General features: G+C 34.2%; 5 protein-coding genes and 5 pseudogenes across 7 annotated transcripts; 2 read left to right on the forward strand and 8 right to left on the reverse strand.

The window, feature by feature from the left end:
• Nucleotides 1-13554: 13554 nt before the first annotated feature.
• Nucleotides 13555-14938, reverse strand: LOC120153677 (36.4 kDa proline-rich protein-like). The gene has a single exon (XM_039165588.1). It carries the CDS (start codon nucleotides 14904-14906, stop codon nucleotides 13755-13757), a length of 1152 nt encoding a protein of 383 aa, XP_039021519.1. The 5' UTR covers nucleotides 14907-14938; the 3' UTR covers nucleotides 13555-13754.
• Nucleotides 14939-16492: 1554 nt separating this feature from the next.
• Nucleotides 16493-17636, reverse strand: LOC120153804 (probable glucan endo-1,3-beta-glucosidase A6). Its single transcript, XM_039165678.1, has 3 exons — nucleotides 17519-17636; nucleotides 16704-17423; nucleotides 16493-16617 (listed from the first exon to the last, which is right to left on the reverse strand). The coding sequence occupies exons 1-3, from the start codon at nucleotides 17601-17603 to the stop codon at nucleotides 16586-16588; spliced, it is 837 nt and encodes a 278-aa protein (XP_039021609.1). The 5' UTR covers nucleotides 17604-17636; the 3' UTR covers nucleotides 16493-16585.
• A 691-nt stretch (nucleotides 17637-18327) lies between these two features.
• Nucleotides 18328-19997, reverse strand: LOC120153858 (60S ribosomal protein L13-1-like). Its single transcript, XM_039165727.1, has 5 exons — nucleotides 19944-19997; nucleotides 19729-19844; nucleotides 19487-19620; nucleotides 18759-18917; nucleotides 18328-18659 (listed from the first exon to the last, which is right to left on the reverse strand). Exons 2-5 carry the CDS (start codon nucleotides 19835-19837, stop codon nucleotides 18438-18440), a joined length of 624 nt encoding a protein of 207 aa, XP_039021658.1. The 5' UTR covers nucleotides 19838-19844; nucleotides 19944-19997; the 3' UTR covers nucleotides 18328-18437.
• A 2029-nt stretch (nucleotides 19998-22026) lies between these two features.
• LOC120154069 lies at nucleotides 22027-23858 on the forward strand (annotated as a pseudogene).
• A 1530-nt stretch (nucleotides 23859-25388) lies between these two features.
• On the reverse strand, nucleotides 25389-26094 carry LOC120153839 (VQ motif-containing protein 22-like). Its single transcript, XM_039165710.1, has one exon. The coding sequence runs from the start codon at nucleotides 26076-26078 to the stop codon at nucleotides 25446-25448; it is 633 nt and encodes a 210-aa protein (XP_039021641.1). The 5' UTR covers nucleotides 26079-26094; the 3' UTR covers nucleotides 25389-25445.
• Nucleotides 26095-32424: 6330 nt separating this feature from the next.
• LOC120153658 (probable protein S-acyltransferase 19) lies at nucleotides 32425-39406 on the forward strand. 3 transcript variants are annotated; one of them, XM_039165567.1, is made up of 9 exons: nucleotides 32426-32868; nucleotides 34484-34597; nucleotides 34782-35177; nucleotides 36579-36647; nucleotides 36780-36851; nucleotides 36932-37060; nucleotides 37151-37231; nucleotides 37454-37654; nucleotides 38020-39402. In XM_039165567.1, the coding sequence occupies exons 1-9, from the start codon at nucleotides 32824-32826 to the stop codon at nucleotides 39112-39114; spliced, it is 2202 nt and encodes a 733-aa protein (XP_039021498.1). In that variant the 5' UTR covers nucleotides 32426-32823; the 3' UTR covers nucleotides 39115-39402. The 3 variants fall into 3 exon arrangements, with proteins under 3 accessions (XP_039021500.1, XP_039021498.1, XP_039021499.1); XM_039165568.1 differs by having other exon boundaries at nucleotides 38029-39402; XM_039165569.1 differs by lacking the exon at nucleotides 36780-36851 and having other exon boundaries at nucleotides 32425-32868; nucleotides 38020-39406.
• A 12642-nt stretch (nucleotides 39407-52048) lies between these two features.
• On the reverse strand, nucleotides 52049-58414 carry LOC120154070 (annotated as a pseudogene).
• Nucleotides 58415-60164: 1750 nt separating this feature from the next.
• Nucleotides 60165-62958, reverse strand: LOC120154071 (annotated as a pseudogene).
• Nucleotides 62959-64463: 1505 nt separating this feature from the next.
• Nucleotides 64464-66046, reverse strand: LOC120154073 (annotated as a pseudogene).
• A 13810-nt stretch (nucleotides 66047-79856) lies between these two features.
• Nucleotides 79857-81817, reverse strand: LOC120153700 (annotated as a pseudogene).
• Between the last annotated feature and the right edge of the window lie 62362 nt (nucleotides 81818-144179).

The raw sequence follows: 144179 nt of genomic DNA on the forward strand, positions 1-144179 counted from the left end.
TCTCGGTGGAGTTGTTCGATGGATCCAGTCATTTTGGCATGTGGCAAGGCGAGGTGTTAGACGCTTTATTCCAACAAGGTATAGACATCGCCATTGAGGAAGAAAAGCCCGAATATATGGAGGAGAAAGAATGGGGAACAATTAATCGTTTGGCGTGCAGCACGATTCGATCTTGTCTTTCCAGGGAGCAGAAGTATGGCTACAAGAACGAGATTTCTGCAAGTAAGATGTGGAAAGCTTTGGAGGAAAAATTCCTGAAGAAAAGCTCTCAGAATCGTCTCCACATGAAGAAAAGATTGTTCAGATTTGATTATCAACCAGGCATCAGTATGAATGAACACATCACTGTGTTCAATGAGCTAGTGGAAGACTTGTTGGGCATGGATGAAACCTTCAAAGATGAAGATTTGGCTTTGATGTTGTTGTCATCTCTTCCAGATGAATTTGAGCACCTTGAGACAACGTTACTTCATGGTAAGGATAATGTTACCCTTAAAGATGTAACTGCTGCTTTGTATAGTTATGAACCCAGGAAGAAAACCAAGAAGGAGAGCAAGTACGAAGCAGCAGAGGCCATGGTGGCAAGAGGTCGCTCGAAAAGTCAAAAGCCAAAGCGGAGAGGGAGATCAAAGTCGAAGTCCAGACTGGGAAAATATGAATGTGCTTTTTGTCATGAGAAAGGCCATTGGAAGAAAGATTGTCCGAAGCTTAAGAAGAAAGGAAAAGCTGCTCCATATGCATGTGTTGCAGAGCATGATGCACATGACTCTGACATATCATTGGTTGCTTCATCAATAACATTCCATTCCGATGAGTGGATATTAGATTCGGGTTGCACCTATCATATGTCCCCTAATCGGGAGTGGTTCTCCGATTTAGTGGAACTAATGCAGGAGTTGTTTATATGGGCAATGACAATGCCTGTAAAACTGTTGTGATAGGTTCAATTCGATTGAATAATCAAGATGGATCAACTAGAGTTCTGACGGATGTCCGATACGTGCCCAGTTTGAAGAAAAATCTCATCTCGTTGGGAGCCTTAGAATCCAAAGGCTCAGTAGTCACTATGAGAGATGGAGTTTTAAAAGTCACATATGGCGCACTTGTGATGATGAAGGGCATTAGGAAAAATAATTTGTATTACTACCAAGGTAGTACAATTATTGGAGCAGTTGCAGCAGCTTTCGGAGGTGATGATTTAGACGCAACCCAGTTGTGGCATATGCGGTTCGGACATGCTGGAGAGAAATCCTTGCAAATTCTGGCAAAGAAAGGATTGTTGAAAGGTGCAAAGGCTTTCCAATTGAACTTTTGCGAGCATTGTGTTCTGGGAAAGCAGAAGAGAGTGAAGTTTGGCACCACTATACATAATACAAAAAGTATTGTAGATTATATTCACTCAGATGTATGGGGTCCTTCAAAGACATCGTCTTTGGGAGGAAACCATTATTTTGTAACTTTTGTAGATGACTTTTCCAGAAGAGTTTGGGTGTATCCGATGAAGTCTAAAGATGAAGTGCTTCAAATTTTCCTGAAATGGAAAAATATGATCGAGAACCAGACTGGTAGAAAGATCAAACGTCTTAGGATGGACAATGGAGGGGAATATAAAATTGACCCATTCTTTGACGTTTGCCATGAGTATGATATTGTTCGACACTTCACTGTTAGACATACACCACAACAGAATGGGGTGGCAGAGCGTATGAATCGAACACTATTGGAGAAAGTTCGATGTATGTTGTCTAATGCTGGGTTAGGCAAGGCATTTTGGGATGAGGCTGTGACATATGCTGGCCATCTCATTAATCGTCTGCCGTCATCAGCGATAGGAGGAAAAACACCATTGGAGGTATGGTCTGGAAAACCTGTTACTGATTATGATTTCTTACATGTATTTGGATCCACTGCTTATTATCATGTGAAGGAATCCAAGCTTGATCCGAGAGCAAATAAGGCTCTCTTTATGGGAATCACCCATGGAGTGAAGGGATTCCGCCTTTGGTGTTTAGACACCAAGAAGGTAATTTTTAGCAGAGATGTTGCCTTTGATGAATCTGCCCTAGTAAAGAAGGTAATAAGTGAAGCTGTCCAGACAAGTAGTACTCCGCAGCAGGTGGAGCATACTCCAAAACATGTGGAGTTTCAGCAGACGATGATCCCAGAAGTTGATGCGACTGATTCTTCAACTCCAATAGAAGAATCAGAAGATAAAGAGGTTCAAACCCAAGAACCATTGGAGACACCAGAAACACTTGCAGTTACAAGGCCAATGAGAGAAATTCGTAGACCTGCTCGATTTATTGATATGGTGGCCTATGCTCTTCCAGTTGTTGATGATGATATCCCTATCACTTACCAAGAAGCAATACAAAGCTTGGAAAGTGATAAGTGCAAAAGTGCCATGGATAAAGAAATGCAATCTCTCCAAAAGAACAACACTTGGAAACTGGCACAATTACCGAAAGGTAAAAGAGCCATTGGATGCAAGTGGGTATTTGTAAAGAAAGATGGATCTCATAACAAGAAATATGTTCGCTACAAGGCACGGTTGGTAGCTAAAGGCTACGCTCAAAAGGAGGGAATCGACTACAATAAAGTATTTTCCTCTGTTGTGAAGCATTCATCCATTAGAATATTGTTGGCCTTGGTAGCACAGTTGAATTTGGAGCTAGCTCAACTTGATGTAAAGACGACTTTCTTGCTCGGTGATTTAGAAGAGGAGATCTATATGACACAGCCAGAATGATACAAAGATGGTGGTCGTGAGAAATGCGTTTGTAAGCTGAAAAAATCGCTATATGGATTGAAGCAATCTTCGAGGCAGTGGTACAAGCGATTTGATAGCTTTATGAGGAGGCAAAAGTATACTAGAAGCAAATATGATCATTGTGTGTATTTGCAAAAGCTCAAAGATGGATCTTTCATTTATCTTCTCTTGTACGTTGACGATATGTTGATCGCTTCGAAGAGTCAAAAGGAGATAGACAAATTAAAGGCTCAGTTGAATCAAGAGTTTGAGATGAAAGATCTAGGTGAGGCCAAGAAGATTCTTGGTATGGAGATAAGCAGGAATAGACAGAGAGGGAAGCTTTGTTTAACACATAAGCAGTATCTGAGAAAGGTATTACAATGTTTTGGCATGAATGAAAATACCAAACATGTAAGTATCCCATTGGCTTCTCATTTGAAACTTAGTTCTCAATTATCTCCTAAAACTAACGAAGAACGAGTGTATATGGCAAAAGTTCCATATGCTAATGCAGTTGGGAGCTTGATGTATGCAATGGTGTGTACGCGTCCTGACATTTCACAAGCAGTTGGAGTTGTGAGCAGGTACATGCATTATCCTGGAGAAGGACATTGGCAAGATGTGAAATGGATTCTACGGTATCTCCAACAAGCCGTGGATATTGGTTTAGTTTTTGAACAGGGTGAAACACTTGGTCAGTGTATGGTTGGATATGCTGATTCCGATTATGCTGGTGATTTGGATAAGCGTCGATCAACTACTGGGTATTTGTTTACTCTTGCTAAAGCCCCAGTAAGTTGGAAGTCTACATTGCAATCTACGGTGGCCTTGTCTACTACAGAGGCATAATACATGGCAGTTTCAGAGGCTGTAACGGAAGCAATTTGGCTTAACGGGTTGGGAGTTGTTCAAAGTCACATTAGTCTCTATTGTGACAGTCAGAGTGCTATTCACTTAGCGAAAAATCAAGTCTACCATTCAAGGACTAAGCATATCGACGTGAGGTATCACTTTGTGCGGGAGATCTTTGAAGAAGGAAAGATTCTACTTCAGAAAATTGCGACATCAGAAAATCCTGCAGATATGATGACCAAGGTGGTAACAGTAATCAAGTTCAATCATTGTTTGAACTTGATTAACATCCTGAAAGTATGAACACCTTCGGGTGTGTGGCGCTTGTGAGCGCAATTAGAGGCACTACAAATTTGGGGAGTTGAAGAAGTTGAGTAGGCTTGGTAATTTCAAGCGAAGGTGGAGATTTGTTAGATCTGTCTAGAAATTAAGTTGGCAAGTTGGAAATTTCATCTTGGTTGGTGGCCAACTTATTAGAAATTTCATCTTGGTTGGTGGCCAAACTTTGAACATGTGAATTTCATATTTGGTGGCTAACTTGTACACATTGGAAAATTCTTTGGTAGGTGGCCAAACTTTGAACATATTGTTCTTGAAACTCAACTATAAATAGGCCTAAGTATTTCCATTAGAAATCATCCCAAAAACAAGTTATCTCTTCCTCTTGTATTCTTCATTCTCCCACTTTGGGAATTCCAAAGAATTCCATTTGTTGTAATATTGGCGATATAGTGAAGTTATCATCCGGTGTGGTGCCCGAGGAGTAGACGATATTCTCGTCGAACCTCATAAATTTGGTGTGTTCTCTCATTTATTGTTTTTTATTCGGTTATTTTCCATTGTGTTTCGATATTCAATAGTTTGACAGGTTTATCCGCTGTGCAACCTTTGGTGGTTTTAATCTTGACATTTTAGGTTAATTTTAAAACTACGTTCGTGTGGGAAATAACCCGTTTTCCCCAACAATATCATCATTTTGATTGGTCAATATTAGATCAACAACATAATTGGTTGTCGAAATCCCAAGTTAACAAATGTATCGATTTGAGAATTCTTTACAAATGTAGGTGTCGATTTGATAAAAAGAAATGTCCAAATTGGAAACTTGTCAAGTTCATGTACCAATTTATTTAATAAACCTTTATTGTTTAAAATGGTTAATATAGTAAACTAAGGTTTATTGCCACGTTGAAGTACTAAAGTGGTATTAAAAAAAGGTATGGGCACCACTTTGAGAACAATTTTTAAGTTTAGGTACAAAGTGATCTAAGGATCTGTTTATTTGGTCGAAAACAATTTACAAAAATTATTTTCCCCGTTTTCCCGTGTTTAGTTTAAAGAAAAGTAGTTGATGAAAGTAAAATGTTTTACGGTCAAAAGAAAACAATCCCTTTTTCCCGTAAAACAACTTAACGATCTTGAGAATGGTAAGTCGTTTTCCAATTTGACCTTCAAAGATCTTATCCAAAATCATTAGATCAAATATCATCGCCGACTTCTCACCGGCGACATTTTTGTGGCCAACATTCATCTTCTCAGGTAACAAAATCCCCTTTTTATAATTTCAGATTTATGCCTCCATGTTTTTATCTCAAATCGATTCTTCCGTCCAACGTCTCACCTCTCTCGTTTCACAGCCTATTAACTCTATCTTCACCTGATCAATCTCATAATACCCTATTCGTCGATGTTTTTAGTCCCTTCTCCATCGGGTTAGCCAAAAAGCTTTCACGATTGAGTCATATGTTATATTTTCCCTTCTTTCTGAGTGGTTGTGAACCAAAATACAAGATTGAGTTCTATTTGAAGACTCTCTCTATCATCCCGTAAGTAGCAGTCGAATTTAAATACTTATTGTTCTTTAATCCTAGGTTTGATCCTATTACACTTTGCATTCTGTCTTAGTTACTGATTTTTTGACAAATCTATCTCATGAAGAGTTGTTTTAAACATGAAAAAGGAATTTAATTTGGATCTCGTCCTTTTAAAACCTTAGTACATGATGAATTTGTATAATGAATTTCTATGATAGTGTCTTTTATGAAGTTTTGAAGCATCTGAATGGTCATTTAGGCTTTATGTTGATTAATCAACCTAAAAGCATTCAGTAATAGACGAAAAACACGATATTTAAAAAATGTAGAATAACAATACCTGATTTTTTTTTCACCACCAAAGATTTCACTCAACGAGTAAAATTTATAAATAGTGAAAATATTTTACTGTATACCTTAGTGTGTGAGCAGGAATTCAAATAAACTAGCATACTTTTATCTAACAAAACACTTCAGCATAATGATTTATTTTATACGTTTGAATGCTTGAAAAAAATTTATATAGAAACTGAAGTGGTTGTGCTTAAACCATGAGAGGATTGAAACTTGATACTGTTTCTATGAAAGATGTTTATAATGGTATAAAAACAATGAAAATCTTGTGGTGTCTTGACCTTGTCATAGTTGGGCACATAGAGTTAGAAGGTTGGTTTTCTTTACAGTGTGAATTGTAAAACCATCAATTTCCAACTAAATCTGTCAATTTTAATGATTCAATATTACAGTGCCTGCCAATTTTAATGATTCAATATTACAGTGCCTGAAACATTTTGTAGGATGATGATCAGGAATCGAAGAATTCGAGTTGATGATTTTTTTGCCTAAGATTGAGAAAATGAAGACAGTAAAATCAATAACACTAGTAGCATGATAGTAAAATTCGAGGGTTAAACTAAAGACTCCTCATGAACTGCTGGAAGTACTAAAAGATTGATGCTTTATCAGAGTGAGCATTTGGTTCCAACACACATTGTTTGTTTGATGTTCCCTATATTGAGTTGATGATGTTGTCATTGAACATTAATGCAAAGAAAAGGAATGCTTTGTTCTTCCTTGGAATAAATGTACAACATAACTCGTATCTTCTTCTGGTGTTTATATTGTGAGCTCTGTTTTTGTGCAACAAAAAGGTTGATGGTCTTATTTATGAATTTTACTATCAAAAGCAATTGTGGCAACTTCATATGGAATATGATAAGGTAGTTTTTTTTATTGAATTTAAGGTGCTCATATTTACATTAGACTCGTATTTTTTTACTAGGGTGTGAGTTCTTTCTGTAATGTATCCTTTAGCGATGTGGAATATCATTATTTTCTAAAATGAATTGCACAAAATATGACAAACATGCTCAATCAGCAGAACTTGTTATGGATACTCAACCAGTCAACCTGCCATGTACGTTTTTTATGATTTTGGAATTGTTGCAGGTGGTTCAAGAATTTTTCTTAGGTGTATATTGTCACGCCCCCAGAACTTCGACGCCTCAAACCGTCGGAATATCAGAGTCAAGGTCTGACGGGTCGTGCGGCCTTAGACGCTCCTTGGTCTTCTCGGCGACTAAGTAAGCCTTACCCAAGCCTAGTGAGTGTGCAAACTCACAAAGGTTGGAACCAAGCCCTCAAGGCTTCGGATTGCGGAAGCTTTAAAATACCAAGGTGGCTACTTGGAGCCACAAGGTCGGACTATCGTGTGGAAGTGCTAACACGAAGGTGGCTACTCCTGGCCACCAAGAACAAAGAACTAAGAACTCAGAAAGAATAGAGCAAATGCCTCAGAGCTTTATTACTCTCTCACAAAGAGAAGAATAGAATTGGGTGCTTACAAATGAGGAGGAGAGCTTTTTATTTATAGGGGAGCTCCCTCTCAATCGATGGCTAAGATCGTTTTACATGAAGGGCTAGGATTGATTCCCACCTAACCCAATCCCTTAAATCAAGGAAATCCCACCTAACATTATCCTTCTAGAATCCTCCAAGGAACGGGTCAGATCTGATGGTTCTGGGCAAGTCCAATAGTCTGTATAATTCTCTTACAGATATCTGCTCACATGTCTCGGTTCGAATCCACGAGCCTTGACAACACTGCCCCCATCGCCATCGTCGCTCCTCTTGGACGCCTCAGAATAGATCCTTCACGGACTTGTTAAGCATTCTCCAAGAATTGGCTAAGTCTGGTGGTCACGGTAAGCCCGATTCTCAGTATTGAACCTCTTGGTGGACGCTTACACCAATGTCTCGGACCCAAGTTTCTAGCCCGTGACATTCTCCCCCACCGAACCTAGCGACGCCCTCGTCGCTGCACTTGACGATCCTGGGCAACACCATCTTGGAAACTCTTCAGTGCCTTGGTTTGTCGCGGTTCTCCCATACGAACTGCTTGCCTTGGCTTTTTCCTCGTGTAACTTCGCGATCTTTTGCGCCATACTTCACATCAACTTGGTTGCCTTTCGACGCCTCTGCTTGCTCACGTCACCCCATAAGGACTCGGCCTCCCATAATGGTTGTGCTTGCTTCGGATCTTGCCGCCAAATGATAAAATGGGCTAACACGCCCACAAGTGCATCTCTTCCGTAGGAACTCCTTCCTACAAGTCTTGATTTGCCTCGACTTGGACCTCCTTGTCCCTTGTGGCAAAGTCTTGGATCCCATCCAAACTTTGTTCCATCCGCGTTAAGAGTTAGGTCTTGGCCGACCTACACTCACTTAAAGTTGCAAATCAAGCTCACAAGAACACAAGAATAGTGTTGAGATGTACCTTCCCCTCTGATTAGTTGCCATTTACTCAAAATTTTTGCGTCAGCCCTTCTTGCTCCATGAAGTCTGACACTCCCCGCATTGAACCATTGTCATTGAGTTCTTTGCGTCATCATGCATCAACACTTTCTCACGGCAAAGTCCGATGCCCTTCCTCGCATCCTCCCTTCTAACACGAAGGTTGGAGCTCGCTTCCCACCTTTGAAATGGGTGGTGTCTCCACGGTTGCCTTGTCCCTCAACATCTTGGCCTTCTTCGACTCTTGTCTACGAGTCTTTGAAGGATTGTTCCTCTCTTGAACATCCTCGGTAAGCCCTTGTCTCGACTCCTTGGACATGGTCAACTCGGTCTGTCCTTGGCCTCTACTTGCTTTGGCAGAAATGAACCGTATTGAGCCAAGTCGCAACGCCCCTTCGATCCTTGGTTCGTCCTCTTCTTTAGACAACACGATCCTGGGCTCATCCGTTACCTTGGATGACTCGACTCCCCTCGGGTAATCTTGCAACACTGTTGGCACCTCAAGTTTGCGCCCCTTCGCTTGCTCGACTCTTACCCTCGGCTTAGTGTCTGTGTCACTTAAACTGGTGCAGACATCTTCCCTAGATCCACCATCTGGTTCATCATTGAGTGGACTTGCTCTGCCACTCGAGGAACACCTTTCCTCATCATCCGACATACCTTCATCTCGAAATCTCTTGCCGCTACCCTCGGCTTTGGGTTTTGCTTTGGAAGTCTTGTTCTTCTTGACTCCAAACTCTTTGATGGACTCCGCAGTTATCAAGGCTTCAGACAGCTCATTGACTTCCCTTCGCTCCAATGCCCTCTTTGCCCATGACTTTAATCCGAACATGAAGGTGAATAATCCCTCTTCTTCAGTCAAACTTGGGACTTTGAGCATGAGTCTTCTGAATCGGTTCACATACTCCTTCAATGTCCCCTTATGCCTGAGGCGCCTCAACTTGGACCACGCATCCATCTTGGCATACTGTGAGCGAACCTGCTCACTTTGCACCCTCGGCTTGACAGCTTTATCATTTGCTATCGCACCGGGTCCTTTCCTGTGCTCGACTGCTTTGACACTCGCAATCTCGGCACATCTCGATCCTGGGCGAACTACTTGACAGCTTGTAGTCGCTCCACGCTTGCCCCTTGACTCGGCTACTTTGGAACATGTAGCCTCATCAAGTCTTGCTCCTGACTTGATTGCTTGAATACCCGTAATCGCATCGAGCTTTACTCTGGGTTCGGCCACCTCATCATCGACAGCCTTACCTCGTTGTGTTCATTGCTTGGCCACATTGATCCCATCAATCGGACCAAGTCTTTCCCTTGACTTGGCAGCTTTACTCGTGCCTCCGCCAACTCTCGCTACTTCTCCTTCTCCCATCATCCTCATGATGGTTGTAAGGCGATGCTTCTTGGGACATCCTCTTATCAAGTGAGGACCATCACAGAAGTAGCATTTCAGCTTTTCCTTGCTCGCCTTCTTCTTTTCCCCGGACTTGGCCTTACCATTCTTTCCCGATGGATTTCCTTGGCCGCGAACAGTCGTTGGCTCAACTTGGCCACTCGAAGAGCTTTCTATACCATCTCCCCGCTGCCCCATTTCCCGGTCTTCCCCATTGTTGCCACTATCCTTGGGCATGGGCCTGGACGACACATTGCTACTTGGCTTGACATCAGCAAGCTCAGTTAGCGTTCCGGCTACAGCTATGGCTCCCGAAAGTCTCTGGGCATCACTTTGCTCTTCCCCGAGCATTACCCCTGGTCTAAGTCCTTCCAAGAAGGTCTTGAGAACTCCCCATTCACTCATTGCTCCCTTGTATATGAGTAGCTCCCTCTTGAGCTCATCCACCTTGCTTCTCAAAGCCGCTACCTCGGCTTCTTGGGCATTCCTCCCTCGAACCATCTCCAACTCATCTAGAACTCGTTGCATCTCGACCTTGAATTTGCCCTCCATGGACTCTAATCGATCAAGGCGGGACTCCACAACACATTGGGTCTACTTGGCCTCATCCTCGGCTTGTTCAAGTCTACCGACCATTTGTTCCCACGAAGTTGAGATATGCTCTAGATTAATGAGCCTCTCTGTGTGGTCAGCAATATATTCCATCCAGTAGGCCCATTTCTCGTACAACGAGAGTTCTTCTTGTTCCTCATGAAGACTCTCCTCGTCTTCATGAGAGAACGTGTCTCGCTCGGACATGCCTTCGGCGTCACCCTTGAGCCTCTCTACCTCGAGAACCGGCTCCCTTTGGTGTACTATAGTTGCCTCGAGCATTCCTTGCGAACTCGTCACGACATCCTCATGCTTGGACACCGATGATGCTCTTGAGCCCCTCGGACTCTCGTCTTGTTTCCCACCATGGCACTCATTGCCTTTGCGTGTGGAAACTCCTCTTTTCTTGTGCCCCATTCAATTATCAAAGTAAATTGATTGAAAGTAAGTAAAATAAACTTACCCGATTCGCACCTTCCACCAAAACACGGTTGAAACGATCGTTGCTTGCCCACAACGACTCGCTCTGATACCACTTGTCATGCCCCCAGAACTTCGACGCCTCAAACCGTAGGAATATCAGAGTCAAAGTCTGACGGGTCGTGCGGCCTTAGACGCTTTAGACGCTCCTTGGTCTTCTCAGTGACTAAGTAAGCCTTACCCAAGCCTAGTGAGTGTGCAAACTCACAAAGGTTGGAACCAAGCCCTCAAGGCTTCGGATTGCGGAAGCTTTAAAACACCAACGTGGCTACTTGGAGCCACAAGGTCGGACTATCGTGTGGAAGTGCTAACACGAAGGTGGCTACTCCTGGCCACCAAGAACTAAGAACTCAGAAAGAATAGAGCAAATGCCTCAGAGCTTTATTACTCTCTCACAAAGAGAAGAATGGAATTGGGTGCTTACAAATGAGGAGGAGAACTCTCTATTTATAGGGGAGCTCCCTCTCAATCGATGGCTAAGATCGTTTTACATGAAGGGCTAGGATTGATTCCCACCTAACCCAATCCCTTAAATCAAGGAAATCTCATCTAACATTATCCTTCTAGAATCCTCCAAGGAACGGGCCAGATCTGATGGTTCTGGGCAAGCCCAATAGTTTGTATAATTCTCTTACAGATATCTGCTCACATGTCTCGGTTCGAATCCACGAGCCTTGACAACACTGCCCCCATCGCCCTCGTCGCTCCTCTCGGACGCCTCGGAATAGATCCTTCACGGACTTGTTAAGCATTCTCCAAGAATTGGCTAAGTCTGGTGGTCATGGTAAGCCCGATTCTCAGTATTGAACCTCTTGGTCGGACGCTTACACCAATATCTCGGACCCAAGTTTCTAGCCCGTGACAATATGATGAAGAGGTAATTGATGTTATCAATGTATTTTTAATAAGAATTGCCCATCCAGCTCAGTTGGTAGAGCGCAAGGCTCTTAACTGGTGGTCGTGGGATCGAGTCCCATTGTAGGCAATTCATAATTGCCGGAAGTCTTCCACGGAAGTTGCTCTCAATCTAGCGTTGGGGGCAGCCTACTACACTACCTCCTCTTATCCCATTACATATGAGAATAGGGTCAGTTAATGTATTTTTAATAAATTATCAATATTAAACAATCAGAGTCTAAGAAAATAAACTATGTTAATCACGGGTACGACTTTGACAACGATTGTCAAATCAATATACTAAAACAATAAAATAAGTTTAAATACTACTTTTAGAATAGTAGCCAAGTTTAGGGGCCATTTATTATATTTAACTAAATATTTAAAGATGCCATGCCCGTAGACAGTATGTGGCGTGCACCGACAGGCCAGTCTTACTAAAGAGACAGCCTATACTTTTATGCCTCGAATTATGATTCAAATTAAAATTAATTTGTATTTAAAAAATTCTATTAATAAAATTCAATTATTTGAATTTACTTAAAATATCAATAATTTGAATTTAATTTATTTTTTTATTAATATAAAGAGATTGTAAGTGATTTAAAAATTCTTAGTTATTTGATATGAATGTTCAAATATTCTATAATTATTGATGCTCAAATATAAAATATTTAGAGATAATAATTATATTTTTAGTTATTGAAGTAGTTCGATTAATTAAAATATTTTTTAAATTTTAATTGATGATTTAGATTATTTTGATCAACTGATGGATCCAGACGCTAATAAGTGGTAATTTAATTTAGAAAATTCGTTAATAATCAAATCATTAAATATATATATATATCTCAAAGTTACTAGAATATGTTCGTTTGAATTCTTTAAATACGATTTATTTATTAATTTTTCATTTCTTAAACATAAATAATTTAAGCAGGATAAATTATTCCAAATGTCACTAAATTTTAGGATTTGTATTAATTTTATCATTAAACGGTAAAACATGTTAGTTTTAACATTAAATTTTGGTTTGGCTTAGGTGTAAGCATCGGATTCTTAAATCATTAACGACGTGATGAAGTGGTCACTCTTTTCTATGAACTTTTTGGGTTGTGTATTGATTCTATCACTAAAATTTAAAACATTTTATTTTAGACATCAAATCTTAGCTTATATACCATTTTGGTCCATATAAATAACCGTAAACTCATTTGGTTGTCATTTTTTTATAATTAACCATTCACGCCAACATTGGTACCAAAATGTTCACATTTCATTCTTCTTTCTTCTTGTCATATTTGTTTTCCATGGAATGCACTAAGAAACGATGAAAAATCATCTAAAGTTTCGATGTTCTAGTACTCTGATCTCATTCAATGATTATTTGATGAGTCTAGTTATGATGTATGTTGTTCATCTTCTTGAAAGAATACTTCTCACAATTTAGATTAAAATGCACACACTCTCTAAACCCCAAAAATTTGAAAAATCTTTCAAATCCCCACAAAATTGTGAATTTGTGTTTAATTTCGCGAATTTTAAAGAGGTTTTTGAAGAAGAGGAATAATCTAAACTAACAAAGTGGTAAAGGATGATAAGATGAGTTCATTGATGTATAAAGTGCCCGTAAAAGATATTAGAATGACAATTTATGATTACAACTAAAAATGGATTAAAAAATCTTAATTGTCATGAAGAAAATGATGTGAAATAAAATGTTAATGAGCTAACGATCCATTACAACGTTCCTATATTAATGTTACATTCCAGTAGTATTTTTTCTAAAAATAATCTCATATTCATGAACCAAACGTATAGTAAATGAATATAATTGATTATGATTTATGCATGCATGCATGTGATTCTTTCACTTCTTCCTTTTTTGGATTTTCAAAACAAGTAAAAAACTTCAATATTTTCATCTGAGAAAACTGGAATCAGGCAAATTAAGTTGAATCCAACACAAGCTTACCTTTGAAATAGAAAATAGAATGAAACAACATCATACTACATTCAACATCTATGAAAAGAACTAACATCTAAAACCTCAACATGTCTCTACGATGAGAATCAAATCACTTATGCATCAACCGGCAAAACACCAGGGATTATTAAAAACATATAACATGACGTAAGACATTTGTTATACTTGTTCTGTGGGAAGAACATGTTTCAGTTTTCATCATTGTGCCGGACACTGGAATCCCGAAGGTGGAGTCTTGCCGCAATCGATGAGGAGCTGAAGAGCGATGGGTAATATAATATTGATGTTCAAAAGCTTGAGCCTGATCGTGGTGCAGAGACATATGGCGGCGTCCAAGTCCAACAGCCCTTGAAGCACGGGGCAGCACGTGGACTTCGCGTTGCTGCCTATGCCGATGTGCACCAGACCACCTAACACGTCCACGCATGCGCCTAGCTTAAGCGTGTCGATGGGGCATGTTTGTTGCGCCGGCGGGGACGGATATGGCACGGGCGGCGGCGGGGGAGGACATGGTGTCTCCACCGGAGGCGGCTTCACCACAGGAGGTGATGGAGGAGGCAGAGTTGGTGGCGTTGGCGGCTTCACGATAGGAGGTGATGGAGGAGGCAGAGTTGGTGGCGTTGGTGTTGGTGGCTTCACGATAGGAGGTGATGGAGGTGGCAGAATCGGCGGTGTTGGTGGATTCACTATCGGGGGCCTGGGGTAGACCGGAGGCTTTGGAGGCACAAATGGTGGTGATATGACCGGCGGTATTGGATAATAAGGTGTTGGGGGTTTAACCACAGGAGGTTTGGGTACGTAAGGTGGAGGCTTTACAACAGGTGGTTTGGGTACGTAAGGTGGAGGCTTTACAACAGGTGGTTTGGGTACGTAAGGTGGAGGCTTTACAACAGGTGGTTTGGGTACATAGGGAGGTTTTATGATCGGAGGCTTAGGAGGATGGGGTGGATGCTTAGGCGGTTTAGGATGATAGGGAGGGTTAACAACCGGAGGCTTCGGCGTTTTGGGAGGATGGGGTGGATGCTTAGGCGGTTTAGGATGGTAGGGCGGGTTAACAACGGGAGGCTTCGGCGTTTTGGGAGGAAGCGGTGGATGCTTAGGTGGTTTAGGATGATATGGAGGGTTAACCACCGGAGGCTTCGGTGGTTTGGGAGGATGCGGTGGATGTTTTGGTGGTTTAGGGTGAAACGGAGGTTTCACAATGGGAGGATGTTTGGGAGGACATTTGGGCGGCGGAGTTGGGTGGTAAGGACATTCAGGGCAGGCAAGAGAAGGAAGCAAACTTGCCAAGTTCAAAAGCAACACAATGAAATTGGCTAAGCTAAGCCTCCCCGTCATCTCTCTCTGCATAGGGAGTGGGTTTTCATTACACTTCCGATGAAACCATGCACATCTTATAACATAAGATGATGCAAATGACGGACAAAAGGGGAGGCAGTGAAATCAATTAGCAAATGTCGTTTTCCTGTTAATTTATTAAAGCATTTGGCATCATTCTTTGACCTTTTCTTTCTTTCCATGTGCATAGTTTGAGTGTCAAGTAGGGATAATAAGCCTGAAATGCAAGTTATTGAGATATGTATTATTTTTTTCCCGAAGTTCGAAGGGGCAGAGTGCATGATTGATGACAATTTTAACTTGTAGTGCTCTGTTTAACCCGTGAGTGGATACTTGGCTTAAAGGGGATGCTCTCCTTGCATGTGAATATTCAACTTTTGCAACATGACCCCACATTTTCATTCTTTTCTTGATTTGACGTTATCTTTTATCCCTGTAAACGGATCGTACTTGCGAGTAATTTGGCTTCGGCTGAAACTATTAATTCTTTTTGAAAGTTACGGTTCAAGTTTTAGCCTGAGTTAGAACTAGATTATTGAGAGTTTTTTTAATGTAAATGAAACTTAATTTTGGTGGTTTTACTCGTGTTTCAAATCAAACTTCAAATCTAAAAGTGATATATGTTACTGAATAAGATATGAAGTGATGGTTTAGAATGTGAAAAATTGGAGAGGCTAATAAATAATGAGCCATCTATTTTCTTTTATATAGACGAAGGTTAAAATTTATTTGAGAGCGTCTTTCTTTAGTCGGAGTGAAGGAGTGAGTTGGAAAGGAGAAAGAGGAGTGTCCCTTTTATCCTATGAGAGCTATGTTATATATTTCATATCCACTTAACTATGTATCTGAGGAGGAGTTGTGCTTAATGTGTTGAGTATGAATCATTGTAAGGTTAGCTTGATCATCCGTTGAGTCCTAAAAAATATTCTTAAATTATACTCCTGTTTAGATTCTAAATTGATCTTCAATCAACCGTATAAAAATATTAATATGAAATAATATAAAATGTCATAAAAATATAAAAATTGAGTTGGGGGACCGCCTTCTATACTAATCTAAAGTCGAAAATGATAGCGAAAGCCAAATCCTGAATAAGATCAATGAGTCATGTGGGTACATACGTACAAATTACACACATCACACAATATTACCATCGCTGTGCCTTAAGTTTCGTACGTATATATAGTGATGATTTCAAACGGAACATGGGTCTAAACAATGCATGGATTGCCCATATCATGATCTCAAGCATCGGCTGAGTCTTATTATTTGCCCTAAAATTTCCCACAATGGAATACCCCACCATGTTGAAAATAAGTGGAGCAGGTTCAATTAATCTGTCAAAACATGGATGGTGATATTTTCTGGTACAATGGAATCAAGGATACAGTCGGTAATCCCACCATATCCCTACGTCAAACCACCTGACTCAATGTAAATTCCGAAGCTGTGTCTTTAATAAGTTGAAGATCTAAGTAAAAGTTGTGTTGTTTCAAAATGTAATTTATCCAATTAAATCCCTAAACTTGTCATCATTTTAATTGAGTATTGAATACAGATATAATTTTCTGTCATCAGAATATAATATCACATAAAACATAAATTATATAGTATAATACATCCTATACTGTAAACTCTTTCAGGCTCATAGAACCACATCTATCAAAAGTGTTGGCTCAGACCCCCTTGGATCACTTGTAGCTGAACTGGCATTTATCGAAACCTGTCAAATTTGCATTACAAAAGTGGTTAAACACCAACATTTTTGTTTGCTTGTTGGAAAAAACATTAAAAAAAAAGGGAACTTACTAGGATCGACGGTAACAAGCATGGCAGTGCCTCCGAAGTCGCAAGTGCCACCATGCCCCTTTGTGTTCTGCCAGTAGCTGTTGAAAGCATACGAAGCATGGGAAATCAATGTGTTGGGTTGGAAACAAGGCTGGTTGGGTTGAATCGATTTGCAATCCGCACCGGACCCGCATGCATAATCCATGGCCGCTTGGATTATTGAATCGGGCACTGCCGGCTTAGCCACACACCAAACACCGCCACCGCTGGACCGTGATCCTTTAGGAGGGGGAGCAAAAGCGGAAGGTGGGTTCAGCATCGGGGGTGCGTAAATGGGTTGGTCCGGTGCAGTCTTAGGAGGGTTTGGATCATGTTTTGGTGGGCTAGGTTGGTGTTGAGGCGGGCTTGGGAACATACTAGGTGGACTGGTTCCGTGTTTAGGAGGAATTGCCGATGAGTTATAACTGTAACTAGGCGGCGGCGGCGGCGGCATCCCATAGCTCATCGGATACGGCGGAGGGTTGGAGGTTAATGGTGGGGTAAGGGGAGTAGAGCGGCCAGGCTGAGGAAGTGGTGAGAGTGAGTCAAAAGGAGGGAGATAGAAGGGTGAGTTGGGGGTATAGGGATCAGCATTGGAAACGACATTGTTGGTTAATTTCAGCTTGTTAATGAACTCGGCAATGGGACTTTGATGGAGATTTAAGCCCTTCTGCTTCCATATATTAATCATAAATCTGGCATCTAATAACATAAACAAAGACAAGAACCTGATTTTTCAAAAAACGAAGCACCTAGAAGAACATATGTACACATATAATCACAAGGAATTTACGTACCACAAGGAGTGAAGAGAATGGAGGCTAAAATGGAAATGAAGAGGACTAAATTGAGCAATTTAAAACAGTGCTGTATTGACTCCATGACTGTTAACTAAAGCTTGGTATAGCACTAACAGAGATGAGCTACTCACTGGGCCTGGTGTATAAATATGGGGAGAATAGAAAGGCAATGGTTGATGTACTAAATGGAGAGAATTTCTTTTTAAGTGGTAAGAACATATGCTTGCTTGGGAATGGAGGAAAATAGGGGAACAATATTATTAGAGGTTTTGTACTTTTTGTTTTGCTTGATTTCTACTCAAAGTGAAAGTGCATTTGTTTGATCCAAGATACCATAAATCATGAAAATATTTCAATGTTTTTGAACAATCACTGCCATTGATACCCTTCTTAATTCTTCAGAATTATACAAAGCTTTTGGGAAGAAATTGATGTTATGGTGATTTAGCATCCAGGAGAATATCAAACACTGCTATTGGCTGATTGTTTAAGGCGCCAGTTTGTAATTGCAGCCACAACTACACTAAAGCCCTTTGGGACTAGAATTTAGGATTGGCTGAATTCAACATTGATTGTGTTTAGGCCGGAGATGAAAATTGCCACACACAAAAAACACCAACACATAAATTTATCAACCTATCAGGATGAAGCATCTCCATCCAAATTCCATTTAGCACTAAAACAACAAAGTAATTGACCATCACCAACATATAAGCAAATTAAACAACTTAACAACACTTTCATAATAACAATGCCACAGGAGTAGTTGCAATAAACTTCTCAATATAACAAAAATACTCAGTACTGTCGTAATACCAAAGTTTGCTAAGACTTGCTACAATTGACAATACGAGAAACAAAAACTAAAGTCTTTTAAAAAGCCAAAAAGCAAGACACAGCACTCGAAAGAGCAATCTCACTTCTTATCTTCTTTCTCAGCCTCAGCAGCCTTCTTCAACCTAGCACCAATATGACGCTCATTCATACGTTCAACACGGAGCTTGTTATATGCCTTGAATGACTTCATTTCCTCAGTGACCTTCACGAGCTCAACAGAAGGCTTCTCAAGTGAAATAGGCATGTATGGTACTTGGACTTGGGTTGCCGTTGCAAGCTCCTCAGCAGTAGAATCACCAGCCTATCGGAATGCGAAACAAAAAAAAATATATTAAAAAAGCAAAAACTAGAATGCAGATTAAATGTTTTAATCTCCGCAAGCAAGGCCGAATAAAATTACCTTAAACTTGCGAGCACGTCTCGGGAAGACGACAAGCTTGGCCTTGTAGGTCTTAAGCCTCTGTACATTGGCCTGAAGACCTTCAAGTGATCTATTCTTACGGCGATAGTCAACAGCAATACCAATGGTTGGCGCAAGTTTCTTTGAAATACCAGCAGCCTGGTCAGAGAATTACGCAAGTTCTCAATATGCGCACATGCAAACTAAATCAAGGTGGGATTTCAACAAGGGATTTAAATAGTAGTTTGCTATCAGAATAGCAGTCATTCTATAACAGTAATGGTATCGTCCAAAGCAGTTATTGCATTATCGCAATACCCGCAATGACCACAATAGCGTCCGTTATGTCCGCAATCACAATAAATGCAACACAACCGAAAACATGGGCCCAATCACAATTTAAATCAATGAATTCAAAATTATACAACACATCTTCTATTTAAAACTATCTATATACTTAACAAAGCACCAATTCAATTCATCATTCCCTCTTTCACCTAATCCTAAACTTGATTGTCACAAGGGAATAAGTCATATATAAACTTGTTCAATTAATCACAAACGGAGCAATAAGATACTAAATCGCTTGAAATAAATCTTAGCAGATAAAATGAAATTTATAAGAAATATAATTCACAAATAAAGAAACACTAAAGTTAAAAGATCGAATCCGTTTTAAGCATAAACCTAAGATCGTACGAAGAAATAGATAAACTAGAACCTCATACCTTGAGCTCTTCAAGGGTGAAACCCTTGCCAGCTCTCAACTTCATGTTGTACTTCAAAGTCTGGCCATGGACAATGGGGCGAAGTGGTCCAGCCGTTGGCCTTGGAAAGATCCTCACCGCCTTCTTTTGTCTCGCTACAAAATCCCAAACCACAATCATTAAACATCAATTGCACTCAAATAAACATCCATCAATCTTTTAACAGAAAAGCAAAAATATGATTAAGAACAAAAAAAAATCACCAATTCTTCTCCTATTCTTTCGTGCTGGTTGATTGAACCAAGTTTTGACATAGTTCTGCCATTGCTTCTTAAAGTGCCCATTTGGCACGACATTGTTATGCTTCACCATGACTTACCTGTTCAACAAAATTGAAAACAGAATAAAAAAAGATTGTAAAAATCTGAAATGGAAAATGGAACAGAATCTATGAGATGAAAGGAGGAGAGCAACTCACCTTCGGCTGGGCGAGATGAAAGTCGCAAAGAAAATAGATGAATCCCTAGGCCCTTTTCTAGGGTTTCCCTTGGCTCATTTATTTATATTCATTAGACGGCCTTCTCAATTCACATCATCGGACGGTTGTGAAAGGACTGGGCTCAAAATGTTTGAGATTTGAGAAAATAAAATTGGATATCAAAACTTAAATGGCCCAATATATTTGGTCTTAAAACTAGTCGAGCCGCTTTCGAATAAAAATAAAAATTAATTAAGTCATTCAAAAAGAAAAATAAGAACTAATTAGTATTAATAAAAATTATAAAAATAATAAAATATTTACAATTTTCAAATATTTATTATATCCTTGTATTTGCAATATAAATTTTAAAAGCACAAAAGTTGATATTTTTCAATGGACAATGTTGGAACAGCCCAAATATATTTGCTTCAAGGGGCCTTGAGTTGAAGATCAAAGAAGAACGGACAGATGGCACGCCAAGGCTGATTTGGAGCGCAAAACATAATATATGGACCGTTAAGATACTTTCAAATACCATAATATAAAGGTTAAAATGTCATTCTCCTATCATGGGCGGATGATCAAGAGAAGCCTTGGTTTTTGTCGACTACTCTTTTAGGTATTAATTAATATTGTAAAAAATATTTTTTTGAAAAATAAAATTAAATTTATCAAGTCTACTTTAATTAAAAAATTATATTTTTTAGGAAATAAAAATATTTTAACCTCCAATATAATAAAATGTTTGTTAGTCTGAGATGATTAAAATATAGTATATGTTCATTATATAAGAGAAAGATAATATATGTGAAGTGTTATCAAACGTTTAATTCGATCATTAATTGAATTGGATTAGTCAAAATTGACTAACTGAAATTTTTTCTTTTAATTGTTAACCGAATTGAATAAAGTTTGATTAATTCGATCGTGCTTGAATTAAGCTAAAAAAATTTATTTAGATTAGTTTGAATTTAATATAGATGTTTTTTTTTCATTTGAGTTAAAATTTGAGTATCTTCAAAGGTTTTATATATATATATATATGGGTGAATACAAGATAATATCTATTTAAAAACTTTCAACCCTTTGACAATAAAGGTTCTTACTTATACATACATGATGCTTGAACCCGATATCTCAAATGACAACAACGAGTCCCTTAAAAGCTAAGGTCACTTGAAAGTTTAATTGGTTTAATATATATGCATGTATAATAAAATTAATATTGTATAAGTTAATTATTAACCAATTTTGAACTGAATTAATCGATAATCGAGCTTTAAAAAAATTTAACAGTTTTATTGATGTAAAATTAAATTAATCAACTAATTAACTAAATTAAGTTTTGATTCGACCGTAAAACCAATCAATTAATACCCCTAATATATTTTTATAACACTCCTTAATTATTGAAAATACATACACCAGTTAAACATCACTACTCAAATCTAAATTCTCTAAATAGAATAATATTTTACTGCTTAAATTACTCAATTTATTTTAGAAAAGAATTCTTCTTTCCTATGATAGAGGGGCTGAAATAAAAGATATACTTGTTGAGATACTTTTCAACCTTGTATTAATCAACGAAATGAAAGCATAAAAAAGTTGCCTTTCCTTTTCTTACATTTGTTCACTCGTTTAAGTCTGTCAATGTAATCTACTAATATCTATTACGGCTTCATTCATGCTTCGGGAATAATAGCTAAGAAAATGGCATTTACATTTGTTGTGTAGAAGTAACAAGGAGTTGAATTAATGATAAACGAAAATTTTAATTTCAACATATAACAATGATGATTCTACAAGATAAATATGTGAACTATGGTGGACCCTAACCGAAGAAGAATGATAAAGTGAAGTCTAAACCTTTCCCTCTATTTTAGTGGCCATCGGCAATCCCTTCATGTTTGGTAGGTAAGAAAATCTTTCAAGAAATTTTACCAAAGGACAGGGTGGTTTGCAAGGCATGTCATCGGTGTCCCTTAAACTTCAAGTGCATGCATGTTTATGGCATATCATCCACTTATATACACCTCACAAACACCCCATTTATCCCATAACACATACTAAAAACACAATGAATCCCAAAAGCCTTTGCTTCACTGTTCTTGTTGCCATTTTTGGTGTTTTTGCATCCAGGGTTGTCATCAATCCAAGCACTCAAGCCCTCAAATATATTGTCGATTTCAGTTTATCCATCTCTTCATCGTCGTCCATCGTTGCAAAGTTCATCCCGTTCAACTTCGATAGCCTTCGTCAGCCTTCGTCGACATCGGAAGCACCCTGATAAGGACAAACCGGTATCCATCTGCAACGACTTCCCTCCCAACTTCCCACCTCAGGAAACCAACACGACACTAACGCTTTGTGTTGATCGAAACGGATGTTGTAATTTCACAACGGTACAAGCTGCCATTGATGCAGCCCCAAACCTTAGCATCAAAGGAACTGTAATATGGATCAATTCGGGCATTTACTAGTGAGCATCTATCCTTATAAATTATATGTGATTTTACTAATGTTATTTTGCGATACATTTGAAAAATATTGATACAATTTGTTTTTTTTTTTCAAGTGAGAAAGTCATTATTCCAAAAACCAAACCAAATATTACATTTCAAGGACAAGGCTATACATCAACCGCAATGGCTTGGAATGACACTGCACTTTCTGCAAATGGAACCTTTTACAGTGGTTCGGTCCAAGTTTTCTCCACCAACTTTATTGCGAAGAACATAAGCTTCATGGTGAGAAATAAATATATAATCAAACACCATATATTAAGATTTTAAAAACATACTGCTTCCTCTGATGTATTCCAGTTTTTTTTTTTAATCTTAGAATGTTAGCTCCTATACCTCGTCGTCCAGGTGTTGTTGGGGCACAAGCAGTGGCCATTAGAATTGCCGGAGACCAAGCGGCCTTCTGGGGTTGCGGTTTCTTCGGAGCTCAAGACACCCTTCACGACGACCGTGGCCGCCATTACTTCAAGGATTGCTATATACAAGGCTCCATCGACTTCATTTTCGGGAACGGAAAGTCCCTTTACGAGGTGATGACGTTTTTACTAAGCAAACAATTTAGAACATCATCGATATGCCGCTGACTGATTATAAGAATCAATCTTCAACAGGATTGCCAGATGTTATCCATGGCTCACCCTGTGGCACCGGGATCGAAATCCATAAGTGGAGCAGTGACGGTACATGGACAAGCATCGGCGGATGAAAACTCGGGGTTTGCATTCGTCAACTGCAGTGTGGGTGGCACCGGCAGAATATGGCTCGGCCGTGCATGGAGGCCATTTTCTCGTGTGGTTTTCGCTTTCACGTATCTCACGGATATCATTGCACCAGAGGGATGGAATGAATTTAACGATCCTACCGGGGTTTCAAAAAACGTTCCGAAAACGCGATTTCGTCTGTGATATAGTAGTTTTAACGCCGTTCGAGTTATCCGTTATACCCGCAATCACGCCCGCGAAGGCCGTAATCGCGGTAAACTTGAAATGACCGAAAACACAACCGCGATCAAAATTTGAAACCCTGGATCCTACTCCAGACCAATACATATGAAAATTGATTAATTAATAATGAAGTGTGTCAACACTATTTATTTCAGGGTTAAGTATGCATTTGGTACCTAAAGGTTTTAAAATTTCTCATTTTAGTAATTTATTTTTTTATTAATTTGTCCCTGAAATTGTAAAAAATTAATTAATGATATAGGAGCATATTCTACGGAGAATACAATTGTACGGGTGCAGGACCAAATATGAGTGGAAGGGCACCGCATGTTCAAAGGCTGAATGATAAGCAGGCTTCCCTTTTTCTCACTGCGTCATTTATCGATGGGGAGCAATGGCTGCTATCTTACAATACTTTATTAGAACATCTGTCAATATTATAATCTCCCAAACTTGTTATTAATTGATGTCATCAAATAATGGACTCCACTTATATTTCTTTTTATCATTTTTATTATGAATAAAGTACATAAATGATTTCACAGATTCAAAAATTAAAAAATGGGGATACAAGAATTTAATATTATTTTCTTAAAAATAAAGGGTATGTAATTTTTTTCATTTTTCCTTAATATATTAAATAAAGGGTATGTAATTTTTTTTTCATTTTTCCTTAATATATTAAATTAAATTTCACATTTTTTGCTAAATAATGGGATACACTTGGCCCAAGGGAATTAGTGCACCCGTCTCTGGTGAGTCTATCGACTATTAAAAATTAAAAAATGGTCACTTAACTATTCATTATGTTTCAAACTCATCTTTTTCCGTTGATTATAGAGTGTTCTTTGATTTTTTTTTATTTTGACCCTTAAATTTGAATTTTTTATTGTTTTAATGATTTGACATTATAAGATTATACAATGTAATCACCTAAAATTTTAAAAATGATTTTTTTGGGATTATGATCTAATATAGTCTCGTAATACTATCTCATCAAAAGGATAAAAAAAATCAAGTTCAAGGATCAAGTTGAGAAAGTTATCCAATTTTAAGATTAATATAGAATATAGACCTAAAAGAATTACAGACCAAATTGGGATAAGAAACCAAGTTCATGTGACAAAATGTGATTTATCCCTTGCAATTATTATAAATTCTTTGTGGAAGTTTAGTTCGTAGTTTAAAGAATCATTAAAGGATATAGCATATTAGTTTTTTCCACGATTTAAGCCTAAAGTCTCCTTTAATTATAACTAACATATTAACATTCCTCCAACGTATTAAAATTATTGGGTTTGCTTTTGGAGTCATGGCATGGTTGAGCTTTTTGTTTTTTAAATTTTTGTATTGTTTTATGCAGAAATAGATTGAAAAGACAGATGGGAAAGACCATTGTTTTATGAAAATTTTAAATTAATATATATTTTAGATTTTTTATATTTTTATTGATAATTTATTTTTGTATTTCTAAAATTTTAAAAATTCATCCCTAACTAAAAATATGTGTGCGTCTATGATTTACAGCATGAGGATAGAACGATATTAATGTTATAATTAAAAAAATTAAAAATTCAATACTATAATTTAAGGAATTAAAATAAATGTTTAAAGTCAATGGGTATTGGTACAAGTGATTGAGATTCAAGAATTTGAGTATTTAAGGTTAAATTTGAATCCTACAACCGTCACTCTTAGTGGTCAATATATAAACTGGAGGAATCACTTCTGACCTAAACTTTTATATAAAAAATAATAAAATATTTTAAAAACAAATATTTAAAATTTAAATATATTAGATATCGACATTCATTTAATTAATTACTATAAAAAGTTTAAAATAAAAGTAAACCCCAAATCGAAACGTGGGAGGCTACCTAATAATAAACAACAGCATATAAAAGGAAGGAAAAAGAAAAAGAAAATATTTACATTGGTCAATGTTTGTCGCTAATACATGCCAGCGCCTAACATTTTCCTTTACGTCTCCTCTTTCAAAGTCCCAAAACATGTCTGACCGAAAATAAGTATCAAAAACTGAATGAAGTGTGAGTCATGTTCTCATTGGAGGAACTGGTTCTAGAAGGAGGAACCTGCGACGAAACACCCGCTGCAACAAACCCTTCCGACCCAGCTTCCATGTTCCGTTCAGGATGTCTCTGAAGCATATGGTCCCCTGCCCGGAGATTATTATCGTTGTTGTTCAATGAAAACATGAATACCTGGTTTTGATGTTGTTGCTGTTGTTGTTGATATGGCAATTGAAATCCTACAGGAGGAGCGGTGAGGGAACCGGGGTTAAGATGGGATTGACGTCCTCCTAAACTGAACCCGAAAGCCGGCCCACCAGGGCGAGCCGAGCCTTGTGCAAAACTAGGACTGCCGGTGAATTGTTGAACCATGGCTCGGAAGTTTGCGGTGTCGGTGTTGAACATAGTGGTAGGGGTTCGCCTCGAAGCCCTTGACCGTTTTCGAGCTGGCTTCCCAACGCGGCCTTCTGGACTCAAATGGCCGCCTCCGGTTGAATTACCCGGGACCGAGACTACTGCACTTGATGTGACCGTACTGGTGGCAACGGTGGTACCGTAGGGTAAGCCGAACACTGGCACCTGATCGGAAAGATTTTGCCGGTAAAAGTGAGACCAGTCAGTGGGACTAGACATGGGAAAGAAGAGCAGTTATAGTAGCTAAAAATAGTGGAGAAATGTTTTTTTTTAGAGAAAGAAGATAGCGTAAGATGATGGTATATATGGTGGCGGTCAAAGGGAGAATAATGGGAAAACCGCTGCCATTAATTTTGGTTTGAGTTAGATACCTGAAAGCAACTCCAAGTGGGGCATGGCGGAAAAGTAAGAAAAAGTATTCAGCAGAATTACGCTGGCTTGCAATTTAATTTGTTGGATATCAAAGCACCAAATATAAAACAAACACAGTTATATTTAATAAATACAAAATAATGTAAATGGTTTACATGTAATAATACGATAAGCATGCTTAGGACTTCCTTTGGGGTTGGTGGATGTCGACGACTTCACGGACGTTCAAAGATGTAAGCCTTCTAGTATATTATATACAGGGTAAACTACAGAGTTAGTCACTTTTGTTTTAGCATTCTAAACATATGGTCACTCAATTCAAAAAATATAATATATGATCACTTTCATTTCGTTTTAATTAAGATGTGATCGCTTAAACCTTAGATGCCGTGAGTTGGATGATGTGAAACGTTAGTAAAAAAGTTTAATTTTTATTTGAACCCTTAAACTTTAGATAAATTATTAATTATAGGTCTTTTTATAAACTCAAAATAGTTGAGGGATAAAATATCAATTTACTCATTTTTTTTTGGTATGTTTTCTTCCTCAAACTTATTTCTCGACTGCTTCCCCTACTTCATCTATAAACCATAGCTTCATCTCTGTACTTCGGTGACATTTAACCCTCCGACCACCATTAAACATTCCTTTTACTCCATGAATCTTCCTTCTCTTGAATATATTTTATCAGAGCCTGCAAATGTCTCATAATAAACAACGTACCACTTTTAGATGTCGAAAACATAACAAAAAAATATGTTCTTTTCTTCATACTTGTTGAAGTATGCACGAAGAGCTCTATATTTCTGCACTTGCTTGCAAAATTCAATAGATTGCAAGGTCCCATTGCATTTACTTGAAGAGCAACATCATATCTGCAGAATCATTTTACTTTGTTATAAGCATCGTATATTCCATGTTCGGTTTACGATCTAACGTTTGATCTAATCCTGTGTCAGCTGCGATGTTGATAATAATTTGGACATGTTTGGCAATTTCAATAGCTAAATATTGTTGTATCCCAAGAGTGGGATGGCACATATCTCCAGCCACGGGAACCAATTTACTCCACATGAATGCTTCGTAGTTTTTCCCATGTTTTTGCTTTACAAACTTTAAAAGCTCTATATCCACAATCTAATTGGAAAAAATGAATGATTCTCAAACAGGAAAAACTCTATAAAGCTATTGTTGAATAGAGAACATGCTTCCTTCTTCAATCCTTTTTCGTGCATCTTCCATATATTTTCCTCTGATGATGAGATAAATCTTACTCACATTCGACATCAATCTCTGAATTTTCTCAACAAGAACTGCATTTCAAATACTTCAACTGTTAAAACTCAAACAAATCTTTTAGATTATATTAAAGAAAGAAAGAAAATTACGTGCCTTTACCTAGGAATCCAGTTGCACCAGTGATAAGAATAACCCTTCCTTCAAGAAAATTTTCAATTTGGATTCCGTCCTTCTTTGGCTTAAATAAAGATGATTAATGGTGGTCTGAGAGTTAAAGGTCGCCGACATACGGAGATGAAGCAGGGGAAGCGACAGAGAAGATCGGTTTGAGGAAGAAAACATATGGAAAAAAAAGTGTAAATTGATATTTTATCCCTGAACTATATTAGTTTATAAAAATATCTATAATAAGTAATTTATCTAAAGTTTAGGGGTTCAAATAAAAAGTAATTAAATATTTTTACTAATGTATCACGTCATCCAACTCATGGTAGTTAATGTCTAAGTGATCACATCTTAATTAAAACGAAGCGAAAGTGACTATGTATTATATTTTTTGAATCGAGTGACCATATGTTTATTAAATTGAAACAAAGGTGACAAATTTAGCCTTATATATATGTGTGTGTGAAAATTCCCATATTTTCATTTTTCTAATAAATATCAACTGAAAATAAAATAAAATATACATTGATTCGTAATTTGAGTACGTTTTTAAGCAATGAAATTAGGTAAATGCGTTAATTGCATTTTAAGATTTTAATAGTTAATATTAAATTGCACGAACCAATTTATCTCAGTAGTTAAATGAATAGTTATTGTTATTAGAGGTCATAGGTTTGAGCATTAACGGTTGCAGCAGGGTAATTGATTATTCATTGTCAAATGCTTGAAAGTATTTAGAACAAATATTATTTTGTAATCATCTTAGCTTGATTAAAAAATATTTAATATTAAATTTGATCTAATATATAGTGTTGGTTTTCTTCCAAACTATATTATACTAAGATATTAAATATTCAATAGAAGTTAGTTTAGTGAAGAATATATTTTTATCTAACTTAGGGATGAACAAAATTTTACTCGACTCAAAAAATTGATTTCTCGACTTGAATAATTCAAATTTTATAATAATTAGTGGATTGATTTTTAAGTTTGAGTTGAGTCATTTGACTTTGTATGATATATGTATATCACATGTGAAAAAAATGAGGAAATATATTTGTTTTGTATATGGTATAGAAAGTTATTTAAATTGGAATCAAATAATATCATAATATTATAAATATTTACAATTAAATATAAAGATAAACTCGAGAAATCGACTCGACTCGACTCGGCTCAAATCAACTCAAAAGAATTGAAGTCAACTTCGAGTTATCGTCAACTCGAATAATTCAAAAAAAAATTGTTTGACTAGATCGAACGCTAACCCTTCAACAGTTCATATATAAATGAACTTACGTTATTAAACTCAGCAATATACATTAATAAAATTTAATAAAAGAACTTAATATTATCAGTCAAAAACTAGAAACGTTAACATTTTAATATATACTTAAAATATTAATTAGTATTGGATGTGTAGTATGATATATTATATTTTCAAAGGAAAATGTATGCTTGATTATTAAAAATTATATCATTAACATAAATCATAAAATAGATACGATTAATAAAAATTTTATGTTTCGACAGATCTAATTATTGTATTATAAATTTTGATTATATTATATATTATCTTTTATTCACTTAAGATTTATTAAAAATATTTTTATTAAATCTGAGATAATTAATTAATTCTTACAGACACACAAACAGAACAATCTCAGTGAGAAATGAATTATTGTTATTTCTTGAGATATCAGATTCGAGCACTAAAAATGTAAGAGATATGAACATTCAATGTTAAATTATTAAAAATTATTTTTAAATAGATATTATCTCGTAATTACTACATATTAATAAAAAATTTATTTCACGACATGTGGTATTTAATTGTTAACTTGGGTGGCGTGAATTGTGAAATGCTATTAAAAATCCACACCGTTAATTTAACTATCAAGGTTAAATTGTTTAGCATCTTATCGTGAAAAGAAATGATCTATTTTGTGATTGTTTACCAGTACCACGTTTCCATTTTCCCCCTCTCCCACTTGAGATGTTGCGATGATTGTGGGCATTAGTTTTACTTTTCAATTTTATAAGCTTGTTAGGTATAATAGTTTTATAATCTATTAATTTTTACTTTATTAATTATCTCCATTCAAATAGGTAGAGTTCAATGAAATTATAATTATAAATATTTTAATTAATTTTATTAATAAATTACTGAAATAAAAGTTTTTTATTAATCTAAAATAATTTTTTAATAAAGTTACAATAATTTTGTATTATAAATATTATCCTCAAGATCACCCTCGAGTCAATCACAAGGCCAGCAGAGACAACTTCTCTCAGTTTAAGCAGCCTTCTCCAAACATAACTACAAGAGGAACCTGCCTGCACCTAACAAAAGGTCTCTCTCCGCAGGACATACTCATGAACCTAGGACACCCAAATAAACCCTTCCCCCTACAAGATAGCCTTGATTAGAATAGGGGTGTAAACGAGTCGAGTCGAGTTCGAGTATTGCTAAGCTCGACTCGACTCGAAAACTCGCGAGTTTAAAATTTTCAAACTCGACTCTAACTCGAAATCTGAACTGAAACTCGTGAGCATCTTGAAAAGGCTCGAAATGAAAAAAATTCTTAAACTTAACTCGATTGAAGCCTCAAACTCTAACATGAACCTTAAATACATGAAATCTTACTGTATTTAAAAAAAATCAATACATAAATATTAATATCATTATTAATTTATTTTTTTAAATAAAATCTTAATATATTATATTTTCGAGCTGCTCACGAGTTTTTCGAGTCGAATATCGAGTAGCTCGTTTCAGCTCGTTAAGAACTCGGGTCGAGTCATTTGATCCGAGTATTTATCGACTTTGATCGAGTCGATCTTGAATAACTCACGATATGTCTAGAAGCACCAAATACGCATTATTCTAGGTTTTAAAATACTTAAAGCCCCAACCTCCTTATCTTGAGACTGCAGATTATCTTCCACCCAATCCTAGCCCCTCTAACCTCAATGTCACCCTTACTCCAAAAAAAATTCTTTATCAATGGTTTGATTGTTTTTTCTTCTTCTTATAATTAGATTGATATTGTTTCGACTAATTAAAATGACATTTATTTGTTATAATATTGATCTTTACTGGTTTTGATTATTGATTAAATTTTGATACATGATTTGTGTCCGTTAATAGTTTTATTACATCGATCGTCTCTTATTTGTGATTTGTCAGTAATTTTTAAGTAGTTTGATATATTTTTTTAGGTTCATTTATCAATACAATCAAATCTGTTCGTATCTATATTTTACTGTTTTTTTGGTTAGATCTTTAACATTTTCCTTGTATGGTTCTAATATAATCTCAAGTGACTATTTTATTGTGTACGGTGATTATTAAAATATCTTATTTTTTTTACCATTAAAATAGTAAACTTTTATTATCATTTTAGATATCTCACTTGTTTAATAAAATCAGTTACTTTTATAAAAAAATTATAATAACATTTTAAATAATAAATAATTATAGTTTAGATTTACCATTCAAAAACCGAGTTCATAATCGAAAATTCAATAAATTTATAATAAAGAATACACTAAATTGATCCAGGTTTTTAGGTCATCTCATACGAAATTTGACCTTATTTTTTTAAAATTAGTCCCGATTATTATATGTTATCGGTATTTGTTGAGGTTGTGCAATCAAATAATTTAGATTTAGCTGCTCGTGTCACCTTTTAGGGATTTTTTAATTGAAAGATGAAATTAAATTAGCTGATCCTATTCTCATGTGTAATGGGTAAGGAGAAGGTAGGATAGTAGGCTGCCTCCAATGTCAGGTTGAGAGCAGCTTCGTGGGAGACCTCCGACAGTCATAATTATAAATTGCTCACCGTGTGACTCGATCCCACGACCACAAGATTAAGAGCCTTACGCTTTACCAACTGAGCTGGACGAATAATTTAATATTATATACTTTATTATATTAATTCAAATTTATATTGATTTATTTTGTTGATTGTTAGTCACCAATGTTAGTCCAAATATTTATTTTTTATTTTTATTCCAAACAGAGGAGCATATCAAGCTAATAGAAGAACAAAGGGAAATATTAGTTGAAGGGACAGTTTTGTCTACATGCGATATTTATCCTTCTTATGAATGAAAAGGAATTTGGATGCGAGCAGGAGTTGGCTGTCATCTCATGGCCCAGGTTGTCACTTATATTTTATTCTGTCTTTTACTTAATATTTGTACTTAACTGAGACTAATATTTTTGTTCAATTTAGATAAATCTACATATATGATATATCTATAGATTAAGTTAATCAAATTAAATTATCTAAAAGCAACATATCACTCAGAATATTTTTATTGAAATTTTCATGTGATTTTTCTGTTCAATTTTTGCAAATGCCTAATTAATAAATACAAGTAATTATTATATATTAATTAAAAATACTAACTCAAATCTTTAAATACCTAAAAATATAAGTACTAAATTATGAACACTGTTATCTTTGACTCCTCTGTAATTCCACCTTTCCTTTTCTCGATTGTTTTAATATACAGATTAAACAAAAAGGAAAACAAAAACAAACGAATTAATGATTTAAAATAAAACAAACAAGAAATTACTAAGTCAAAGCAAATTCTTGATTTATCATTGGTGGGTGAGTCTCATCGAATTACGTATAACTCTTATTTTTTTAAATATTTGTTTCTATTTGAAAAATATTTATTTTTTTGAAATGAAGAAAAAAAAAGATTTTCAGTTGATTTCCGGGGAGGGTGTAATTTACTCTTTTCTAAATTTCTTTGTGTGTCAACGATTTTCTCTTTTGTCAATTTGCTTATTTTTTTCAACAGTTTCTCACATTCTCTACTTTCCATAACTCATCTTCTATCTTTCACCCTTTCCCTTAAATGCTGCCCCCTTCTGTCTTGCTTTATTTATTGCTTTCATTTGTTTTTCATAGACTAACTCTTCACTTCATACTGTGAGCCCATTGCTAACATTCTATCTTTTTTCTGATTTTTTTTCCCGTGGGTTCTTAATTTGGTCTTTGGTTACTAAGAGGGAAACCCATTTTTCTTTCTCCTTCTGTCTCTCCCAAAAGTATTTAGTTCGTGTGTTTGTCATGGGAATCTGTCCTTAGGGTCTTTCTTTTTTGTAGGTAGGGTTTTGGGTTTTCTGGGTAGGTGTTAGGGGTGTGGATTTTGCAGGGCAGTTATGGTGAGGAAGCATGGGTGGCAACTACCTGCTCACACCTTTCAGGTAATGTCCCTTTGTTTTTGTTTTCATTCATGTTTCGACAAGAAAATGCTCTAAATTTCTGTTGGATCCATCTTCCATGTTTTCTCTGTGGGGGTTAGCTGTTTGCTGCTTAATTTTGTGTGAATAGCATTGACTCTCTTCGATTTGATGGATTAGCGTGGCTCATTGTACGTTTTCTGCTGTGTTTGTTTCTTAGCTCTGTGCAGTACCATAGTTTTGAACTAGTACATTGATGTTGTGAGGGTTCCTTTTTTTTATGAATTAATTCTAGGTTCTTTTAATTCGGTAGGGTTGCGTTGGATTTTGGTAATCTTCCAGTTATTAACTGTCTGGATGAGGAAAGATTCTGGATTCCACAGTTCCGGTTTGTTCTCTAGAATTGCTTATGGTCTTCAGTTAGAGAATGGTGCTTAAGGAGAAGAGGAATGAATCTTATTTCCTTTCTTCATACCAGAGAAGCCATCTGCATCATTGAGTGTTGGTGCTAGCTAGAGTTGATTGTCAAAGTATATATGCATGAATAGTTTATTTGTCTGAGGGTGTTCGAAATTTCTGTGTTTTATCAGGGTAGTTTATTAAGAACACTATCTTTAAGTGGGTTGTGGAAGGACTCAAATGTGGTTCGACTCCCAAATGGTTCCCGACTTTGTCTCGCTTCTTGAAGCTCCGTTAAATCTGTCTCCATACATTAACTGGATGCAAGCAGCCGTCTTTATATTAGGCATACTTCATTCCATGGGTTAGGAAACCATAGGAAAGGAAGCTATGTACGGAACCTGGAGCCTGAATGTGATTTATTCTGAACATTATCTCTCAGCCTAATCTTAAGGATGAGAATGAGGTTCAATCCATGTGTGATTCTCAAACTGGTCCCACTTTCTGCCAGTAACTTTCCTACTTGCACCGCTTGTTTCCTAAACAAATCTCTGATTTGGGTGCACTTAAATAGTTTTATCCAACTATCTTGATCAGTGTCAGAAGAAGACAAGCTATGGCACATGTTTGGTAAAACAAGTGGCGGTGTCCTAGAGGTTCAGAGATACTCATGTTTCTAAGATAGGTAATATTCGGGGGAGGATTCATTGGTGTAAAACATCCTTTTTGGGGCAGTGAAGCGTTTGTTTGATCCTAATCTATGGATCTGACTAGTATGGTACCTGATTATTAACATGTTTCTGGGTTGTGTTCATTCATTGGGTTTTGAACTATGCATTTAATTTACACTTTATCTGAAGGTCAAGCCTAAATTTCAGAGATAGGTCAATCTCCTCTTTAGAGGAACCTCAACTAAGGAAAATGTGATAGACTAAATTTCAGAGATATGTTCTGCTTTATTATGACGTCTATTTTCAAATATCATACAAACTATAACTTAGGCTAGAGATCTCCTCCTTCTAACCTCTCTTCCCCTTTATTTTTCTCTTTAAGGATTTCCGCCTATAGAAACTGGAAAGAGTAAAAGACATTTGAAAGTTGTTTTACAGCATTGTCATTGCCTTTTTTGTGTTGCACTCACATGCAAATGGCACCTATTGATAACTCTTCGGATTACTTACATATGATTATATTTCCTTGATATTGATTTAACTCTTTATTTTAATTTTATTTTTAATAGGTTGTTGCAATTACTGTGTTCTGCTTGTTAGTGGTTGCATTTTATGCTTTCTTCGCTCCTTTCCTTTGGGGGCGCATCTGGGAATATGCTCTGGTTGCAGCTTACTCACTCGTGGTACGTTAATTCATTTTTTTTTATATATCAGGGCTTCAAAGTTCCTTTATTGTACTTTTTTGTATGAAAGATCTATTAGATTACAAATTTAGGACATTTTTAATTACTGCTACAGATTTAGAGCAAATAATTTTTGGTGAAAAAGGAATTTTCCTTTTTTAATCTGCATTTGATTGCTATGCAGGCACTCCTTGTTTTTATACTTTATGTTCGGTGCACTGCAATTAACCCAGCTGATCCTGGCATCATGTCAAAATTTAACGGTGGATCAAACAAATTTGAAAACCAAGGTTTGCCAGCGAAGGATTTACCCAGAAAGTATGATGAGTTTGGCAGTGGGCTGCATTCATCACCATCAACTGTTTCCAGAAGTTCCAGGGCAGCACCGAACTCAAGTATGAAAGGTTCAGTGGGAGATCCTGGAAATATAGATGCTTCAACACAGTATGCAAGCAGGAAATCTTGTTGCATTGGAGGAATCTTTTGTGCTTTATTTGTTCATGAAGATTGTGGCAAGCAGGAACCACCTGCTAAGCAAGGCAATGAAGATGCTTTGTTCTGCACATTGTGCAATGCCGAGGTATTTTGGAACCTATTTGGCTACCCCCTTTACCATATTAAATTAGCTTTAAGATTCATCATTCTTTTAGTAATTTTATGTCCATGGTGTGCTTAACATTCTCCACAGTAAATTTGAAAACTTGCTTTTATTTTGTTCTTCATGCAATTTGGGTTGGGGGTAGGGTAAACTTCTTGAGTCAATTAATGTTGCCAGAGGTCAAATAAGGGAAATATACACTACATTTTCATTAGCGTGTTCATGGTGTCTCAGTACCTCTAGTCTATTTTCTACTACATTTTCTTCACTACTACTGGATTTTCACATGATATGCGTAGCACCAATCTTATTATCCACTACAAGTCTACGTGACTGCAGGCTTTTATTTATGTCTGCTTCTGTCAATGCTACTGCCAGATGCATTATTGTAAGGCAACAGTGAAAATAGAGCTGATTGCAGAAAATTGAACATCTTAGACCAAATTTTTGGATTCCAACAATCAAAACAAATTAAACATATAGGAAGGTATTGGTCCTTTAGATTCATTGATTTAATCATTTCTTTTTAACTAATAAAGCCTTGATAGAGTTTTTATGGGGGTGGGGTGGGGGTAGGGATGGGCATGGGATCCGATTCCGACGGGTTCTGACCTAACCCGATCAGTTGAATTTTTTACAAAAAAATTGAGTTCGGGCTGGGTTCAGATTTAGGGTGAAAAATACCCGACCCGAACCGGAAAAAAATTGTAATTTTACCTTATATATTTAAGGATATTGCAATAATACCCCCCATATATTATTTTTAATTAAATATATTTTTATTGAATAAGTAATATTTTTTAATAAATATATTATTTCGGGTCGGTCGGGTGGAGGATGTATAATTTTTGGGTCGGGTCAGGTGGACCGACAATCCGATGCGACCCATGTCCATCCCTAGGTGGGGGTGTTGATCAATGAAACTTGATTGTTATATTCAAACATTTTGGTGATCAGGATTTGAAGGGTTTAGGGTGATCAATGAAAATTGAGTTCGGGCTGGGTTCAGATTTAGGGTGAAAAATACCCGTCCCGAACCGGAAAAAAATTGTAATTTTACCTTATATATTTAAGGATAATTGCAATAATACCCCTCCATATATTATTATTTTTAATTAAATATATATTTTTATTGAATAAAGTAATATTTTTTAATAAATATATTATTTCGGGTCGGTCGGGTGGAGGATGTATAATTTTTGGGTCGGGTCAGGTGGACCGACAATCCGATGCGACCCATGTCCATCCCTAGGTGGGGGTGTTGATCAATGAAACTTGATTGTTATATTCAAACATTTTGGTGATCAGGATTTGAAAGGTTGGCAATATCTTAAAATGGTGCATGGCTTTCTTTCTAACTCATGAATGATTTCAATGGTGCAGGTGCGCAAGTTTAGTAAACATTGTAGAAGTTGTGATAAATGTGTAGATGGTTTTGATCATCACTGCCGGGTAAGTATTTTCGTGTTACTTCAACTGTTCTTTATGGTCATAATTGTAATAGAATATCTTTCAACTTGTATAGTATTGGCTAATCTGGTTATTTTTGTGTGGAAATAATCTCCATCTCAAATGTGGCTGCAGTGGCTAAACAATTGTGTAGGACAAAAAAATTATTTCACATTCATCTCTCTCATGGCCATCAGTATTGTTTGGGTATGCTTTTTGGTTAATTGCTTTTTATATAAAAATCAAATTTCCCAGGTTTTGATGATGCCTCTCTCTTCGTGGTTCAGCTAGTTATGGAAGCTGGCGTCGGTATTGCTGTCTTAGTTCGTTGCTTCGTTAACGAGAAGGGAATGGAGACAGAGATTATTCATAGGCTTGGAAATGGTTTTTCTCGTGCTCCATTTGCAACAGTTGTGGTACATCCCTTAACAAATGCTTTGAAGTTAACATGTAACTTGTGATTTTGTATTCTTGCAAGTATTTAAGTTTGATCCAAAATTGTGTAGGCGGTATGTACTGCAGTTTCTGTCCTGGCTTGTGTACCACTGGGTGAACTTTTCTTCTTTCACATTATACTAATCAGAAAGGTAAGTTTCCTAGATATGAACCATTACTGTTATTTTTGCAGTGCACTAGTTTCTGGTTATAACTTATAAGGTGACAGATTTTGAAGATATTCATATTTGTAGCTAGAGTCGGTGGAGTTTTTGAATTTTGTACATTTTAGTATCTGGATATAATGGATAAGGTAAAAAGAGTTGTCTTATAGGGAAGACAGTATGGCAATTTTGACTCTTGCATGGAATCAGGGTATCACAACCTACGAATATGTTGTGGCAATGAGAGCAATGAGTGAAGCGCCTGCTGGAGCATCTGTGGATGAGGAAATGCCGAATCTGATGTATTCTCCATCTGGATCAGCTACAACCGGCATGAGCGGTGGAAGTTCCCTTGGCCTGCAGTACAAGGGGGCATGGTGTACCCCTCCTAGAGTTTTTGTGGATTATCAGGTACTTTCATTTAAATGTTTGCTTTATTTGTTTTGTTTGTATGAAACCCATAAAGCAATGCAATCTAACAGTACATTACATTTAAGTTATGCTTAAGGTTCCTGCACATTTAAATGTTTGCTTTATATGTTTTTTTTGGTGCTGCTGAGTATATATGAATACAACACGGAAGTTTCTATGGTGCTGTAGTTGTAAATATTTGCGTAAATTTGTTCATGTGATAAATTCGTTGATGCCTTTTTAATTTGAGCCTACCTTCAAGGAAGTAGATTCATCATAAGTCTCTGGTTTGACTTCTGGAGTTTTCGCCTTGATGTGTATTTTTTAGTATAATACTGATTATTTAAAACCTCTGTTGGACATGGCTACATCAGGATGAGGTAGTGCCCCATTTGGAGCCTGGAATGCTCCCATCCACTGTTGACCCTGATGCAGCTGGTTTTGCAGAAAGAGGGAACAAGGGACCCAAAAGGCCTGTTCGTATTAGTGCGTGGAAGCTGGCCAAGTTAGATTCTGCTGACGCCATGAGGGCAGCAGCCAGAGCAAGAGCATCTTCTTCTGTTCTACGGTCTGTTGATAACCGTCGAATGGGAGATCCTGACCTTAGTTCCAGCGGAAACATGAGCATCAGAAGTAGTATTAGCACAGATACAGGTGCAAATAAAGAGATAAAGAATGATCAGCGATTATCGCCACTAGGAAACTCTTTTGCTCTGAGTCAAGGTAGCCGTGATGGGTATGAAACAGGAACTCAGAGTGTCAGTAGCTTCAGCAGTCCAAGCCACATTCATGAGACAGTCACGCTTAGCCCGCTACCTCAACCTCAAGGTGGTCGTTTCAATATAGCTACCTCCGCTCTCGACATGCCAGATCGTACCTTTATGTCTAATGCTCGATTACCTGATACCAACAATCCCGTCAGGCCTGGCCCATCTGCTTCTGATGAAAGGGTAATGCATAAGGGTGGGACTGTTGATCCATTGTTGCTTTCTGCTCCTGCCACTTCCCTTCTTAGAGATGTCAAAAGGACTTCAGTTGTATGGGATCAAGAAGCTGGTAGGTATGTATCTGTCCCTGTCACTGCCACTGATGCTCGGAATAGGTTATCCATGCAAATGGGTTTGCCAAATTCTAGTGGAGAAACTAGCACGCAGACTAGAAGGGCAGTTTTTTCAACGCATGAGTCATCTTTGGCAGCAAGGGGTCCGGCACTACAGGCAGAGAAGCTATTGTATACAGGAGACTCGATTTTCTTTGGTGGCCCACTTTTGAGTGTCCCGGTTAGAGATAATTTGAGAAGTGATAAGGGTTTGTGTTCAAGGGAAGCTCAAGAAAATGTAGGTCTGAACTTGCCTCGAGAGTCTAGATTCAAAAGGGACTCGATCTCGAACCAACTTCCTGTGTTTGTCCCAGGAGGCTTTGAAAACAACCCCGCCGCATCTGGTTCTGTCTTCAAGTAGACTTAAACTCCTAACAAAGTCATCAAGATTAGCGTGAAAGGACAACAGAGATCAAAGAAACCTCCTGGACGAGATGCTTGTGCGCAGGAACCTTGCAGTTTTGAGATTTTGCAAACTAGATTATTGCATGGTTTAAGCGGTCTCTTCTCAAATGATTTAAACGATTCACCACTGAAAAAGCTCGAAAACTTAAAATTTCCACAAGAAAATGTAAATTCTGTTGGATATTGTACTGCTGCTTGTAAGATGATTTTTAAGATTTATAGTTGATGGTTAGAAACATTTGTTAACATTACTGCTCTTTATGATTATGCTTCAATCTCATAACATTTTCAATGGAGGCACTCAAACTAGAGATACAGGAAAGGAAAGCATATTGTTCAAGGTAAACACATTGGGATTAACAATGCAGAATCTTTTAAAATCAATGGGGAAAATAATCCTTTCTGCAAAAACAAAAAATAAAGCTGATCTATTTTCTTCCAAAATTTTGCGAGAGAACAATTGTGGTTGAACCTATCTTTACGTATGAACCAAAGTTAGTGATCAAAATTGTATGACAATGATAGAAACCTGCTAAAATGAAAGGAGGGAGAATCTCAACCACTGCCTGATTAATCTGTCAAAAGTTCATCACAGACGAGCAGAGGTTGAGCAAAGGCTCCAATGCACTAGGAGAAAACTTTCGTGCGAAGAGATAACACAGATGTTTGCTCGTCGTTATACGTACAAAGTGTCCCGTTGTTCCTTATGGCTTGTATAAAACTCTCTGTGACATTAACTCCCTCGTGCATTGCTGGATGAGGGCCCCCCATTGACCAGTCGACCCAATTCACAGTCCGATTTGCATTCATTGATCCATGGAACATATTCAAGAAAGTTGGAATGTAATGCTCATCTGGATAGCAAGCAGGCTTACAATACTTCTTGAGAAGGTTGTAGTACTTGGTGTCTGAGACAATGTTCGTGGCAACTGAACGTTGCATCTCAAACCATTGTGATCCTTAGCAGAATTTCCCACTTCTCTCTCTCTCTCTCTCTTACTATTACTACTACTATTACTAGAGGAAACAAAAAAGTGACTTGATAGCAAGAATATGGCAAAAACAGTAGTTCCAAAATAAATAATAATAATAATAATAATAATAATAATGAAGATGGAGGAAAAAACAGAGGCAAGTAGGCAACCGAACAGAAGAAAATGTACCAAAGAAGAGAAAAACACAGGTTGACAGGCAATCATATCATATGTCATTTGTCAGTGCAGGTAATGCTCCAGAGCAAAGCTACTTATACCTTCCTTGATGACCTTCAGTGAGCAGTAAAATTATAACCAGTGTTGATATCACATGCTTAACCTGAGGAATAAGAACTAAGTCATTCTACATTTATTTTCACTATTTTCTTATGCATCACCATGGCTAGCGAAATTAAGAAAGATGAGCTTCTGCAATGAAAAGATGGAATAGGATTGAGTTGAGAAGATGGATATAAGATTAAAAAAAAGGGGGAATGAAAAGTGGAAAAAAGGAGAGTGAAGTTTGAAAAAAGAAAAAAAGAAATGCCATGAGCAACAAGAATAAGAAGGATTTTTATTGGTTCATGACAAAGGTTTAAAGAATTTGATAGACTTTATGCTAGAAGGTTTGAACTTGGAAGTCCTGAGATCTAAAAACTCTTTATAGATAGTGGTGGAAGGGAGACAAAACTCATTATTTATACAGATTCTACAGCAGATCTAAAAACGAGACTACAAGTGGAGTAATTTAGAAGAAATATTAATGTTTGGGAGTTCAAATGGAGAAGAAGATTTGGATATAGAAGATAGGATGAAGATTTGCACCACGTCGCAGTTGGAGTCTAAGGTTGTCAACGGAGTTTAGACTTGGGACGCATACTTCTATCAGATTATACAGTAATCGAAAACCGCGTTGTATGTTATGATATAACAATTTTTTTTTATAGTTTTAAAACATATATTTTGTTTTTATTTTACCAACTCCACCTTTGAAAGTAACGAATGTTAAGACATCTTCTTGAAATCTTCAAAGTTTTTTTCTACTCGTTATTCAATTCTGTATTTGACGCATTATCTCCTTGTCTGCGACTTAATTTTGCTGTCGCGTTCCTTTTAATAGTAATTCCTTATATTTAAATATCTTTGTATTTGTAATATACACAGGTGGTCAAATTAGAATTATAATTTTTAATGAAAATTTAAATATTAGTATTTTCATTATATGGACCTCTGACTCTATAATTATTAGAAGAATTAAATTAAAATTTTATCAATTTAAAAAATTAAAATATAATTTTTAACTTATAATTTTATCATGTATAATTTTATCATTTTAAAGACTAGGATCCTTGTCAATCCGTCAACTTTGCCTCTAGCAATATATTTAAAATATTTATACTAAATATAATTTTAATATGTTATAAACTAGAATAATACGTGATAATATTAGAAGCTCGTTCTGAAATTTTCTTGTTCTATTATTAATATATTAAATAATTATTCATTTATTTATATATTTTCATCAAAACTTTAAATTTAGAAGCAAATTCTAGAAGACTGAAATGTGATCCATTATGTATAAACTAATAAATAGTAGTTAACATTTTGATTTTTTTTTTTGAATTGAAAGAAGCCTAAAACAGTAGGCTATGCGCGTATACTCTCGTCAGTTTGCTGCGCAACAACAGTGTCTAAAGCTAAGAGGTTTACTAGCTCATCCGGGGGGGAGTCAAAGTGAACCAAGTTGTAGTTTGCCGCGAAGCTAGCTTTGTATATTTTCATCAAAACTTTAAATTTAGAAGCAAATTCTAGAAGACTGAAATGTGATCCATTATGTATAAACTAATAAATAGTAGTTCAACATTTTGATTTTTTTTTTGAATTGAAAGAAGCCTAAAACAGTAGGCTAGCGCGTATACTCTCGTCAGTTTGCTAAGCAACAACATTGTCTAAAGCTAAGAGGTTTACTAGCTCATCCGGGGGGGAGTCAAAGTGAACCAAGTTGTAGTGTTGCAGCGAAGCTAGCTTTGCCATCCTATCGGCAATCTTGTTTCCATTCCTGCTAATCCATTGGATTTTGTCACCCAGCATCCTGACGAAGTTTCAAAGTTTCAGAATTGCGCGAAGCAACGGAATATGGTTGTCGATTGAACCACTTTCTCCTACCAATTTGACTGCTCTGCTGCAGTCAGACTGGATCCAAAGCCTGTGAATGCCCAAGTTTCTTGCAATGAGAAGACCTTCACAAATGCTCCAAAGTTCGGCGTGAAGTATCGATGTTGTGCTTATATTCTTTGTGAAACCTGTAATCCATTCTCCGTTAGAGTTACGGATAACCACCAATTGAGCCTCACCCATCAAGTGTCCCACTGCACCATCCGTGTTCAAGCACATCCATCCTCGGGCTGGTGGAGACCACGTTGGATTTTTCACATGTTGTACCGGATATATAACAGGGACTTTGGAGCTATTTGCATAGCATTTTGCGTAGTTATAACTATTGTGAATTGTAGAATCTGTTTTGTAAGTGGCTCCCTTAAAAACATAGTCATTCCTTTACTTCCAGTTGTGCCAAATAAGAGCAGTAAAAAAGGAAGACCAAGGAGGATCGCCATCACTTACGGGTTGTTTCTTCTGAATATTTTGTGTGATCTATGATTGAAGATCAGTGTCGAAGAAACTAGCAAATGCGGAATGTGCAACAACATGCAACCACAGGTTTCGGCTGGGTGGGCAATCACGCAATACATGAATTACTGATTCCACGGCTGCGCCACAAGTCACACATGAGCAGTCATTTGTCAGCATTCGTATTCAGCGTTCATAGTTTGTCGTGATATTTTCTTTATAAGCAAGCCATATGAACATGCGGACTCATTGAGGAGCGGTGATCGACCAAATATTCTTCCAAACATTATTCTTTCCGGACCAACTATCTTCCATGAGAAAGGTGTAAGCCGATTTAATCGTAAAGTGATGTTCAGGATCCCATTTCTAGACCAGGGCATTAGATATATCAGTAGTCTCAGGAAGCCGAACGTTAAGCACGTGAGAGATGGCAACTGGAATAAGAACTTGGGATAGCTCCTCACGTCCCAATGATTTTGTTCATCAATGAAAATGTGTAGCTTGAGTAGGTGCACATGTGCGTTAGCTCGTGCATAACTGTATAATGGCCCAAATGTGGCACCCACGCATCATTCCAAAGTTACGTGTCTCAATTTCCCACGACCAGACCAAGCATGAGGATAATTGGCTCTATATTTTCGCTATCCTCGCCATAATGGGGTGCAGATGTGTCTTTCAATGGATAAAGGATAAGCATCCTGAATTTATATTTTTGTCTTTAGGAAAAACATGAATTGAATAAAATAAGTCGATATGGCTGAAAGAACCGATTTAGCCAAAGTAACACGTCCTGCCAATGAAAGAGTTCGAGCTGCCCAACCGTTTAATTTACCCCTGAATTTGTCGAAGATGAAGTCAAAATCCGCAGCTTTCATACGACTATGAAGGACCGACACGCCAAGATATTTGCCTATATGGTTAACTTCTTGGAACCCAAGACATGAAAAGATGACAGTTTTCGTTTCTGTGACAGTGTTAGGCGAGAAGTATATATGAGTCTTTCGTTTATTGACTTTCTGTCCTGAAAAGTGCCCAACTTGGGTGAGGATTTTCTCAATTTGCCTAGCACGAGTAAGATCAGCTTTTGCGTAAAAGATAAGGTTATCAACAAAAAATAAATGGCTAATGGGAAGTCCTTGTCGGGCAAAAGAGAAGCCCTTCCAATCTCCTTCTTCGACGCATTTACGAATGCTATGACCGAGTCTTTCTATTGCTAAAACAAATAGATATGGAGAAAGAGGGTCACTTGTCGGATACCCCGCTGTGGTTTGAAATCTGGAGTGTATTCACGATTCCATTAGATTTGCATAGAGGCCGAAGTGATACAATGCATTATGACTCAGATGGTGCTGACTGGGAAGCCAGCGTCAGTGAGCGAATCTTGGATGAAATCCCATCGGAGACGGTCGAAAGCTTTTTCGAGATCCACTTTAATTTCCATCCAACCTTGTTTTGTCTTGAGTTGCCACATAGAGTGGATTACCTTCTGATTTATAATAACATTTTTTGTAATAGAGCGCCCAGCGACAAAACTCGTTTGATTCAACATGATTAAGATAGGCATCAAGTGTTTAATGTGGCGAATGGTGATTTTGGTGATGAGCTTATACATGACAGTGCATAGGCTGATAGGGCGGAAATCAACAAAAGTTACTGGAGCTTCTATTTTTGGGATTAAAATAATCATGGTTTTATTTTTATCGGCTTCAATATCACCTCCTGCAAAGACCTTTTTAACCATACTGCAAACAGAATGAGACACCACGTACCACTGCTTTTGGAAAAATTATGCATGTAGGCCATCATGGCCATGAGCTTTTAGAGGGGTCATATCTTTCAGAGCTTCAAAAATTTTCGTATCATCTAGAACCATGGAGCCATACATATATGCTAGAATTATCGGAAAACATCCTGAAATAGGGAATTTTCCTACCACTTCCTCATCACAAGCATAAATATTCATGAAATAATTATTTGCTTTGTAACATCCGCAATACCGGGTTAGTGACTAAATTGAAAAGTTTCAGAATTTGGTGACTAAAGTAGAAGAATGAAATAATTCAATGATTATTGGAAATATATGATGAAGGTTATTTAGTAATTATTAAAGGAAATTAAGGGTATTATGGTCTTTTTCCTTTAAAAGATATTTTTTCCTTTTATAAGAGTGGAAAAAACGTGGGAAGAGAGCTATCTGGAAGCTTTTTTCTTCTTGCTTTCTCTTCTTCACGTGGGGCTTAGCTACAATAGGTAAGTTGGGTTTTTATAGTTAATTACTGTAAATATTAAGTGGATTTTGATTCTTTGGGTATTAAATAAGCTTAAGGAAAGCTTATATGGGATTTAAACAATAAGAAAGGAATTAAGAAGGAATTTGTAATATGAGTTTAAGATGGAATTGATATGATATGGTTATTGAAGTTTTATGGATGGATTTGACTTGTCATCAATCTAATTAAGATGTATGAAGTGTTAGAATTGGAATTAGAACACATTGAAAATTTAGTGTGATTCTTGAATGCCATGTAAATGATGGAATTTTGGGTTTAACGAAGTGATTATGGAATAAAAATGAGTTTAAATATGTGTATGGAAGTTATGAATATTAAAGGAAGTAAAATATGAAGGTTTAAGCTGAAATGAAGTAAATTTCGAGCTCAAAATAGGATTTCTGTGCTAGGGGAATCGATACCCTCTCAAACGACAGAATTCCAGAATGTTATGAGGGTATCGATACCCCCAGTAGGGAATCGATACCCCCTAAAGGAAAATTGTAAATATTGGTTTAATAAGTTCGTTTAAGTTGCTAGTATCAAATTACAAGGTGTAGGTATCTAATAATTGTCTTAAAATGTATAATTATGTAGATTCAGAGCCTAAACGAGTTCCGGAATCATTGACAAGTAAGATCGATAAAAAAGGAAGATAAGAGATTGAAATGGACTAGTGAGGCCAGGTGAGTGCATATTAGTATTATATGATGTTAAATGGAAATAAGACTTGCGACAAGTCTATTTCCATAATAAAATGCATTAATTCATAAATAGAAGTATATATGTGTATGATTTATATGTGTTGACATGTTATTGTATATATGTATTATGGTTGATGTGAATATGTGATATGTTATGATGATATAAACCATATGATATGATAAAATTATATGAATAAAAGATAAGTTATGTGATAAGATCTTTGATATATATATAAATGAAATATTACTACGTGAATACATGTTATGAGATAATTTAAGTAATAATATGAGAATATGGTAAAAGTAAGTTTATGAGAAATGATATGAACTAAGTAAGCAAAGGTTACATAAATAATATATTAACTAGGAGACTTGAACTTCAATGATACTATGAGCATATAAGATAAGATAGAGGAGAAAGATTCATATGCTTAAATAAAATTATGATACATTAGTTGTATAATAGAAGCTATGGAGTGATATGAAATGATTATAGGAGTTGTACGAAATTGAATTAAGTAAATAGATTAAATTGTGCATAAAAGAAATAATAGAAGTAATATATTCAGGTTTATAAGTATACTGTAGGTTAGGTAATGTAAGTGTATACCAAGAAATACAAAATAAGGTAGATGATATGATGTAAATTATATTATGAATTAGTGATGTAGGAATGAGATATAAATATGCAATAAAATGTGTTATATGATAAATATGAACATATGAGAATAAGAGATTAGATAAGACTTGGTGATAAAGCTATATGACCATGGATTAGGTAAATATGAATAATTTAAGTGATATGTAACTGAGTATTTGAGTATGTATCCATGTGAGTTGTTTCATGAGGTTATATGAAATATTATACTATATGACTATGTGAGTATATGAAAAAGAATATAGGTACATGCAAGTTATATCGAAAGGAGTTGTGTAACCATGCTTGATATGTATTACATGTATGGGAATATAAGAAATAAAGCATAAACTATATGAAAATATGATTCATGTGATGTGAACCATGAACATATGAGAAAGTGTATAAGTTATATGTATTACATGATATATGTGATTTTACAAGAAATGACATGAGCTATGTGATTACATGATTATAAGAGATCAGACATGTGATAAAAGATAATTAATATGCATGTGTGAATATGAAATGATATAAGTGACAATGCCCATGTTATGTGTCATGAGAGCTAGGGGTATAGTTGGCATGCCAAGAGTGAGGGTCTATGTGGTCCTTCGGGACATATATGTATTCTTTGGAACACGTGTGAAGTATGGTGAGACACATACTTGATCCCTAGTATATGTATATGATTCTTAAGGAATGATATGTTGTCCTTCGGGACATATATGTATTCTTTGGAACATGTGTGAAGTCTGGTGAGACACATACTTGATCCCTAGTATATGTATATGATTCTTAAGGAATGATATATGGTCTTTTGGGACATATATGTATTCTTTAGAACATGTGTGAAGTCTGGTGAGACACATACTTGATCCGTAGTATATGTATATGATTCTTAAGGAATGATATGTGGTCCTTATGGACATTATTATATGGCACTATGGTGCAATTCTACGCGGCACTACGGTGCAATTCTATGTGGCACTTTGGTGCATTTATATGAGCTGTGGTGACAACATTAGTACACAACCTCCATAAACTCACATATCTATAGTTCTCACATATGTACATGGGCTAATAAAGAGATATAAACAAATATATGTTAGTGATATGATAAATGTTATAGAAATGATATGATGTTGTGTATGTATAGTGTTTGATTGAAAAGGTTAAGCATAAAAGTATGTGATTACATGATAAACTGTTAATGATGAGTTATGTGTATGTATGTATTTACTGTAATTAATCTGATATGATTTTATATGATACGAGGAAATCATGTAATTTGGTATAACATGATAGAACAGAACATGCATGTATTGATATATGTTATAAGTGCATTATAAGTTTTTATGCCTCACTAAGTCTTCGACTTAGCGTGTGATTGTTTCACACGTAGGGTATATAAGCAAGAAGAGAAGAGAAGAAGAGTAATACAAGTCAACATCTCCCTTACAAGATTTTAGATCAAAAAATAGATGAGTTAAATGATTTTTTTATTTTGAATATAGTTGGCATGTACTAATTGATTGCGTTAAATATGCTCTGATCGATTTTGGTTATTGTGGTCAAATTACGTAACTAAACTGCTTTTACTCTAAGGAAAGTTTTAAATTTCCTTTGAATTTTGTCAAGAGTCAAAGTTTGAAAAGTCAATGTGACACCTCGGACTCGTATCCGGGTCGGGTACGGGTTAGGGGTGTTACATGCTTCTTCTTGAGTATATGTGTGTCATAGCACCAGTCATTTGAAGGGAGTTTTAGTGACAGGATTCGATTCTTCTGCTTTCGCTGTACGGTACGTCTATGAAAGTATTTTGTATTGTGGTCACCTTGTGCAGTTCAATTGACTCTCGATCGTTGTTTCCAAAGCGTATCCTCTTGATCTAAGAGTTTTTCTAACTCGATGAGGAGTTCGGCTTCAAGATTGATAAGGAAATTCGAGTGGAATCTATTAAGGATTCTATGTACTCCTCGAAGTCTCGCCATAATAATCTTCTTTTTGTGTCGATATAACCAAACACTGTTTGTTCCCATGTATCTGATGTTTCAGTAAAATAGGAAATAATGCCTGAAAGAGTCTCAGAGTTACCCAATTATCCTCACCATTCGACTAAAGTCATCGTGTTGTAACCAGCCAGACAAGTACCTGAATTAATATGGGTGAATATTGGCCATAGGGCTGCCGACACAGAGGAGAAGTGGTCTATAATCAGACTACATTCGGTGTAGGTGGTGTACGGTTGTTTCGGGATAAGATTCATCCCATTTTCTATTACATAAAGCTCTATCAAGACGAGCATAAGATAATCCCCTGTTCCATGTAAATTCAGGACCTTGGAATCCCATGTCACGGATACCAAAATCATAAACAAAATCCTGAAAATATATGCAAGGTCGAGTAGTAGTCGCATAATTCTTTCTGTCGGAAGTAGTAAGTGTGGCATTAAAATCTCCCAAAATGACCCAAGGGGTGGTAATATACCCAGCTAATTACCAAAGATGAGGCCAAAGTAACTTCCTCTTTGTTGAATTTGGACTAGCATATATAAATGACGCTAAAGTCGAGAAATTTCCTTGGGTGGTAGAGATACGGCAGTGGATGAATTGGAGATGATTGAGAAGTATATCCACTTGAATTTTATCATGCCAGCATAACCATATGCCACCTGAAAAACATGTTGCTTCAATACGATGAGAGCAAGGGAACCCGGTGGCAGCGATAAAAACATCCGCTCTGCCACCACTTATCCGAGGTTCAAAAATAGCTATTAAATCTGGTTTAAAGTCACACAAATATTACCGAAAGACTGTGAGAAAACGATGATGGCCACACCCCTGGACGTTCCAACTTATTAGTTTAACAACTATAATGAGAGGTAAGTATAAAAAACCAGATCATTCCAGCTTGGGAACCGACTGGCTTTCAATGCAATTGTTCTGCATGACATTCATGTATTGTGCAGGATCAGTGAGTTTACCATATGTAGAAAGATGAGGTTTATCACTTACTTGAGAGTGGTTTGTATCCGTTGGCTTACGTGGAATTAACTTGTGCTGGGAGTTCTCTTGTGTGGCATGCGAGATGATATCATCTGCAGGATCAGTGAGTTTACCATATGTAGAAAGATGAGGTTCATCACTTACTTGAGCGTAGTTTGTATCCGTTGGCTTACGTGGAATTAACTTGTGCTGGGAGTTCTCTTGTGTGACATGCGAGATGATATCATCTGCAGTGTTCGGATTAGTGTTTTCTGATAGTACGATAGTCGAGTATTTCGATCTGTCTAGTATTGAGATGCGTGGTTCCACAATGTTTTGGCAGGGTTGATGACTTGACTTTCCATAGTAACCTTTGGAGGATCTAGTAGTTACCTTGGGGATCGTTAAAGGTTTACGGACAGGAGCTATAGTCTTGCTCTTTGCAGCATGATGATCGCTGGAGCGTGCTTTACTCGACTGTGCTTGAGGTGTCGGAGAATGAGAATGAGTAGCCTGGTTGGATTTTGAAGATTGGTTTGGCTGTTCAAAAGCAGTAGCATTTGCATTATCGGTGGATTCATATAGAGGATTGAATCTCGAGCCATTAGTCTCCATATTTCGCTCGCTATCCGTAAGAGGTTTTTTAAAGTTTTTCCTTTGCCTTCTTTCAACGACCATCCACGGTCTGAAGGGTTCAGATTTTTGGTTGGCATTCGGCAATTGTGCTTTAGTAACTTGTTCTTTTGGAGCAGTAGATTCTTGTTGGTCTTCAATTGTGTTTTCAGGGCAAATGTCTTTAACATGTCCATATCGGCCACAAGAGAAGCAGATGGTAGGCAATGATTCATATTCAACGATTTGTACACGACCATTGATTAAGAGCTTCGAGGTTAGCGGTTTTCCCAGATCCACGCTCATCGCCATTCGCGCAAAGCGTCCTCGATGCCCCGTTTCTGTTTGGTAGTCGATTTTAACAACCTTCCCAATGCATTCACCAATTTCAGTGATGAGACTACGTTTATAAAAAGTTATCGGTAATCCCTAGAGCCGGATCCATGCCACAATTCGACGAGGGAATAGCTGTGAAGAGGAAAAGTCAGGCGACCACAGTTCAACAGTCAAATAATGTACGAAGATTTTCCATGGACCATCGGAGAGGGCTGTCAAGAAATCTGACTGCGTTCGCAATGAAACAATGAAGTAATCGTTCTTTATGTCCATGAGGCGAAAGGGTTGAGATGGTTTCCATAGATCATAAAGTTTATTCCGAAGGGTTATGTAGCCAATTTGCCTCCCAAGTAGCTTCACCACCACAGTCTGATTGAAACTCTTATTGGCAATGGCTTGGACTCGGTCGGAGAAATCAATGGATATTAAACCATCGACGACACCACGAACGACATCGTCTTCAAAGACTTCGACATCTTCCTTATCCATTATTTCTTCATCAATCGAATGATCCTTTGAGTAGAGTATCACGATAGGATGTTGGGCCAGGCGAAGTTTCTAGGGGGGAGAAGTGCCGTCTGCGTCCGGTGGCTCTTCGTCAAGTCTGCGTACCTTCTTTGGTAGGCGATCTCCTGCGGCGCTAGGTTTTCCATTTTAACTTTTTTAACATTTTGATTTTTTTAAATCGATTATTTCTATGCATAATAAACAAATTAATTAGAATAGTTCGTCTAATATATATATATAAATGTGACCTTGCTTTGGAATATAAATGTATATATTATATATATGTGTGTGTGTGAACTTGCTTTGGAACATATAAATGTATTTTTTTATTAATCTAATAAGATACAAGTGGCACGATCAAGCGATTTCGGTAGTAAAAGAATTGTTATTATTTAGGTTCCGTGTTCGAGCACCAAAATATTAGGGGTGATGCGTTTAATGTCAAATGGTTAGAGAGTTATCTTGAATAGATGTCTAGTACTTACCCTAGATTAATAAAAATGCGATTAAAAGTGATAATATCTATTTTAAGAACTCTTAATCATTGACAATGAACACTTGAATATTTATAGTAGTTGTGCTCAAACCGAAACCTCTAAGAATAATAATCTAACTATTGAGATTACTTTCGTGCAACATGTAATTCTTTAAAAGTGAGATAAATACGAAATATATCTGTTAAATTTCTCTTGTCATTAATAATGCAGATGCATCCTACATATAAAATTATTTGAACTCAAAATGTCTAAAAAAATAATACTTTCTTTTATTATTAAGATCACTTGATAGGTGATTAGATGTCACTTGTTTCACCCGTAGCTCAAATAAGCATAGCAAGATGTTTTCCCCTCAAGTCTAAGCTCGTTTGGTATTCATTCCATTCTCACATTGAATTTTAACTAAATTTGTAATTCAAATTGTTCAAATTCTTTAAACACATGTTACTATTATCCGATCATTTCTTTAAGACGCCATAGACAGTAATGCTCGACGTTTCCCGGTATTGATATAACGCATCCTTTGCCACAAGATTGTTCGACATTTTTTTGTATAACATGAAGTACTGGAAAGGTCTGAAAAAAATGATAAAAAATATGAAGGAGCAGTTTCAATTAATACGGGATTCTGATTGCTCAGAGAGGCCTTTCAATTACACCTCAGTTCCCAAAATATATTAGAAGAAAATAGTGTGATTCATCAGATGCAATCCCCCCATAAGCTAACATAATGAAATGGAACAGTTTCATATATAATATACGAAATTAAAACAAGGAAAGAAGTTTCCAATTCCACTCCAAAGGTTCTGTACATATTCTGATATTCTAACCCACTAAACTACGCTTCCCACTTGGTATTTGGAGAGTGCAAAACAACCAAATCAAAAGGCTGTCCTTTCCACTACACAGTTCCCTTTCCCCCTTTTCTAATTAACCCTTCACAGATTCAGAGCCTATTTGACTGTTACTCCCTGCAGGTGAGTTGGATCCATTGTCGGGCACAGAACGCTTGGAGAAATCCATCAAAAGCTTTCTCTGTCCTTCGTTGGTGTGAGGAAGACTAGCACGTAGAAGCTCACATGGCATTTCATGACTTATAGCCTCCGAACCAATTGCTTCCGTTGTTGGTGGAGACTGGTTGTGTATTGATTGCATTATCGACTCGAACTTACTCACACAATACTTGGTAAGAAGAGTGAAAAATTCATCAAATGAAGAATGCAAACTAGGCATGCTGCAATTTCCGCAAGGATGACTCAGAACTTGACTGGCTCTTTCAAGAACTGATTTTAAAATGACTGAAGACACCATCCCCAGCAGGGCTTCCAAGTGGCCTAAGTGGTGGCTGCTCTGAGGAACAACAACAGCAACAAGGCAGGCACTTAGTGCATGGATCCATGCCATTGACACACGTAGAAACAGTCTTTGCAAGGTCAATAGTTGTCTCCGCTGCTTCGGATCAGAAGAAAGGCCGCCAAACAAGAACCTCAAGTGAGGAAAATGGTCATGCCACTATTCGAATAAGCTCACTTCCGGGGATGAGAAGTTTTAGGTACCTGGTGACAAGCTTACGGCCCTTTGGAAGAGAGACTATTCTTAAGAACACAATATCATCCTGGGAGCACAGCTAACTGCATGCCCACCTTTGCTAAGAGGATCGACAAGCTGAAGTGATTGTGCCAGACCCTCAAGAAGGATCTGCCGCCTTCGTTTAAGCTGAGCTCCACCATCTTGATACTGTTTAAATTGTATGAGCCTGTCAATATCATCAACATCAAAAAGAAGACCTAGAGCATCTTCAATGGTGATCCTAGCTGCAAGCATAGGTTCCTGCTCCAGAGGCTTCTCAGTTTTCTGTTCAGAACCTCCATCAGCTGAGCCTAAGGAGGATCTACTTCAAGCAGAGGTCGGGCTTACGAATGGTAGGGAGTGGGAGTTTCCCAAGTGCATCAGCATTGAGATGCAAATGCTGCTCTCCACTTTTATGGGATCGAGAATGTGATTCCTTCAGGTGAGATGGGCAAAAAATGTTGAGCCCTGGATCCAGAAGACCTTTTGGTAAGACAAGCTTGGTGGTAATAATCATCTACATAAGGATCATTGCTATGCGTAGAAGAATGCTGCATCTTAAGAATACTCTCTATCTCTTCAGCAGTCATATGCTTGGATCTGAATTGCACTAACTCACCTTTCTGGCTACCAGTATCAGAGCTTGCTGAGAAAAACGCATGCTCTGCTGTTCTTTGTGATGTTTTGTCCGTTGCAATCATTTTATGTGATTGAGGATGGGCATTATAAAGCTGAGATTGCAATGAAGCAAGATGTGCCAAAGATGGTTGAATTGAATGGTGCAGCATGTGCTGTTGCAACTGATGTTGGGTGACATAACTGTGGGGATATGAAGCCATTTTGAGGTATTGATGTTGCACATATGATGCAAAAGACCAGCATGATCTCATGTAAAAGACCAGAGTGATTAAACCCAATGATTTTGTGACTGCTACTAAAAGATTGTAAAAGACCAGAGTGATTAACCCAATGATTTTGTGACCTGCTACTAAAAGATAGGCCTGGAGATGTTAGCTGGGGTACATTGCCATCATAACGCAATCCACGAGACAGACCAGCCAGACCGGGACTAGAGTTGGACAATGGAGAGAGACTTGATGTCAAGAAGGGTTGCTGAGATCCACTAGCAAGAGCAGGAATTTTTAGGTGGACAGGTAAAGGCTGCTCGCATCTGATACCAGGAGGGGGGAAAGACGTGAAGGTTGATTTGGATCCAACAATTGGTTCACTCGAAAAGTGTTGTGGCTGTGGTTGCTGCTGGGGATATGTGGAAGTTCTATACAAAGGCTTCAATTCAGGAACAGGTGCTGAAGAGAGATGTGGCTGTGAGGACCATCTCTTAACGTCTTGAGCATCTTCTGCATCAAACAGATTCTGATCCATCCAGTTTAGGCAGTCTCCATCTTGAGACCAGTCAGCAGCAGATGAACCTGAAGAATGGTTTAACTGTAACATAAGCAATTGAAAGTATAAAAGTTACCAAGCACCACTGAAAAGAATAAACTCCGATGGATTCAATACTCAAGTATTGAGGAGTTTCTAGTTAACAGTTAAATACATTTTACACAAATGACAACCTCTATGTTATTATCTTCAAATAAAAGAACCAGGTTAAAGAAAAAAAGTTGAGATGAAAAATTTAAATAAATGCTATGTGGGGTCATCCATAAAAAGAACCACGTTAAAGAAAAAAGTTCCAACATAAACAGGGCAAGGCTAAATGCAGCACTTCGGAAAGAAAAATTGAGATAAAAAACTTAACTAAATGTACATGATGATCCAATAAAGAAAAAATAACAGATAGAATAGAAGAAAATGATATGATCAATGAAAAGCCTAATACTAATAACCCAAACATATAGTCCTAATTTACAGACAAAACATAAACAGAGACCAAATTCATCAGGAAGTTAGGGCATTATTCCTTAAAAGCATATGCTTCAAAAGTTCACAACATAAGCAGGGCAAGACTAAATGCAGCACTTTAGCGAGAAAGATTGAGAAAATTTTAAACTAAATGTACATGATGATCCAAGAATGAAAAATGAAACAGATAGAAAAGTAGAAAAAGGATATGATCAATGATAGGCCTAATACTAATAACCCAAACATAGTCCTAATTTACAGAAAAAATATGGTTACAAATCAATTAATACCGTACAATAAACAACTTGGAGGCTGATACCATCTTCAGCATTAAAAAATAATGGAGAGATCTCTCGTATACTTGAGAATGCAAGGTACTCAAAATAACCAATGTGAGTATTATTTATGACCACTTAAAAGAAACAAATTGTTTAATGCTTTTATTTCTATAATGAACAGCTGATGATTTTGGTAGAAAGAAACCTGATATTTTGTTTGACTGAAATTGCACGACAACTAGTTTTTCTTACTCTGGTTTATCGTACAATATATTTTCAATGTCACTAAATTATGTGACAAGGCGTGAAGAGTGCTAGCTCTGGAGATTTTCAAACAAATAAGTTGAACAAAAAATATATTGTTTTAAATATCAATGGATATTATTGTTCATCCATTAATATAGATTATAGCTTCAAAATAAGTATGGCTCATATACTCACTTTCCCTTGAAAAAGATCCAGACCTATCACCAATAACTCCCGGATGTCTTGGTCCTGTAACAACTCTATTCAACTGTGAAAGGGGAAAATGTATTAAAATCCAACAAACATGAAGGGCAATATACAATTAAATGAAACAAAAATAGTGGCAAGACGCAAGAGAACACAAGAAAGTATACAAATATATGCATCTGGAGAACTAAAAAATTACATGCAAGCAAAGGTATTCAATCTTCCAACATCATGGCAAAAAAATGATGTGCAATCCAATCTTTAGAAATGGGGAAAAAATGAAAAATGACACCTTATTTAAAACACAGATTATGCACTCCCTCTCCCTTCATACATGGAGAAAAGAGCTTTAACATCTTAAATCCACATCGTTAGGGAGAGGAAGGATTCCTTTTAAGTAGTCATGGGAACAGATCCAGCAGTTAGAAGGATCTCTGGCTCAAAAGGAAAAGATCGTCGGATTATGAGCCTAGTTGGGATTTCAGTCCTACTAAACCTCTTTATTATTCATATTATAAAAATTATATATTCATACTGATAATTTGATATTTTGCGCATATTAAAGAAACATTCTTATACTGTGATAGACAGAGACAAAAATATGAATATCCAGTTATTTTCCTTCATAAACAATAAAAAAAGCTGAAAATCCTTGGCACATTGAAGATCTAGTTTGTAGCACCCTTTAAGCTTTCAGATAGTACAAATTGAAAGCCAAAAGCATAATCTCCAACAAGGGAAATGGAGTTCAATGAATATATATATATATATATATATATATAATCACCAGCCTATGCATTAGAAACATCTAGAACCCAATTGATCAGCACAAGGATGACAATTGTAACAAATGTTATGCATTAATTTGCTCTACTTGCTTCAATTTTGGGTTTTACTTCTATTTCAGCTCTTAGTTTACCATCATAACTTCTATTATTTGCTTTTTATCAATCTCTCCCGCACTATCTTATAGTACAAACCAGTACAAGGCTGCTAGAAACTCAAGAAACAAGGATATCAAACCTTACTAAGATTGATATTCAATCACTCTGTAACATTTACAAATGAAAAACTGACCTTAGCAAAAGTAGTAGACAAATCATCCATGTCAGACAAAGATCCTGAACCTGGAACCTGAAAATTGAATAACAGAAAAATAGAGCTGAAATACTCGTATTTCAAAATCCAGATATACGTAAAGTTGAAACCAAGATTTTGTTTAGTACATGACTGATTATTATATATAGGTCAAATGATGGGCAGCATTATCAAAAAGTAAAAGTTAGTAGAAAATTAAAATCAATGTGCACAACTGCAGCAAAATAATTGGCACAAATTCCTTCAAAACATGAACAGAAATGGAACAGAAAGCCAATATAATAACTCCTTCACCTGACACACAATAATAACAGAGGAATAGATCTTTATTTTACAAGCACATCTTTCCTTTGGATATCCCTTGTCAACAATTAAGGCAACTAGTTCTTCTATCATATAGTATTCTTAATTTCAAAAAAAAAAAAAAAACTTATAGGGTGCATAGGAATACATATCGTAGGACATAAATATCAATAATAAAACATTTTCATGCATGTTAACACTTCAAATTGGTAACAGCTTTGCAAAAGGGAAACTTCAAATGGATGGAGAAAGCAACTAATTTCCAAATCAAAACCTCTCTCACTTGGGAAAAAAAATTGAACCACTAGTCAACTGCAGAACCATTGAAAGTTCAAATAGTCTGACTACATTCCATAAGTATCAGTCTTTTATCCAATTGGCAAACATATTCTTCTTATTAAGCTTTGTAAAACTTTAATTTCCAAAACAACCAGGGAAATTTTAAATTTAAAGTCACAAAGTATGCTATTAAGAACGCAATTTTAGTTCAACTTCGACACATGTTAAACAAGATATACTACACCTCAAGTGACAAGTACAAAAACTGAAGGCCAAAAAACTAGATGACAAAGTTTAAGTGAAACAAAATCAAACGAAAACAACGTTTTAAGCTCATAAAAAGGATTATCATATCACGAAAAGAAAAGGAAGCAGCTTCAACAAAGAAAATCTGAGCGATTAGGACGAAAGAAACTAACTTAAATTCGTCACACAATGCATAACCAAAGGAATGAAATCTCACCTCCCCTCTATCAAACAAATGATACTCGTCATCTTCAACGGATGCAAACACAGGAGAATCCTCTTCACCATCTTCTAGACCCCCCAAGTCCACTTCTTTCATAGCATCGTGACCAAAAAATGCGTACTGGGATGCATCAAAAAGCGCATTATCTGAAAAAACACGTGCTAATTAGCCATTAAACAATACCCTAAACCGATCAATCAATAAGATTTATCTCAGCAAACCATCAAACTGCAGGAAACAAGAAAAGGAATCAAAACCTCGAAGAACAAACCCTAGAATTAAGGTTAACTAAAAGGCGAAAGAATGATAAAGAAACATCAGTAATCTATAAAATACAATAAATAAAATGTTTGCTAGCTGAGAAAATGAAGTAAAGATTCAATCTTTTCAAGGAAGTTAGTTTTCTTCCGTATCTCAGCGAAAACCTAAATTGAAAAGAAAGACTAAACATATGAAAGAATTAAAACCCAAAAAAAATAAAAGACCTGAGGAAGCTTGAGAGAAGTTGTTGGGAAGTTTGCCATCGGATCTCTCCATAATTACAAAAACCAGCCTAGAAAAAAAAACCCAGAAACAGCAGTAACAGAGGAAGAAGAAGAAGAAGGAGGAAATTAGAGTTAGAAAATAATATTTGGGGATTTCGTTTTCGAATTAAGTCGCAGAGATGACTGGCAAGCGCTGTAATAAAGCAGGATTAAGAGGGTTTTTATTAAGGGATGGTAGGAGTAAACAACGAAATCTCGCTCTGTCTCTGAGAGAGACGGAGGAGAACAGGGAAGATGGATGGAAAAAGTTTGCTTTTGCTTCTGGTTTTTGTATTCCTTTTAAATAGGACATAGTACACAAATAGGCCGATTATAGGGTGTAGTTTGTTAATTATCTCAATTATTTAAATTATAAAATAATTTTAAATTATTGGATGTTTGTTTTGTTGAATTTTTTTATTATTAAAAATTATAAAATATCATTTAATTATTTATATTTTAAATTTATAAAATTTTGTTAAAATTTAATTGTGTTTATATTATATCATCGAATTAATGCTTAAAAACAATTATGGTGTTAGTATATATTATTAAAATATAATTTTACTATATACTAGTTAATATGTTAATATATAATTCAGATGACTGTCAATTTTTTTTATGGAAATAATAAGTTTAAAACATATAAATGATTGAAAATAATTTTATAACTTTTAATAGTTATGATACTTAAAATACAAAACTATTAGTCAATTGATCATTTTATAACCTTTAATATTCGTGAGATTTAACAAATCAATATTATATAGTAAATAGATTATTTATGTAATTAAAATAAAGAGTAAAATATATTTGAAGTCACTTGATTGTAAATTTAATGATAAATAAGTCATTTTATTAAAAAAAGTTATAAACAAGTCAATTAAAATATTATTATAAAAATATAATTTCTTCATAAATTATTTTTTTTTTGATATAATAATAATTTAATAATTTATTATTAATTTATGATAGAATGCAACTATCAAACTACTGCTTTGATTTGACTTACTCGTTTCATTTGATAGTACAATAAAAAATGATTAAATTTACTATTAAAATTTTAAACTTGAGAGTTAAAATTACCGTGCCTATAATTTAAGCAGATTAATTATTTGATTCAATAGGTCACCCAAATATTAATTTGCAATCTATAATATTTTTTATAGTGTAAGGTAAACTTGTCACACGCACATAGCGATTTTATTCATGTATTAGTTTTTAAAGGACTTAGGACCAAAAGTCTCTTGAGATCTAATTGTTTAATATATTTATCTTAACTTGTCATGTTCACATGACGAGAAACTTTAAAATATATTAATTTTTTACTTAAAATAATATATGATAATTATAAATTTAATGTTTTTAATTGTGAAACTAGTCATGTGGGCGTGAGGAATCTCATTTAATTTTAAAAATTATAGATGTTAATTGAACGTTGGACAATGGGTAAAATTTTAATTTCTATTGAAACTCTTCATGTAAGGGTGGCAAGTTTCATAAGACTTTTACTAATTAGAAATTATTTCATTTATTTTGTAAATATTGTCATGTTCATATCATTTAAAATAATCATGTTCATCATTTAAAATTTATTCATATTCATATTATTTACTCGTCAATAATGAATTTTTTTGTATAGATAAATATTTTTATATTCATATCATTTGAAAAAAAAATCCTTAAATAATAATTAAAAATAAATATTAAATTTTGATGAATTTAATAATTTCATTTATTTTATAAACATCTTATTACAAAGTAATAATTAAAATTTATCTTACTAAATACAATCACTAATAATAATAATAAAATTATTTATATATTTTTAATTCTTGAAGATGTCGAGAAATGGTTGAATGATAATGAAATGGGCTTGGTGATTTTTTGTGGCTATCCGCCTTCATCATGTTTTACGTTTGCTTCTTGTTGAATTGGTGAAGTGTACATCAGTCCACCACTTTGATTTTCACTTTCTGGTGATAATGATAAAGTTTATAAGGTATTTGACGTCATTAACTGAAAATGCACACAAAAATCATTAGATTCTTTGTAATACCCCGAATCATGGATAAGTAGTTTTGGTAAACCCGATACCCATAAGTTGAGTCAATTAGATTTCCCATAGCAGTCTGAACTAGTTTATGAGAGTATTGGGCCTGAGTCTGACCCAAGAGCATAAAATAAGTGATGGTTTTATTTGGAGAAAAAAGGTGAGGACCAAAAGTGTAGTTTACCCATAGCTTGGTTTAAAGGATAAAAGCCCCTTAAACCAACAATTTTTCACGTGAAACTCCAAAGCTCTCCCAATTATCTTCATTTTCTCTCTTCTTCCTCTCAATAGTAAGAAAAAAGAGCAAGCTTTAAGGAATCCTAAGTTTAGTTTTAGCAACCAAGGTAAGAACCTTAATACTTAGCCCTCAAGCTTTAATTCAAGCCTTAATTCTCTAGTTTTGGTTAAGATTTCAAAAATGAGTTTTTATGGAATCGAAAGGAATAAAAGGATTCAAGCTAGCTTTAGTAAATTTGAGTTGTCTAAAGTGTTTCTAACTCAGTTTTAAGCCCTAATCAAGTTAGTAACTTCTAGTGTTGTTTCAATACACCATCATTGATTGCTCGTTGTTTAAACATTTTAGATCAAATGTAATGAACAATGTAAGGATCATAATAGTATGTAAATAATGATTATCTTTATTTCGGGAAATTGGGTATACATTTGCTGATAAAAACAACCAAGTGAAAACAGACAAGCCAACACAACGAAAACATGCACACATTATTTTGACAGACAAGGAAGAATCATTGTTATCTTGGCCTTTTTGAACTTGTGTAGCTGGGAGGCTATACAAAGACTTCAATTGCCTGCTTATCACTTGCTCTTGTTAGAGCAAGCTGGAGATCCAAGTCATCTGACCACCACTGCTCCAATCCGTGAGCCTCAAGAAACTTTGTTTCCCTTTCGACATCACAAACAATTTCGCCCCGACTTGTCCGTTTGAAGGTCCAACATTCTCCTTGTCTGCATCGTTTCCCACTGTTCCATCAGGATCCGTATAGTAGCAGCAGATATAATCGCTGTTATTCACATACAAGTGAGGCACCCATTGTTTCAATCCGACAGAAGCCTTGTCACCATAAATATGGCCTAACCAATTCTTTAGGCCCAAAGGGTTATCCTCGATTCCTTCATCACTGCTGGCCTGAGGTTCACTGCTTGAAGGAAGCATCGACTTGAGTCTCTTCCAGGCAGACCCCGCCTTTTCTCCGATATTTCTTAAACTCATAGCTAGAGAAATAGAGGGCGGGTTAAACAAATGAGCATCCACATAAATGCCTTCTTTAGCCAATGCTTTTCCCACTTGTAAAGCAAAACCAGCCCCCAAGGAATGGCCTGCAATACATACATTGCTACTTCCATACCTTTCAGCTACCGCTTTTAAGGCCTCAAATGCTCCTCTAAACCTCACAGAACCTTTCAAGCTTTCCCAAGCTAGAAAGCGGAGATCATCCTCAATATCCCTTCTGATAGTTGGACCTTTAAGTAAAGTCCCTCGGAGCACTAAAACAGCCTTTGGTGCTCCACTGGGTCTAATGAGGACAAAGTCGGCCAGCGCAGCCGATTGATCCCATTCTAATACTGCTCCAAATATAGATTCATCCCTTTCATCAATCAAAGTATCGGTCAACTTGTATTTGAAGGTCATCCACCACTTTGGAGCAAGAGCATTTTCATATGTTCTGTTCTCTGTCTGTCCAATTCGAGCAAATACCGCTTGTATGAAAATGCGATTACAGATCTTTTATAGTTTGCATCTTTCCTGCAATTGTGAATCATTCATTAGACTGACTGGTGGAGAGATCCAAAGTTCTGTTTTTAAGGAAAGAATGATCAAAAATTATAATTCAGTATCATAATTATATTGTATTCCCAAATAACTATAATTATTATAGTAACTCCTAGTTTTTTTACGGGTCAAGCATAAAATCCTTAGATTTGAAGCCTCGTGATCAACTATACCTCAAATTTTGAATAACCCTTTCCTAACTTTGAACTGTTCTTGAAAAATTCGAAGCACTGACTCAAAAACTTTGCATCCAAATCCAGTATTGTATGTATTTGAGATCATTCTTTAATCAAGAATGACTTAAGAGATCTTCTCTGCTCATAAAGGCTCAATTTTCCCAAAGGAATCTTCTACCATCATTAAAACACAAGAACCTAGTTGACTGATCAAACAAATATGAAAAACACAAAGATTTGGAGCAAAAAAGGAAATGGGTATCTTATATCAAGCGTTAAACTTCATTTTATCTACCGAATTTGCTTGTTAGCAAATGACCAAACAAAGCTTTGGAGCAAAAAGTGGAAATGTGTATCTTAAATAAGCATTTAAACTTGAGAAGAGCGATGAAATTACAGACCAACTAGAGTTGATGAGGTCTCTCCAATTAGGTCTAGCCACATTACGAGGTCCAGACACGTGAAATGCATACGGGTGTGCTTCTTCTTTTTCTTTATCCTTTTCTTCTTGTTCTTCCACCACCGCCACTGCTCCTCCTCCCATTTCCTGCACCACCATCACCTCCTTTGTTATCTTCTCCTCTGCCCCACGCTTCGCCGCCATTGATCCCAAACAAAGACTTCCAAGTAATACAAACTAAACCTATTGCTTCTTCTTCCTGGTTTCCTTCTTGTTATAGATCAGCTTGAATTCTTTTGCATGCCTGAGAACAAGAAAGAGAAAGCTTCTGCTATGGGGTTCTCTTTTGTTTCTTTGGTTGGTCGTGTGAAGCCTTTCGCTTGGTATCCGAAGGGTTATAATAATAACAATTTTAAAAATTAAAGAAGAGTTAAGTATTTGAACGCCTGGATTTGTAGAATCTATAACGGTCATATTTCTTTCGTGATGTCGGTTTTCACTTGAATGGACTATAATGACCTTATACCTTCGACTTACGAAGGTTGATGAGGTTATTTTTGACATTTTATTACTCTTTGGATTACAGTTGGATAATAATTAATTAGTGGACCAAGGAGGCATGGAAGGTCCATAATCCTCTAATAATAATAAACCAGCTATAATCTATTCTTGTCGGGAAAAAAGAAAGATATATAGATATTATGCTGAATCCGGTTCGATTAAAAAAATTGACCGGTTCGATGGAGTCTCCAAAAGATATTTTTATTTGACTTTATAAGATATAATATTAAAATTAACTTTGCATATTTATTAAAATAATGTTTTAATGTATATTATTTTTTAATATTTTGGTCTTAATGTTTTATTTTTGTGATAAAATTCTCTCAAATAGAAATATTTAATTAACAAATGACAAACACACAAATTTTTTATTTTAAAATAAATTTATAGGATTAAAATGATTATTTAATTAAAATTTATGAAATTAAAATCGTTTTAATAAATAGTAAAGAATTAATTTTATTTTATAATCAAATCGATTTTATTGATTAAATTAAAATTAAAATTTTATTTTGTTTAACATGAAATTCCGTGAAACCGATGAAAATATCTTGCGACACCAGGCATAGGAGGGATAGCACCACGCATTAGGTAAGGGCTCTCATACGAACATGTGGAGGACATGACTAGTGGACAAACCGAAACTTGAAAGCTCCGCAATTGGCAACTCCAATCAAAAAATACAATCTTGCTCTCAGCATTGGCAGAAACTAGAATGAAACCTCTGCTTCCCACAACCATCAAACAATAAAATTTTGCAACACATAAAATTTTGCCATGACTTTCTATTTCATGGCCACTTCTCTCAATTCCACCCCATGCTCTTATTCTAATACCTTCTTCCTCATTTCTTCACCCAAAGCATAAACACCCTTCTTCTTCTTGCAGTAAAACGTTTGCTCAATCAGAAGGAAAAGAAGGTGGACTCAAAGAGGAAGACCCTCCTGCTGTCTCTGGTATCATACTTCTTTCCTTCTTTGACTTAGTTGAAAGTTCCGCTCTGCTGCAGATGGTATGCCAATCTTATCCTCGCAAATCCAAATTATTATTTACATTTCTTTCTCAGACAAAGACCTAGATTTCACTATTGAAGAACAATACAATTTGCAAGGTTGTTAACATTTGTTTCTTACATGTATCCTGGTCAGGATATGAGAGTGATGGTGGGTCTGGGAAACTCACGATTCGTGAGCATCTCGCTCGATTAGTTGGGGACAGAGACGATGATTTTAGTATTCCATTAGGCAAGAACTTGAAGAAGGTTAGTCCAAGGTTTCTAACCATCTCGCATAAGAGAAATATCAAGAGACAGGCTTAATTGAATGAAGTTTCTCAGACGAATGATTCGGTTTTCTTCGCAACAATTGGAGCATTCGTACTTGTTCCGCCATTTTGCTCCAAAATGCACACTGCAGTTCCCAGCAGCCAGTGTGCAAAAACAGGCACTTCTTCCCTTGCATCCCCTGCAGAAAACAAAGCCCTTTGTGTCGTAAAACCGAGTAATTCAATCATCGTTAATTCGATATTGTGTTATTGGTGAACAAGTAAACCGAAAACGAGATCGTTGAATTCAGTTACCTCCAGGGACGTAAAACTCCAGTCAAGGCTTTAACCATGATACCATATAAAGCTACCCTAGTCTTGATGATGATTGTTGAAGGCATTATTGAAGTTTTCTATTGACATTACTGCTGCTGTTGCAAGAAGTACAGAAAGCATCTGCCATCAACAAATCACAATGAAACATACTGGCTAAACAGTCATGCACTAAAACTATCAGAATTAATAATAGAACTTTTTGCTCGATAATTATGTCCGACGCATATTAAAAAACGAGTTTAAGATATGATATGTTCAGATCAGGATAATACAATTTTAATGTGCCCTCACTTTAGTCTTAAGACTTGTCTTCAGCTTCTGATCTGGATATATCAATGCAAACCCCACACAAGGTTCATTACAACAGCATCACATTGGCCTTTTCTTGCCTCTCAAGAATCCATGATAATCTCCTTTATCAAGTTGAAGGTAAAATAATTTCGAGAGGGGTATGATTTAATTACGTAGTGTAACTTTTTTTTTTAATTTTACATTAATTTAGAACTATTAGATGAGTGAAAGTATACTTTTTTTTATTTTACATTAATTTAGAACTATTGGATGAGTGAAAGTAAATTGAAGAAGTTGAAAATGAGAAGACATTTACGAAAAGAAAGAAGAAGAAAATAATTCAAATCATCAATTTATACTTATTTATGATCCTAAATCAATAGAACTCTTTAGAACATGACATTTAAAAATAAATGTCCATTGCAATCATTTTGTAACTCTGTAGAGATACCATTAGGAAAGTGAAAGGAACAAAAATTATAACCTATACATAAAGGCTCTTAATTATGGTTAAATTGGGGAACACTAATTGTTGGGAAAGCATCATGCATTAAAGAAACAGTTAAAATAAAGATAAGATTGAACTTGCCTGTGAACTGCATGAACAAGGAAATAATTGAAGTCTTCTTCACATTCTTCTCTATTGACATTCGGATAGCAAGTATTCAATAGGCAATAGAAAGCCATTGATGCCCAAAGTAGGAATCCATGCAGTGTAATCTCGAACATCAGTTTATGACTCACCTGTTTATAAGAACCAAAACCAGGAAAAAAAACATAGACTGTAATGGAAAACAATGTAACCCCTTCAAACATAGCAGCTGAGGACATGAATTCCAGTACCTTTTGAATGTTTGATTATTGATCGTATCGGTGCCGAGGATTTCTTGTGATCTTCATCAATGAGCTTACAAATGGTGGAATAATATGATTATAAGACATACACACATGGTAAAAGAAACCAGTGTCCCTGCTAGAACTTGCATTGTTCTTCAACTAGTGAAAGATAAAACACAGGAGAGCTGAAAGGCTCTTGAAAGCTCAAAAATTGCAGTTTCTGAGAGGATTGTAAGTTGGTGTTAAAGCTGCAATAACAAGGGTTGTGAATGATGATATTATGAGATGACAGGCTCAGCAGCAGCGGCAGTTGAACCAGGGACCGGCACACTCAAATGTGTAGACTCAGTTCTTTTTCAGAGAATCATCAATACTTTTCCTATATACATAAGCACCCACCTCAAAGTTTAAAAAAATGAATAAGATTACATATTCTTTTTGGAATAATTTCAAAAAAAGCTGATGTTTATCCTTCTAGTTGAAAACAATACATACATTGTAGATGAGTGGGATGTTTTGAATATAATATACATGCAATTCAAGTTGCATATATTGCAGCATGGAGGTGGATTGTTTTGGGCAAAAGATCTAGTGATTGGTGTGATCTAAAACCGGTACGGGTGCAAAATTTTATGTTAATAGATTAACGTATAAAAATAAATTCAAAGGAGAAAGTGGTGGGGGGAATGGGAATAGATGGCAAGTTCAACCACGTGGGGTTCGTTTTTTTTTTCTTGCAGACCAACTTTTGCGGGCTGTTGCTGCAGATTGTGGAATTTAAGGGGAAAATGGCAGGCTACACTATCCTTCGCTTCCCACTACTTGGAATGCATCAAATAGTTCATGATATAAATTTTAACTGTTGCACCAACTCCGAAGAGTATATACACAGCAGGGTTAACATGTTCAACAACTTGGTTTACTTAAAAAATTGGCTAAACAATACGTTTAGTCACTTAGTTTGTAGTGCATTTATGTTTTAGCCACTAAATTGTAAAATTTTCAATTTTTGTCACCGACATTTTCAACTTTGATATTTTTAATCACTCTATCTTTAATTCTTTAGTATTACAAATTTACAATGGCATGACATTTTTTTAATTGTTTTTGTACAATCTTAAAACTTCCTCCTAACCACCATTAACTATCAATTGCGGGCAAAATTGACCCAATAGGTCAGGCGGGTAAAAAAATTGACTCATTAGACGAATTCTAAAAATAATTTGGGATCTAGGACATTTACTACAGTGACTTAGAACTCATCATTTCAACGTGACGAGTTTCAATAAAATATATTTTTTTATTAAAACTTGTCCCCTAGGATGGCAGACATATACAATTTCGTGGATTTTACACTGTACATGTTCCAATTGAGGTTGGGATGGGTATAATGGGTTTGGACCCTACTTGCCCCACATACGTTTGCCCCACATCCGCCCACCCACTAACTACCCACCATATAAATTTTGGACCATTATGAATTTAGTATAATTTTATAGACTATTCTGTAAATCTTAAGATTTTATTGGACATGACTTGTAATTTAATAAGATATTAGGGTATAAATATTTTTAGAATTGAAGATCATCGTTTCTTCTATCTCAAATTGGCAGGTATGAGTAGATACAAATGGATACGAGATGTGTGGTGACTATCTAGTTGGGTAGTGGGTGTGGGGATGAATATTAGAATGTATACGCATAGACGAGTGTGGATTTAAAAAATTTATCCTTCGTGGGTGGTGGATAGATGATGAATACAAAAACATTAGGTGAGTATGGGATGGAGGAAGAGGTATCTGCACCCGCCCTGCCATTTGCCATCCCTAGTCACCCTGACGTAAACAATTCTAATAAAAATATTATATTTAGGCATAATGCAACAAAATAACTCTAACGTTTGACAATATTGTCAAACTTGGCCGTGTTGTTTTTTTTTTTACACATTTGACCACTAAAAGTTTCATTTTGGATAAAAAAACACCCAAAATGTTGACCAACGTTTGATGCTGACCAAGCACGTACATGTGGATAAGATGTTGACGTGGTTTGTTCTCATGGTAAATACTGGCGTTCCCCTTTCCTAATTTAATAAAAAAAACTCATATGCCACATGGTAATATCTGATTGGTTGTAATTAATTTAATAAAAATGATTATTAATTAATTTACAAAAAAATTATTGATGTGGCATCACACGTGGACAAGCCACGTCATCATCTCCGTCCACATGTACGTGTTTGGTCAACATCAGGCGTTGAACGTAAGTTGACTAATGATTTCCATCCATCAAATGTGTTTTTTTGACCCAAAATGAAACGTTAAGTGATCAAATGTGTAAAAAAAACAACACAAGTAAGATTGACAATATTGTCAAACATTATGATTATTTTGTTAAATTATACATATATTTTATTAGAACTTGTCACGTTGATGTGATGTATTTGAATAAAAAATATTATTTGGATAAACTCGTCATGTGTATGACGAGTTTACTCTGTATTATAACATTTATCGTAGATCCCAAAATAAAATCCGAACTGCCCTAATAGACTAATTTTTTTACCCGCTTAATTTATTGGGTACATTTTGTCCTCAATTGCGACATAACTCATATCAAAACGTTTCGTTTTCTTGAATGTTTCTCTTTAACCTTTCGAATTAACGGAGGGTATAAACCTGTATACAATATCTAACAATCTGCACTATGTAATGAGGAAAACGGCGTTTATGGTGTTTCAATGAATACTTGTTACAAATTCTCAAAGCAATAAAAAATAATTCAAAAAGGGAAAACTACATGTTTTGGCAATAGAGTTTTTACTCTCTCTCCTATTTCAGTTACCATACTTTATAAAAAAAATAATTTACTCACTGAATTTTATAGACTGATTTTTTTTGTTATTTCACTGTTAAATAATTAACGGTATTATGATATGGTTGTATTTTAATCAAAACGACGTTTTAACGTAAGTTGTTATGTCATAACATTGTTTAAATTAATCTATAAAATTCAACGAATAAATTAAAAAATTAAAATATAATAAATTAAATAAGGGGTAGAATAAGTTTACTTGCAAAAACCGTGTAAGTTTACATCCAACTGTCGGCTTATTGTCACAATTTAAAGCTGAAAAATCTTGGGTCGGTAACTCATATCAAAACAGATAGAGATGGACGCTTTAGTTGTTTATCGCCATTGGTGCTGCGGTTAGTAAATCAATATAATTTTTTTTGACTTATTTTTGTTAGTTACATGCATTTCACATTTAAATGATTATATTTCCTGTGCATATTATTTTGTAGATCCGTTCGTTTAATACTTGCATGCGCACAGTTATTATAATTGACGGAGCACATTTGAAAGGTCGATACCTTGGAGTAAACTTATTAGCAGTAGCCATGGATGCTAACAATGGGATACTGCCAATAGCTTACGGGGTTGGTAAATCTGAAACCTCTGATTCATGGACATGATTTATGGGGAATCTTAGGGATTACATAGGTTCTATTAGCAATCTGACAATCATATCCGATAGGACAAACTCAATTGACAACGCTGTTAGAAGGTGTTTCCCAGATGCTTTTCATGGCTTTGTGGTGTTCATTTGTATAGAAATCTAAAATCAAGGTCTGCTGGTATAAAAAATCACAATGGACATACTGGAAGGCTGTAAAAGCTTATCGGGAAGTGGATTTAATAAGCATAAATTGTTTAAGACGTGTTTGCCTCATGTGCTCAAACACTAGAAGATGTCGGTTTGAAAGATGGTCAAGAGTACATCAACTTGGAGCAAGATATGGTTTCATGACGTCTAATAGTGCAGAATCAATCAACGCTCTAAGTCGTCATCCCCAGAAATTACCCATTACTATGTTAATGGAGTTTTTTCGAGCCTCTATTCAACAGTGATACTACAAGAAACCATCGGTATATTTCTTTAAATTCGTAACTTATCATATATTTTACTAAGTATTATTTATTTAAATTTACAGGACATTGGAACGTCATGTTACACCATGGACTGAAAAAAAGATCACTAAACGTGTTGTGAAGTCAACGTCATGGAGAGTTGAACCATGTTCAAACACTTTGTTTGAAGTATTGGATATAACTTAATGAGCTTGTCGATCTAAATGCAAAACGTGTAGTTGTATGAAATGGAAAACATCTGGCATCCGTGTGGTCATGTTATAAAAGTTTCTCTTCATCTAAACCAAGATGATTCAAGCGCATACGCTATAGATGCTACACTCAGAAGTATATCCACAGACTTATGCCGAGATTGTCTACCCTATTCCACTCCTTCTAAGTGGGACATACCGGATGACTTACAAACAGTTTTGCCACCAGTCATGGACAGCAAGCTACCTGACCGACCAAAAAATTATGATCGTATACCGTCTAAGGGTGAAGAGAAGAGGATATCGACATGTAGTCGGTGCAGGAAAGTGGTCCTACAAGGTTGACTGTGGATCACCAGTGCCATCACAATCATCTTTCCTTACCAAATATGAATCATCATCAAAATCCAAAGCTCATATGGTGCCAAGCAAAAGGAAATCAAAATCCCAATCAAAATCAAAATCTCATCACAACCGACTTCACCTTGGGACTTATTAACTTAGGTGATTTTAAATGCAAACTTTGTATTATGTATTTTGTGTGAATGCATACATTTTCAGTTAGACATTCATTAGTAACTTGAGTTTGAACATTGCTATGATCTGTTCAGTTGTTATCACTTATCAGATTGTTGTCTGTATCTTTTTGAAGGTGTTTTCCTTGAATTCGCAACCGAAGTCAAATTCACGTTGCGATTTTTTGTTGCGATTGTTGCGAAGTTAAATTCGCACACGAAATCAAAATCGCAACGCGAATTTGACTTTCGCGTTGCGAATTTGACTATCGCAACGAGAAAATCTCAACGCAAATACACTTCGCGTTGCAAAGTGTACCTTCAACAGTCTTTTTGCCTTCAACATAATGCAGATGAATAAACAAATCAACTTTTCAAATCAACAAGCAAAAAATAATTCTTATTTCCTCAACAATCAACTTTTACAAAGAGAACAATCAATGTAAATCAATTAAACAAGGAAAAAAAGTGTACCCCAGATAGTGTTTATGCACAAATACATCAATTCACGCAGCTCACGTCAAGAAAACCTGCAGAAACCAACATTGCTCAAACAATCTTCTACACATCTAAAACCAACAAACACAAATTATGAATTCTAGGTACTAACTAAACATTTTCAAACCAACAAAGAGTATGTTAACAACACTTGCTCAAATTTACCATGTTTATGCAAACTTTCAGCACGCGGATGCAGTAGGCAACGTCCGCATATATCTCGAGCCATAAAATGCCGAAACCATAAGCCTACTGCACCTCTATCTCTATCTGTGGGAGGGAGAAGATGTTTACTTCCTGTCGTCAAACGCTCTAAGAACATGAATATAGAGGACCACAATCCCCTCTGGCTCCTCCATTTGTTGTGGTGCGGTATCGTCTGATCATTGTAACTTTGAACTTTTTGGCTTCTTGTTTCTAGAATTAGTCCAATATCAATCGTGTCCAAGTATTTCGCCAAATGACGCTCTATCCCTTACAAATAATATCTCTCAAATCAGAGTGGTATAATTCAGCATGCTGTCATATACCAATGTCTTCAGGATGGGAGCTGAAGTCGAGAGAAGCCAAAGACGACGTTCCAAAACAGGGATAAACATCTGCAATCATAAATAATTGCGCACATCAAATAAATTTATGAAAACCTTTAAAATATTCAAAAAACTAATCTTATCGACCTCCCCCACGCAGGATAAAGTTTAGCTTCCATTACCCAAGTATATGAAGCATCTCTCGGATCCTTCAAGAGCTATGTGAAAGACGTCGGATAATAGTCCATCTAGTATTCTTATTTTCCTCAATTTCCTTTTTTAGAAGACGTGACACCCATGTATCAATATGTGTTTTATAAAAAAAAATATATATTAGTGAATTAATAATTTAAAAAAAAATTAATCAAATGCAATATAAGAGATATAAGACTTACCACCATTCGAGATAGCCATTATCTTCAACCCCTAATAAAAACCCTACCAAGACCTATCAAGAAACAAATGCATAACATCGTCAAGTATGCATAGGTCAGAACAACACCCCTTGCTCCGCTCATGTAGATACAAATCAACTGCGGTCTTAGCCCAAAGGGTATTATCCGTAATTATGTCTGGTAGTGTTCCCCTCTCCTGCTGAGGAATGTACTGGCCGGTAACACATACGAAAGCCAACTCGTATCCATCATATCGGGCACGGGAGGGGGTTTATCAATATGTCAACATATGACGCCATGTGAATCGAGCTCTTGAACGGCGTGCGAGACCTCTTGAACGATGACAGAAGCCTCTTAAACGGTGAGAGGGGCCTCTTCAATGATGAGAGGGGCCTCTTGAACGATAGGAGGTGCCTCTTGAACGATGATAGGTGCATCGGGCTTCTTCTTACGGAGTCTTGGAACTAGTGGGGTGAACGGAGACGTAATGGCACGTGCACGTCGATGCGTGAACCCTATCGTGCAAGGAAAACCTGACATAAAGTATCTACCTTATCGGGCCGCTGAAAATAAATTAATACATAAATCAGTAAATAAATAAATAAATAAATAATGTCAAAAAAAGGTTATTTGCATTTATAGTATAGTATTAAACAAATTTACCTCATTACGTATAGTATGAACCTCATTCTACAACGATGAAACAATCTCACGTAGAGCGGTAACCTCATAACGTAAAGTAGATACCTCACCACGTAGCGCAATATTGTCATCTCGTAAAAAATTCATCTCACCACGTAAATACCAAACCTTATCACGCCATGCACCATTGTCTTCATGTAAAGTACCGACCTCATCACGTAACTCCCATAACTCATCCCGTGGAGGTTGAGAACATGGAGATAAATGTCGTGGCCTCTTTGTCGGTCGCCTATCATGAGGTAATGGTGGAGAAGAGGCTCGATGATGTGATGGAATAGGTGATGGTGGAGGTGGAGAAGAGGCTCGATCAGGTGATGGCTCCGGGTGTCGAGCTGTAGAATCAGCCCGATCAGGTGATAGCTCTCAAAGTGGGGGGTGCTCATCATCCGTCCCATCAAAAAACCGCTTACTAGCTTGCCACCAATCAGTGGCAAGCTCAGCCTCTATGGGTGTCAGCCTCTGTAATAGATAGTTGTCCTTCTAACATTATAAAAGCTCAAACAAAGTTAAACGTGTACTAGTAATAACTTGTTTATATATGGTATTATTTGTGTGTTAACTTACATCATTATCGTCGTAATGGGAGTAACTCTTCCCAGTCCAACATGCGGATCCTCTTCCAGGTAATAGCCCTAGGAATATATTGATTTTTTATCGCAAATGTCCGCATGCTGGGGAAAGCCTCAAATATCCAAATCTACAAACAATATATACAAAATTAGTAATGTTAATAATTAATTATAATTTTGGAAACATTATATAGAAATTCTTACCTTAAAGGCCCAAGTAAAGTCTGTCAAAGTGTATTTAGAACCATCGCCCCACAAACTTTTTCGGTCCTCAAAGGCAGACGACAACTTTTTCCAGGTAGCTTTCCATAGATATGAACCCCACGGAAATAGGTTCCATGCATTAGGTCCTCTAACAATATATTAGATAAATGGCATACTAGGACAACATCAAGGTCATCCATCTGAGTAAACCATCTTTACAAATAATCTCTTCAAGCGTCGACGTGTAAACTCGGCTTCGACTTTGCCAGCTCAGGAAAAACCCGAGATAACTATGATGGGCGGGAGATATGACTAGTGTACCGGGTTACATCATCGTGTCCGAAGCCTAGACCAGTGATTAAGCAAAACTCCTCCCTCCAAAACAAGTATACTCGGAGAAAATGAAATCTCTTCATCACACGTTGTATCCTTCGGGTAGATCGTTGCATGGTCGAAGAACAAATGTGTCAACATAGCATCTCCACCCGGATGTGTACTTTCAGCCATGGCCCGAAGCAAGTATCCTCAACAATTTTCTTTGTAGAGGTGTAAGCGTCGACGTAATTTTAGTGGCTATGCTTAATTTATTCCTTAAGGTCAATGCAACCGAAAAAAATTTCTACAAAAATAATAAACATACAAAGTTAGATATACCAAAAACTATAAATTATACACTATAAACATACATGATATTAAACGGTGAAAACAAAGCCAAATATGTTTCAAATTAGCACGGTATTCACCAAGTCATTATTCCATCATAGTTCACAAAACATCAGATGACATTCCAGAAGTAAGCACTTATATAAACATTTAAAAGGACAACATATAGGTTTAGTGCAGGTTCAAGGACAACATAAAGAGTAGTAGTTTATTCTTGAAACTTAAATTTGCAATACTGTGAAGTTAGTATTTGTCTTTGTTTTTTGGTTGAAGTAATGTAATTCATTCAAGTTTCAATTTGCAGAATAAGAGTAGTTTCTGAAACTTAAATTCGCAACACGAAAATGAAAATCACAACGCGAAAATTAAAATCGCAACGCGAAACTAGAAAATCGCAACGCGAAACTAAAATCGCATTGCGATTTTCATTTTCGCGTTGCGATTTTCATTTTCGTGTTACAAATTTAAGTTTCAAAAACTATTCTTCTGCAAATTGAAACTTGAATGAATTGCATTTCTTCAACAAAAAGACAAAACAAAGATAAATACTAACTTCACACGGCAGTATTGGCAGCAACCGAATGAATTTACTAAGCAATCTAAGTGAAATGTTATAGATTATATTGAAATTACCAGTAAATTTATCATCAATATCAGAAAATCTAATAATAATACAACAATTTCAAAAAAAATAAGAGATTAAACTAACTCTCGGTGGTTGATTTTCCATTTATGACCGTGAATGGTTGTGAGGGTTGCTCTGAGAGATGGAGATAGACGGATTTCGCCGGAGATGGGGACGGATTTCGTCGGAGATGTGATTGAATTGTGATTTAGGGTTTTAGGTTATGATTTGCGATAATATTGTTTACATTTGTGTTTCTCAATTAATATTGTGTTTCAAATTCGAAAATAAAATTCACGTTGCTAAAATAAACGCGCTTTGCGAATTTGACTTATGTGTTGCGAATTTGACTTTTGTGTTGCAATTTACAAATTAGCGTTGCGATTTTCCAAATTCGCGTTGTGATTTACATATTCACGTTGCGATTTTGGAAAATCGCAATGCAGTTTACATAATCGCGTTGCGAATTTGAAAATTGGGTTGCGAAATAGGAGTTCGCGTTGCGAATTTATTGGTCATTTTCGCAAATCCAAAAAAAAAGGTTAAAATCGTATATTATAAGACATTTTCGGTCACTGAAGTTATTTTCTCTTAAGAAAATCACCGTACATTTTTTAAGGATATATTATTAGGGTTTCTATGTCTACTAAAAATTAGAGTTTTATATGATACATATATGGATATAGAGTTTCGAAAAAATATTAATATATTTTTTATCAAAAGAATAATACATAATTCTCTTTTATTTCTCGTACTTTTGTTGTTATTCTTCTTTAATTCTCTTTTATATTAAAAAAATAAAGCATAATTCTCAAACTTTCATCAGTTTTAATCATTGTTTTAGTTTGTTTCACACTTTCACCGATTGAATAAACAGTCTCTTTTATGCAGGCGATAACAAACTATAAAGCAATCAATCTGTCTTGTTCAAACAATTGGAAGGTGTTAAAAAGTTTATGGTTAAAACAATTCGTACGTCTAATAATATCAGACTCGATACGATTATATAACGTAAACATTATAAAATTTTAAAAATATCATATAAAACTGGACAAAACATGAATGAACACGATGCAGATGCTAAAATTGTATGGCGTAAAAGGGAATGCATTCAGCCATCGCGTTTTACGTTTGAGTTTGAATTTGGAACATACTTTTCCTTTTTCCCATTTTGCTTTGTTGGAGCGATAAGCATGCTTGAACCTCGAACCTCGACTCTTGACCGCCACCACTTAAATTCCAAGTGGGGGATGTGCCTAAATGCCCGTGCCCACAAGGCAGCCAATGCCCCCTTTGTTTCCTTTTTATTATGTTGAAGTACTAATGGTTTGGTACTATTCCTAAATTTTACAATTTTTAAAGCGTACTATTTTAATTGTTTTATAAATAAAATCAAATAATATATATAATTAGGGTTCGTATTTACTAACACAATGTAATTTTGTAAAGTTAATTTTACATGTTTTTAAATTCGTTGGGTGAATGAAACATATCTCTTTATTTTGAATATCTTTTCATTTTCTATTGTAAATCTCATAAATCTAAATTCACTCATACACTGATCCTAAAAACGTGTAAAACTTAAAATATTTATATTGTGTAATTGGATCTCATCCTCTTTTAATTTCATTAGATTTTTAAACTAAACTGGTATATTGAAAAATATTCACTAATTCAAAAATAATTATTAATTCTTAAACTATTAAAAACAAATTTCAATTTAATTCACATAGTTACAACTTTATATTTATGAACTAAAAATAAAAATTAAATCAAACATATTAATCGTTGTTTAATAAAAATTGAACTGAAACCAAATTAAACTTTGCAGTTAAATTTCAATTTTATTAGACGGCAAATGGGATACGACTTGAATTTGAAACTGCCTTTGTTGAATGGTGTGTAAATGACGTCTCATGGTTCCCCATTCATTCATTTACGGTATATTTGAAGGAAGATTCTTATGCGTTCGACGAGCGGAGATGATTACCATTAAAAATGAACACATTAATTTAATTTATAAAATTTAAAATTCTAAAGGAATCAATGTATAATTATAAATTAGTTAAAAAATTAAAGATAAATTATTTAAAATAAAGGGTTAACTATAACGGTGATCACTTAACTATTGTTCCTTTACATTTTGACCACCATTGTTGAAATTTTGTCAATCAGGTCACTCAATTATTTAAATGCATTCAATTAAGCCACTTGCTGCTAATATTTAACGGAGAAATTAATGTGACAATTAAAATATTTGATATAATTACACATTTGGTCATTGTTACTTATATATTCTATCAATTTAGTCATAATTTTAATAAGTTAAACTCAATTTAACCCTCAAAGCTAGTAATAGCAACAAAAATTGTAAAAGTCATCCTTTGTTGGGTAAAAAAATCGTCATTGGATATTCAAATTGATTTGGGAAATACTTTGTTTTGAACAATAATTGTAAAAGTCATCATTTGCTGGGTAAAAGGAATCGACATTGTAATTGTTGATGCCTTTGATATAATAAAATGATGAAAACAATTTAAATATTTTTGAAAAGGAAAAAAAAATAAAAGCAAAAACCTAACAAAAATATATTTGATTACAGAATAAAATATAATTTTAAATATAAAATGAAAAAAAGTATCACCCACAATGACTAATCTCTCGTATAATTTGATACTATGTTATTAAAAAGAACAAGTAAAATGAATAAATTGCACATAGAAATTGAATGTCGAAATCTGCTCCCAGTAAGACCATAACTGTTGATGAGTTTCTTTGTATTTTATAAATTCTTTGTTACGATTGTGCAGTTGTTTTGGTCTTTAAATATTGAACTTCACCAGTGTCAGTGTTGAAACTTTGAAGTTATGCAACACAATAACACGGTGACTTCATATTTTTTTTTTTAAATTTTTACATTTTGATATGATTGATGTAAAGCTATTTAGATGAAATGTTGGATGCATGTGCGTTAGTAAGCACCCATAAAATTAGAGTAACATGTTTTTAGTTTTTTGGTTTTAATTTGATATTTGATATTGATTTTAATATTCAATGTGATACTTAATTTTCATTTTAATATCTAATTAGATACTTGAATTTAACTTTTTAATTCAAAACATAGCTTTTTGTTCCAAATTGATAGTTTATATTATGTTGGGGTTCCTAAGCCAAAGTCGAAGGGTGAAGTTTATTTTAATTTAATAAAATTAGGATTAAATTGATAGAATATAAAAGTAACAGTGACCAAATGTGTAATTATATCAAATATTTTAACTACCACATCATCTTATCTGATAAATATTAACGACAAGTGGCGTAATTGAATGCATTTAAATAGTTGAGTGACATAATTGATAAAATTTCAAAAAATTGATCAAAATGAAAAGGGGCAATAGTTAAGTGATTATTGTTAGTTTATTCTTTTTTAAATATTTTCTTTAATTTTTTAACTAATTTATATTATATGTTTAACCCTTTAGAATTTTAAATTTTAAATTAAATTAATGATGCTCATCATTAGTGATGCTCGTCATTAGTGGTGCTCATCGCTGCTCATAGAATGTGGTAGAATTTTCCATATTTGAATATTATAGTATATTATATGAATATTAATTATTAATAGTAAATTACAATAAATTTTAAGTATCTGAATATATTTTACTCATAAAATATAGTTATACCGGAGTATAACTTTTTATATTATCTTGATATTAAATTACAATTAGATAATTAAATAATTTTAATTTAAATAATTATTATAAAATTAAAGAACATAATCATGTATATAACTACACCAACTCTTATCTAAGAATGGAAGAGTACAATTGGTCCTTTCGAAAGTTTAAACTTCTATTTGAGTATATAAAAACATTACACCTTTATTTAATCAATTTAAAAGAATAAACCTTTATTTAAATTTTTAAAAAAATCTTTCTTTGAACATTTAACATAAATAAATTGATCTAGGGACAAACTGAAAAGACGGATGGGATAACAGCTCCTCAAAAATTTAAATTATCATATATAATTTTAAATTTTTTTATATATTTTCTATTAATATTTTCCTTCTAAAATTTTATAAATTCACCCCTTCCTAAAAATTTAGAAATTCACTCCCTCTGTGTAAGCGGTACATGCTTTTCTCAAAACCAATTAGTTTGACATTTTCTAGTAAATAGTTTCTAAATAAATTGATACAATAATTATATTATCTATACCACTTTAAGAAAATTAAGTATCTAATTATATATAATTTTACATATTATGATTGACTTAACTATTTTTTATTGGGTAAACTACACGGGAGACCATTAAATTATGGTCAAAAATCAATTTAACCATCGAAGTTTCAATTGAATCAATTATATTACTCAACTATTTAAATGTTTCAATCAAGTCACCAGCCGTTGATTTTTAATGAAGTTTACAACTAGGGGTGTTCAAACGGTTAATTCGGTCACCGATCGAACCCACTTGATGAAATTGTAAAAAAGGCAGTTTTTAATTATTAAGTAAATGGTTTGAAAAGTCATTTAAGAGGTAAGATTCTAACAGCAGTAGATTAATTACAGATGTTCACCATTCTGCTTTACCCCATCAATTAAAAAAACCAAATTAAAAGTTTGCATTTATTCTTTACAACTTTATCAGTTTCATCAATTAAATTAAATTGTTCAACTTAAATACTGTTTATAATCAAATCCATATTCACGCCGCTTACCAAAAATGAATTCAGAATACCAAATTAAATTTTATGGTTGGCCACCATCATCAACAGATTGCTTTGATGTATATGTCATAAAAATTAATTAAATTAAAAATAAATACAGATACGTTAATCATTTAAAAATAAATAAATATGATGACGGGTGAAAAGAAAAAAGAATTAGAGGAATCTAACTATGGTAAGTGTCTTGCCTAGGCCCTTGGTGTGGACGCATCGACCCCAACAAAGAGAATTATAGAGAAGAAAGAATTGAAACGAAATAAGAATAAAGAAAGCTTGATGCCCGCCTAACAGTGGACCAAGTATTGCATTTATACTCCTAATAATTGACCCATTCTTTATCTCTTTCTTTTTTGTTAAATAAATTCCTTGTATGAACTAAATTTGTCAGATGGGCAAAAAAAATGATAATTTTATATAATAATTATGCAGTTTGGGAGGCAAATGAATGAAGAAGGCATCTATCAGTAATTGATTTGATTATACAACAATTCAAGAATGCCTACATTTTATGTATGATTGACACTATAGTCAATTTTATCATCTGAATCTTACAAAAAAAAATGAATCTATTTCTTGTATGTTATCTGATATATTTCTTACGGTGTACATACCGTTTTCCACCGCCGTTTTGAACAAGAAGCTAAACATCAGCACACTTCATTGGTGCATATCCCAGCCTAGACTTCTTTGTGTCGTACAGGATATGGAAATTCTGCTGCTGATAGTTCCCAATTATCGAAAGTGCTGATCTCGGTGTCCCCAAAATTGCTAAACAAACCACATCCTCTTCCAGCCATATGAAGTAGTTCTCCACCGGGAAATTCCATACAGCCCCGTCGCCAAAATGTATCCCAAAATCGGGAAGCTCTACGTTTTCGACCCCAGACACATTGTAACATGGATCCAAGACGGGAAATCTTTTACCACCGGATAGCCTTTGGTTTTAGTCACAAATGCCTCCTTTATGATCTGATAAGCAGGGTCTGCAAAGTAACTTAGAGTGGTGCCTGAATCCACAATGGTGCTGCCAGCGCCGTCGCTCGATAACTGCCATGCCTCCTCTGGTATATTCAACACCTCTCCTCCGACAGAGATCGATTTTATCTGGACATAGTAGAATGTCTCGACCGAATTGTCCTTGCCGGTAATCAAAGACGTGAAATTCAGATTAGGGTGGCTCAAAAGGTCTCTGTCCTCCCCAAAAATCAGCTTGCTACTCACATTGGCATCACTGTTCCTATCAACAAGGCAGTAGGAAAAAGAATGGCCATACAGTGATTGCAGCTGAGAGGTAAATGAGAGAGGTCCTCTCCCGAGGCCTAACAACCCTGCAGCACCGTGAAAGAGGCCTCGATTCCAATGACCGCAACCGAACATCACATTCTCCACTGGCCTAAATTCCGAGTTCCCACTTGGAGACGTGAGATTGACCGTAAACGTCTCGAGTGCGAAATCGCCGGTAGTATTCGAACTATCCCCGTACCAATAATAATAAGGACAAGTCTGATTCTCAGCTTTGCAAGGCTGAGAAGTATCAGGGGACGAAACCAAATGGCACCTCGGATCTTTGCAACTTATATTCCTAAACGAACTCGATTCCTTAGGATCATAATGAGGACCAGTTTGCTCGAAACAATCATAACAAGGAACACATTGAATCCAATTAAGGTCACTACCAGTATCAAGTATCAAAGAGAAGTGTTTAGGAGGATTACCGACGAACACATCGATAAAATACTCGCCGGAGCCGAGGCTAACACCGGACTCCAAAGTTGCCACCAGCTGTTCATTAACCCCAGCTGTATGAGATTCTGATGCCGCCGCTTTTTCAACCACCGGCTTCAAATGCTGATTTGATTTTCTTATTACTGTTTAGCCTTGAAATGACATTTTGATTCTTCTTCTCGACGACCCTTTTATGAAGTGTCTGAATTCTGGTCGAATCCCTCCTGGTCGACTCCAAAACAGATTTTTTTGGCTCGTCCTTTCCATCAATCTGCCTATGCTTCAGGTGGAGCTTCACCGTCTTGTTGGGTTCATATTTTCCATCGTCATCTTCATAACTTCTTCTTGGGAAGCAATCCTTTGGGATTGGCTTGATTCCTTATGTTTTGAGAGGCTACAATCATTGCTCCCTGTGGAAGAAGAAACTACATTGAAGCTCATGTGATCAGGAAATTCGATGCCAGCCAAAGTGGAGATATTCGAATTTTCATTTTTGATGCGATCGTAGTGGATTCTAGCTGTTGCTTCAAAAGCACCGGAGGAAATCGAAAGGAGAAGGACAAGAAGTCCCAGAGAAACTCTCACCAACATTGCACTGATCTTTCCTTGTTTGGTCACTGAGAAAATCCTGCATGAAATGAAAAACAAGAGCCCTGAATCTTTTCCTAAATCAATAACGAAGCGCAAAAGAGAAAGGCGCAGAGTGAAAAGGACTGATTCAAGAAAAACCAAAACCCATAAAGAGGGGAAATGCGTAAAATTGTTGGAGAATAGAATATAAACAAAAAATAAAAGGAAGAGAGGAGAATGGAAAGAAGAGAAGGAAAGGTTTAATTTTTCTTTAGGGTGTAGGTGGTCATCTTTGAATCAGCGTTAAAGACTTTGAATCAAAAGAAAGGAAAATATATATATAAAAGTCCACTCTTTTGAACAACGCGTTTTTTTTATGAAATATAAATGCACCCCTAAATTACCAACCACCTTGTATATTTGAAAATAAAATAAAATATGATTTACCCAGTCTTGTTCTTCATGTGTTTCTTCCTCCCTGCTTCCTTTATACCCCATTGATTTGGATTTCAAGTCTTTTTTACTGAAAAGAAGAAGAGAAAAACTGCGGTCTCAAGCAAAGGCAGACCACTTTTACAGGTTTTCTCTACATCATGTTACCAATGTCCAAGTCAAAGCCAAGCCCTCACTTTCTGTATTCCTTTAAAATCAAACATCAAAGTTTTACTCCCTCCGTCTCATAATAATTTGTGTTTAATATTGATTATACACATAGTTTTAGGAAATATTTGATCAAATGAAATGATAAAATTATCCTAAATGGCGATTGATAGATTTATTTTAGTAGGTGTAAAAGAGTATGACATATAAGAGTAAAAAAGAAATATAATTGTTGTTGTTTGTGAACTTTTTTTATAGGACATTTGAATGAGATAATTTTAAAAATTAAAAAAGACACGTTTAGTGGGACGGATAGAGTATTAAATATAATTACAAAATATATTTTCTTATAGAAAACTGCTAGTTTTATTAAAAATAAAATATCCAAAATTACAATAAAGATTTACGAGTAAAACCGTAAACGGAAACTGAATTACAATTAGGTCATTTTCTTATAACGATTGACACAAAAATAGGAATCTAGATCACACAAGGACCATAAAGGAAAAGGTTAAAAAAACCTAACCAATGCTCGAACAAAATAAAGATACAAACAAATCTGACTGCATCTGCAAATGAACCATAAAAGAGAATGAAACTACTGAAGACCACCGACAAATTACAAATCAGAGTCAAATGACATGAGAAAACTATCCACGAACGCAAAACATGTATCAAAATCAATACGAGGGTCCAAAACAGAGAAGATCATCATGATAACAAATAAACGTCATCTTGATCAGTCGTGGTGATGTCAAATCCAACCATGAGAAAAAGATAAACAAAATAACAGCAAAAAATCGTAAGTTACCAAATGACAGAGAAAAATATGTCTCAAAGACAGAGATAAACGTGTCATAAAGCCATAGAACATGTACAATAAACATAATTATTTTTATTAAAAAAAAAATAAAGAAAAAGGATAAACGACAAATGACAACTAGCATCAAATCGGTGCCACCGCCGGTTAAATAAAATTAAAGAAAAAAATTAGATTGATCAATAAAATTGACACAAATTGTAAAGAAGAAAAAAAATGAAGATAGTGGAGGAAGAATTATAAAATAATTATAAATCTCAATAAAAAAATTTGTAACATATTAAGAAAGTGAATATAAAAATTTGATTTCCTTCTGTTTAATTGACGTTTTGTAAGTTTTTTAAAATATATATTTAGTTATTTATTTATTAAAAAAAATATGTATTATATGTACATTTTTCTCACAATCCAAGTGAATTACACATTCATTTCTATTAAAATTATATTGACTACTAAATTTATTTATTTTTTAATATTATACAAAAATTTAATTGAAACTTGAAATTCTTTTATTATTATTTAATATAGTAAAAAATAATTTATGTCGTTTAATTATTTAAATAATATTATTTAAATTTAATTAGAATGTTTGATTTTGAGATAAATATACAATTTAACTATATTTTAGAAAAAAAATAGCGTAATTAACCTTGTGTACTTCACGTAACCTTTCATTTAATCAAATTTAAATTTATTAACCTTTTATTTAACTTTAGGTCAATCCAATTTGAGAATTTAACCAAAATTATATACTTAAGATAAAGTATTTAAGATAAAATAATTATGTTCATATTGAAAGGATTTATTCATAGTATTATATACTTTAATTGGTTATGTTAAAATTTTAAAAAAATAGACCCTAACTGACTCGATATTTTTTTTATAAAAAAATTAGCCCCTAAAATAACTAACAACATTAAATTCTGAAGGTCAAATTCTCACATTGATATCTGAATTTAATGTAATTAAATTGATTTTTAAATTTTATTAATTTTTAAGGGTAAATTAAAAGTTCGATCACTCAACTTTTTTATTCTTATTTGGTCATTAAAGTTTAAAATTTTCAATTTACTTGCTAAACTTGTGATTTGTTCCTTGTTTGATCATTATGCCGTTAAGTACTTAATGACATTATGATCATATATTTTCCTTTTAGAATTTATGAAATGACTCCAAAACTTTCCTCATTTTTTATGAAAAAACTCTAGTTTCAAATTATCTTTGATTTTTCAACAATGAAATATCTTCTTCCATATCCTAACGGTGGGAAAGTGGGAAAGGAAAAAGCGAGTTGTTTATCTTAATTTCACATTGATCGTATGACATATATGGATCATATGTTTGTTTGTTGTGGTTTTGTGAGTTTTTGGGTTTAGAGTTGAGTTTTATAAGTTTCAAAATGATTTAGTAAAATCTAATTGATATACTGGTAAGAAACAATGATATTAGTTCGTTAATATCTTAAGTGATCAAAGAAGTCACCTGAGAATGATAATTAAACCATTGACGTGATACAAGTTGAATTGTAAAACTTTCATCATTGGAGGAAGAAGATAAAAAAAATGATGTGGATGATAGATGGGATTCATGTCAATAAAAAGCAACCCACATTAATACACAAGACTGTCATATCATCTTAATTTAACACTCTAGCGACTAAAATAGGAACAAATCGATAGTTTAGTTATTAAATTAAAAAAAATTAATTTTAGATTCTAAAATATGAATGAGAAAAAATTTAGTTATGAAATTTGTAATTCCACCAATTTTTAATTATAATTAAGTTTAATGCTAATTAATAAAAAATAATTTTATTAGTTTAATAAATATTTTTACAATTATTCATAATTTAAATATAAATATTATTAAATAATTTTAAAATAACTTATTTTTAAGAAATTAATGTGACGCGTTTAGTGGGACGAATGTCTCCCGTGAGCATGTTGTGCAATGTTGAAATACGCAAAAGTAAAAATACTGAAAAAGTCTTCCACGAAAGCTGCTCTCAACCTGGTGTTGGGGGCAACCTACTATCTTACCTTCCCCTTACCCTATTACATATGAGAAGAAGGGTCAGTTAATATTTTTTTAAAAATACTGAAAAAAGAAACTAGCACGTGGCAATGCATGCTTTGGAACTTCAATTATGGATGTACTTATATTTTCAAATAAAACGAATTTCACATTTTTCAAAAGTCTTGATTAATTAATTGAAAATTATACGGTGCTCAATGAGAGCACCGATGACACTATTAACTATGAGCACCATTAATTTTTATAAAATTTAAAATTTTAAAAGACTCAACGTATAAGTATAAATTAGTTAAAATTTAAAGGTAAATTATTTAAAATTAAAGGGTAAACTATATTAGTTACACCTAACTATTACCCCTTTTTCATTTTAGATCATCATTTTTGAAATTTTATCAATCAAGTAACTCAACTATTTAAATGCACTCAATTAAGCCACTTGTTATTAATATTTAACGGGAAAACTGATGCGACAGTTAAAATATTTGATATAATTACACATTTGATCATTGTTACTTATATATCCTATCAATTTGGTCCTAATTTTAATAATTAAAATGAACTTATCCTAAATTATATTGGCTATAAAATTGCTTGTTTGCAATTGTCGAAAAATAAATTTCCCCCCGACATTTAATCAATTTCGTAAAATCAATTCTCTGGTAAATTTGTTTGCAATTGCTTGTAAATTGTCGTTAATTCCTCTATGGTACTTAACTCATTCACAAACATCTACATCAAATTCATCTTATCGAGCCACATAAATGAAATACAACATTTTAAGTTAGGAATTTGGATATGAGAATTTAAAATTTAAGAATTCTTATTTCAAGATTTAGATATTTAGAAGATTTTCACTTGAAAATGGGGGTTTGGATTCTTTTATAAAAAAATTTAAAATTTGAGATTTTAAAAAATTATATTTTTAATTTGAGTATTAACGACGAGTGGCTTAATTGAGTGTATTTAAATAGTTGAGTGACTTGATTGAAAAAAATTCAAAAATGATGGTCAAAATAAAATGAGACAATAGTTAGGTGATCAGTGCTATAATTTACCATTTAATTTTAAATAATTTACCTTTAAATTTTAACTAATTTATAATTATATTTTGTGTCTTTTAGAATTTTAAGTTTTATAAATTAAATTAATGGTGTTCATTAGTGGTGATCATCGCACTCGACGAATGCACAAGAACCATTCTAATTAATTAATAAGATAAAATGTCACTAATTAACAATTATTTTTTTATTAATATGAGATAATTACAAAAATATTTGTTCTAAGATAACCCTTCCTTTAACAATTATTTTTTTCCTTAAATACAAACAACATTACTATTTGAGCAAAGCGTTTTGAAAAAAATAAACTCATTTAGTTGTTAAATAAAATAAAGAAATACCCCGAGAATCACACCATACTTTCATCTTGTTTATCGCGATAGTGTCGGTAATGGTAACAAAGGTAATTTTATCGAATAATACCCATTTTTTTTTTAAAAAAAAAACTAAGAAAATAATATTTAAATAAATTTATTTAGAGAAATAATGTCTTGCATCGGATAAAAATACAATCAACTAAGCACGTTTGATCGAATACGCTATTAACTTGCATTGCTTTTGATTTATATGACTGAAATGGCAGAAGGCACTGTATGCTAAAAACATCTCTTAAAACTACTCTTAAAATCAGAATTGAACTACACATCGATTTTGGGTTATTAAAAAAATAAAATTATGGTTTTCAAAATAAAAAATTAGGGTTTTTGCATATGAATATCAAAGTTTCTAAACACGTTAGCGACACGTTTATATATGATACAAGCCACGCATGAATATTGCAACAATTGTGCTTTCTTTATCTTTTTTCTATACGTTTGATCGTCTAATCGTCATATTTTCTCAAATTTGAAATCATATATTACATATGTAGAAATTTACGAATACAGGATTTTATGTAAGAGGAACAAATTTATTTTAAGAAAATGAATTTATAAAATTTTAAGAGAAAAAGATAATAAAAATATATAAATAATTAAAATATGATAATTTAAATTTTTAATGTATAACCACTTCATCAACTCTCTTTAATCCATCTCTACATAGAGAATTTTTTTTTAAAAAAAATAAAAATTACCCTATGTAATCACCATTTTTACCTTCCCTATCCAGCAACCAACGACAGCTGCCTCTCCACGTTGCAGCTACAAACAACCTCCAGCAAGCTGGGACAGCATCCCCTCCACGTCCCAGTTCCAGTGGCTTCGATCACCTCATTTGGCCAGTGACTCACCGGGTTATCCTCCTTTAACCGGTCCAAAGGGTGTACGAAAAAGCCTATAAAAAGCCCCCATCAATGAAGCAAAGGGGAGGGGGCAGAGCAATCAAACAAAAAAATAATAATAGAGTGAAGATACCGAGCAACTTACTTTCGTCAGAGCATCCAAATCACCGGAAAACTACCAAAAAATCGAAGGTAAAAACTTAGATCTACGGAGTTGGGGGGTTTTTAGAACAAGAAGAAGCCGGAATCGGATTTAGAATAAAAGAGGATTTTTTTGGGGGTAATTTTGTAAAATTTTGGCCACCGTGGATAGTGGCCGGCGACGGTGACCGGCCAGTCACCGGTATTCCTCCGGTGAGGGAGCTTAGAGAGAAGCTAGAGCTCTCTAAGAGAGAGAAGCAAATGGAGAGAAATGATAATTTAGGCCTATTTTGGCATATTTATACCCTTACCAAAACGACGTAGTTTTGGTGAGGGCCTCTGTGTAATTTCCCGAATGGGAAAACCATACGCATTATCCTCCTGATTTTATAGACTTATATTTTAGTCACTAAATTAAGTTTTAGATCATTTTAATTTTGTTCCTGAATTTTATTTTATTTTATTTTAGTCCTTTCCAGTAATTATGTAATTTAGGATAAATAATATATTTAGCCCCTGTAACTTTATTAATTTTTAATTCAATCCCGAATAATTAATATAAGATAAATCATACTGTTAATACTTAGTTTTTATAATATTTTAAATTATAGCTTTTAATTTTAATATGTTATAATTTAGTCCTTAATTTTAATACTTTCATTTATTTTACAAGTTTTATTATCGTTTATATTTTAATAATATAATTTTATTTTTATTTATTTTAGTCGTTTTTATTTATTTTTATATGTTTATATATTTAATTATTATTGATTATTATTATGTATCATATAAATATATATAATAAATAATATTTATTTACTTATTTTTATTTTATATACATATTAAATAAAATTCCTATTTAAAATTTTAATTTTATATAAATTACTTTTAAGAAAAATAATCATATTTTAATATTATTTTTAATATTAAGAAATGGGCTGTCTTAAAGCACCTAGAAGTCCTTTTCTGATATTCTTGAATAAATAAATATCATATTTTTATAAATTATATATATTAATTTATTTTAATTATTTTTAGAAAGATGTTATTTTAATAGTTATTTATTTTTAAGAAAAGAGCTGTCTTAAGGCACCTAGAAGTCATTTTCTGATATTTTTAAATAAATAATATTTATTTATAAATATGTATAAATTAATAGATTTTCTTAAAAATTATAGTAATAAATTTGAGATAACAGAATTATAAATTAAATATATTTGAATTCTTAAATTCTATTATTAGAGACACTTTATAATTAAAAAGTATTAATTTTGGGCGTTGTAGGGGTGCTAATCCTTCCCTAAACGTAACCGATCACGAATCCCTTTTTATTATTAAAAAGAACAAATTTTTGGTTAAAACGCAGACTAGTTTATCTTTTAAATGATGTTTTCTTAAAAACTCTTTTAAAATATGATTTTTTAGGTATTCGACCTACCTGACCCAAAAGGCCGATGGCGACTCCCAAAATATTTTTTAAAATCAAAATCATTAATTTATTCATATTACTTTTCCCGCCAAGTAAAATTTCGTGCCCAGACGAAAACCGGTTACGACAGCTTAGCGACTCCACTGGGAACTATCAAACTTTAAAATTAATTATAAATTGTCTCTATTAATTAGAAATTAAAAATTCATTTATTTAATTTTTAATTCTTTCTTTCAAATTTTTATTACTTATGATTTTCATAATATTCATAATATTTTATTTTTTATTTTTACTTTATTTTCAGATATTAAATTTTATTATTTATTGTCTGTCAAAGGTTTGAATATTTCTGCTCACACACAACACTTGCATTGCATAACATAAGCTTTCTAATCAAGTTTGTCCCATTTTAAGTGGGAGTGAAAGCGACGACTTCGTGAGAATTTATTCTCCGTGTCAGACCTAGCAAGTAACTTTCGGGGTTCATATGCTCTATTTCTTCGTGAGAATTTATTCTCCGTGTCAGGCATAGAGAAATGTATCCCCTCGAATTGAACTCGACCCGCTTAAGTCTGTAATGGACTAGGATTGAGGGTTGACAGCCCAAGGGGGCATCAACAAGGACAGTTCGAGTACCTTTACTCCTAGAACTGAAAACCTACATATAATAAACCCTAGAAACTCTCCCGATCTGAAACCATGCCGAAATTTTGTCAGTAAGTATACACAAAGGAGAAATAAGCTCTAGCTTTTAATTTATTTTATTTCCTTTTCTTTTTCCTGAATAAATGCATGCGAACTAGAAATCATGCAGTTAGGTTAAATTTTCCAAACAAAGCATAGAACTAGAAAGCATGAGGTTAAGATTTATACCTTGATAGATAGATTTTTTTCCATTAGTTGGTACTAACTATTCTATTTTTTCTTATTTTTTCATGCATGTTACATTGCTCTAATCTGTTCATATTGATTTCTTTCGTTTGCATTGCATGATCATGGCATAACCAAAAGGTGTTTACTAGAAAAACTGTTCATCATATTGGAAAAATCGTAAATGGACAAAAAGTTTTATGATCAAACAAAATATGATGCGGCCAAGGAAAGACATCCTGAAGAAACTACGAGGATCGAGGGAAGTTCTGTACATAGAGAACCGGTTATATTAATACCAAAAGTATTACACAAAGATCCTACCAGATTGATACCAAAAGCAGGTTACAGTAAGAGTATCAGTCGGGACATTCTGAGTAGTGGAGGTTTTTATGAAGCTCAAGCATGTTATTTGAAGGACTTGAACGACCAAAACAAGAAATTGAGTACATAAATGAAAACCATCCATGAAGATTTTCAGAAGATCAGTCAAGCCTTTCGAAATGCTGGCATAGGAAACACCCAGAATAGTGGATCACAGGGGTCACCAAGCTGAAAAAGAACTGCAACATATATGAAGATCTTATTCAAGAACTTCTTGGACAGAAAGGATCTCTTACAAGGGAAAATGAGCAACTCCGAGAAGTGACACAGAAGATGAAAGAGAATGTCATGGAAGAAGTTGCAGTCCAGACAAGCAATATGGTTCTTAAATGATAGATTTAGCTGACTTTATAAGGAGATGAAGCAGACTGAAGACTCAACTTTGAGCATGAATGGAAACTAAATGGGCTTTGGAGAAGTTAGAAGTGAAAGATATCCCTATATGTAAAGTTTTGTTTGATGTACCAAAACTTTTATGTTCAATGAAATCTGTTATAAGATGATCACTCTTGAGTAACACCTTTTCATACATACATTTGCATTTTGCATCCTTGCATTTTTCATTTTGTATTTATACTTTTATGTTTCCTTTTGTATTGTACAATTTATATTTTATTGTTACATTCACATATTTACATTTGCATTTACATTTTGCATTTTTACGTTTATATTTTCATTTTTGCATTTGCATCTTTGCATAATTACATTTTATTTTAAACTATTTTTCATGCATTTAATCATTACAACGTGGAATAATTCGTGGAGAATTCCATGACATAATTTTTGAAATCAAAGTGGAGCTAACTTGGTCTTCCTAAAGAAGGATAATAGCCATGAATGAGATTTTAGCAAGAGTTGGTAGAATTGAGAAACTGCAAGAGCAAATTATCAAGACTCAACAAGAGATGATTGAACAAGCAAAAAAATTCCAAGATGATTCAAAAGAACAAATGACCAAACTGCTGGACATGATGAATGATATGATCCATGGAGAGAAACCAGAAGATCCTGCTGCGAAGGCTATGAATGAGGTTCTGAATGATAATGACGAGTTCGACATGATAGTGTCTGATGATCAAGAACCTATTAGTGAGTATGGTAATTCAAGACAGCCTCAAGATTTGGTCCCAAGAGACATTGATGAATTAATGGTGAATGAAGAATCAATGAAAGAAAGAAGTTCTGTTGTAAGACATAAGCTTTACCCAAAGAAGAGGAGCATAAAAAAGGGTCAAAGGCTGATCAATGAGAAAAAGAATGTTCAGGATTTTCAATTTCCTCCCTTCCACTTTCGGGTGAAAAATTACATTCAAAAATGCTCTCAGCTGGATTAACTACTCCACGCTATGTTCAGCCACAGTGGCTTCCAAATGAAAAGTGGACCTATAAGGAGGTTCCGTGGATATACGACATTGAAACTCCAAATTGTTTAGCTAAGGTTCCTAGTAACCTTGAAGGAAATTTCCAAGATCCCTTAGAGCAAGCAATTCAAAAGTGCAAGGTAAAAGAAGGGGTTAAAATTTGATACTCAGAAATCATTGCCTCGACGGAGACTAATGTGATTAAATCTTGCAAAGAATATGGAATGCAAGAAAATGACAAAGGAAATAGAATCAAAAAAGTTCCCATGGATGTAATCCGAGATTGGCCCATAGGTTTAAAAATAAACTGGGAAGATGCGACCATGAAAACATCTCAAACACCTATATCAGACTTCCTAAGGACAGAGGGAACTTTGGGCAGTGTAGAGAACTTGACAAATACTACGCCCATCACAGCTGCAATATGTGTTCAAAACTAGGATAAGGCTATTGTCACCAATGAGAATTGTTTTGAGCCCAACTTCTAACTGATAAACGAGGAGATGAGATCTGAACAAAAAGTTGCTAAGAAAGAAGTAGAAACTGGTGCGTCTGAGGAATTATCCAAACAAGCCCAGATAAGAGAAATGATCAAGAAATGGGGTGAAAATGTGCACAATGACCCTGATCCTATTACATACCCAACTTTAGAGGATTAATGATGCATAAACAAGTGGAAGTGTTATCTACCACTGTAGTACTTTTTATTTTCAGCATCTTGTTTGAACTTGTTTTTTTGTTTCTTTTCTTCGCTTTTGTGCAATAAATAAATGTGTGTTGCTTTTATGGTTATGAGCAAGGAATCAAGTTTTAACCTTGAGATTATTGAGTATCAAGTAGATTAAATATTCTTTTAATTTTTCAAGAGTTATAGATCTTTGGCAAGTGGTAAAATTATATCTTCCATATCCCATCCAACGCCAATTACTTGATCCTTACTAAAACCAAATTTTGACCGTACATTTATCTGAGACTCTGAAGAAATGTCTCTACCTGTTTTTGAGACACCAACTCTAGATGTTTACCTTCTCGGATAGAGTTGGTTGGTTTATGATATTATCTCTTCCACCATATATATGATCTCAAAAGTCACACATTTGACCTTCCAAATACAATGCCATCATAAAAAAAAACCTCAAAAAAACCAAACTTTCAGTTATCCGTAAATTTTCCTGCAAGAAGATATGAGATGAAGCATCATGGACCAACTTATCGAAGATAATTTCCAGTGATTGGGACATACTCAAAGAAGAAGGAAAAAGTGATTGATTGAAATAAATATATCATTCATTAATTACATTTTTCATGTAAATAAAGTTAATCTTGAATATTCATCCCCCTGTGGATACCTCTTTTTACAAAGGTTTCTGTGTATGAGATGATGAACGGCATTGTTTCATTTATCCTTTAATATATATATATATATATCCTTTATTGTCCCCATTTGAGCCTGAATGATTTTTCTTCTAATTCAACCCTAACCAAGGACACCCTCCACATTGGGGGGTAAAGTGAAGGATATTTGCCCACAAGAATAAAGATTGTCAATACAGTTTTATTACGAAGACAAGTTTCCATGAAGTCAAGAAAGTTTTGAACTACAAGGTATGTCAAATACAGAGTGCTTGAAGATCAATCCAATCAAGAATAATGGAAAATCTCCAAAATGCAAAAGGAAAAGGAGGTGATCAAAGCAATTAAAGTATTATACTCATCCAGCAAAGAAAGAAGAAGGAAAAAAGAAAAAAAAAAGAAAAAGGAAAAAAACAAAAAGAAAAAAATAAAAACAAAAACAAAAAGGAAAAGGAAAAAAATTGAATCAATATGGGTGACTTATTGAGCCTCAAGTTACAAGGTTGATCAAGTACAAACAAGAAGAGCAAGAAATGCCGGAAATATGAGAAAATGGAAATGAATCCAAAATTTGGCAGTCTAGAGGGATCCAGATGATGGAAAAATTCCCAACAAAGCAGATCCAAGTTAAGCAAGGCAAGGTGAAGGCATTAGAATGAATTGATCTTGGTTTGATTACCTTTAAACACTTATTTGGGCCTTTTTATCCCTTTCTTTCGTAACCATAAGCCAAGGCCTACGTTACGTACTTGAAAAGTCCATTCTAATCATACATGGATTTCTAAGTGAAAGAGAATATCTTCAGATTTCGTTCCGCCTCTCAAGATTGATTTTTATTTGCAAAAATTGGTTTTTAAAATCTTTAATGCATGATATTAAAAATGATAAAAGGGGGGGTCCAAGATGTAAATTGTTAAATAACATCTTGAAACCAAATGAGGATTCGAGTTGAAAACCTGAAAAGGCGGTTCGAATATTAAATGGTGCAACAACGACATAAGAGACGATCTTAAGCTCTTAATGAAGCACTTCACATCTCAAAGATGTTCCTGAGAGTCAGACACAAGAAATTTCTCTACGAGATGAGCATAACAATGAGAAGTATCTCTACAAGATAAGCATAACAATCACTTTCAAGTTAACCCAAAGAGACATATATGCTGGGCTAACCTGAGAGACCTTACTTTACCAGAATCCACCTACACCTTAAATCAGTCAATAGTTTTGACACTTGCCATAGGACTATGATTTTTGAATGAGTTAAAAGAGTAGTTGATTTATTTGATATTTATTAATTTCATGTCTTATGATTTCATTCTATTGTGAACCTGTGATAGGCAACATTTTACAAAATTCTTTCATTCTTCGATAAAGAAAGGAGAAAAAACATTTTCAAACAGGACAGTCTCAAATGAGGAAGGTCCTTGAAGCAATTATTGCTTATTCTACCTCTGTTGAAGAAAAAGAATGAACGAGACCAGAATGATGAAACATTTCACTTTCTTGAAAGCAAGTGGTCCAAGAAGCCAGAAAGTCTGGAGAATTGAACTTGTGGCACTCTCCGGTGACTCATTAGTAATCCATCAGGAAAGATTATCGCTTATTTCATGCTGAGGGCGATAAGCATCACCAAACAAATTATTTTCCCAGCCATCAATCCATGTTTCTGGCAGATTACATCACAGATATAAGTCCCAGTAAGATGTATTATGGGAATGAACAAGTCACTACCTGCACTCTGGTTATACTGTGATGCTAGCTCAAGTCTTGATACATCATTGCTGCCTCTTCCATGCTGATCAATTTCCTTGACATGATTATATCCATTATGTCTTTCAGAAGATTGCTGAACTTGAAATTGAGAACATATGGCACAGAATAGGACATTGAAACAAATTCTACACTTATAAGCCTTTCATATGGGTGAACATTGGTTACAGGATTCCAAAAGTTGAGATAACCAGTCTTACCGTCTACTAAACCTTTCCATGATTCGGGAAAAGTAAATATGGCAATGGTATCTTGAAGCAACAGAAGAGGCAGTCACTATAATAATCATTGCAAGAAAAGACTCCAACAAAAGTCTTCTAGTCATCCCGATGATATTTTTTGTCCCAGTAAGGTTGTTACATTGGATGTCACTGACAACAAGGTCGAATTCGTGAAATCTACTCATCAATTGCTCCAACTGATCAATATTCATTTCCTGTGCATCTGTTTTCAAAGGTATTCCAAGCCAGTAGAATGCAACATCTGTATCACTGATCCCAGAGAAAAGAGACATGACATTGAAACATAGAAGCATTTCCACTTCATCAGGTTTAAGTGTAATAACTTTATTCCTTCCAACTCATACCAGATTCCATTTTTGACACTCATCAAGAACATATTTTGGACACTCGAAGGTGACTCATCGTCATAAGCTTCAAGAGCCTTACGTATCTTTCTGTCAATTTGGCACTTCCTGTATATATTTGTAAAAGTTCAACTTTGTTCTGGGAGCCCATAAAGGCCACCATTTTGTGTCAATGAAAAAGCATCATGTATGGCGCAAGGAGGAAGCAGAATAAAAGGAAATCTGTTCTCAATGGGCAGATTATGAGCATAGCCCCTTTTCAGTGTAGTAGCATAAAATACTTCGAATCTACAAATTTTGGCTCTACATCAGTACCGTAATATTTCATTCCAAACACCAACTGGAGCAAGTTCCATGTTCTCATAGTAGAAATAAGGAGGCCCAATAACATATTCTGGAAGTGTTCTTTGAGTTATCTGATTTGGTTTGGTAGGAACCCTTAAACCAATCATTGAATTTGAAAGATGAACTGCATGATCATCTTGATTAAGAAGTTTATTTTCAAGCTTCCTCTGATCCTTCATTTTCTACAAATTATAGCTCGAGTTTTGTCTTTTCTCATAATTGGGATCATTGCATAATGGCTTCCTATCTTCTACTGGAAGAAGTGTGTCAGCAGCCTTAACCATTTGAGCAGCACATATAAAATCTTTCAACTCTGCAATTGATGAATCCGGACCACATCTTCCCATGGATATTGAAGCCTCAACCTCTGAATATCCTGTTTTTATCAAGTATAACAGTTATTCTCCTCATCAGAATCAGAAGTCAGGATTCCCTTGGTATCAGAAAAGCTATCAATATTTGTGAAATCATCCTGAAAGATCGCTTCATAATCAGATGAGTTGTTATCAGAATCAACATGTTGTATGGGTGTGGATTTTTGATGAGCCTGTACCACTGTATATGTAGTCTTGCTATTGTATCATATTACTGTTCGCATAAATTAGTTTCTCTCCCATAGAAAAGTATATTTCAGAGATGGCCTTCACTGAAAGATGATAAGCCACTGTGTCAGCCTGGAATGGATTACCAAGCTATTTATACTGCTCTGTCTGACTAAATCCCTCCAGATACAGAAAATGATCACCTCATTCAGAAGACATATATCTCAGACGTTTTTGTCAGAATGATTGAGTACTTCTTAAGTTTGTGACAACATGAAGAGAATTTCTCCAGTTACTTGACAATACTACTGTTTAGTGACACCAGAATGAGAAAATTCAAGATAAACAGATTTGGGGCACGAATAAAGCTACAAGTACCTACAACAGTTCATTGTCAAAATTGAACCTCGTAGGGATCATGACATTTCAGTCAAACAACATTGAAAGTGAATCAGACAGATCTAGAGGGACATCTTGAGGGCCAATTTCAACCAGAAATAGAATATTGGGGCATTTTGAAGGCTCACAACAATATGAATATTTGGGCATTCTTGGAGGCTCATCTCAACAAGAAATAATGTTGAGCACACTTTTAACATCTGTATCAGCAAATGTTGGGGCATTTTAAAGGTTCTTTCAGACAGATCCATGTGGGGCATTTTGAAGGCTCAAATTAACAAGAAGCGAATGTTGTGGCATGGTGAAAACCCTTTTCAATCAGAATCAGGAATATTGAAGTATTCTGAATATTATATCAGTAAAATACTGGGGCATGCTGAAAGCCCCTTTCAATCAGAATCAAGACTGTTGATGCATTTTGAACACTTGTATTAGCCAATGTTGGGGCATGCTGAAGGCCCATATCATCATGTGTCAAGATTATTGCCTTGAACAATATTTCTAATGAGACAGAAAGATATGAAGAATGAAAATGGTGAAACAGTGATAGTCGAGCTGACTATACATAATTGCTTCGTTCATCAGGCAGTTGCATTAAGGTCATGTTGTTGAACAAATATCTACTCAGCAAGTATGGTTTCAAATACCCAATCTTCTTAACCCATGTGTCACATGACAGTGTGTTCTTTATTAAGCTACACCATGGTTGCATGAATAAAGATGATCCCCAGGTAGACTATTCGATCCGAGGTTCAGTTCTTCAAAATCTCAGCTTTGAATTTTGCATTCTCTGTGTCGGTGACAATTGAAAATATTTCTTTGAGATTCATGGCAGTTAGTTTCAACCATACTGTTGGGGTTAAGAAGCTGTTTTCACATCAGTTTTGCTTACTTGATGACATTGGAAATGGAGACTCGACTTACTTACATTACTGTTATTCCCGTTGTTACTGGGGTTATCATTGCCAGCCAGGATGAACTGAGTTTTCATCTATTTTGGTTTTATCATGTACGTTTCACCCCAGCAACAAGAATTTTACGGATATCTTTCTGTACATGGATCCTATAGCTGAAGTGTTTCTACTTTCTACAATGCTCATTACAGAAGAAAACATGATCAGTATTATACTTGCCCTTGCCCGAGATAATATCAAGATCAATTAGTGTCTCCTATTCAATTTGACACCATCATATTTTGTGAATTTGACCAACTTTTTGGTCATACCAGTATTTCACTTGTATTCCCATTGAGTTTTGTTCTCAAGTGGTCTTGTGACATCATACACAAACTTTGAACACCATGCAAAGAGCTTCACTAACCAGAAATCTGTACAGAAACCACAGGAAATGATGAATGTGTTGTCAAATGTTTTATGAACCAGTTATTCTGATGCTAAACCAATGTTGGAATCATATGGTTTTTATTTTTTATACAAGATGAAGTTTGTCTTCTTCAACACCAAGCTTTGAAGTGAGATATGATGAAGATTTATTTCCATAGAAGGGAAGCGAAAATTTTAACAACAAGAAACTAGTGGAGCCAACTATGGTTGAACGACAGGTTGTTGTTAAGCATCTCGATATGATATGGTCCAAGTTTCCTTATTTGAGATTTGATTAGATGTGGAGACATGAAAGGAATTAGGATAAATCCTCCTTGTGATGTGTTTTCAAGAGTCAAATCAGAACAGACGTTGCTCACCTAAATAATCTCTGCTGAGTTGGGCATATCTACATCTATATTCTTCAAAGATGATAGATTCTCTCTTCAAAGATGATAGATTCTCTTTTCAAAGATGAAAACTTTATTGGATTTCTACACAAGTCCAGGAAAAGAAAGCCGGTCTTATCAAAGACAAAATGGGGCATCAAGGTCATAGTTCTGACTACGACAACAGTTCTACAAATGAAACATTTCTTTTAAGACTTTACTGAAATAAAGAAGACACAAAGATACAAGTTGATCAGATGGTTCGTCAGAAATGCAAGTTTGATAACATAAGTTGCTACACTGATATATGTAGAAAACCTTGGAAATAAATGATCAAGTGAAGGAAGACCGAGTTCACCACTTTGAAATCAAATAAAGATTGCATCAACATTTATGCATTCATAAGAACATTTTTGCATAATAGAAAATGCATTACATTGATACATTTGATTGCATTCAAACATGAAGTTTTACAGGTTTTCATATGATCAAAGAAGATTCATGAAGAAAAATACCTTACAAAAAGAAGAAAGAGTTCATAATGAGAAGAACACATCTGAAGAGTAAGAAGAAGTTCATAATGAGAAGAACTTGTTCAACCTTTTGCTCGACTCTATCGCAGAAAGAGATAGATCAGCATCAACATTTCCAGAAGGAGTTCATAATGAGAAGAACTCATCTGAAGAAGGAAGAATAAGTTCATAATGAGAAGAACTTGTTCAACTTTTTGCTCGAATTCATCATTCGATGGATCAGCATTGCCAGGTAGAGTTCATAATGAGAAGAACTCATCTGAAGAATGAAGAATAAGTTCATAATGAGAAGAACTTATTCAACTTTTTGCTCGAATTCATCATTCGATGGATCAACATTACCAGGTAGAGTTCATAATGAGAAGAACTCATCTGAAGAAGGAAGAAGTTCATTGTAACACCCCAATTTAGGGGCTAAATTTAAGAAAATATAAATTGGTGGATTTAATTTGGTATTTTGAAAGAAATAAGAGATTAAATTGTAAGATTTCAAAGTTGACAGACCGTTTTAAGAAGTGCAGGAAGTTCAATGGCTAAACTCTTGGTTTAGCCATTTTTAATTATGAGATATTATAAACCCCCCAGACTCCCGTATGTTTCTGGAAAATTTTCCAGTTTTCCTCTCTCGTTCTCCTTACTTCGAACTCCGATCTACTCGCCGTCCGACCTCCGATCGACGAGCCGAAACCACCATCGTGTTCGTTGCCAACCGAGGAACAAAACCCCTCAAACCTTTCGTCGTGAATCATCACCGTTCGTCGTGAATTTCAGTTGGAAGTATCGTCGGTAATAACTCGATTTTAGTTGGTTTTTCATCGATTCACGACGATCGGGTCATCTGTTTACGACACCTCCCGCACCATCGTGTTCCTTGTGCCGTTCCGAGTCCACCGGTGTTCTTCTTTTTCTCCGGCGGCGGCGGCGCGTTGGGAGGTGAACCGGTCAAACTTCCCGATTTGTTGAAATCGAGCTCTCCGCCGTTCAAAATTGTGAACCGAGCTTTGTAAGTATCTCGAAATCGCTCAAAATAATTTTTAGAAATTTTTCCGGGATTTTATCACTGTTCACGCGCCCCACGCGCCGCCACTGCGCGTGGGGAAGGAAAAAGTGACCGGTTTGACCGGTTTTGGAACTGTTTTGACCGGTTTGACCGGTCACAACCCGACCCGACCCGTTGACCCGACCCGACCCGTTTACCTGACCCGTTGACCCGACCCGACCCGTTGACCCGACCCGTTGACTGTTGACCCGTTGACCATTGACCGGAGTTGACCACTGTTGACCAAAACTTTGACCGGCTTTGATCGGGCATTAAACGACCTTTGACTTCGACCGAGTATACCTATCCTGACATTTTTCGACGTTCCAAATCCGATTCCGCTGTCGTTTTTCGAAATTCGAACCCGAAGGCCTCGTAATTGTCAGTCAAACCCGTTGACTTTGATTTTGACCAAAAATTCCAAATTTCCGAAAAGTCATATTTTATGCTTTCGACGTCCTGAATCCGAATCCGAATCCGAAGTCTGTTTCGCCAAATTCAAACCCGGTAAGCCGTCTTTCACTGATTTATCACCCGATTCGATCCGTTTATCGTAATTAAGCTCCGTTTCTGATATAATTTATGCTGATATGTATCTGAGGAATTATTGGAAGTTGAATTGAAGATCAAAGGCGTTCGAATGGAATTTTTATGGTCGATCAGTATTACACGGAAATCGAGGTAATACTTTACTACTCTTTATGCTTTATGGAACATGTTGATATTGGTAAATGCATGAATAAGATAATGTTGGTCACTTTTGTGGAGTTGAATAATTTATTCACTCGATATGAATGTGGTAGAAATTCTGTAACTGAATACGGATCGAATGACTAAGATAAGAGATTGATAATTGTTAGAATTAAATTACAAGTTTGTGATTGGTGATAAAGAAATCAGCTCTGGATTTGTAACTTATATTTTATATCATCAAGGGTTAAATGTTAAAGATACTTGGATGAAAAATTATGAGAATACTCCGATATGGTAAAATTACGAAATTACCCTTATGTTGGAAAATGATAAGAATTGCCCCTGGAAGTTGGTTAATAACTCTGAAAAGACATATTGATCCGATATAACTACTGATGTGCATAAGAAATGTTAGTTTTATTTGGAAATTATGGATAACCGGTTTTAATCCTATGAGTTTGTGAAGGAATCATTTCAAAATCAAAGAATGTTCGGGAAAGCAATTGATCATAGGATCTCTAAATTATAATTATTTTCGTTAAGTGCTAATATTGAAATTATTTGGTTAAGAAATTACGAAATGCCCTTGAGAGATAAAATAGTCTGAATTGACCCTGAATGAGAGAGTACTTTGAGGATTTGTACTTAACTCGATTAAGTACGAATTTAATTGTTAAGATCCTGTCTTTGTACAGAAAAATTTATAATATTCCGTTTGTAAATCTGAGAAGACACTTGACCCGAAAATATTCGAATAAGGGGTAAATACTTGAAGAGTAATTTATTGGAGGTATTCTGCTGACAGAATTGTTCGAAAGGACTGAAGTAAATGATAAGATTGAATTAAATAATAAGACCGGATGGAAGGAAATGATTGAAATATTCTAGAATTATAAAATGACCAAATTACCCCTGGAATGGAAATAACTCAAGAATGTCACCAAGCTCAGGAATGAATGGATATACTCAAGCTTTGAAATGAATAGGAAAAAAAATGTTAAGCACCAAAATGACCAAAATGCCCTTATGACCTAGAATAAGTAAATGTCTTGGATTAATTAAGAAATCCAAATAAACATGGATGTTGTGCTACCAGTAAAAGTTGTGAAACGCAACTTAAGTGATTAACCAACGTTAGTACTATATCATTACCTGAATGATATAAGTATCACTTGAATGTTTGTTCATCTGCTCAAATTTGGATCGATGATAATTCTGGAAGTACTTGGCGCAGCTCAACTCTAGAGCGCATACAGTACTAATAAGTGAGTAGTCGTTAGTTAAATCAACCACGAATACCAGAATGACTTTATTATATGAATAAATTGAAATGAAATGTAGTACAACGTGTATTTGAAATTCAGAAACGTCTGAATTATTCTGGAAAACTTTAAAGTAATCGAGATAGACTTGCTTACCAAGCGAACTAAGTAACATCAATGAGTAAGGATTAAATAGGTGATTTGATGAGTTTGGAAACACTGTTGAACTTACATGATGAATTGTCATTATGGTTATGAGCCATGGATCAAGTACGTCAGTATTTCCTGATATTGTTGAAACGTGGAAATGAAATAAAGACCGTTGGAAGATTTATTCAGTGATGATTATGGGGATGATCTATGGATCTGCACTATGGTATTAAAGAGTGAATACACTGGAAGGATAATGAATTGACTTGTTGACATGCATCAGTTTGAGACTTGTGTAACTCGAGTTGTTTGATAATATGATCGATAGTCGTAGATTGTAAATGACTTGAATCTTCGATTCTATATTTCATCTAAAATCACTTCGGTCATGTTTGAAAAAAAAACAAGTAACGCAGATGGAAAAGATTCTGAATATCTCATTTGGTTCAATTGGGCTGAAATCCTATGAATTTAAAGTATATTCCTGAATACCCCTGATTGTTTGGGTAATGGAATCACTCGCAGTAAATCTGAATTTAGAATTATTATGTATAAAGGTTCCTGAACGTTTTCCTAAAGCACACGAAAATATAGTGGGATTCTAATGTATCAACATTAAATGTCTGGCTAGATCGGTTAGTAATCGATTCTCCTCAATAGGACCTTGTTCCAGGAATTCGATCAAATTTCATAAGTTTCATGTTATCTAAAATGATAACTACAATGGCCTCTGGAAATACTGGGATTCTCTAGTGTGTTCCCTACTTATTATTGAACTATTTTATTGGTTTTAATACGTGGTACACCGAATTCATTGGTTATTGTTTATGGATGCACCAATTTAATGTGACAATTTATGGAATATGACTGCTATCTAATTTTTGTTTTGAAATGGTATATGATTACCATGTTTTTGGATTTATGGAATTTATGTCACGGTGCAATTGAATTTGGAATTGAATTACGATGGAATAGCTCTGATCAAGCTAACTGGGCCTAATGTGACTCTTGAGGGCCCCAAGATGTTTCATTAGGTCGGCTTTCCTTTGCTGTGTGCTTAGGGTAAGCTATATGGACTTATTGACTTGGGCTTAAGGATACAAGCTTCAGAGCCTATCCTTAAGTCGGCTTTCTTTTTGCTATGTGCATAAAGTAAGCTATATGGAAAATAATTTTGGCAACTACTGATGGTGTACCAGAAAAGGGTTTAAACTATGATTTTCAAAAGTTAAACTCTTTTACGAAATTGTGATATTTACTGGACTATGATTTGTACCTATTATGATTTATTATACTGTTGGAACACACTAGACATCCTATTCGATCTCCTGAAAATGTCATACTTTGAAAGGTTTCTTATGAACTGAGATTCATGGCTTCTACTCGATGAACTTCTAAGGGAACCCCAAATTATTCTACAAGCTGGTATACATATGATTCAATAAGGAAATTATATGGCTTTCTATTTATCTACATGTCATGTAGCATCATCTGGTAGTTCTGTATTACTGAGCTTTCCAAAGCTCACTCTATTACTCACCTTTTCAGGTTAAAACAATTGTACCAGTGCATCTATCGACTTCAGTAAGGGAGTTCTTCCGGCGTGGTTGCAGAGTATGGTATTTGTGATTAGGGGGCATGTAATTGTATTTTGATTTATATACGAGTTTGGAAATCTGTTTTATTTTTAAATAGTGATAAATGATTTTATAAGTTTACATGTTCTGATAAAAAGTTTTAAAATTTCCGCTATTTTTACGGTGGGTCGCTCCGGTGACTCTAATGTGACTTCCCGAATCGGATCGGGCTACCCGCATCGGTTTGGGGTGTTACATTCATAATGAGAAGAACTTGTTCAACCTTTTGCTCGAATTCATCATTCGATGGATCATCATTTCTAGAGAAAATTCATAATGAGAAGATCTCATCTGAAGAAGGAAGAAGAAGTTCATAATGAGAAGAGCTTGTTCAACCTTTTGCTTAAATCCATCACTTGATGGATCAGCTTTTCCAGAGAAAGTTCATAATGAGAAGAACCCATCTGAAGAAGAAAGAAGAAGTTCATAATGAAAAGAGCTTGTTCAACCTTTTGCTCAAATCCATCACTCGATGGATCAACTTTTCTAGAGAAAGTTCATAATGAGAAGAACTTATCTGAAGAAGGAAGAAGAAGTTCATAATGAAAAGAGCTTGTTCAACCTTTTGCTCAAATCCATCACTCGATGGATCAGCTTTTCCAGAGAAAGTTCATAATGAGAAAAACTTATCTGAAGAAGGAAAAAGAAGTTCATAATAAGAAGAGCTTGTTCAACCTTTTGTTTAAATTCATCATTTGATGGATCAACATTGCCAGGTAGAGTTCATAATGAGAAGAACTCGTCATCTGAAGAAGAAGAAATTCATAATGATAAGAATTTGTTCAACTTTTTGTTTGAATTCATCACTCGATGGATCAACTTTTCCAGAGAAAGTTCATAATGAGAAGAACTTATCTGAAGAACAAGAAGAAGTTCATAATGAGAAGAGCTTCTTCAACCTTTTGCATAACTCTATCACAGAAGGAGATATATCATCATCAGCATTTCCAGAAGAAGTTCATAATGACAAAAACTCATCTGACGAAGAAGAAGTTCATAATTAGAAGAACTTGTTCAAACTTTTTACTAGATTACATCACAGAAGGAGATGAATTGTCATCCCCAGTGGAAGAGTTCATAATGAGAAAAACTCATCTGAAGAATGAAGAAGAAATTCATAATGAGAAGAACTCATCTAAAGAAGAAGAATAAGTTCATAATGAGAAGAACTCATCTTGAGAGGAAGAAGAAGTTCATAATGAGAAGAACTTGTTCGACATTATCTTAATTCATCACATATGAAGTTGAATCAACACCTCTTTTAAGGATCAACATTTCTAGAAGAAGTTCATAATGAGAAGAACTCATCTGAAGAAGAAGAAGAAGTGCATAATGGGAAGAACTTATTCAACATTTTGTTCGACTCGTCATAGAGAGAAATATATCAACATCAACATTGTTTAACCTTTTGTCAAATCCATCACAGAAGGAGGTGGATCGTCATTCCCAACAAAAGAGTTCATAATACGAAGAACTTATAGCTCAAAAGTTTGGACAATTCAAGCTAAAAATGGTGTTTTTTGTCTTTGCTCCATTCCTGTTCCACAGAAATGAGCAAAGAGGGGCAGCTGTAATCACCATTTTTACCTTCCCTATCCAGCAACCAACGACAGCTGCCTCTCCACGTTGCAGCTACAAACAGCCTCCAGCAAGCTGGGACAGCAGCCCCTCCACGTCCCAGTTCCAGTGGCTTCCATCACCTCCTTTGGCCAGTGACTCACCGGGTTATCCTCCTTTAAGCGGTCCAAAGGGTGTACGAAAAAGCCTATAAAAAGCCCTCATCAATGAAGCAAAGGGGAGGGGGCAGAGCAATCAAACAAAAAAATAATAAAATAGAGTGAAGATACCGAGCAACTTACCTTCGTCGGAGCATCCAAATCACCGAAAAACCACCAAAAAATTGAAGGTAAAAACTTAGATCTACGGAGTTTGGGGGTTTTTAGAACAAGAGGAAGCCGGAATCGGATTTAGAAATAAAAGAGGATTTTTTTTGGGTAATTTTGTAAAATTTCGGCCATCGAGGACGGTGGCCGGCGACGGTGACCGGCCGGTCACTGGTATTCCTCCGATGAGGGAGCTCTAGAGAGAAGCTCTAGCTTCTCTCTCTAAGAGAGAGAAGCAAATGGAGAGAAATGATAATTTAGGCCTATTTTGGCCTATTTATACCCTTACCAAAACGACGTAGTTTTGGTGAGGGCCTCTGTGTAATTTCCCGGATGGGAAAACCATACGCATTATCCTCCTGATTTTATAGACTTATATTTTAGTCACTAAATTAAGTTTTAGATCATTTTAATTTTGTTCCTGAATTTTATTTTATTATATTTTAGTCCTTTCTAGTAATTATGTAATTTAGGGTAAATAATATATTTAGCCCCTGTAACTTTATTAATTTTTAATTCAATCCCGAATAATTAATATAAGATAAATCATACTGTTAATACTTAGTTTTATAATATTTTAAATTAGAGCTTTTAATTTTAATATGTTATAATTTAGTCCTTAATTTTAATACTTTCATTTATTTTACAAGTTTTATTATCGTTTATATTTTAATAATATAATTTATTTATTTATTTATTTTAGTCGTTATTTATTTATTTTTATATGTTTATATATTTAATTATTATTGATTATTATTATGTATCATATAAATATATAATAAATAATATTTATTTACTTATTTTTATATTTATATATATATTAAATAAAATTCCTATTTAAAATTTTAATTTTATATAAATTACTTTTAAGAAAAATAATCATATTTTAATATTTATTTTTTAATATTAAGAAATGGGATGTCTTAAAGCACCTAGAAGTCCTTTTCTGATATTCTTAAATAAATAAATATCATATTTTTATAAATTATATATATATTAATTTATTTTAATTATTTTTAGAAAGATGTTATTTTAATATTTATTTATTTTTAAGAAAAGAACTGTCTTAAGGCACCTAGAAGTCATTTTCTGATATTTCTAAATAAATAAATATTTTATTTATAAATATATATAAATTAATAGATTTTCTTAAAAATTATAGTAATAAATTTGAGATAACAGAATTATAAATTAAATATATTTGAATTCTTAAATTCTATTATTAGAGACAATTTATAATTAAAAAATACCAATTTTGGACATTGTAGGGGTGTTAATCCTTCCCTAAACGTAACCGACCACGAATCCCTTTTTATTATTAAAAAGAACAAATTTTTGGTTAAAATGCAGACTAGTTTATCTTTTAAATGATGTTTTCTTAAAAACTCTTTTAAAATATGATTTTTTTTGGTATTCGACCTACCTGACCCAAAAGGCCGATGGCGACTCCCAAAATATTTTTTAAAATCAAAATCATTAATTTATTCATATTACTTTTCCCGCTAAGTAAAATTTCGTGCCCGGACGAAAACCGGTTACGACACCCTACATATACACCTTCGTTTAGTCCCATTATGATTTTTTTTTAAATAAAAGTTACCCTACATATGCACCGTCGTTTAGTTCCATCATAATTGTAACAACGACAAGTATTTAACCAAGTACATTAGATGAACTCGTTAAGTGGATCCATCGGATAAAGGGAGAGTTTGTTAGAACTAAACAATAAATAAATATAAAAATTAACCGGGATATAATTATGTCAAATCATCAAGAATAAAATAATAGATGCAGAAGCATACCTGAATTAATTGATAAGTTGAAATCCTTGAATCTTTCTTTGGTTGTCATCTTCCAAGAAGATCGAGTTCCCTTTAATATAAACTCTCTAAAGAGGATAAGAGTAAATATAAGAATATCTATTTCTCGGAGACCATAACTCCTTTATATAGCTGATTCAAGAATCAATTATTGTCTGTACTTATAACTTTGCCCCTCATCAAGTTATAAATACAACTTTAATAGTATCTACACTTTTATTTACATGACACTTTTAATACCTTATGATTTTATAACATAATTAGTCACTTAATTTATGTCATATTTATGATAACAACATACATTATAAATATTTACCCATAATTATGAATTTTAGTCAAACAGAGTTATTCTCCTAATAGATTTTGGGTTCACGTAGTTACGTTTACGAGTATATGTGAGTTTTCAAAGACTAAGAAAGATTTTAGACAAATACAACTTTGTAATCACCGTAATAATATTTAAAAGAAACCAGTTACATAAGATGTTCACACCATTAAATAAACATTTTAACAATGGAAGTTAGAGACTATTGTTTGATATAATTATGTTAAAAGAATGAAATAAAAATAAGGGGTGGGAATGTGTGGGCGAGGCTATAGGGTAGGAGTTTCCATCACGCAATGACTTTAGGTTTGCATCAACCTCCGCAAATTACAAATATATTCCTACCAATTTTGGATATTGAGCGTAACAAGTACTTGTTTCCAAGGAAAAAGACGGACTAAAAGTAATCTAAGGGTAATTTATACAGTAAAGGGTTTTTACATTGAATTTTGAGGAAATTAATTCTAAAATTATACAGTAACCTAACAAGTGATTTTATTTTGTTTTTAGAACATTTTGGCACTCATTATTTTATTGTAGGATAAAAAATTCCTCTATTTTGAAGTATTAATTGTTTGTTGATTAAAAATTTCTATTCACATATGGGTATTTTTACTCGAAAATGAAATGTTTATAGTCAAAATATTAAGAAAAGAAAATCAATCAACATGACTATTTAATTAAACATTTTATCATCATACCTATACATCAGGACGGGAACGTTCGAGGTATTTGTATTCCTTAAGAATATGTGTAGAATGTCAACAGAGAAACCATGCATGGACTTTACTTTCACCATCATTTTCAACCCTTTTTCTACTTTCAAAGTTGAGCCTCACAAGTAAGCAGAGTAGTCATCTGACTTTGCTCGCAAAAAACACAGGAGCAAACTGAATGATAATGACTATGACGATAACGATGAAAGGAATTAACCAATGCAGTGTGAGTTGGCTTAGAATGATAATGGAAGACGAAAGCGTAAGGGCATTGAGCATTGACCGATTGAATACAATACAAGCCATCTGAGTGAAGAAACCACATTGGGAAACTGTTTTCATTAATTGAAGTCATAAAAACACTTGTCTAGAACTTGACGACAACAATTTTCTTCTTTATTTTCAATGGATGACTGCGGAGGAATTCAGAGCATACAGGTTGTTACTCCATTACCAATAGTCGAAGAATCAAGATGTTGTAAGAAGAAAAAAAGTTACAATTTCCTAGGTGGCTATAGTAAGTAATCGATTAAGGGAGACAGGAAAAGAAAGGGAATGTAAATCTAAATATGGAAATCGTCAAAGTTGTTCCATAATCATCCAAGTTTTACGGAAAGATGCAAATAGCGGTCATGGATGCTGTTTCGGTCGTGTCATATATGTTTGTTGAGTTTGTAGACGGTGATGAATATTATAGCAAAATGAACAGTTGAGGAAGAGATAGAGTTCCAAGCCGTGTTCCCTAATTCGTGATTTGCTTTGGATCGCGAAATGGGTACTAAATTACAATTCGTTCATTTTATCATTTATGGTTTGTTGGGATAGTCTTTTTTAGAATGGATTTTAGTTCGTTGATAAGGTTTTTAATAATTTGTTTATATGTTAAATAGTAAAAATATAAATTTTTTAATAATTCTTTAATTATTATAAAATTGAAGGACTAATTTTACTATTAAACCAATTACCTTAAATAGTAAAAACACAATAATAAAGAGCTGTTTGGGTTTGGTGAGATTTCAATTTTACTTTCCTTTTTCTCTTCCCACACTTCAACTTTTCTCCATCTTCCGTTCTTTTCCTTTACGCCGATCCATTTTCCTTTATTTTCCTTTCCCAAAATGTCTATCAAAAGAATCAGCCGACTCCACCGCCAACGACTGGCAAGATCAACCCTTATTCCGTCTTCATTAACGCCCCTTCCACCCATTCTCCTACTGAGCTCTTATCCCTATCTTTGTTTCCTTTGTTTTTGTTGTGATGGGTTTTTGATTCCTTTGTTTTAGCTGTGAAGAGTTTATGTTTTCTTCGGTTGTTGTGATGGATTTTTCGGGCATGTTGTGATTATTTTTTTGTGATGGGTTTTTAGTACACTTATTTCACCATTGTACACAAACGAACAGTGAATTGAAACGAGATTTGTGGGGTGGAGAGCGAATTAGGTAACACTGGTTCTAAGACTAGACTAAGATGATGCTAATGTCACTTATTAGAATGATGACATTATTGACATATTTAATATTTTGGGTGAATTATACAATTTTTCATTAAATTTCACTCTTTCTCATATTTTATTCATTATACTTTTAATTTTTTTAATTTACTTAATAAACTTTCAAATTGATCATGTTTCAATCACTCTGGTTATTTTATTATTATTTTAATATAATATGATATTTTTATTATTATTTAATATAAAAATAATTTAAAATATAAAATTAAACATAGAGGTGACGAGAAGGAACGATGATTATTTCAAATCATTTTAAATTTAATAAAAAAAATATTATTTTATTATTTATATATTTAATAATATATAAAAATGTCATGTCATAGAATAATAATAATAATAATAATTTATAGTGACCTAAATAGGAGTAATTTTAAAAGTATAGTGAATGAAATAGGATAATGAGCAAAGTTCAGTGATGAATGGTGTAGTTTACCCGAATATTTTTAATGTTGATGTTCGTATGATTTTTATGAATTTAATTATGGTAAATTACGTGTTTAATATCCGAATTATCAGTTTTGATCCATTTTAATACTTAAACTTTTTATTTTTTCTAAAATCACACCTAACGTTTAATTTTTATTTCGTTTTAGTACTTCACCGTTAAAAACTTAACAGTTGATTTGCACACGACATCTTTTATGGATAAATTACATCATTCATCCCTCAACTATCTTCCCACTCTTATTTTGGTCACTAAAGTTTATTTTTTTATTTTAATTACTTAACTTTCAAATTACTCCTAATTTAATCACTTTAGATTTCAAATTTATTTTTTAGTTTTCAATTATATATTCATAAAATAATAATAAAAATTTCATGTAACAAAAAATATTAATAAAATAATTTAGAGTGATTAAAAAAGGAACATTTTGAAAGTTGAGTAGTTAAATTGATTTTTTTTTACTTTAGTACCAAAATAGAAGTGAGAAAATAGTTTAGTGATGAATGATGTAATTTACCCATAAAAATAAAGTGCTGCTAAGTTTTTAATGGCGAGCTATTATAATGAAACAAAAACTAAACGTTAAATATAGATTTGAAAAAATTAAAAATTTAGATACTAAAATAGATCAAAATTTAAAATTTAGTTATTAAACGCGTAATTTACCCATTTAATTATCAAGAATGCTACTCTGATAAAATAATAAATATGTTGCAAAATTTGGCATAAATAACCCAAATAATCATATTTAATCTTAAAAGATGGATATTATTTTGTAGGTGTTTGATCATATCTAATCTCAAATGATCGATAATGATTGCAATCTTATTTTTTAAAATTGAAATTTAGAAAAAATCCAAATATTCGTGTTGTTTTTTTCAAAATAGATGTCAAATTTAAGAAAGTAAACACTATCAAAACGGTGATTGGTGTGTTATTTACACGTTTTAAAAAAATTGTATAGAATCACCGAGTGATTCACACTATTTAAAAGTTTATGTCAGACTTTAGTTCAATTATATCCATTTTCCATTGTCGCTTATACGGGTGTAAACGAGTCGAGTCAAGTTCGAGTATTGCTGAACTCGACTTGACTCGAAAACTTTGAAATGGAGCTCGACTAGACTCGAAAATTCGCGAGCTTAAAAATTTTAAGCTTGACTCGAACTCGAAATCTTGAACTGAAGCTCGTGAGCAGCTCGAAAAAGCTCGAAATTAAACAAAATCTTAAACTTAACTTGATTGAAGCCTCAGCCTCAGACTCAAACTCGAACATGAATTTTAAAAACATGAAATCTTACTGTATTTTAAAAAAAAATCAATACATAAATATTAATATTATTAATAATTTATTATTTTTTTAAAATAAAATATTAATATATTATATTTTCGAGTTTCTCACGAGCTTTTCGAGTCGAATATCAAGTATATCGTTTCGGCTCGTTAAGAACTCGAGTCGAGCTTGAGCTCGAGTCGAGTCCATTCGATCAGAATATTTATTGAGTCTTGATCGAATCAATTTCGAGTAACTCACGATCTGTCTCGTCTCATTTACTGCCACAGTCACTTATATAAACATTCAAAGACTTTACTTTCTTTTTTATCCGGTTTCTAAGGATACAACTTCAAAACTCATCCAAAATAAAATCCTCCCTCCGTCCTATTAATTTTATCCTTTATTAACTTTTGAAAAATCAAAAATTTTAAACTTCAACTATAATTATTTTAAATAATTAAATTATACATTTAAAAACTACTTAAATGAAAGTTTTTAAAATATATTTTTTCATATTTTTATCAAAATTTTAAATAATAATGAGGTAAAATTAAAAAAATTATAAAAGAATTAATAATTGATAATTTTAATGTGACAGAGGAAGTATAATTTTAAATAATATGATTCGAACCAAATTAATATATAAATACTTAAAAATAATAAAAAAAAACAACATAAATAGAGATGCAGGAGCTGAATTACCTAACCAAATTTTGGCAGTCTCTTTTTTTTTTGGGCCCCAAAATTATTTAGAGAAAAAAAGTGTGTTAAGCACATTATTTTGAGGTCTATAATATTTTGTACAGTACAGTAAAAATTCGTTATTTTGAGATGATGAGTTTAATGAAATATTATTTTTATATCCGAGGATTATTATTTTAATATTTATTTTTAGATTTTTAATATAAACTTAGTTTTTAAAAAAAATTAGAACTAGTCACCTCTAAGTAACTGAATTCCATTTAGAGTAACAAATTAGCTTTTTTTTTTAATTTGAAATCACACTTAGAACCCATTGATCAATTTTTATATTGGATAAATTACATGTTTAATATATAAAGTATCATTATTGTTTTCTGCTGCCGTGGAGCCTTCTCATTGGTGACCTCAATAAACTATTTTTAAAATAAAACAGCAGACCAGTTACGAGATATTAGGTACAAAATTAGATGAGTGACTCCGGGGTGAGCTGTGGAGAGACGTGACGTGAAGAATCAAAATTATTTGTAATGTCATACTTTTTTTATCAACTTATTACATTTTATATATTTTTGTGGATAAACTAATTACATGTTTAAGCTTCTTGTATTAGTGTTAAAAAAGGTTTCTTATAATGATATTACGTGGAATAAAAAAATGTCATCAATTTTTTTAATTAAATTAAGATGATTATAAAATAATATATGTTTCAAATACTTTTACTTATTTGGTAATAAATACTTAATCATCTTTATTACAATAGTTGGTGCTCGAACTTAAAATATCTAAGAATAACTATTATCTCTTTAATCACTGAAATAATTTGATTCGTGTTTTTTTATCAAATTTTTAAAATCGTGGTTAATAATATGTTCATTTATCATACATGGCACTTTTGATTAGCAGTAATAAATGTACGTTTTATTCAAGATTTTTTTGTAATGGTTTAGATTTTATTTTATTTTCTATATTTTATATTTTCCCTAATTCGTATTTATTTATCTAATCACGAACTTTGAAACTCTGATTTCAAATACACATTTGAAACCTCATAAGGTGTTGGGATCTTTACACATTGTCTAACTTCTATTGACACATAAATTAAATTATATAACCATGAAGAGATTGCTAATTGAAAAGGAAGATTCATATATTAAAAATTTAGATACCGCTTCACCCATCATCTTACGTAATTTTTTTTAAAAGAGAACTAGTTACCTTTGGTTGTTTTAAGATCTTGTTTCTAATCAATTCATGTATAGCTCCTCATAAGGTAAACTCAGACTCACTTGGGATGGATTTACTTGTTCTTTCTCCATGATATCCTCCAGCTGATCCAAGGGAAGATTGCCCTTCTTCATAAATGTTACTTTAACCACCAGTACTTCGTCTGAATTCTTCCCTTCTATGCCACTCATGTTGTGATTGAGTACTTTCTCGATTGTTTGTCTCATAGCATCAATATCATCAATAAATCCCTCATTTTCATCTTCTCTTCCCTTAATTGGGATAAAAATTCAGTGCTGATGGGGGGATGATGAATAGATGGGCTTATCGATCCCGGTGGCCTTCCAGAATCCGGATCCTGTCCCTCTATTCGGCCGTATGCTGTTCCTATATTTTATCCATATCTTGCAAAAGAAATACCATTATTTGTCTCCCACGTTGCTAAGTTCTTCCTCCACCATGCATCAAAACACACGTACGTATCATTGTCATTCCATATTATATACGTAGTTATTATTGTTATTGTTAACTCACAGTCACACACCCAGCCAATTTCATACAAGGAAAAAATGTTAGTTTACAAGTACTTGCTTCTTCGTATTCAATCGCTATTAAAATAAAGTTGTTTCGATGGCAGAATGATGACAGATGTGAGAAACTTACATGGAAGATCCCAAGGGTCATGTTTGTCGATATCTATCTGCTCGATGATTTGGATACTGATGGGTTTTTTGTCGACCTTTCGCCGCATATAAAACCCCACAACTTCGTCTGTGGGATGAAATCGAAACCCTGGAAGCTTTACTGCTTCCTCCTTCCCTCCACTTTCTCATCACTTGAAGGATCCTCCATTAATATATCTCTCTTTTCTTTTCTTTTCTTTTTCAATGGTATACCTTTTCTTTATCTCCTTTAACACAAAGCGTTTAGCTTCTTATAGCAAATGCTTGGGAGGCCAAGACAATACTTAGTCTTCCATTTGCTGCAACAGTAAAAACGTTCATTATTCGTGATGTGAAACAGTAAAAAAATCATGCACATATGACCAAAATATGTCTCATTTGTTATTTCAAATAATATAACTTTTGGAATGCAATAATTTTTTGTCCATTACTTTTTTCCTAGTTCTTTTTATTAAAAATAATGTCTCATATGTAATGGGGTAAGGAGAGATATAGTAGTAGGTTGCCTCCAATACCGGGTTGAGAGCAGCTTCCGTGGAATACCTCCGACAGTCAGAATTATGAATTGCCCACCATGAGACTCGATCCCACCATCGGAAATTAAAGGTTTTTTTTATAGAAGAAATTAATGGTTATTAATTTCCAAGTTCTAGAAACCAAGTATAATTCCCTTTTTAATATTGCAGTAATAAGAATGTCAAATCGTATTAAAATTAAAATATTTATAACCAACGGGATTGGTTCAAGTAATAAACAGTTTGATATCGCTCAAGCAAAGTTTCAAGTTTGAGTTCTAATGTGTACAGAAAAACCCTACTGGGAGACTAACTCACCAAAATCAAGTGTGCGATCCGAGTCAGTGTAGATTAATCACAACGAAGCCTTAGAACTTGAGGGAAAAAATAAAATTAAAATATTTATAAGCAGCAGTGGAATTTATTGTTTAAGATGCAAAAACAGGTCATGCTCGATGACCAATAATATGGTTAGAGACGGGCATGTAGGGAGTGAGAAATGTGCACTTTCCGAAATTTTGGATTTAAATATAGTTTTAATGTTTATCAATTTAAATTGAAGATGAATAAGATTTTTGTCTCTTTTATTTTTTAAGGTCACATATGTAAGTCTATATTATTTTAAATTTAAATAATATATTTTTTAAAATATTTAATTTTAATTTCACCCTTAAATATAAGAAAAACAAATCAACTTTTAAGAGTCCATAAAAAAGAAAAATAAAATATTCATGCATTTTTTAAAAAGGTATATGTCCTTCATGTATAATATATATTATATAAGAGTTAAATAAGTTATTATTATTATTATTATTATTATTTCAAATTAGGTTCAAATAGTCAAGTCTTGAAAAACCTTCTTCTTGGAGACAAAACCAAGTTCAATAATATATAATGACTTTTCTCCCCTCGTTGAAGTACAAACCGAACAAAACCAATATATTGAATTAAGAAAAGGCAGGAAACATAATTAAGACTATCTAATATCTTTATTCAGATAACTCTCCAACTTATGTTTGGTGTTACATAACAGTTTGGATTATTATTTGTCTACATTATCTCTAACTCTTTTTTTTTTAATTTAATATTAACATAATTCTAAAGGTTTAAACATTGATTCAAGTCTTTGTATAATGTTAAAATTTTTAAGTTTAATCTCTCTATTCTATTTTTGTGATATTGAATGAATGTATTGTTTTTATTTGAAAATCTTGATTTTTATTAATTTTTATTGTCAACTGCTGATCTGATAATTTTATATATTTATTTATCCTTTAATCTTTAAAAATACTATTAATTCAACAACACAATTCTTTAGTCCTACAAGGAACATGGACCAACTTAATTGGGTCAGAGGAGGGCCTGGATTGGAGCCATGTACCAAATGGGTTTGGTCCACTGCAAGGGGAAGGATATTGGATTTGTACCTTGCTTAGCAGGAGAATGATTGATTTTTTTATTTTATAAAAAGCCTCTAATTTTATTAAAAAATACAAAATATCCAGAGTTACAATAAAGATTTACAATTATAATCATAAACTAAAATATAATTATGACATTTTTTATTATCATTGGCAAAAAAATTAGCCACCTAGATCACACAAGGACCAAAGAAGGAAAAGATTAAAAAAAACCTAAACAAAAAGATAAAATAAATTAAAGATACGAACAAATCTATCTGCATCGGCAAATAAACTACAAAAGGGGATGAAGCTACTGAAAGAGCACATGACAAATCGTAAATCAGAGTCGAGCGACGTTAGAAAACTATCCACAAATGCAAGACGCGTATCCAAATCAATATGAGGGTCAAAAGCAGGGAAGATCAACAAGGTAACAAATAAGTACCATTTTTATCAGTTGTGACAATATCAAATCCAATCATGAGAAAAAAGATAAACAAAAACAACAGTCAAATGACCAAAAACTACCAAAAGGTAGAGACAAACGTGTCAAAGTACATAGATAAATATGCCAAAAATGTAAAGATAAATCTATCATAAAAACATATTTATTTTTATTAAAAAATTTAAAAAAACAAAGTAAAAAGATAACCGACGACGGTCAACAACTAGCACGCTGGCTGCAATCATAAAAGAAAAAATTGATTTAATATATAAAAATTAGCATAAATAGTAAAAAAAAACAAAGGGGAAGTATAGTAAAAAAGGGATAAATGAAAAAAAAAGACAAAGATAAAGAAAAAAAAAAAAGGAGATAAAGAAGATAAAGAAAAAAGGGGATAAAGAAAAAAAGTTCCTATTATACGGATCCTATGTCTTCACCTAATAAAGTTACCCCTTTAATGAATAAAATATTAATTGGGTCAATTTCGAGTACGACAACTAATCTTTTATATCCCTCCTCGTCTATAAAATAAACTAGACGATTAACGGTTCCTTCACCTTTAGCAAATTGAGGGGGAGCAATGGGTTAACTAAGAAGAGAAAAACGGACTTACTTTTTGCTTTCACGGTGATAACATTTCTCCTGAAAACAAATCGGTGCAAAGCTGGTTTTCTGTTGAAGAGCAACAACAGTTACGGCTGCAAAGACCAGCTGATGGCGGAGGCCATAGAGTCAGAGTTGGTGATGAATTATAACGTTGTTAGAATCCTGAAGGTTGGAGACAGAGGAGTAGCCGGTAACACGGGGGATCCTAATTATCCGGCTCAACGGAATTGCCCCCGTCGTCAGTATGCTAGTTGTCTTGCCAGAGGACGAGGTACAGTTGAACGTAGGGGAATTTATCACCGTGGCTAAAATCATCATCTCCTTAAGTCATAAAGTTGCCCCTGTGTATTGTTCTGTATCGATCTTTGTATTCTTTTATATGATAAATATATCTTTCCCCAAGCTTCATTTCTGTGTGTATTATATCATCGTTTTTTTATATGATAAAAATATGATGTAATGGAAATTTTCGATGAATAACAAAATGGCAATGAAGAAGTTATTAAAAAATCTAGACAATGATAACATACATTTGGAAGTGGATTGCCCTTTAATCGTGGATAAAACCACGTTCGAACTCCTAACAGCTGTTTATGGCGCTGTCGAACCATTGCTCTAAATGCAGACCACATGGGTTGATGCCTTGATTGAAGGGTAGTTACAAGTGGCCTTGCCCTGTTGCCTAATAGCCCTTTGTCCTCACTTCAACTACTACTTCTACTGCAACTCGCAGAGAGATTATCAGAAAATAGAAGCTTGAATTTGTAGTCCAAAATGTAAAAACAAAATAGCAGCCTATAGGAATATGCTCTTGGAGGGTGTAGGACGTGAAGATTCATAAACTTTCACAATTATGTTATTTGATTTGGTGGGAATTGGATAAGTTTAATTGCAGCTTGCAGGTAGACTGGGAAGAGTATCCACTAGCAGTAGCAAAACACATCACTTCCCTTCAAGCAACTTAAACGATATGCCCTATTTTAGAAACTATCAATGTGACTGCAGGATATAAAGGGATCAGTGCCTTCTATTAACCAAGGCTATGAATATCTTCGGGGCTTATAACATAAATGTTGTAAGTATTGTAAACATACAGTAGAATCTGAGTGATTACTAACTTGCACCGGTCAGGTGAAGGTAGTCATCTCTAAAAAATTTAGATTAGTAAATATTTAATATATATTTTTGTGTATTTTTAATTGATAATCTGTTCTCATTCTTTAAAATTTTATAATTTCATTTCCTTCTACAATTTTAAAAGTTTGCCCCTAACCTAAATTCTCGCATCATCTCTATAAGGAGAACAAATTGAGCTGCACCTTCCAAGGAATAAGAACATTTTCAATCTTTGAATCAAACCAAAGGCTTTGATATATCATTTTAAAAGAATTTTTAAGTTATTAAATATTTTATATAATTTATATTTTAAGTATTAAAATTATATGCAAATATAATTATTATATATTTATAAAATTTTCATAATTAATAAAATAGTTTATTTCGATGCAAAATTTCATTCTTTCTTGTGTATTTATTGATGGAAACAAATGGACAAATTTAGCAAAGGGACTTTTAGACAAACTTGATGAAGATCTTTAGATTAGTACAATATTATGTGACAGCCAGAGTGTTATATTATTAATAAAATATTAAATATATCATGAGCAGAAGAAATATATTAATATTTGCTATCACTTTATGCGTGATTACGAGGTGATATTCTTGTTAGTAAAGATACCGCTTATAACAATCCTGCGAACATGATGACCAAACTATTTCCAACAATCAAGTTTGACTGTTTAAGTATTGCTTGGACTAGGATGGTGTTTATTGCTAGAGATTATTCATCAGAGAGGTGTTACGGAAGAGGTGAAAATTTTGTTTGACGATAAATTGTGTCCAGGTGGAGATCTTTAGAATTGTGATCTAATTTCTTCTTGAATCAAGTCATGAAGTTATAATCAAAACAATAATAAAAGTGTAGGCCCGCGGCACAGAGCAATTTAATCCATTTGTTATTCTAATTCTTCCATTGAATTTTTTTATTAAGAAAGAAAATTCAGTTAGAGTATGATTCTTTCTATCACCAATTTTCAGCCCACCAGGATCAAGGTTTGACTCGGATCCGACCCGGTAAGCTATCGATTTCTCTACCACTATCGATTTCTCTACTACCACCGAATTCTAACTGAACCCACTAATAAAAATACAATAATATCAACTATTTGAATTCAATCATTTTATTTCAAAAAGGAAAAAGGAAAAAGTAAAAGCAAAAGAAAAAGTAAAAGTAAAGAAAAAATTGTAAAATCGAGTTATATAACCCGAACAAAAAATGTAATAGGAGTTTGATTCATCAATAAAAAGCAGAAAAAAGGTTTAAAGATTTTTTTGTATTTTTATTTTATTTTTTTATTAGCTTTCGAAACAAAATATGTAACAAAAAGGAGAGTACCTTACGTTCGGCCAGAGCCTCACTAGCGTTCCGGCGGTCGGTTCGCAAATCCGAATGGTGAGAATGAATGTCTCGAGGATAGGAACAACATATTGAAATTTGAGCCTGATCCAACGATGGACGGTGGATATCCGGGCGGTGGAAGTTGAGAGGTTATCAACTTATTTCGAGGTGTTGGGGGTCGTTTTTCACAAAATCGAGCCTGGATCCATGATCACCGCGTCGAAACGAGTCTCAGTAAAATTGGTGGCCAACGGCCACCGGAGACGAACGACGGTGGTCGGTGAGAGCCCAACAACCGACGAGCGGTTGGAATTCTAGAGAGAGGAGAGACCCTCTCTCTCTAAAAAAAATTAAAAAAAATAGAAAAATGAAATGTTTTAAAAAAGTTTGTATTTATAAAATAATTTCGGGGAAAATCATGTTTTAGGTCCCCAATAATTCCCGTTTTTTTACAAAATGGTCACTGGAAGGGACCAATTTAGTAATATTTCATTTTTTGTTTGGCTTTTAAAAGTTTTGGTATAATTTCAGTTTAATCCCACTTTTAGCGTGTTTGTACACTTTAGTCATGTGTAGTGACCTTTTAATTTTTTCTGAAACTTCGTGGACTGATTTTGAAATTCTGCCTTTTCTGTGCATGTGTTGTTGCTTTTTGGGTTATTATTGTTTTTAGTTCCCAAACTTTGCCGTGTTTATACATTTTGGTCACTGGACCTTTTGTTTCTAATTTATTGCAATTTTAGCATTCTGTTTTGTTTTATTTTAATTTAGTCACTGTTAGTTTTTGATTTAGCTACTGTTATTTTAATTTTTTTCATTTTGGTCACTATTTATTTCCTATTTAACTACTAACTTTTATTTTCTTGCATTTTAGTAATTTTTATTTTATTTTATGCAATTTAGATCCTTAAGTTTTAGGATTTTATATTTAGTCTCATAATCATAGTTTAATCCTTTGACCATTTAGTCCCTAAACTTAATTAAAACTTTAACATTTACATAATTAACTAGGATAAAATAGAGCCTCCATTTTAACTTAAATTTCAAATTAGTCTCTTAACTTAGGGGATAATTCGAAGTGGCTTTCGCTTAAAAAGCTCGAGGGACAATTTCAGTTATTCGACTCAATAATCGATTAAAATCAAATATGATTAATATTATAGCCTACGTTTTTAGATTTAAGCTCGGTTCTTTAATTTTCATAATTTGTCTCCGTAAGTTAGAAAAAACTTTAATTTACTTTTAGTATGATTAGGATAAATAAAATTTTGCTTGATCGCATTGTTTTTATAAATCTAAGGCATTGTTCACTCATTAATAGTATATCTCCCGCGATCATACTCAAGGGGTGACTACTGGTGATTCCCTAAATAAGTCGACATCCTTTTCAAAATCGCATAATGTTTTCAAAAATGAGACAATGTTCGATTATTAGACATAATAACTGATCTCTCGCATTTATGCTCAGGGACGGATACTATCATTCTCAATAAACGAATACCCTTTTCAACTTTACATCTTTAATGATTTGATTAAATACAGGGTGAAATCCCAAGTAACAAAAAGACAAGGTGAGGGGAAACCACGACAACAGCATCTGCAGTAAGAATAAAACCTAATTCATTAAAAATATATGAATGATTGCTCATTTATTTATTTATACCAATTGGATTTTGGTGAATATTTGAATCACAAGCTTCATTTACGAGTATTGTCAATTTTGATTAATTCAATAGTTGGTATACGTCGATTTCAAGCGTCGTGTGATTTTGACTTTTTCTAGTTTCTAAAATTAATTTCCAACATAAAAATTAAGATTTATCTTTACATAAAATTTAGAGTTTTATTATTTGTATTATAAGTTTTGTTAAATTTGATTAATTCAATAGTTGGTTTAAGTCAATTTCAAGCTACGTGTGCTTTTGAATTTCAAGCTATTTGATTATAGTATTTATCTTTATTTAAAATTTAGAGTTTTATTTCAAACTAAAGTGATTATAAAAATAATATATATTTTAAATATTTTTAATTATTTGACATTAAACGCATAATCATCCTACTGTAGTTGTTGGTGCTCGAACCCGTAACTTCTAGAAACATCAATGAGTCCTTTAATCACTGAGGTAAATTGATTTGTGCTATACAAATTGAATCAGTACAAAATTATATAGGAGTATATAATAACCTTGCTGCATTCATTAGCCAAAGACTAGTTACATTTAACTATCCTATATACTTCAATAGACTATACTTTTATAATTGGACATTGATTAAAAATATGAAATATAATTCAGGTAAATTTTTGTAACAAATAATTATCTTTAGAAATAGGTAATAGAATTATGGTTAGATGTTAGTCGACTAATGTAAAGTTATAAATCTTTTTATATTCTTATTTTTGAAATCAGTGAAACTTCTCTCCCTTCACCTGTTTTTATGTTAAGATTTTTATGTAAAATTTCATTTTTATTTTCCGTTATTTTCGTATAATATATAAAAAATTGAAAATTAATTCAAACTTAAATGAATACTTTTTCTTTTATTTGTATATCATCTTTTTGGTAGAAATAGTTAAGAGTAATTATTATTCTTTCTTATTTAAGATTATTAGAACCAATATAGTAAATTTTATCGTTGTATTCAAATAAAAAGAATAAAATTCTCTTTCTGAAATTTCTTTTTCAATAGTTACTAAGACTTTTTTATTAAGGATACGCAACTACTGTCGGCTATATTTACAGCATTTACTAATTTAGCAAACGATTGGAAGCATTAGTTCACTGGAAAATTGCAGTACTTTTTTCCTATTATTTTTCTTGCAAAAATACGACATGAAGATGCTTTCATTCAACACTGATCGACTAGAAATAGTAAAAGGAACACAAGAATAGTCCATTAAAAACTAAAAGAAGCAGAGTGGTGGAGCTTTGAATCACGCCCAAGAACTGCAAATTTTATGAATACGATCATTATTAATACATATTAAACCCAACAGAGATATTATCCAAAGGCTTCAAACCTTAACATATTACGAAGACATATTTCATGGCCTTTCACCTGCCGCAGGAACGGGTGTAAGTCCCGCAATTTTGGGCGTAACAGGGCGGTTGGGGTTCGGAAGGCAGCTATCATAAGGACTACCTCTTCCACAATTTGCAGCCGGCTGACCCGCATTGCCGGTGTTTCTGGTCACACTTCCGCCACCTTGTAGGATCCTACCGAGATGCGAATCCATCAGAAACTCCAACTCGTCGTCGTCAGCGATGATGGAGGTGGTGCTGTTGGTTTCTATTAAACCAGCTCTGGAAAGATTCATCGAATTGTAGCATACCAGCACTAAAATTGCAAGTGAAAGACATTTTTGCTTCATTTTGACTATATTCTCTTTCAGATGTGTGCGCAACTCAAGTACGCCCTTTTAAGGTGGTGGGATTTGATTGTAGGTGAAATAAGACTGGTTCTTCGTACTGTTCATGCAAATTGCAATTGAACCAAAAATGTCAACCGTTTGCTACCTTTCATTGCAGGCAGGTAGAACGTTACATCATGGTTTTAAAATAACGAAGCACGTCCTTCTCATTGCGTACATGCTCTACATTTTTAACTAGAAATAAGGATGAATGTATTTTTAAATCATTTAATTAAAATTAAAATTAGTTGAGAGAATATACTAAACAGGGATGAAAGTAGGTATTTTTACGTTCTTAAATTTTGATGAAGTGATATAATTTTATCGGTGTTCAAGATTTTAATTTTTTTTTGGATCGTTATAATTTAAATTATTCACATATATTATTTATGGTATTTATGATGTATTTCAATATGTGTTTATTTTAAATTCATCTATATCTAAAAGTATATTTACTGATTTATTTTTTTTCTAGAAAAAAAAACGACACGGGTATGCATGTAAAGAACAGAACGTTCTGTGAATCGTTCGACGAAAAGTTTGTTTATGTTCGTTTATTTATTAAATGAACGAACAAGAAAAAGATTTTATGTTCATTTAATTAAATGAACTAACATAAGGGCTTGTTTGTTCATTTACCTTCTTGAACGTTCGGTATCGTTCATTTATGTTCTTTTGTTTATATTTTTTCGTTTATATTCAGTCCAATGACTCATTTAAAATATTAAAACCTAATAAATTTTAACCTTAAACTCATTAATATTTTATATCTCAATTAATTATAAACCAAAATAAAAAATACTCAAATCAATTAAATAAGATATAAATCCTAAAATTATGTAGAAAGAAAAAAAGTCTTCTCAAATATAAACCCAATTAATTTTATATTCACTCGTTTGTGTTCGTATACGTTCGTTCGTTTTTATTCGTTTATCATTTTAACAAACGAACACGAATAAGCTAAATTTCTCAATGAAAGAACACGAACAAGAAATTTCGTTCGTTTAGTTATTCATATTCATTTTTTTCCGATTAAAGTTAAATAAACGAATATGAACATACATTCATTCATATTCGTTCTGTTCATTTATAGTCCCAGACACATGTTTTCACCCAAATGTAAGTATTTTACAAGTAAAATCAGTAAACAAAGTCCATAAAAAAAACAAGTAGCCCAAGAAATAAAAAAGCATAAATAAAAGATCCAAAAAAATGGACTAGCTAAATCAATCCATACGGAAGAGCTAAGAAAAGACATACAATCTTTATTTAGTTTACAATACGTAAGCAGTAGCTAAAGAGATCCATATAGAGTCCGGACAATCCTACTTGCATTCACGATTTTTATTGTTATCTTTGTAAATTGTCTTACAGTGTTCTGCCTTTTTGGGATCATCCGGGTTCGAGACCAGTATTTTGAAAATCAGATCAGACTGATCGGTTTAATCGAGAACTGTTGTATAGTTCGGTTCAATCTACACCGGTTGAATCGTTACTAGTGAACCGCTCGGAACCGCTGAACCGTTCAAACAGGACCGACTGAAAACTGGAAAAACCGCCAATTTTGTTTTTTTAAGAAAGAAATTAAACCAAACGACGTCGTTTGTTAAACGAGCCAAGTCGAACTCGAGTATTGCTGAGCTCGACTCGAACTTGAAAACTTTAAAAGTAAGCTCAACTCGACTCAAACTCACGAGCTAAAAATTATCAAGTTCAACTCGAACTCGAAATATAATATTGAAACTTGAACTCAAAAAAAATTTAGAAGCTCGATTGAAGCCTAAAATTTGAGCTTGATTGAAGTGAAAGAATAGATCACTCAATGCTCACCAAAAGGCTCCATGATTTTGAATGCTAAATTACCTCTATTATTTATATAAGTTAGTTGGGATGCTCTTCTATGTTTCTTAACCATGTGAGATTGTTTTGTTCTTATATTTTTATTCTTTAGACTTTTGGGATGCTCTTCTATGTTTCTTAGCCACGTGAGATTGTTTTTTTAAAAAAAAAATTAAACCAAACAATATCATTTTATTATGATTTTTTAACTCCAAATTTATTTTTTTAATTATAGTTATATAATTATATTTATTATTTAATATATTTTACCTTAAATATTATGTTGTAATTAATTTAAATCATTTTGTTTCACTTGATTTTATGGTTTTTAACTTATATATATTATGACTTACTTTGAATATGACTTATAACATAAAATTTTTTTTTATTAAATATTTTTATTATTTTTATTTAATTTTTTAAATAATTATGACGTCGTCCGATTCTTCCGATCGATCAAACCTATTAAACTAGTGAACCGGTAACATGACCGGTTCGTTAACCGGTCCGGTTCTGAAAATCATGTTCAGGACGAAGGATTATAAGGCTGACCTGGTCTATTACATTTATCATTTGGAGTAGCTTTCCGGAACTTGGAAATTTCCGACACTCTTAGTCTAGTACCAGAAGGGACTTTCAGGCTTGTCTCCGGATCGGTAAGAACGACAAGATTCGCATCGTCCACGCCGACCGGGCATTCCTCCAAGCCGACCGGGCATTTCCTCCAAGCCGAAGGCAATGCGCTGAAAAACCGAGCTGTTGTTGATCTTTGTAGCCGAAAATGCTGAAACTTCGTAACTGAACAAAAGAATGACCATGGCCATCATTGCCCAAATTGCTATACATGATCGGAGACCGCCTCCGGCCTTCACATTGTTTCCCATGTTTAATTTCTTCTCTCTTCTCACTAGTTTTCGAACTTGATAAGAAAAACAAATTTTATGGTTCTTATGGCATTCTAAGAGGATCGGATTGGGTTCCACGACTAAAAAGGATGAGACATCAAATAAAAGCAAAAGAACAATTAATGTGGGTTACTTGATGATTCCATAATTCACTACAGTCACATGCCTTACAACTATCTTCTTATATTGATTTATTTTAAAGAAAATATTATATATTTATGTCTAGCTCTAATTATTTTTTACGTATGTATAAAAAATTAGCATAATATTAAAATTAGCCCTTAATTAATATTTATTAAAATTGTTATTTTAGTATTTATTTATTTATTTATTTATTGAATATTTTGACTCTTAACATTTAATTGTTCATTTCTCCGATATAATTTTTTTCTCACAAGTTCTAATTTATTTTATATTTTATGCTTTGTCACAATAATTCAATCTTTGACTTTAAATTTATTTAAATTGAAATGGTCAAATTATAATTTTAGTCCCTTAACTATATTTAAATTTAATATTTAATCTATGTGTCTTAATTTCAATTTTAAAATTTGAGAAGAGTGATTAATAATATAATTTGACATTCAAGAATCAAACTATGTAATCGATAAAAACTTGATTTAATTCGACTTAACGGAACGCAACGAGCAAGCATATTCTAGTGTATTATATCTATATTTTATATGATAAAATTAGTAAGCCAGATATTGTTAGACTCGAATCCATCTGAAACTAAAAGCATAATCGTAAAATTTACATTGTTTATTCCCTGGTTAACCCTAGTAGTAATGGGGCATGCATATTGAACTGGAACAAAGGAAGCTAGGCAGGGGGGGGGAGAGAAATCATTTGGCATGCCTTAGCTAGGGAGGCTTAGGACATCCTCGCTTATTTATGGAGCACGTATCATGCTTAGGCCCGGGATTCGGATGAGGAAGGCAGCTTTGATAGGGTGTTCCTCTACCGCACTTGCTCACAGCGGCTTCTTCGGCTATGAGAGCACCGGAAGCGACGTAGGATTCGCCTTCATCGGCGAGCATCCTTACGATGCTGGAGCTGTTTAAGAACTCAAACTCTGTGTTATCGGCGATGGTAGTTACGTTTAGAGGCCTTGGGAGTACTGTTTCAGCTCCGAAACACTTTTCGATTCCGACGGGATTGTAATATTGAGCAGAATCATGAAGGAAGTCAACATGAATCCGAGAGAAAAACCTTTCCTAATTGGATTTTCCATGTCTCTTTTCTTGATCTATAATACCCTATTTCTTTAATGTCAATTCTGCGATTTATAAGAAAAATTTAGAGGTCGGTGTTGGTGGAGTTAGTGTGGATATATAGATGAACAATGAAGTTTTCTGGGACGCCACTATCTCAATTGCTTTCCACGTCCCAAGTTCAACCAATTTTATTTATTTAATTTTCATCCTTAAATTAAAATCGAAAGATATATATGATTTAACGTTGTCTCGAATGTTACACCATTAATAATATAGAGTTAATATTAGATAAATAGTGATGCCAAATTTGAGGGGCAAATGGTGAATGAAATGCTTGAATGGGACATAATTGGAAAGAAGGGGATTGATTAAATATTGGGAAGACTAACAATAATAATTTCTTATGGGATAAATATAATTTTTTTAATAAGTTAAAGTGATTATAAAATAATATATATTTTAAATACTCTTAATCATCCTATAGTGGTTGTTGGTGTTCGAACCCGTAACTTCTAAAAATATCAATAATTTCTTTAACTGCTGGGTAAATTGATTCGTACAATACAAATTGAATCCGTACAAAATTATATTGGAGTATATAGTAACCTTGCTGCATTCATGGCCAAAGACTAGTTACATTTAACTATCCTATATACTTCAATAGACAATACTTTTATAATTGGACATTGATTAAAAGAATGAAATATAATTCAGGTAAATTTTTTGTAATAAAATAATTATCTTTAGAAATAGGTAATAAAATTATGGTTAGATGTCAGTCCACTACGGGTAAAAGTTATAAATCTTTTTATATTTTTATTTTTGAAATCAGTGAAACTTCTCTCATATTGTTTTTTTTTTAGAGAAAATAACCTCAGTGACAAAAAATGCCTTATAATATACGAATTTAACCAATTTTTTGTGGATTTGCCAAAATGACCAACAAATTCGCAACGCGAATATGTAAATCGCATTGCGATTTTCCAAATTCGCAACGCGAAAGTCAAATTTGCAACTGAATTTCAAATTCGCAACGCGAATTTAATTTCGTAACAGGTTTTAGTTTCGCAACACAAATGTTTTGGGTATATAACAACGCAGCAGCAGCAACTCATAACCTAAATCCCTAAATCGCAACTCATTCCATCTCCATCTATCACTCTCTCCGGCGACATCCGTTCCTATATCCAATGACATCCTTCCCCATCTCTATTTTTTTACATAATTTTATTTCTATATAATTTTTCAATGATTTCTCTCCAAATTATCAACTATCAACTTAATAAAGGTATGTTTTTCTAAGTTAGTGATGATATCTAGTTTATAGCTCGTTTGTTTAGTAAATTAATTTACAATTTTTAGAATGAAATCATCTAATGTTGATCATGTTTGGATAGATTTGTGTTTTGGAGGGTCATGGGAGAATGTTCATGGTGTTTTACAATATGTGCCTTTACTCATGAATCTTCAACTAAAACTGTCATTAAAAAAGTTAACTTATGAAACTCTAATGTTACGTGTTGCAAAGAAATTGAATTTAGAGCCTCTAAGTGGATTTAGGCTATCTTATCTGAGAAAATGTAAAGTTTATTTGTTAACCGACAATGAAGATGTTGAATGATTCATTGCTTACATTAGTGTTTCGCAAGAAGATGATGTTACATTGTATGTTGTTGAACCTAGAAGTAGTGAAGTTGGGTCAGTAGCGGGTAGTAATTAACTAAGTTCTTCAACCCAAAATGTAATGGTTCCACCACAATTTCATCACCAAGCAAATTTTGTTTCACCAAATTTCCATACCAACACAATATCAAACACAATCTCAAAACCCACAACCTTTTCCTAATCCAAATCCCAATCAACTTTCAGCACCAAATTCCGGTTTTCGTATTGACCAGTTAGACGATTATGAGCCAACATAAAAAATTGTGAGTACTAGTTAGTATTCGAAATTTGATCTTGGTCAATACCCGGACTTTGATCTTGGTCAATACTCGGATTTTGATGATGTGATGGAAGAAGAAACAGACCCTGCATGTAATGATTTGATATTGGTCAATACCCGAATTTTGATGATGAAACAGCCGTTGCCGAGGAAGATGTTGTGATGATAATGAGGAGGAAGTTATGACTGTGAATGAATATTGACCATCAATTCTGTAATTCATATAACCCTAAAGAAGAAAAAGAAGAAGAAGAAGTCCCCGAAGAAAAGAAAAAGAAGAAAATGCCACGGGAGTATAACTGGAATATGCCAGAATTACTTCAGATACCGGAAGAAGAGTTGGTAAAGATAGCAGTTGATTGTTACACAAAAATTATTCGTATCAAGAAAGATGATTGTTTGATACAAGGAAGACTTGAAGATAACTTTGTATACGAAATGTGTGGAAGATGGCTATCAACTAAGAGTTAACAAATCAAGCAAAGATCGTTTCGAAACAAGGTGTATGATTGACAAAAACTGTACGTGGCGTATGATTGTAAGAGGATAAAAGATTACAAATGTTTCAAGTTAGGACTTTTATTGATAAACATACATGTTCAAGAACCCAAGTTTTTCCTCACCATAGACAGGCAAACAAAAAGGTGTTGAGTGGTTTTCTGGCTGAGTTAATGTTTTTGAATGGAAGGGTATATCGGGGACATGAAATTATGACTGACATGAATGCTCGGTTCAAGATTAGTATCTCATATTCTCAAGCTTGGAGAGCCAAATGTTATGCCTTGGAATTGTTGAGGGGTCGCTAGAAGCATCGTTTGCCCAACTGTCGGCTTATTGTCATAATTTAAATCTAAAAAATCATGGGTCAGTAACTCATATCAAAACAGATAGAGATGGACGCTTTGAGTTGTTGTTTATCGCCATTGGTGCTGTGGTTAGTAAATAATTATAATTTTGTTGACTCATTTTTGTTAGTTACATGCATTTCACATTTAAATGATTATATTTCTTGTGTATATGATTTTGTAGATTCGTTCATTTATTACTTGCATGCGCCCATTTATTATAGTTGATGGAGCACATTTGAAAGGTCGATACCTTGGAGTAAACTTATTAGCAGTAGCTATGGATGCTAACAATGGGATACTGCCAATAGCTTACGGGTTGGCAAATCTGAAACCTCTGATTCATAGACATGGTTTATGGGGCATCTTAGGAATTGTATAGGTCCTATTAGCAATCTGACAAGCATATCCGATAGGGCAAACTCAATTGACAACGCTGTTAGAAGGTGTTTTCCAGATGCTTTTCATGGACTTTGTGGTATTCATTTGTACAGAAATCTAAAATCAAGGTCTGCTGGTATAAAAAATCACAAATGGACATACTGGAAGGCTGTAAAAGCTTATCGGGAAGTGGATTTTAATAAGCATATAAATTGTTTAAGACGTGTTTTGCCTCAATGTGCTCAAACACTAGAAGATGTCGGGTTTGAAAGATGGTCAAGAGTACATCAACTTGGAGCAAGATATGGTTTCATGACGTCTAATAGTGCAGATTCAATCAACACTCTAAGTCGTCATTCCCGTAAATTACCCATTACTATGTTAATGGAGTTTTTTCGAGCCTCTATTCAACAGTGGTACTACAAGAAAAGAAACCATGCAGATATTATTTCTTTAAATTCGTAACTTATCATATATTTTACTAAGTATTATTTATTTAAATTTACAGGAACATTGGAACGTCGTGTTACACCATGGACTGAAAAAAAGATAACGAAACGTGTTGTGAAGTCAACGTCCTGGAGAGTTGAACCATGTTCAAACACTTTGTTTGAAGTATTGGATAATAACTTAAATGAGCTTGTCGATCTAAATGCAAAGACGTGTAGTTGTAAGAAATGGAAAACATCTGGTTATCCGTGTGGCCATGTTATAAAAGTTGCTCTTCATCTAAACCAAGATGATTCAAGTGCATACGCTATGGATTGCTACACTACAGAAGTATATCGACAAACTTATGCCGAGATTGTCTACCCATGTCCACATCCTTCTGAGTGGGACATACCAGATGACTTACAAATAGTTTTGCCACCAGTCATGGACAGCAGGCTACCTGGCCGACCAAAAAATCACGATCGTATACTGTCTAAGGGTGAATAGAAGAGGATATCGACATGTAGTCGGAGCAAGGAAAGTGGTCATACAAGGTTGACTTGTGGATCACCAGTGCCATCACATAATCTTTTCTTCTTCTAAAAAATGGATCATCATCAAAATCCAAAGCTCATATGGTGCCAAGCAAAAGGAAATCAAAATCGCAATCAAAATACCAATCATAAACGGCTTCACCTTTGGGACTTATTAACTTAGGTGATTTTTAAATGCAAACGTTGTATTATGTGTGAATGCATACATTTCAGTTAGACATTCATTAGTAACTTGAGTTTGAACATTGCTATGATCTGTTCAGTTGTTATCATGTTGGGATTTTCTTTGTGTTGATTGCTTGGATAGTTGTTCTCTTGCTTCTTCAAGTGTCCTTAGTATTTATAGCTTGGAATGTGTTTGATGTTGTATATACCTTGATGTTGTATGTTGCGATCAACGCGAAAGTCAAATTCGCAACGCAAAATAAGCGTTGCGAATTTACCTTTCGCGTTGCGAATTTACCTTCAACATGTCTTTTTTACCTTCAACATAATGAAGATTGAAAATTAAACAACAAATCAATTAAACATTGTTGTGGGTACATTATTTGAACATTGATATGGGTACATTATTTGGAAAAATAATGTTATGGACTTCGTTAGAAATAATCCTTTTTATCGGATTAATTTCGTTTTGTGGGTACAATATTTGAACATTGTTATGTATAAATTGTTATGTATGTATGTTTGATTTGATTATATTGTATGTATATTTCATTCAGATGAGATGGGTTGTGTATAACAAAACAATCTATCTCTTCCATGTGAGTACTTATTTCAACCATGTGACAAGTGTGACAACCCCATCAACTCACAACTCAGCTTTGAACTCAATCAATATTGTATTTTATCTTGATGGTTCATAAAGCATGTTACTTGAACAATATGAATCAATTATGCAATTTCTATGTTCAATTTAACACTTCATTTCAAATTCATTTATATGTAATTGGAGTTTGAATTTAAATTTCAATTTGAGTTTGAATTTCAATATAAATTTCGGCTCCACTATAAATATTAACCCAAGCCAATATGCATGTTATCGTTGATTATTCCTAATTTCCATTGTTTTTTTCAACTTTAAACGCGAGGGAAATCCCGACCATCGTATTTTTTGGTCAACTTTAAAGCGTCAGAAACGTTTCGGGCGTATGATCTGGGTGGTATACGAGAAATACAACAAATGGCAACTAAAAATCCCGATAATTGAGGGCTACAACTTGTAATAATAAAAAAAATAATAAGTCCGAAATGCTTCTGAGTACTACCCAAATCATAAGTCCGAAATGCTTCCGATGCTCATCAAAATCCAAAGCTCATATGGTGCCAAGCAAAAGGAAATCAAAATCTACAACTTGAGTTTGAACATTGATATGATCTGTTCAGTTGTTATCATGTTGGGATTTTCTCTTGTGTTTGATTTTTTGGATAGTTGTTCTCTTGATTCTTCAAGTGTCCTTAGCTTGTATTTATAGCTTGGAATGTGTTTGATGTTGTACATACCTTGATGTTGTATGTTGCGATCAACGCGAAAGTAAAATTCGCAACGCGAAATAAGCGTTGTGATAGTCAAATTTGCAACGCGAAAGTCAAATTCTTAAACCGAAAATCGCGTTGCGAATTTGACTATCGCAACGCTTATTTCGCATTGCGAATTTGACTTTCACGTTGCGAATTTGTACCTTCAACAAGTCTTTTTGCCTTCAAACATAATGCAGATTGAATTTTTTAGAAACAACAAATCAACTTTTACAAATCAATTAAACAAGCAAAAAAACAATTCTTATTTACAAATCAACTTTTACAAATCAATTAATCAAAAAATAATCTTATTTCCTCATCAATTAAACAAATCAACTTTCAATGTAAAATTCAATTAAACAAAGAAAAAAGTGTACCCCAGACTGTTGTTTATGCATAAATACATTGCACGCAGCTCACTTCAGGATTAACCTGCAGAAACCAAACATTTGTTCAAACAACATTTTCTACACATCTAAAACCAACAAACAACAAATTACTGAATTCTAGGTATTTAACCAAATATTTCAAACCAATTAAAGAGTATATATGTTAACAATACTTGCTCAAACTTACCAATTGTTTATATACAACTTTCAGCACGCAGATGTAGGTAGCCAGCGTCTCGTATATATCGATCTGACCATATAATGCCAAAACCACAAGCCTACTGCAGCTCTATCTCTATCTTTGGGAGGTAGATATTATATACCTGTCGTCAAACGTTCCAAGCACAAGCATACGAGAGGACCACAATCCCATTTGGCTCCCTGTATTTGTTGTGGCGCAGTCTCGTCTCTGATCATTGTAATTTTGAACTTCTTTGGCTTCTTGATTCCAGATTTTGTCCAATAATCAATCGCATTCAAGTATTTAGCCAAATGATCGCTCCATCTCTTTGTAATAATATCTCTCAAATCAGACAATGGTATGTAATTCAACATGCTGTCATATACCATTGTCTTCAGGGATAGGAGCTGAAGCTCGACGAGAAGCCAATGACGATGTTCCAAAACAGGGATAAACATCTACAATCATAAATAATTGCGCACATCAAATAAAATTTATGAAAACCTTTAAAATATTCAAAAAATAAATACTAACCTTATCGACCTCCCACCATGCAGGATAAAGTTTAGCTTTTCCATTAGCCAACTTATGAAGCATCTCTCTGATCCTTCAAGTGAGTTGCGTGAAAAGACGTCGGCATAATAGTCCATCGAGTACCTCGTTTCTTCAATTTCCTTATTATTAGAAGACGTGACACCCATGCATCAATATGATGTTTTATAAAATAAATAAATAAATATATTAGTGAATTTATTAATAATTTAAAAAAATTAATCAAAATGCAATATAAAAGAATATAATACTTACCCCCCTTCGAGGTAGCCATTATCTTCAACACCTAATAAAATACCCCACCAAGACCGATCAAGAAACAAATGAATAGCATTGTCGATTTGGCATAGGTCAGAATAACACCCCTTGCTCTGCTCATGTAGATAAAAATCAACTGCGGTCTTAGCCCAAAGGGTATTATCCGTAATTGTGTCCGATAGTGTTTCCATCTCCTGCTGATGAATGGTACTGGCCGGTAACTCATACGAAAGCCAACATGCATCCATATATCGGGCACGGGAGGGAGTTTATCAATATGTCGACATATGACACTAAATGAATCAGGCTTTTGAACGGCGAGCGGGACCACTTGAACGACGACAGGGGCATATTCAACGGTGGGAGGAGCTTCTTCGATGATGAGAGGGGCCTCTTGAACGATAGGAGACACCTCTTGAATGATGATAGGTTCATCGGGCTTATTCTTATGGAGTCTTGGCACTAGTGGGGTGAACGGAGACGTAATGGCACGCGCACGACGTCTGATGCGTGAACCCAGTTGTGCAAGAAAAACCCGACGTAAAGCATCTACCTTATCGGGCCGCTGAAAATAAATTAATATATAAATCAGTAAATAAATAATAAATAATGCCGAAAAAAAGTTATTTGCATTTTTAGTATAGTATTAAACAAATTTACCTCATTGCGTAGGGTATTAACCTCATTCTGCAACAATGAAACAATCTCGCGTAGAGCGGCAACCTCATCACATAAGGTAGATACCTCACCGCGTAGCGCACCATTGTCATCGCGTAAAAAATCCACCTCACCACGTAAAGATTAAACCTCATCACGCCATGCACCATTATCTTCACGTAAAGTACCGACCTCATGACGCAAAGCACCGACCTCATCACGTAATTCCCCTAACTCATCCCGTGGAGGTGGAGAACAGGGAGATAAATGTCGTGGCCTCTTTGCCGGTCGCCTATCATGAGGTGATGGTGGAGAAGAGGCTCGATGATGTGATGGAATAGGTGATGGTGGAGGTGGAGAAGAGGCTCGATCAGGTGATGGCTCCAGGTGTCGAGCTGTAGAATCGGCCCGATCAGGTGATAGCTCTCGAGGTGGGGGTGTTCATCATCCGTCCCATAAAAAAACCGCTTACTAGCTTGCCACCAATCAGTGGCAAGCTCAGCCTCTGTGGGTGTCAGCCTCGTAATGGATAGTTGGCCTCCTAACAATATAAAAGCTCAAACAAAGTTAAACTTGTACTAGTAATAACTTGTTTATATATACCACATATTATTTATGTGTTAAATTACATCATTCATCATCGTATATGGGAGTAAATCTTCCTAATCCAACATGAGGATCCTCTTTCAGGTAATAGCCCTAGGAATATCATTTGATCTTTTTATCGCATATGTTCGCATGCTGGGGAAAGCCTCAAATATCCAAATCTACAAAACAATATAATACACAAACATTAGTAATTGTTAAATAATTAATTATAACTTTGGAAACATTATATAGAAATTCTTACTTTAAAGGCCCAAGAAAAGCCTGTCAAAGTGTATTTAGAACCATCGCCCCGTAAATCGGTCCTCAAAAGGCAGACAACAACTTCTTCCAGGTAACTTTCCATAGATATGAATCCCACGGAAACAGGTTTCATGCATTTAAGTCCTCTACCAATAATATTAGGTCCTCGGAGATTGGTTGTCTGCCCTCTTTGCCTAAAAAGTCGACATGCAAAAGTAATAAATGGCATACTCGGACAACATCAAGGTCATCCATCCGAGTAAAATCATCTTTATCAAATAATCTTTTCAAGTCGTCGACGTGTATACTCGGCTTCGACTTTGCCAGCTCAGGAAAAATCCGATATAACCATGATGGGCGGGCGATATGACTAGTGTACCGACCTACATCATCGTGTCCGAAGCGTAGACCGGTGATTAAGCAAAACCTCCCGCCCAAAACAAATATACGCCGGTGCCGGAGGAAAATGAAACCATATCTCCTCATCACCACGTTGTACCCCCTCGGATAGATCGTTAGTCATGGTCTGAAGAAACAAATGTGTCAAAATAGCATCTCCACCCGTATGTTGCACTTTCAGCCATGGCCCAAAGCAAGTATCCTTAACAATTTTCTTTGTAGAGGTGTAAGCGTCGACACAATTTTAGTGGCTAGGCTTAATTTATTCCTTAAGGTCAATGCAGCCGAAAAAAATTTCTACAAAAATAATAAACATACCAAGTTAGATATACCAAAAACTAAAAATTATACACTATAACAGACATGATATTAAACAATGAAAACAAAGCCAAATATTTTTCAAACTAGCACGGTATTCACCCAAGTCATTATTCCATCATAGTTCACAAAATGCATCAGATAACATTCCAGAAGTAAGCACTTATATAAACATTTAAAAGGACAACATATAGGTTTAGTGCATGTTCAAGGACAACATAAATTAGCAACACTGTGAAGTTAGTATTTGTCTTTTTTTTGTTGAAGAAATGCAATTCATTCAAGTTTTAATTTGTAGAATAAAAGAAGTTTCTGAAACTTAATTCGCAACGCGATTTTAGTTTCGCGTTGCGATTTTCATTTTCGCGTTGTGAATTTGGTGTTGCGATTTAGGGTTTCTTCAACAAAAAGACAAAACAAAGACAAATACTAACTTCACAGGGTTAAAGACTAAACAGTTTAGCAGTATTGGCAGCAACCGAATGAATTTAACAATCTCAGTGAAATGGTTAATCTAATAATAATACAAAAATTTCAAAATAAAATAATTAAAAAACTAACCCTCGGTGGTTGATTTTCCATTTCTGATCGTGAATGGTTGTGAGGGTTGCTCTGAGAGATGGAGATAGACGGATTTCGTCGGAAATGGAGACAGATTTCGTCAGAGATAGAGACTGATGTCGCCGTAGAGAGTGAGAGATGAAGATGAGACTGAGTTGTGCTTTAGGGTTTTAGGTTAGAGATGATTTGCGATAATATTGTTTACATTTGTGTTGCGAAATTAATATTGTGTTTCGCGTAAAAACATTTGACTTCGCGTTGCAAATTTGACTATCGCGTTGCGAATTTGACTTCTGTGTTGCGATTTATAAATTCGCGTTGCGAAATTGGAATTTACGTTGCGAATTTGTTGGTCATTTTGGCAAATCCAAAAAAATTGGTTAAATTCGTATATTATAAAATATTTTTTGGTCACTGAGGTTATTTTTCTATTTTTTATGTGTAATTTATTTATGTTTTCGTGTTTATTTTCCGTTATTTTCGTATAATATATAAAAAATTGAAAATTAATTCAAACTTAAATTAAGACTTTTTCTTATTTATATTTAATCTTTTTGGTAGAAATAGTTAAGACTAATTATTGTTCTTTCTTATTTAAGATTATTAGAATCAATATAGAATATTTTATCATTGTATTCAAATAAAAAGAATAAAATTCTCTTTCTGAAATTTCTTTTACTAATTTAACTTTTTTTAAGGAGACGAAACTACTGTCGGCTATATTTACAGCGATGTCGAATTGGAACTCGTAAAACCAATAATCCTACAGAATTTACTAATTTAGCAAACGACTGGAAGCATTAGTTCACTGGAAAATTGCAGTACTTTTTTCCAATTATTTTTCTTGCAAAAATACGACATGAAGATGCTTGCATTCAACACTGATCGACTAGAAATAGTAAAAGGAACATAAGAATAGTCCATTAAAAACTAAAAGAAGCAGAGTGGAGGAGCTTTGAATCACTCCCAAGAACTGCAAATTTTATGAATACGATCATTATTAATACATATTAAACCCAACAGAGATATTATCCAAGGCTTCAAACCTTAACATATTACGAGGACATATTTCATGGCCTTTCACCTGCCGCAGGAACGGGTGTAAGTCCCGCAATTTGTGGCATAACAGAGCGGTTGGGGTTCGGAAGGCAGCTATCATAAGGACTACCTCTTCCACAATTTGCCGCCGGCCGGCCGGCATTGCCGGTGTTTCTGGTCACACTTCCGCCACCTTGTAGGATTCTACTGAGATGCGAATCCATCAGAAACTCCAACTCGTCGTCATCAGCGATGATGGAGGTGGTGCTGTTGGTTTCAATTAAACCAGCTCAGGAAAGATTCATCGAATTGTAGCATACCAGCACTAAAATTGCAAGTGAAAGACATTTTTGCTTCATTTTGACTATATTCTCTTTCAGATGTGTGCGCAACTCAAGTACGTCCTTTTAAGGTGGTGGGATATTGATTGTAGGTGAAATAAGACTGGTTCTTCGTACTGTTCATGCAAATTGCAATTGAACCAAAAATGTCAACCGTTGCTACCTTTCATAGCAGGCAGGTTGTAACAACCCGAAAATTTCAAAATAATATTTAATTGGGAATTGAGGTTTTAATTGTGAAAATTTGTAAATTTTTGGTGACTAAATTGAAAGATTTTAAAACTTATGGCTTGTTTTAGAGTTAAAGAAAATTTAGGGACCAAGTCCTGAATTTACCCAAAAAAAGTAGGTAAGTTTGGTGTATATTACGGGAGTTGGTTTCTGGAAATCAGAAGCCAATTCCTCCCAAATTCCCTCTCCCAACCTCAACTTCCGACGATGATTCCGACGCCGTCCGAATTCCGATTGCCGTTTTGAAAGTATCATCGTGTTCGTTATCGAGTCAGGAACAATCCCTTAAATTAATTGAAGCGAAACGCTGCCAAACGCCGTGAATTTCAAGTCAAAGCATCGACGTTTTTTTAGCTCAATCGGCTAGAAATTCATAAATTCATCGCCGATCGTTGCTCCGTTTACGACACCTCCCGCACCATCGTGTTCCTTGTGCCGTTCCGAGTCCGCCGGTGTCATCCTCTGTCTCCGTCGACGGCATTGCGCGTGGGAGGTGAAGCGGTTAAAGTTTCCGATTTGATGAAATCAAGCTCTCCGCCGTTCAAAAATTTGAACCGATCTTTGTAAGTATCTCGAAATCGCTCAAAATAATTTTTAGAAATTTTTCCATGATTTTTAGAGCCCCGGAGGAGGTCCTACGCGCCGCCGCAGAGCGAGTGCATAACTGGAAAATCGGTTTGACCGGTTCGAACCGGTTTGACCGGTCTGACCGACCCGACCGTTGACCGTTGACCGGTGATATTCTCGGAATTAATTCGAAATGATGCTATTTTGGGAATTAATTCAAAAAGGGTACTATTTTGGTAATTAATTTGAAAAGGGTGCTATTTTGGTTATTATTTTAAAAAGGGGTGTTATTTATGTAAAATGTTTGACAGCTTGTTGACCTCCTTTGACCAGAACTTTGACCGGCTTTGACCGGTTATTAAACGATCGTTAATGTAACACCCCCAACCCGTATCCGACCCGGATACGAGTCCGAAGTGTCACATTGACTTTTCAAACATTTATTCGTATAAAATAGTGAGTAATTTAAAAACTTTGATAACATTTAACTTATTCAAAACGTTTACAAAATATATCAGAGTTCATACAATTTATATCTTTATACTACATGCCAACTACACTCTATATACAATACATATATTTTCTGATCTGACATTTAGTAAGGAGAACTGACATGTCTTGCTCCGCATTACTCTTTACTCTTCTCGAAACCTACGTGTGAAACAATCACACGCTAAGTCGTTGACTTAGTGAGGCATATAAAACATATAATATTTCATATAACATAAATCATACATAAACATATACCATCATTATCATTAAGAAACACACATAACATCATATGGTTCATGTAACACATTTCAAACCACTTACTTTTGATAACCATTTATAAACCCATCGTATACATATCACATTCAGTATGCTTGTTTAGTCACTTTATTAGCCCATGTACACTAGTGAGAACTTAAGGTATGTGAGTACATTGAGGTTGTGCACACATATGCTGTCACCATAGCTCGATCAATGTCCCGAAGGACCAGTCCATAGATTCCGAAGAACCTAGGTAATCAGTCCATATCTCTCGAAGAACATAGGCAAACGGTCCATATGTCCCGAAGAACATAGGTAAACCCTCGACCCTTGGCATGCCAACTATATCCCTAGCTCTCATATCACATAACATAGGCATTATCATTTATAACAAATCACATTATTTATTCATATTCTTTCTCTTATAAACACATATCTTTTCATTTCAGTCACGTATCACATGTACGTGTAATCATTGATCTCATAATCACATGTTCCTTCTCTTCTGTCACATACCACATGTATGTGTAAACATATATCTAATATCATATGTTGCATGTAATCACATAGATCGTATCATATAGCTTCTTTCACATATACATAATCACTTAGTCTATTTTCATGTAATTCTTTTCACTTCTCATATGATTTTATATTTATATCTCACATAACATACAAAGCATATCATTATCTTTAGTCATGCATACATACAATCAATGTAATATAGATAATCACATATAATTATAACAACACATAATCATGTCCATGTCTTCATGCATATTACTCTAGGAAATAGACTCATCGCAAGTCTTATTTCCATTAAACACTACATATCACTAGTATGCACTCACCTTGGACTCACTAGTCAATTCCAATCTCTTATCTTTCCCTTGATCGATCTTACTTGTCAAATGTTCCGGAATTGCTTTACGCGCAGAATCTTTGGCTCTTGGCCTCCACGTGAAGAAGAATAAGAAAGGAGAAGAGAACTCTGGAGAATTCTCTCCCTTTCCACGTGCATTTATCCTTACCAATCCCATTTTTAATTCATTTCTTGGTCAATTGACCCTTTTGCCCTTTATTTTCTTTAATAATTACTAAATAACATTCATCATATATATCCAATAATCATTGAACTATTTTATTCTTATACTTTAGTCACCAAATTCTGAAACTTTACAATTTGGTCACTAACCCGATATTGTGGATGTTACAAATCTCCCTCATTTTTAAGAAAATTCGTCCTCAAATTTTCACTGGACATCTTGATAAGAACATGTCTGCTAATGTTCTCATGTTGTTTCCTTTACTTAATCTTTCTTTCCCTTAGTTCTTCAACTATTTTTTTTTTACATCCCTTATCATGTCACTTATCATATAACCAATATCATCAGTTCTTATCACTCAAAATCATCAATCAATCAAATTCCTTATCAATCTTTAATTTACCTTGCAGTAATAACGAACTTTTATTCCATCAACGCTTAATTACTTCTTAAATTTCCTTAATACATATAAATTATTCTTTATTCTCTGACTAAATCTCCTTGACCAAGAAACATAACCTTTATCACATCTGATTCTTTAAACTTTTTCCTTTCATTTCCTTATTCCATTATTCCTTTATTCATTCAAAAATCAAAATCTCCTTATACACAAATCATATATATTTTCTTTCATGCTCACATACTCTTTTCTTCTCACTTATGCCCATCTCTGATTACTAATCTTTATCATCTCTTCATAACTTTGATAATCAACACTCCTTGCACATACCTTATTCTTCATGAAGTCTTTATTCAAATCATAATACACACATACTTGACTTCCTTCAAACATATTAATCCTTTACTCTTTCCAGTCGAACTAACTCAGCATTAATTTATTTGACTCATTCAACTCACATTCTTACTCATTCACAATGCAATTCCTAGGTTCAAACTCAGGCATTACAATTTCCTTTATCTTATAAATCAATCATCAATGCACCTATCACTTGATCCTTTTTAAATAATTCTACTTTACCTATTTTCTAGCAGAACTTTTAATCCAATCCATTACTTTCCCTTCTGGCTTAACTTCATATTCATTCTTAACCCCTTATTTAATCTTCCAGTACCAGACTCTACTATTCAAGCGTATCTGTCTTTCATCAAGTTTTGATCCTTTTCTATGGAATACAACTAATTCAAACCGAGTCTATAATTGACAATCATAATCTATGTCTCTTCGATAATGTCGATTTTTATGAGATACGAATTCTCTTAATTCTTCTGAGATCTCTCTAGATCTTTAATACAATTCATCACTTCTTGAAAAGAACAATTTTAACATCAATAATATTCTTTTCGTCTAGGCATAACCCTCCATACCTCACTTACATACATCATTTTTTCCTTCAAATAACTTAACAATAATTTCTTCGACTTATCAAACTACATTCATATCCCTACACGTTACGATTCCTCTGTTTTCAAACTTAAGCATTCTAACTTTCTCTGTCTTATAAACTGATTGCTGATATATATTGATGCTTAAACTTTCTATTACTTTATAACTTTCCTTAACCATATGAATCCTTATCTCATTCACTACATCACATTTACATGGTCGAGATACACAACTATATCCATATCCGTTTCATATTCGGTTAACTTATCCTAATATATCTTCAAATCCTTTAATTTCAATACACTTTTCGTCACATAAACTGGTTAGCCAACGCTAACTCTTTTCATCTAGAATGCAAACCCTTATAATATCCACATTTGCTTATACCCAGTACTATCTTTTGTTTCAAATTCATCACACTAATTGCATTATCTTATAAACTGGTCACTGATTCACTTATTCTGAACTCTTCTACAATTCTAGCCACATACTTAGATCTTTTAACTTTCTTATGGTGACACTTTCATTCACCATATTTTATCTTATCTACGTAGTAACGAAACTTCTCAATTTAATTTCTCATATTTGGAGAAATGAACACCTTCTAGCATTATCTTCATATCATTTATCCAAAAGTCTGTAGCAACAGAACCTTTCTCAAATTCACCCTTGAACTCGGGTGCACTTAACTCTATTCGATACATTCATTCTATGAGTTAACAAAGTATACAATTTAAAAAACATCGGAATATCATTCAACATCATGAATCATTCTCTAATCTTATACAGGTATTCCCTGAGGTTTTCGCTCTTCTCCCTGCCTGGCCAGGGCAGGTGAATGCTATTACCTTCAGGTCTATCGCCTTGTGCTTCACTTTGGAAGCTCTCATATATTCATATACTCATATCCTTACTTTTATCACATATCACGTGTGCATATGATCATCCAATTCATATCATATAACGTATGTCATCTGTATATGTTCACATATATATCATATTATATAAACATATATATATATATATATATAACTCATAACTCTCAGTATTCACTTATCTTATATAACATAAAAATTTAACTCTATTAACAAGACAGCACACTCCTTACCTATCAGATCAGATTTTTTTTTCACTTTGTGTTGGCATGTACACTTTTTAAAACACTTTCGACTTCGTTTTAGCCTAGAATCGACTAAACCATAGCTCTGATACCATTAAATGTAATACCCCAACCCGTATCCGACTCGGATACGAGTCCGAAGTGTCACATTGACTTTTCAAACATTTATTCATATAAAATAGTGAGTAATTTAAAAACTTTGATAACATTTACCTTATTCAAAATGTTTACAAAATATATCAGAGTTTATACAATTTATATCTTTATACTACATGCCAACTACACTCTATATACAGTACATATATTTTCTGATCTGATTTAGTAAAGAGAACTGACATGTCTTGCTCCACATTACTCTTTACTCTTCTCGAAACCTACGTGTGAAACAATCACGCTAAGTCGTTGACTTAGTGAGGCATATAAAACATATATTCATATAACATAAATCATACATAAACATATACCATCATTATCATTAAGAAACACATAACATCATATGGTTCATGTAACACATTTCAAACCACTTACCTTTGATAACCATTTATAAACCCATCGTATACATATCACATTCAATATGCTTGTTTAATCACTTTATTAGCCCATGTACACTAGTGAGAACTTAAAGTATGTGAGTACATTGAGGTTGTGCACACATATGTTGTCACCACAGCTCGATCAATGTCCCGAAGGACCAGTCCATAGATTCCGAAGAACCTAGGTAATCAGTCCATATGTCCCGAAGAACATAGGTAAACAGTCCATATGTCCCGAAGAACATAGGTAAACCCTCGACCCTTGGCATGCCAACTATACCCCTAGCTCTCATATCACATAGCATGGGCATTATCATTTATAACAGTTCACATTATT

The sequence above is a fragment of the Hibiscus syriacus genome, unplaced genomic scaffold (assembly GCF_006381635.1).
Source record: "Hibiscus syriacus cultivar Baekdansim isolate YM2019G1 unplaced genomic scaffold, ASM638163v2 tig00111105_pilon, whole genome shotgun sequence".
NCBI lineage: Eukaryota > Viridiplantae > Streptophyta > Magnoliopsida > Malvales > Malvaceae > Hibiscus > Hibiscus syriacus.

Bases quoted from the DNA above. Each gene is read 5' to 3' on its own strand.
- LOC120153839 (XM_039165710.1), bottom strand. From the start codon at position 26,078: ATGTCTAGTCCCACTGACTGGTCTCACTTTTACCGGCAAAATCTTTCC.
- LOC120153677 (XM_039165588.1), bottom strand. From the start codon at position 14,906: ATGCAGAGAGAGATGACGGGGAGGCTTAGCTTAGCCAATTTCATTGTG.
- LOC120153804 (XM_039165678.1), bottom strand. From the start codon at position 17,603: ATGGAGTCAATACAGCACTGTTTTAAATTGCTCAATTTAGTCCTCTTC. The intron at 17,424-17,518 runs GTACGTAAATTC...TTATGTTATTAG, and splicing joins CATTCTCTTCACTCCTTGTG to ATGCCAGATTTATGATTAAT. The intron at 16,618-16,703 runs GTAAGTTCCCTT...CAAATTTGACAG, and splicing joins GCTTGTTACCGTCGATCCTA to GTTTCGATAAATGCCAGTTC.
- LOC120153658 (XM_039165567.1), top strand. From the start codon at position 32,824: ATGGTGAGGAAGCATGGGTGGCAACTACCTGCTCACACCTTTCAG. The intron at 34,598-34,781 runs GTACGTTAATTC...ATTGCTATGCAG, and splicing joins TTGCAGCTTACTCACTCGTG to GCACTCCTTGTTTTTATACT. The intron at 35,178-36,578 runs GTATTTTGGAAC...TCAATGGTGCAG, and splicing joins GCACATTGTGCAATGCCGAG to GTGCGCAAGTTTAGTAAACA.
- LOC120153858 (XM_039165727.1), bottom strand. From the start codon at position 19,837: ATGGTGAAGCATAACAATGTCGTGCCAAATGGGCACTTTAAGAAGCAA. The intron at 18,918-19,486 runs GTATGAGGTTCT...TTCTCTGACCAG, and splicing joins TCACCCTTGAAGAGCTCAAG to GCTGCTGGTATTTCAAAGAA. The intron at 18,660-18,758 runs GTAATTTTATTC...GCATTCCGATAG, and splicing joins GACGTGCTCGCAAGTTTAAG to GCTGGTGATTCTACTGCTGA.